Source organism: Acipenser ruthenus, chromosome 6, assembly GCF_902713425.1.
Source record: "Acipenser ruthenus chromosome 6, fAciRut3.2 maternal haplotype, whole genome shotgun sequence".
Classification (NCBI taxonomy): Eukaryota; Metazoa; Chordata; class Actinopteri; order Acipenseriformes; family Acipenseridae; genus Acipenser; species Acipenser ruthenus.
This window is the reverse complement of record NC_081194.1, coordinates 59957402-60064561: the sequence shown is the minus strand read 5'-3', so window position 1 is coordinate 60064561 and position 107160 is coordinate 59957402. Positions and strand designations below refer to the sequence as shown.

The 107160-nt window shown below is 37.6% G+C and overlaps 2 protein-coding genes across 4 annotated transcripts; one reads left to right on the top strand and one right to left on the bottom strand.

Annotated features, from left to right (window-relative positions):
• The first annotated feature begins 8069 nt into the window (after window positions 1-8069).
• Window positions 8070-80213, top strand: LOC117411360 (centrosomal protein of 85 kDa-like). 2 transcript variants are annotated; one of them, XM_034018739.3, is made up of 13 exons: window positions 8072-8629; window positions 11559-11717; window positions 32121-32899; window positions 59269-59354; window positions 65532-65643; window positions 66123-66308; window positions 68157-68309; window positions 69763-69917; window positions 74764-74881; window positions 75785-75835; window positions 76169-76276; window positions 78221-78434; window positions 79407-80213. In XM_034018739.3, the coding sequence occupies exons 1-13, from the start codon at window positions 8569-8571 to the stop codon at window positions 79568-79570; spliced, it is 2346 nt and encodes a 781-aa protein (XP_033874630.2). In that variant the 5' UTR covers window positions 8072-8568; the 3' UTR covers window positions 79571-80213. The 2 variants fall into 2 exon arrangements, with proteins under 2 accessions (XP_058881587.1, XP_033874630.2); XM_059025604.1 differs by lacking the exon at window positions 75785-75835 and having other exon boundaries at window positions 8070-8629.
• LOC117411361 (cardiac phospholamban-like) lies at window positions 38179-48272 on the bottom strand. Of its 2 annotated transcripts, XM_059025606.1 has the most exons (3): window positions 48162-48272; window positions 41774-41882; window positions 38179-39065 (listed from the first exon to the last, which is right to left on the bottom strand). In XM_059025606.1, exon 3 carries the CDS (start codon window positions 38940-38942, stop codon window positions 38784-38786), a length of 159 nt encoding a protein of 52 aa, XP_058881589.1. In that variant the 5' UTR covers window positions 38943-39065; window positions 41774-41882; window positions 48162-48272; the 3' UTR covers window positions 38179-38783. The 2 variants fall into 2 exon arrangements, with proteins under 2 accessions (XP_058881589.1, XP_033874634.1); XM_034018743.3 differs by lacking the exon at window positions 41774-41882.
• Window positions 80214-107160: the final 26947 nt, after the last annotated feature.

The following is a 107160-nucleotide window of genomic DNA, read 5'->3' as shown; positions in this document are numbered from 1 at the left end:
ACTCCATTTTAGCAACTATATCCATTAGCATTGCTGGCCTCCACTGTCATTTTTAAACGTCCTTGACACTTCCATGCTTGAGGTCTCTAAAATTGGTTAAAACATTTACATGTAATAAGGGGGTGTAAAATATATATATATATATATACACACACACACATACCTCACGCGTACCTCACGCATATACGTGTCAAGGACATATACTGTATATATATATATACCTCACGCATGGACGTGTCAAGGACAATTAAAAATGACAGTTTTTAAATGTATGAGTGTGTGTGTATGTGTGTGTATATATATATATATATATATATATATATATATATATATATATATATACAGTCAAAAGTTTACATACCAGTGGAAATTTATAATTTCCAGAAATTTCTCAAAAACAAAGAATTTTAGGAAAAATCTTTTGTAGCAAAAGTTTTGCTTTTGTGGAGGAGGAAAAAAAGTTACAAGAAATAGATGTCTACAATTTGTTTATTTCAGCAATTTTTTTTGCAAAACTCCAAAAATGCTCATTCAAAAGTATTCATACATTTTGTAATTCTAGAAAAGTTTTGAAAATGCTGATTTGTAGGTCATTACCAATAAGTCAATATGGGAAAAAGTAAAGAGCTATCAGAAGACCTTTAGGCAGAAAACTATTTATTGTCATAAAGCTGGAGAATGATACAAAAAGATTTCCAAGCATTTTAGTATCCCAATTTCAACTATTGTTTCTATTATCAAGAAGTACAAGACTCATGGCACTGTGATGAACGTAACGGCACACCCCTCTCTCGAAATGTTTGCTTAATTGCTTACACCTGTATGAAATACTCGCAGGAGACTCGGGGCGGCATTTAAGGCAGTCTGACTTGTATGACAGAGACGGGACTTGACGTGCTGCAGGTGAGAGACTCAAACTACATGTAACTGGAGAGAGAGGCTCAAGTAAAACGAAACTGCATGCAACCAGAGCGAGAGGCTTACTCAATACGAGACACTGTAAAAATCAAGAACAGAGTGTTGTCTATCTTTGATAAGTTTAGCTGCAAGTAACTAGATGCCGAAGCTGTCTGACTGATTGCCGTGCATGTGTTGAACCAGGAACAGAGGGCAGGACTGGGGTACACCTTCAGTTTAAGGAGGACTGAGACCAAGACTTTTGGGGTGGGGGCTTCTGACCACCGATCCAAGGGAAGTTTTTTAATGCTTTTTAACTCTGTTTCTTTTATCTGATTGTATCTATTATGGGGTGGGATCTTGTATTGTGAGGGGAACTTTTAATTACTGCAATTATTAATTAGTTCTGTGATTTAGAGATAGCTATTGGAGCTTATATTATCTAACACCTAACTTAATTGTACATAAGCCTATATTGATTCAATAGATCTGATTCTTCTCTATTGGCTACATGTTTGTAGATTCACTTATGTTTTGATTTGGTATTGTGTTGGTTTGAAGGATTCACTTTATTGTTTGTTGTGTGTATTTCTAAATTGATTTAAAGGATTGTTTGCTGTGTGCATTTTTAGATTTATATATTTGTGTTGATTTCCATTACATGAGAGTAGATGTTAAAACTTCATGCTGATTTGAACTCTGCTCTCGCCAAGATAAGCACCAACTAAGACGTAGCTTTACAGTAAACTAATGTGATCCATATGTGTCTCCATCCATTTGCGCTTCCTTCCATATGGTGATGTAGATATCCTTCTGTCTGGAGTTGATGGCCGAAGTGTAATGCTGGCTCCAGGGATCAGCTTATTGCCTCCCTAGCGCATCAGCACACACAACGGCTGCGATGCTGGCTCCGGGGATCAACCACAGTGCATTCTCCCCAGCGCATCAGCATGACAACCGTCTGGATTGATCTTAGTAGGGTACATCTCTGGGGTCTTCAAGTGGGCATCTTCCATCCTCGGTGTTTCGTCGACTAGCCCACGACACCTCAAGAGGGCTCGACGGTGATTCTGGTGTCCCAGCATCACCCCCCTCCGTCCCCCACTCAACTCAGCCCAGCTTACTTACCTGTACATCAGCTTTCCTTTCTATTGTGCTTGAGATCACCAGCCAGAATCTTTCCGTCTCAACCACAGCCAGTTGCTGCTCCTCTCTGCTGCTTCAGATAAGTTCTTCACTGTGCGACGCAACTCTTGGCCACTGAATCTGATGTCTCTGAGAAACCGGGTTGTAGAGTATGCCACAAATCCTCGACAACCCACCTCCACTGGGTAAACCCGGACTCTCCATCCTCGCTGTTCCGCGTCGGTGGCTAGTTGAGAATACCGCAGTTTCTTCCTCTCATACGCCTCATCTACATCATCCTCCCATGGCACTGTTAACTCTACCAGGTGAACAAGGTGTGCTGATCCAGACCACAAGACAATATCTGGTCGAAGGTTAGTGGTGGCAATCTCAGGTGGAAAAATAAGCCGTTGACCAACATCTACCAGCATTTTCCAGTCTCTAGCAGCTTCCAGTTGTCCTGGGCGATGATTGGTTTTAACACCTTTTAACACCTTGTAGTTAATTGATTTATATGCAGCCTTACTGACTCTAACTAGGTAACATGTCTTAATTATTAATGGTGATTGTTGTTGATCTTGTCTCTAAGCATACAGTCATTTTATATAAGGTGATTTTTAATGTCCTCTCTTTTACTTGTTAATAAATCCAGGGTTACTGTTTTATACTAGTCCTATTTCCTGGTGCTTCTTTTATTGTATAGAACTCCCAGCAATCCATTATTTCCGGACCTTCCCGGGTAATCAAAGGTGGTGGCAGCTATACACTACTCTCTGTAAATCCAGTTAGTACACTACCCTACCTGTGGGAAAGGGTTTTATTACAGTACTGTCACAACGCTCCCTTGGTCTGGAAGAAAGCAGGTTCATTCACCAAGAACAAGTAGAAGAATTGTGAGGAAGGTTAATAACAATCCAAGATTGACTGCCAAAGATATTCAAAGTGAACTGGCTGCAAGTTGGACTAGGGTTTCCATTTCAACCATAGGTTGAGTATTGCATGGTGAAGGTCTCTGGGCACAGGCCAATGAAAAAGCCACTCTTAGGAAAATGTCACAAGGACAATCTCTTAAAGTTTGCAAAACAGCATTTGAATGATGGATATGAGTTCTGGTCAAATGTTTTGTGGAGTGATGAAACAATAACTGAGCTATTTGGTCACGCTGATAGTGATTTTGTTTGGAGAAAATCTGGTGAGGCGTACAAAGAAAAGAACACCATACATACTGTCAAGCATGAAGGTCGTAATATCCTTCTATGGGGCTGCTTTATCTCTAATGGCACAGGAAACTTTGTTCCAATACATGGTAAAATGGATTCCATAGCATACCAAAAGATATTGGCCAATCATCTAAAACCCTCCACTACAAAACTTGGTTTAAAGCGCAACTGGGCATTCCAACATGACAATGATCCAAATCACACATCACAATCTACTTCAGAATGGCTAAAGAAGAATAAAATCAAGGTTCTGGAATGGCCTAGTCAAAGTCCTGATCTAAATCTGATTTGAGAATCTTTGGTAAGAGTTGAAGGCTGTGCACGAGAGAAGTCCTTGGAATTTGAATGAACTGGAACAATTTTGCGTGAAAAATCACTAAAGAATCATGCCAAAAGCTCATTGACAAATATCCTTTAAAAGAGGCTATTATTGCTAAAGATGCCTCAACTAGCTATTGGTTTAATTTTCCTTGTCAGGGTATGAATACTTTTGAATTGGCATTTCTGGAGTTTTGCAAAAAAAATTGCTGAAATAAATAAATTGTAGACATCTATTTCTTGTAACTTGTTTTTTCCTCATCCAGAAAATTTGTTTGAGAAATTCCGAAATTATTCATTTCCATTGGGGTATGTAAACTTTTGACTACATCTGTGTGTGTGTGTGTATGTATGTATGTATGTATATATGTATATATATATGTGTATATGTATGTGTGTGTGTGTGTATATATATATATATATATATATTTCCTGGAAAAGAGAAACGATTATGATGTACTGCTTGTTGTTGTTGCCAGCATTTCTTATTGGGCCACCACCAAAGTAAACAGAAAAGTGTCAGTAATCTGAGACACAAAGCACTTCTTTCCTGAAGGAATAAGAATCTGTTGTGTAAAAGATGGGAGCGTTACTGTTGCAATGCCTGAATTATCAGATGAGCTAAGCTCTTTGCTTCCTTAGAATTGCTCATTTTCTAAATTGTTTAGCTTTTTATTCCTGATTATCACAATGTTTCAAACCTCATGTGGGTCTCTTCCTTAAATGTGTCTTAAACTAAACAAAGGAGCCGTAAAATTAAAACAAAACAGCTGATGGGTGTGGGTTTTAATTAGTATCAGCCAGTTTATTAAAAAACAATGACAAAAAGAAACTAATCGGAAAACAAGCAGTTCAATTTGTTACAATGGAGCATGCAAACAACAACAGACAAGTTTGTGTTCTCTGTGGCCTTGGTTCATTTTCACTGGCATCCACTTTAAGTTTAATTTACAGGTTTGTTATATTTATGTATTTAATAAATACAATATGATGAACAGATGGAAAGAATGTATGAATGGACAATCCTTCAACAAACTTGGAGAGTTGTGTTTATTCTTATTTGGCATTGGGTTTGCTTTGGGTATTTACTGTATGCACTGTATTTAATGCAAGGCATTGGGGAAGAGTGGTGTTTTAATATTGTATATCAGCATTAATGCTCTTACAGGCCAGCGCATTCATATTGAACACGTTTATCAGAGGCGGGGCGGGGCTTCGGACTGTTGCAGAGTTTTTAAAATAACACTGTGAACAAATGTGTGTTTGCACGTAGGGATGTTGCGATATGACGATAAAAAGATAAACCGCAATATAAAATTCTAACGATTATTCTATCGTCAGCAGTTTTAATTATCGCGGTAATTTGTTTATTTGTATTTATTATTCTGCCCTCTCAGAGACGCATCAACTGGACAGAATGTAGAAAAAACTATAATAAGAACATCCACTGGCTTTTTATCCACAAAAATCAAAGAGCAGCGCACAACAAATATGGATGATAGCGAGAGCGACGTAAACGAGCTCTTTCCTCCTAAACAACGGATACAATCAGTTATCTGGGATCATTTTAGTTTAAAGAAAAATGACGATGGTCAGGTTATTGAATAGGGAGTGCCAATTTATAAATCATGTCGAGCTGTTCTTTCAAAGAGCAGCAACACGACGAATATGTTTGTTCAGGTATTTACTAGATCACCACTAAGTACTTTAAGACAACGTCGGTAAGGAACACAATGTTTATTAAACAGTGAAGTAAAACCAATTGCGTGTAATAATAATCCCAATGCATTTAAGTATTCTCGTCGTATGATTAAAGACCAAAATTATCTGGATAAGGGCGTCTGCTAAGAAATAAATAATAATAATCTCTCTCCTAGATATATATAAAACGTCACGTGACGTCAAAATGTAATAATTCCTGGAGGAAAATATACTTGAATTTTGACCCATTCGACAGTCCTCGAGACCATCACTTTCAGTTCAATCACGCGACAACACCACAGGACAGAAATGTTCATTAATGATCAACAAAATGAGAATACGTTTAAAAAAAAAAGGATGCAAAGCTGGTACATTCGTGAAGTGCGCTTTCCATCCGTTTATCGAGCAAATTTATAAGTTAGGCCTTCACACACCACACGCGACACCATTTTTACTGGAGCAACACGACACATTCGCTGTGAGATCACGGCGCACACAAGTTACCACAGACACGACTCGACAACGACATAATTTGTGGTGCCTGTGGGTGGTGCCGTCAGACCAGGAAATGATACAATAACAATGGTCGTAAGGGCAAAACGGCGCTGCTGCGCTCCTATTTAATAAGGAACAAAATAGGTTAAACAAAAGAACACACAACACAAAGCAAAGGGCACTCTGGCCAAAGTAAAACAAACTAAGAATTCTAAACAAGTATATTTCAGATATAGCAATTGTTTCTCTATTAATTTACTCAGCACAGGTTTTATTGATTTTCTCGCGTGGCTTGTGTCGCTCTTCGCGTCGCATCTGGTGTGTAGAGGGCCTTTAAGTCGATACTAAAATAGTTGTGGCATAAGGGCGAAAAAATGGTTTTCCATCCATTGCAAATTTAGGCCAGTCAAAGAGAATTATCCGTGACGTTTCGTGATGTCATAGAGTAATTTGCATGTCGCTACGTTTTCAAGTTATTCGCAAGAAATATACTCGCATCAGTTTATAAGAACATACGAACATAAGAAAGTTTACAAACGAGAGGAGGCCATTCGACCCACCTTGTTCGTTTGGTTGTTAGTAGCTTATTGATCCCAGAATCTCGTCAAGCAGCTTCTTGAAGGATCCCAGAGTGTCACCTTCAACACCATTACTGGGGAGTTGGTTCCAGACCCTCACAATTCTCTGTGTAAAAAAAGTGCCTCCTGTTTTCTGTTCTGAATGCCCCTTTATCTAATCTCAATTTGTGACCCTTGGTCCTTGTTTCTTTTTTTCAGGTCGAAAAAGTCCCCTGGGTCGACACTGTCAATACCTTTTAGAATTTGGAATGATTGAATCATAACACCGCTTAGTCTTCTTTTGTTCAAGACTGAATAGATTAATTTATTTTAGCCTGTCTGCATACGACATGCCCAGGATAATTCTGGTCGCTCTTCTTTTGCACTCTTTTTAGAGCAGCAATATCCTTTTTGTAACGAGGTGACCAGAACTGAACACAATATTCTAGATGAGGTCTTACTAATGCATTGTAAAGTTTTAACATTACTTCCCTTGATTTAAATTCAACACTTTTCACAATATATCCGAGCATCTTGTTGGCCATTTTTTTTATAGCTTCCCCACATTGTCTAGATGAACTTTTGCATCCTCAAAAAAATCAAGCAGGTTAGTTAGACACGATCTCCCTTTCCTAAAACCATCCTGGCTGTCTCCCAGGATACTGTTACCATATAGGTAATTTTCCACTTTGAATCTTATAGAGACCTTTGGTCTCGTAATTTATGACGTCATAGAAACCCTGGATGAAATTATTTTCCTGTAATTTACTGAAGCCCCTCTATTATTATTATTATTATTATTATTATTATTATTATTATTATATAACTTAAGGAGGACAAACATTTTAACACAAAAACAGACACAAGGATATAGTGAGTATGGTGTTTACTGGAACTGAACCTGTCAGCGCACACTGTTTTTGCGGCTGTTTTCTAATTACTTATTTTCAACTAAATATTAGCGTTTTAAAACATTGATTTAATTAACTTTTAACATTTTGTTGATGTACAGGTCACAAGTAAATTCATAAACAGTTTGCATTTTTAAAAAAAAACCATGGTTCTGACTAGCGTCGTTGTTATTGTGGTCCTAAAATCTGATGTCATAACGCAATTGTTTCGCATTTTTAATTTTTGTTTTTGTTAGAAAGTTCTGAACGAGAAACATTTTTAAAATGTTGAGAGAGGCTCACCACAGCTAGTCTGTATCACATTCTTTCTATTTATTAATTTCCATATGCTCGGTTACTGGTACTGGAGTAAAACTTAGGGCAGGCTGACGTGACCAACTCCATTTAGAAATGCGCTTAACCCATTCATTAATAGTGTAGCTGTTGGACGGGAATAATACATTGTTAACATCCTTAAAATCAGACTAACAATTGTGAGAAACACTCAAACTAATCAGGTAAAAAAAGATCAATCTTGATTAAAATGGCACTTTACAGTAACTGATACCTATGTTTTGTACCTATGTTTTGTAGATGTTTAAAAAAAACTGTTGAGTTATTTAAAATATTGATTGTTTTGTAAATATCTGTTGTATTATAATTAAGTACCATCTTTTTTTCAATTTGGTTTATAATGTTGTAAAACACGTTTTAGCTTAAATAGTTAACATTTAAAATCTGTAAGAATTTTTTTTTTTTTTGTAGTTCTTTGTAAAATATCATGCTGTATCGCAATGATCGTGATAATACCCCACAGAATAATCGCCTGAGAGAATTTTCACATCATGACATCCCTGTTTGCACGTAAACCAGCACAGTTGCAGTGAAATCAGACATCGTGGAAGTTGGAATCTGTTTTTTTTTTTTTGGTTTCCTGTTGGTTGGGTCACAGTGTTCGTTTTCTCCAAGTGCTGCTGCAGGAGTGTAATCTGTGAACGCCCGTGTGGGAGGAGACTGGACTGCAATTTGATTTTCAGCGAGACTCGGAGAGTTGAGGGCTCAGATTGTTAGATCATGTCCTAAACTATGTGCTGTAGCCGCAGCCAGCTTGTGTAATTGGGTGTACCCAGATTTCCGACTGATTTGGAGCCGATTAATCCATTTATCATAAAAAAACTAATTAAAAAAAACGTCTTAAGATTCAGCTGTACTGTCGGGAAAGCGATCCACGAACCAGTCACTGTAACATGGTCTTTACATAGATTTCCCCCTTTGGGGTTTACCGTTTGTGATCCTGTGTTGGAAATACCCATTGGAATACAGTATTGTCGTTATCGAAACAACCTGGGAAAAAATCAAACTGCAATGTGGGGGAGACTGGTTTCGGATTATGGAGATGGGATTAATAATAATAATTATAAAATAGGTAGGTGCAATCTCTCAGTTACTTGTTTTTACGGTTTAATACGATTACCGCAAGATGTTTCTACTGCAGCACGTGTAATTGCAGTCGTATTTGTTTCACCCGTTACTGCAGTTTGTTAAAAGTTTTTAAGTTTATCATCAGACCACAGTTGGTGTTTTGAGTCACATAAATACACGTTAAATTGGTATCGAATACGACATTCTATAGTTCCAGTAGTACTAATTGTTTTATTTTTTTTTAAAGAAATGTAGCTCTGTTAAAGAAATCTGACCTGCTGCGGCAGACTGCATGAGCTCATTTTAAAGATGCGGTGTTTTCCCCGAGCACGTATTTAATATGTATATATTTAAAAGGTTATATAAATACGAGTCTACTAAGACACAATCCATAACATGTTCTGTGAGATTTGTCCAGTAGGAATTATCTCCTTATTTAACAAAGCCTGGATTGGCTCCAGCAGTCCGTATAGCGCGTGCTCTTTGTCTTGCATATTAGTGCTTGTCTTTTCAAAGGAGATTTCTGACTAGCCTACTTTTCATAGGTGAGTTTACTGTTGACGTTGTGGGATTCGATTTCCCGCATGGCCTCCGCTTTTCAGTATTATTGCGTGTGACCCCGGGCTGTTCATTTTAAGAAATTTGCCATGCATTTTAATGTAAAATTTTAGCATAGGCTACATTTCTGCAAGATAATTTTTTTTTGGGGGGGGGTTATATTTTCTTGCCACAACTAATAAACAGTAAAGTCTTCTGTATGCGTGCGTGCGTGCATGCATGTATCCACATACATCCACACAGACACTGCTTGTGTTGAATACAGTATTTGTTTTATAATTATAAATCCCACTAGGCGCTAAGACTGGCGTCCAATAGGCGCGTTGTTCAGCTTGGTATTTGAAGTTCAGTGTTTGTTATGTAAATGTAATTTGCTTTTGATTCTATGGAAAAGTGTGCTACAAAAACAGACCAGTATAAATGTTTTTTGGATCCTGATAATCTGAAATAAATATCGGGCCAACACTGTAACAAACCAGCTTCCAGGAAAAATAATGTTTATTCATGTGCTGCACTGTGTTAAAGAGGATCTCGAGATTTGCGCCAGTTTTACCACCCCTATGGTTCCAGCTGCTATATTTAAAATGTTAGATACCAGCAACATATACTTGCAGGTATATCAAATTGGTACACTAGGTTTGAAGCAATAAGATCATTTACAGGAGGCATGTTGAATTTTACAGGTAATAGTTTTTTTTTAATTAACTTTTGGAAATGTTTTAACTTTTGGAATGGAAGTGGGCCAATTTCATGAACAATGTAGAAATACAGTATAAGGATGATAAGCCTTCCTCATTTTGGACAAGTGAGGAAACAAGTCCCATGTGTGTTCTGTATTTACCATTTATCACTAGTGTGAGAGGAACAAGACAAAAATGAAAAACATTCCAGTTGTGACCTTGTTTAATCCCTGCTGGATCTGCTGCTCATCAAAAACTATCACCTGAACACCGGTCCTTTATCCTATACAGGACCTCCCGCTCTCCACTCAAACACTCAGTGCGTTTACATGAGCATAAGAATTCCGATATTTTTCGGAAAACAAAGTTTTCGGAAAAATAATTCTGATATCAAAAGTCATGCAAGCACAGTTTTCGGAAAATGAATCGGAATATTCAGAGAAAGTCAGTTTTGGAAAAAAGCACCTAGAAATTTCTAATTAAATTCTGTATATCATGTAAACACACTTTTCAGAAAACTTACTCCGATAGCGTACTGCACATGTGCAAACTTTGACCTTCATTCCTGCGCAGAGAAAATAATAATAGTCAGTCTGCATGCATCCATTTGTCTAGTTAGGGATAAAGTAATACATTTGTTAAAGTCCGTATGTATTTGTTAGTAGCCCATACTGAAGAAGCAAATGTTAAAAGAAACTGGTAATATAGAACAGGAAGAGCTGTTGGAAAGGCTGATTGCACATTGTGTGGAATCTGAATAGAGGTATAGGATAGTAATCTTTGAATTTAAGACCTGATACTTTGATAAAACACTATATTGGATTGGTCTCCGTTCTATCACAGAAATGTCCGGTCTTCAAATCGTACTTAGGCTACTACAGTACTTTTGCATGCGAAAATATCCTGCGTTTTCCGAAAACTTAAATCCATGTATATATTTGAATTCTAATTAGATTTCCTATCGTTAATCATGTAAACACAGAAAAGTGACATTTTAAGATTCTGATTCAGTTTTCCGTAAACATTCGTTTTCACGAAACACTTTGTCATGTAAACATACTGACAGTTCTCCATGAAAATGTTTATGATTATAGAACAGGTTGCATGCATGCACTGTATATGTATGTAACTGTTATACAGAATGATTTGGGGGTCATTTAGCACTTTGAGCAGTCTGGATTGCCAGTTTTTTCTTTTAATCTGCCACGTGTAACCCTCTTGATCTGTCCAAAAACTACAGGTTGTGAATGAATAATATATTTAAAAATACACTGGTATGTTTTTTTTTCTGTTGTCTTAACTGTCAATATAAGATTTGTGAATGGTCCACAGGTTAACTAACAGCTTCCTGATTTGAAGATTAATATCTGGTTCATCTGTAGAAAATGATTCACTTTATTTAGTTCAACTATAATTCTGTTCAATGCATTTCTCTAGAATACAGAACCATTGTTGTGTTCCACGACACTTCACTATTTACTTTTTAGGTGAGTTTTTCAAAATCGCCACAGAATTCTACAAGCTTAACAGTCAGCGAGAAAGAAAAACAAAAGAGTTTTGAAATAGTACACCTCCGCTAACCACTTTATTAACACATATAGGCATATATTTATGCAATGCTCATTTACAAAGTGCGCACCTTGTTGGCATCTGTCGATGCTAATGTAATGTTCTGTGCCCCTGGTTTGCCAACAGATGCTGATGTACCCGCTCCAGGATGGTTACCTGGTGCCGAGTCGACGTGGCAGGCAGCCTCCTCCTCCTCCTGTAGCAGTAACCGTGGGAGACGTCTCAGCACAGCCTCTGACAGCGGGGACACAGGGATAGGCATGTCCTGCTCTGACAGCATAGAAGGTGAGAGCCTTTCATCCCAACAGAAGCCTATTTTGTCTTTATACTGGCCACATTTGATTGGTTGGAAACCTTTAGCAACGATAGGCTCAGGTTCCTTATGTCATTCTTTGTCAAAAACAAATACATCTGTGTTTGGAGATGTCACCCCAGTCTGGTGGTGCCTTGTACCTTTTTGCTGCCTGAAGGTCAGCATCCCTGGTTCCCACAGTATTGGGTGAACAGCTGCTGTTGTTGATTCTAAATAAGCATGTCCAGTTACTGTGGTCATGGATTTGTACAGCTGATCGATGCAATGCAGTGAATGTTTAGACCTGCTTGTCCAGCTGGTTTCTGAGGAAATAGTAAATTAAGTTAGCTTAAATGGTGGTTGTTATTTATTTATTATTATTTGTTTATTTAGCAGACACCTTTATCCAAGGCGACTTACAGAGACTAGGGTGTGTGAACTATGCATCAGCATCAGGAGGTTAAGTGACTTGCTCAGGGTCACACAGTGAGTCAGTGGCTGAGGTGGGATTTGAACCGGGGACCTCCTGGTTATAAGCCCCTTTCTTTAACCACTGGACCACACAGCCTCAAATACACAGGTTGTTTGAGAGAACTGTAGAGAAACAATTAAATCCTAATAATTAACTACTTCAGATGTCATTAAAAAAAGGTTAAATAAATACATTGAGACAAAACATATTACTATAAGTGGGTTTGCGAGACCATATATACAGTAAATCTTTCATTTTTTTAAATAAGTCAGGATACAAAAACATTTTTCCTGTACTTTGGTATGGCTGGTGCACATCTTCTCATGAAACTAATTTATATAGCACTATTTTCAAACAAACCCATCCTCAGTACATGCTGAACTGGTAGTTTTAATTTATTTTCTCAGTTGATATTATTTTAACACCATCCATGCATGTGAAAACCCTATTTGCACAGAACAAAGAGAAGTCGTTTTACTGAACAAAACAACATCAAAGTACAGCTGTGAATCAATGTTTAGTAGAGTACACATTAACCCTTTGTTTAAATCAGGCCCACAGGGCAGTTTTATCCCTACTTCAAAGGATAGGGCTACCGCTCAGTAGGTCTTCATTTTCATCTTTTGAAGGTTTTGGTTCAAGAGGAGCAAACAGGCAAATGGACTGTTTTTTTTGTATTTTCTTGTGTCTGGCTTACTTCCACCCTTGCTATCACCTATGATAAAATCTGATAACTTGAAATTCCCATCAAACCTTAGGAAAGAGTGAGGCAGATGAACTTCAGTTTAATATAGTACTGTCATTATTAGCTGTATTTGATGAGTTTAATTTCCTGACTAGCAGCATTAGGTTGCTCAAACTTTGCAAAAATAACTATAAATAAAAGTAACTTAACCGTAAAGGCATTATCAAGTTACAGTAGGGCCCTTAATAAAATTGACTTTGACCCTAGTGGTTTTGGCTATATTCTGTTAAATGTTCAATTAAAAAGTGCACACTTGACTTTGTATATGATTCATTTGCATACTTTACATCAATGAACAGAAGATCAATATTCTGTACATGACATTGAAAAACGAGAGCTCTTCATTGCCAAAAGCTATTCTTCTTTAGTGCTTGCCAAGTTTTATTAATAGAAGGCCCGTCGCTTTTAATCCTCAAGGTTGTGGGTCAAGTAACAGTAAAACATATGCCTATCTCTGGAATTTCAGCAAGACTGTTTTGGTCTTTAACCAAATACATCTGTTTCTCTCAGTCCAATCAGCATCAGTGTCAACAGCTTAAGAGACTTTGTGCTTTGTCATTACGTCGTCAAAGAGTGTTTTCTTTTTAGTTTCTATGAGAACCTGGCTAACATTTTGGTACATTTTGAGAATTTGTATTGTGTCTTTATTTTGAATGCTGGAGATGAAGCCTCTCCTTTTCAAGTGGTTTCTGCTGGCAACTGCATACAGTAGTACAGGGCAATAGCAGTTTGAACTAGTTTTTAAAGGCCTGCATCACCAGTCTTGATGATTGTGTCACACTCTTGTCCTGACATTCATTATGAATCACTGTGTCGGTGGGATTCTTCTAAACCACATTTTAATTATACAGAGGACTTCCTGATGCACTACATGCCAGGGTTGTCTGTCATTGATAGTTCATAACAGTGGAACAATGGAACCTCTTTGGTTAGAATGCAAAGGGTTTTCCAAGTGATAAATTAAAACATGAAGTTACTGTCCAGGTAGACATGTCTGTATGTGCAGAATCATCACACGAGTCATTTCGTATAGTTCTTGGTTAGCTGTTAATACTGATTTAAAAGTTGTTCCCCCATCAACATTTCATAACTAACATTATGACATAGGCAGTCATCGGTTCACAGTGATAGCTTTTGATAGCTTGTGAATCAGACCACAAGATATCTGGCAAATATAGCAGCTGGTTAGTTGTTATGCAGCACTTGCAGCTAACAGTACTGTGTATAAAACAGAATTTTTTTTTCTGTCTATATAGGGGAAACTCAGATGGTATTCTGCATAATTAATGTTGCTTGCATTGCGTAAAGCTACATAGAGTAGCTCTGATGTCCTTAAAGACCTAGATTGCTATAACCTTCTGTACTTATTACTTTACAAGTATTTTGAATATCAGTTACTATATTGCCTATATTTTACTTGAAAACAGTAAATGTGAAAAATGGGTTACAGCAGCTCTGCAAAACAATATGCATGTAGGAGCTTTACTTGGTGATGTCAGCTCTTACCCATGTATCAATGAGACTTCTTCATGGGATTGGGCAATGCTTCCAGCTGTAACCATGTCTGTTTGTGAGGCATTTACAGGCCTTGCAATGATTCATTAGCATCCTCCCATGAATGCCGTCAATCTGTAGTGCTGACGTCCCTTAGTTTTCTGTAATTAAGTAACTGACCAGAGACGGCGCCTAGATACTAAAATATATACAGTGTTGCAGTATATTGCCATGATATCAGGGAAGCTTTCTATCAAAACAAGTATTTAGGCAACTAATCACAGCAGGTGAAGTTGATCTGATCAGCAATTTGGAGTTATCACAATGTAAACAATCTTAAACTCTGTGTTTGACATTTTCTTTTTTTTTTATGTGATTTTCACACCTGCCAAACTTTTGCACAGTACTGTATATATATACAGTGCCTTGCAAAAGTATTCAGACCCCTGACCAATTCTCTCATATTACTGATTTACAAATGGTACATTGAAATTTCATTCTGTTTGATATTTTTTTTAAACACTGAAACTCAAAATCAATTATTGTAAGGTGACATTGGTTTTATGTTGGGAAATATTTTTAAGAAAAATAAAAAACTGAAATATCTTGCTTGCTTGCATTAGGCAGTGACATTCATTAGTCCTTTATGAAAACAATGAGATTACCCCAGGTCTATTTACCATTGACGTAATGTAACTTAAATAAAGGTTTATTTTAATTCATGATGTAAAATATATGTTAAAAACAATGGGATTACCTCAGGTCTGTTTACCATTGAGCTAATTTGTATGTAACTTAAATATATAGGACTATGTGTATTTTAATTCATGATGTAAAAATATATATTTTTACATTTTTAAAAAACATTTTCTAAATGGGTATGTATGATGAATGGTCTTTGGCCAGTCATTGTGTGTGGAGAATTATTTTTGTGAAAAAACCTCACAAATCATAAGCCACAGATGGTGAGGGGTTATGTAGGTCATCTGAGAGTATAGTAAGTGATGCATTAGCAAAACAGATTATGAGCTCTGTGCTCATTTGGTTTGGTTTGATTTGATACACAGCTTGCTTATTCCTCCCCCACCTGAATAATTACTAAATTGACTCTCGTATCTGGGTTGCAGGTCAGCTCCTGACTGATGTTTTCCAATTCCACTCACAGTACAATAAAACAAGGGCTCTTTGGGGAATTTAAAAACTGCATTGAATGTCTCCCACTCTTAAATGAGGGTCTTTGTTTGATCCATTCCTCCTCTAATGTGTGACTGGTGTACAGCCAGGGTATCAGATCACTGTTGTTCAGATGCTCTGGGAAACCTGGTCCTCCAGAAACTGAGGAGCACTTGATAAAGGGATGAAAGCTCAACCAAGGCTGACTTTCAGTGTGATGCTTCACCATGAGAAAAACTATTGTTAAGGTCTTCACACACGGGACGATTTTTTAAATTGGTGACGAGACACTTTCTCGGCAACATGACCATACACACCAGAAGCGACTCGGAGGTGATGCGAGATCTATACAACTGTTAAAAATTGCTATTGACAAAACTATGATCAAGACTGGTACATATTCGTCAACATGATTTAGTAATTGAGTGTCGGTATTACAACACACAGGGCAGCAGTGTGGAGTAGTGGTTAGGGCTCTGGACTCTTGACCGGAGGGTTGTGAGTTCAGTCCCAGGTGGGAGACACTGCTGCTGTACCCTTGAGCAAGGTACTTTACCTAGATTGCTCCAGTAAAAACCCAACTGTATAAATGGGTAATTGTATGTAAAATAATGTGTAAAAATAATGTGATATCTTGTAACAATTGTAAGTCGTCTTGGATAAGGGCGTCAGCTAAGAAGTAAATAATAAATCATACATATCGGGCTTATCCAGTTCCTTTGAAATGGACCATGTATTGTCTTTCAAATCTGTATCTTTATAATTGTGATGACCTTTGTCTCAAAGCTCTGGGTATTTTTTCAATGGCAAGTATTACTGGAATACGTGCATTGAAGCTGTTCTCTGATTGCTCAATGCCCTAGTTGATGTGCGTCAAATCGCAAAAAATAGGATTCAAAGATACTTATCAAAAGTACAGATTCTGGGGGCTCCAGAGTGGCGCATCCAGTAAAAGCACTCGCTAGAGTGCAGGGATGCGCTCTATAGCCTGGATGTCGCGAGTTCGAGTCCAGGCTATTCCACAGCCGACCGTGGACGGGAGCTCCCAGGGGGCGGCGCTCAATTGGCCGAGCGTCGCCCGGGGGGAGGGAAGGTTAGGTCGGCCAGGGTGTCCTCGGCTCACCGCGCACCAGCTTGCCTGTAAGATGCCCAGAGCTGCGTTGTCCTCCGACGCTGTAGCTCTGAGGCGGCTGCACGGTGAGTTTGCAGTGTGTAAAAAAGCGGGCGGCTGAAGGCACATGCTTTGGAGGACAGCGTGTGTTTATCTTCGCCCCTCCCGAGTCAGCGCAGGGGTGGTAGCGGTGAGCTGAGCCTAAAAAATAATTGGGCATTTCAAATTGGGGAGAAAATAATAAAAACTAATTGGCACCGACTAAATTTAAAAAAAAAAAAAAGAAAAAAAAGTGTAGATTCTGTTCATTTTGTCACATCGCTGCACAGTTTTGCTTGCTGCATCGCATCTGGTGTGTAGCAGCCTTTAGAAACACAATTTATTAAATTTCTTAGCACACTATTATTGCCAAGTCTCTAGATATTTATGCTAACAGCATATTTGATCCCCTGGTTGAGCTCAGATATTTGCAATACTCTTATAGTGAGGTCAGTAACAAGCTAAATCAATTTAAATTTGAACATATATTCAGTCTCAGTCCTTAATAATTTTTTAAGTAATGACTGAGTATACAAGGAATGCTGTCTGAGAATACATACTTATGGTTTCCCTTGTAGGATGATGGTGGATTTATTCTAAATGAGTTCCATCTTGCTGTACATGGGTAGGAAACTCATTACAATTTTGAACATCAGAGATCAAGTAGTTTTGTTTGTTACAAGCTGGATTTATTTTTGCATATGGCGCCAGTCATTTCTAGCAAACGCTTATGCAATCAAGGTATCAGAATAAGGATAGCAATTGAGTGTAACATTACTGTGCAGGAGGTAGAAGATGTTGGAAGGTAACGTGAGCTGTATGACCAATAGGACAAGAATACATTCAGGGGCTGCTAAAGAGAGGCGAATAGGATTCTTCAGATTCCCAGGCTTCTGGGCTGTTTAAACAGAAAGCACAGCTGAATGTGGTTATTGATTTAGACTTCTCGCAGGTGAGAAGTAGCTTGTTACTCTATCGTTCCCGTAAAAGAAACCTCTGCATTTTATTGCAGTTCATTTATATAGGGATACATGAAGTGTGGTTGTTAGGCCACACTTTCAACTACTATAACCTCAATCAAAAGCACAGTTTAACCCTTCAGATTCTGTAATGCCTGGGGGGGTGCAGTTCCTGAGAACAGTGCTTGTACCCATTTCTTTGACTTTACAGCAATGGAAATGGGGTGCGTAATGACATTCAGGAGCTCGCATGTGCCACCGAGTAGACTGCCAGTCTTGGACTTTGAAGGTTTTACCAGCAGGTTCAGAGGTTTACCCAAATCGAATGGTAATTTACCAGCAATCTGGAGCCCCATTAGGGTGCAAAGCATGGATGGCCCTTTCTTTTTCATTAGATCAAGATTTATGCTATTTTGGGGATAAAAGAGCAGTGGAGCTTGACTTATTAGCATTTTGCATTGATTGAGCAGCTCTGCTAGGCTTTGATGGACTGGTATGTTATTTGACAGACAGGGTTGTCCCTTACTATTGTGTATTTATCCACCCCTACTCAAAGGGGGGCCTATCCTGATGTCCAGCTGTGTTTTTTTTTTGCAATTGCATTAATGATGCATAATCATGCTTTGTTGCTTTACTTGGCATACTGTCAATAATGAATGTAAAGGTGCACCTGTGACCAACTCCTAAAGAAAAAAATAGAAGTCGTGGGAATCAGCTGTTGAATTGTATGTTTTATGTATCAGAAGGTTAACCAGGGAAAGAAAACAAGAAATAATAAATAAATGTAGTCTGCCAACTGTATGATGACTTGTGCATTAAAACCATAGTTGTGAATGGTGAATAAATCTAACTGTGTTTCAACAGAGCTGAAGCATGGAGAAGAACTTTGGTAGTGCACTCTAAAACAAAGCTCCCCTTGGATTGCATTGGGATATTGTGACCAAAAACCAATATACTTCACGACTGACAAGGAGTTTTTAAATATCACACCCAAAGTAGGGTGAAGGGCTTCTTCTCTTGTCCTGCTCCCAGTCATGGCTTGTAGAAATACCCTGTTTAAATGTGTTACTAAAATCGTCCCAGTAATCCAGCCTTATAAACCCCTCCATAGTTACCTTTTCCTGCATCTATTTAGTTATCAATCAAAGACCTCTGGACGCATGACATGTTGGATAACCGCTATAATACTGTCCCTCTCTAGTCAGTTCAAAACCAACTTGTACCCTATTGACATGGTCGTCATGAAGTGAACACTTGGTTGTGAATCATGACGTTAATGGCAATCGCATGGTTTCAGTGCGTGTTGATGACACATTATTTCGTTTGTGTGGAAAGAGTATTAGCAGGAGCCTCAGTGCTCATATTGCTGGCACCTGGTCATTTTAGTAACTCTCGTCTTCAGGGTCATTCTAATACCATGACTGGAACTTGCAGGACAAGTGAATTCCTTCCTACTTTTTATCTGGGTTTTCTCAAAACAGGTCACATGCATTGTAATGTATATACATGTCTGACTGTGTGTGTTCAAAATATACATGACAACTGCATTTTCTTTAGTTAGGCAGTTCCGTCAGCCCTAAGTCAAATCAAACTTCCCCAGACTTGTGCTCTAAAACACTGTGAAGGAATAGTTCATATTTTATATGATTTTGGCGTGTTTTACAGACCCTGATTCACAAGAGTCCTGGACTAAAGCACCTAAAGTAACATTAGGTAGTCCAAGACTTGTACTAATTGGGATCTATAAAAACTAGCCCTCTGTATCTGTTATTCAATCAGAAGTGATATACAGTGGTTAACTGAATATCAGTCTTGATTCGACTAGCATTATGTAAACCACAGGTTTACACAGAAAAAAAGACTGCTGTCTTGAATTAATTACTTTGGCCTATACAGCACAGCTAACAGCAGGTTGTAGAATGTTGTCATCTTACCCTTTTTATCACACTTCAAGCCAGGGTTACTCAAAATCAGTTAAAGTGTTCATAAATTGACTTTTCATTCATTGGAAAATAATTGGAAATTTATAAAAACCGATTATTAAAAATAGCAGTTTGACATCTGAGGTTCTGACTTGCTTTGACAGCTATTTTTATTCAGCTATGTTGTAAATAGGCAATTTCCGAGTTGAAACATTTTTAGGTTGTTCTCCAACTGAAACTTGACTGACCATTCCACGTAACGTGAAGGCATATGAGGTTGTGGCTTGAAGATTTTTCCTAAAGGATTACTTTAATTACAGCTGAGCTATAAAAGCTCTGACACATTATGTTTAGTGAATGCTTAAAGGTTGATCTGTTATTACAAAACCACCAGTATGAGTTTTAGAATGGCACATATATGATGTAGCTTTTGGAAGGGATTGTGGGGTAAGCTTGCAGCTTAGCTTGCTGACAAGAAGTCAACACAGCAAGTGGGTCACTGGCACTGCAGAGAGACCAGCGGTATCAGGGTTCACTATTTAATTAATTATTATTATTCTTTATTAATTAGTCATTTAGCAGGCGCTTTTATCCAAAGCAACTTACAGAGACTAGGGAGTGAACTATATATCAACAAATGCTGCAGAGTAACTTAAATAGCACCTCGGTTTTTACATCTCATCCGAAGGACAGAGCACAAGGAGGTTAAGTGACTTGCTCAGGGTCACACACAGTTAGTCAGTGGCTGAGCAGGGATTAGAACCAGGTACCTCCTGGTATCAATCCCTTTTCTTTACCCACTGGACCACCAAGCCTCCTTGAATCTGAACTTAAAAAAATGAAAAGCAGCATTTTGTTATATACTAGGGTTGGGGTCAATTACGAATGTGTTGGTAAACTTCAATTCAAGAATTTGAATTGATAAAATCTTCAGGATACAGAATTGGAATGACAGGAAATATAATTTAATTCCATGAAATTCCACTAATTTTAAAATGGTTGAATGCCACATTTATTTTATACAATATACTTTTATATTATATCACTATAAACAATACTGATTGCAATAGCATTAATATATACTTTCAAATACTATATCTTAAGCATGGCTCAAAGCTTTCAAAACTTTTTTGCATTTTTGTAATGAGATGTTTAAGAGCTACAGTAGTCCTTAACTATTTCTTTTTCTTTATACATCCGTTATTTAATCCTTTAGTTCTTCACTCCTGATGTTGTTACATGCCACTCATAGAATTTCATGAAATTAAATTATATTTCCTTTCATTCCAATTCAAATTCCAATTCTGTATCCTGAAGATTTTTTCAATTCAAATTCTTGAACTGAATTCCTTGACAATTTTAAGATAGCACTTGTTTGCATATCCGGCCTAAGAAAATGTGGTCTCTGTTTGGTGTCTTTTGCAAATAGACCAGAGTCCATGCTGTGTGATTCCCATACTTCCAGGGTATTCATTATGTTGATACATCCTTTAAATTCAAATCTTCTTTTTGTTGTTGTGTTGAACTAATTTCAGTAGATATACTTATCAAAATAATTCCAGTAAATCTTACCTCCGCATGAATTACGATCCAATAATTTTGAACACAGTTATGGTAAATGTGATTTTCCTTTAAATTTTACAAGAACTTACTCCCAGAATCCTCACGCTTTGGTTCTCCTTCTCAGTAACTGTTCAGTTTCTTTCCCAGTGTCTCGCATGCTGTCAGTCTCTTGTGTTGCTTCATATGACCTCTTGAAATAGAATACGTAAGTGGGGCAGATGTACAGCATTGAAATATATGGAAGGGGCAGTCAGAATTTTTTTTTTTATAAAAGAAAATGGGACCTAAGAAATGATTGAATAATTTTGTCTATATACTTTAATGGTCATCTTTGTAATCCACTTTACTAAAGCAGTGAGTAAATCTCTTGCACGATGGGAGATATGAAAAAATACAGAAAAGTGATATACTGGAACAAACCTAATGGTTTGAGACCTGATGTTATTTTAATACACTGAAATGCATTTTTGGCTGGTACATTGCTTTAAACTGACGGGGGATCATATTCTTATGGTGTATCTGACTCACTGATTTTCAGTATGTTTATTTTAATATGGATGATGGCATATTTAATACAGAGGTCACAGCCCAGACCCAAGAGCTTTTTCATCAGAAGTGAATCGTAACATTCTGATCATTAAACTCTAGGATTTGTTCCTTTTTTTAATGGATATCTTTCCATCTCTTCAACATCCTGCCTAATAAAGTATTTAGAAAAAACACTTTGCAAAGATAAAAATCCATATCCTTCTCAGATTTCAGCATAATGCCTTAAATTGGAACTTGTTGTAAGTCAGCCATTGACAAGGCTTCTTCATCGCAACCTGCTTGTGATCTTCACTCTAGATGCTGTTCAGCTAATGTATGGAGAGGGGTATTGCTGCAGAACAAAGGCTCCCACAGCGTAGCTCCCACAGGGTAGTGCTGCGTGTGCAACTCGTAACAGACGTCACCATTATATGCTACAGCCCAATCACATAAGGGTGATAAATTCAGGTACTAAAACAAAGTTTATTTCAGAACAATAACCTAACCCTAAACCTAAGGTTCATGGGGTATTGGCCATAACTTTAAATACACACAACGATAACCTAAACTTAAGGTTCATGGGGTTTTATGGTCACGTGGTAGGGGTGTTCAGGGTCAATGAAGCACTATGTAACTTACGAGTTGCGCACGCAGAGCTACCCTGTGAGAGCTACCCTGTGAGAGCTACCCTGTGAGAGCTACCCTGTGTGAGCTACCCTGTGAGAGCTACCCTGTGAGAGCTACCCTGTGTGAGCTACGCTGTGTGAGCTACGCTGTGTGAGCTACCCTGTGTGAGCTACGCTGTGTGAGCTACCCTGTGTGAGCTACCCTGTGAGAGCTACCCTGTGTGAGCTACCCTGTGAGAGCTACGCTGTGTGAGCTACCCTGTGAGAGCTACGCTGTGTGAGCTACGCTGTGAGAGCTACGCTGTGTGAGCTACCCTGTGAGAGCTACGCTGTGTGAGCTACCCTGTGAGAGCTACGCTGTGTGAGCTACCCTGTGAGAGCTACGCTGTGTGAGCTACCCTGTGTGAGCTACCCTGTGTGAGCTACCCTGTGTGAGCTACCCTGTGAGAGCTACCCTGTGTGAGCTACCCTGTGTGAGCTACGCTGTGTGAGCTACCCTGTGAGAGCTACGCTGTGTGAGCTACGCTGTGTGAGCTACGCTGTGTGAGCTACCCTGTGTGAGCTACCCTGTGTCCGCTTCCTGCGAGAGCATGTACAATACTGTAAACCAAACACGGCCACATTAACAGCTACTGTACAGTATAATTGTGGATGGAATGAACAGCTATAAATGAACACTACCTTGAAATAGTTTTACTTGTAGAGTACTGTATAAAGGTTTTCTGAACTTTGGACAAACTTTACAAACTCTTCAGTAATGTAGCTGAACTGTGCCATTTGAGCTTTCTAAACTGGTCCAATTGTGATGTCAAAATGTTTTGGCACCAACATTTCAGTTAGACCTGCCTTCTAAAAATGTTACTCTGTCTTGCTTACTATTTTCTATATTATATTGCCTCCAATGAACCCTTTTTTCTCTGGTAAACTAAATAAATGATTCGCTAAGGGCCAGATTCAATAAGCTTTTAACAGGTGTAAAAAGTCTTGCAATATTAAATATTTTGTGTTTAGTCTACATCCAGCGACATGTTAGCTAGCCTGTTTGACTGACTGTCATTAATGTCATACGTCTCGGAAGTGAGAAACAGATGCACTTTAAACTCTTTTGATCTCATCGTTGCAGAGAAGATAAAGGTTTAAGTCACCTATAGGCCTAGAGGTGAATTCTTACTTTAAGGTTTGACCCTCCCTGGAGCTAATTCCTGGGGCACATTCCAATTAGCCCACTGCGTGCTGCTTTTGAAATAGTTGTAATGAGAGAAGAGTATTCTGGGTACTTGTAAACCGCACATCTGCTTCCAGGCACATAGGTTTGAAGTTACATTTAAATGACAGAGTCGTATGATCATGAGCGCAGTACATGTCTTCTTTAAGCTGCAAGTCACAGAATACAGGAACATTTTGTTACGCAATGCACAGCATATGTTAAGTCAGGGTGTGCTGTCTGAGAAAAACATTAGATGACTTTCTATTATAGGAATGCTTTAGACTCCCAGTGTTGTATTTCTCATTCTTCTTAATGTACCAACTTCAACAAATCTAAATTGTAGCTACTGTCATTAATTATAGCTGTGTAGAAAAAAAAAGAAACATTGGTATCTTGAATAAATAAGCCAATAGCATGATCATTAACTTGGACAGTGACCAGGATGGTGATTTTGATCACCAGCTCGTACTAGATTTGAAAACAGGATGGAATTAAGGACAAATAACAGACTTGTAAAGTAGTGTGCGATTTTGGTCATTGCACGGTTCTTGAGTCAATTTGTTTAATGCTCCAGGAGAGTTGGTTCTTTCAATCTTGTAATAAATAATGGACTGTATACAAAATGTCCAAGATGTGTTGACATAATGTTACAGATTTTGCAGTGTAGACAGTCAGTAAATGTAAAATGAAGTGAACACATTTTTCTCTGACTGGGATACTAATATGGAGATATAAAAGATAAAGCGTGGTTTGAGAGGAGAGTTTACCCAGCATGAGGTGTTTATTGATCAGATTCTGTTATGACCCAGATATGAAGCACATTATATAACTATGCAGTGGGTTTTAAGAGTGAGCTGGGAGGATTGGTTCTAATTTTTCAAGGGAAAATGGTTGCTGAAGCTTGATTTTTATTTCAAGGATCAATATTCACAATTAATAATGATTTGAATGTCACTTCATGGTCACTCACTAGGCTTCCAATACGTTTGAACATGATTACTACCCTAATACTCTTACAGGGTGGCTCTTGCAGGGCTTGAGGCACAGTGGCAGGGCTTGTGGTCAGAGGGAAGCTTGCACTGCACATAGCTGTCTGTGTCTATGAAGTATACAGTCGCTTTGTGAATACATAATAATTCAAACATCTGTTGGAGCTTAATTTCTGTTAGTTTAGGTTTTAATTTCTGCAGCTACTGTGTGACCTTACAAAAAGGAGAAATATTTACTATGGACTGGCAAATTGAATTATACATGTTCTCATGGGTCATTATAGACACATCCTGTTGCAGTGTAGGAAAATAAACTTTTAATAAAATGGAAACCTAATAATCCTGGTCAAGCTTTAAAGATACAAGAGATCTGTATTAACACCTGTAAGTTGCCTTGGATAAAAATAAATAAATAAATAAATAATATTATCCACTTTGTGGAGTTTGGCAGGTTTTTTTTAATTTTTTTTTTTTTTTTGGCTGACCAATGTGATTTATATAGACTTTGATGCAGCATTCTTGTATAAGTTCTTATAGATATCCTTGACAACTTTGTTGTATTCAACAGGACTTCTTAAAATTGCTTATTATAATTAAATACATAAAAAATGCAGGTTTTGAAATAGTTTGACAGATGTGTCAATGCCTTAGGATTTTATTTTATTATTATTATTATTTGGTAGACGCCTTTATCCAAGGCGACTTAGAGTCTCTTATAACAATGTTTCACCCAGAATACTGAGCACAAGGAGGTTGAGTGACTTGCTTAAGGGCACACAGTGAGTGAGCTGGGATTTGAACTGGGGACCTCCTGGTTATAAGCCCTTTTCTTTAACCACTGGACCAGTGTGCCTTTCTCCCTTGCAAATCAAAACCAGATGACTTTTTTTTTTATATTTTAGCAGCTTGAGCCAGTGCATCAGGAATTACTGTTTTAAAACTTTTTGACAACCCTCCCAAACAATAACATACCAGTACATTAAAAAAAATACTTCCAGCTTTATAAGGATACAATACTTTTTCTGTTTGGTTTGTGTGTGGGGACAAGCAAGTTTTAAAGTAAGATCTACATTCCCTCTGACTTTCATTTAGTTAGCCACTGTGGCTAAAGTAACTTAACATTTTTTAGCCATACTGGAAAAACTTAAGCCACTTAACAATACTGTAAACAAGTTAAACATACTGTTTCACAAGGCAAAAAGACATGTATTTTATTTGAAGACACGTAGATATTTAAATGCCAGACCCTATACTTTACAATACACATAATCAGTATATCTAAAGTGCACTATCTCTGATTCCCATTTAATAAATGCCCACATATTTCGGAACATGATTTAATTTGTCTGTACTATTCTTTTTTTTTTATATAAAACATGTCAAGAATTTTGCTGTTTTGGATGCCATGTTTTAATTTTTTTTAAAAGCAGCGCCGTCCGCTGACTGTTTCTAATTAGAACCTCTGTCGTCCCGCTAAACACAACGTTTGTGGCATACATTTTACATGAACAAGCTAAAGGGCTTTCATTGGGCGCAATGAAATCAAACCAAACAGTCTGTATTGATTCATCTACCAGCACATGTTGAAAGTAGTCGTGCTGGCAGTCTTACAGAAGTACATTTTTCAAAGCCTTCGCCACCATGGCGAACTTGGTGAAAAATAGTTGAGCCACAAGAGAAAATGTTTTGCTTGTGGTGAGTGGCTAGCAGTAACGTAGAAGATGTAGCCTCCTTGTCCTTGCTGTGATTCTTCAGTTCTGTACTAGACGAATTAGGCTTGTTGTGTAAGAACTTAAACTGGGTTTCAGGAGGGAGAACAGCTTAGGTTGAGGATTTGCCTTTCAAGCTACTGCACTACTTACTGTGTGTCTGACTGAATCTATTAATCTTAATATTTAGTCTGGTACATCTATAAACAGAAACTGTATGTGGCCCTAGCCCTAAAGTTTAAACACATGAGGTGGGGAAACAGCTTCAACTAACACAAACAGCTGACAATGCTTGCCTTGCATCCTTATTTTATTTTTTTAAGTCTTTCTGAGCCATTTAAAAAAATAATGTAAACACTCTCCATACTGTCATTAACATGAATTTACACCCTTTTCACAGTCTGTTTTGTTACTGCATTGCAGGATAGGCCTAAGTAAAGTATCTAATGCATGCTGGGTACAGAACGCCTCAACTGACATCTATCAGTCCAGTGGAAAGGACCATTTAAATGTATACAGTTACGTGAGACTTCATCGAACACTGTAGCAAGTAACTACGGTATCTTTTCCTAATGAGAGCATCTGAAAAAAAGAGACCAAAAGATTAGGAGGGCCTTGACTTTTCCTTTCAAATTAAGCACAGGTTTTACATTTTTTTTTTAAATATGGTTTTACATATTTAAAGGGTAGGGCAATAAAATGTATAACATCTGTGACATGTAGCTCACACTTTTGTGCAACAGGCTTTCGTTGACATCTGAATTTAAGCAAATTACATTCCTGACATATATATATACTTTTAATATATAAAAGCTGCAACTCCCTGTTGCGAGTCAGTTTGTCAGAATGGATCAAACAGCTGATCTGAGACCGACAGCAGGTTCTTGGTTGCCTGGTGCTTCCATATCCATTACTGTACTAATTCCAATGCTTCATAAGGAAAAGTGTTACTAGAGACCTGAAGGAATTGCATCTAGTTGTCTTAGCTGCAGCTCTGTTAATCCACCTACTTTATGGAATTGTCTTAATTAATGTGAGAACATACGTGGGTAAATTTATGCATATGCTATTCTGCGAAACTAGCACTTTTTATATAGACTAACAAGAGTATTCTCCCTCTCCTCCCCTCCTCTTTCCCACGTTGCCATTGCATCAAGGCCTCCTCTCGGGGGTAAGTGAGGCTCACTTCCCCGCCATCCACACCTCCGCCGAGGGGAGGTTCTCACTGCGTGAGTCAGAGTGGACCCCCGGCCACACACACTATCCTTTAGCAGCTCCTGCTCTTTATCTTACTCAAACTGAGACTGGGCTCTATTTCCAGCTCCCTATTCTATCATTCCTTTTCCAGGTTCTTCAGCGCAAGAGCCTATTCCTCCTACACGACTGTCGCTCCACAGAGCCTATCATGGGCTCTGCCGAGCCAATCTATCTTATGTGTTTTCTGGTTCCCGAGGCCGCTGAACAGCCTGCCTTTGAGGCCGCTCTCTCTCCTCTGGCCAAGAAGGCTCCCGCCGGTCGGGAACCTCTTTCCTTTCCTATCCCCTGAGGCCACTCCTCAAACTACCTCTCCAAGTAACGACCTTTCACTCCAGCCCCGGCTCTCGCCCCATGAAGCATATTTTTGGATGAAGTCCTCTGCCATCTAGTAATGTATGTTAATTATCGACTTACTACGTGATGTGCTGGGACAAATATCTGAATATTCAAACAAATATTTTTTGACATGTATTCAGATACAAAAATCAGATGTTCGTATTCGCTAGGAATGACAAATACCTTGCACTTATTTACCACCTCACCAGAAGTTGCGTGACAGTTTAAAAAATGGCAAATGAAAAAAGAGCTCTGTGTGATATCTGAGATTCAATATATTTTAAAATTTTTTTTAAAAAATCACATACACAGGATCAACGCAGCAGCTCTTGAGCCTCTATTTAAAAGTTTTAGGCCGCAAAAAGTAAACAAACCAGGTTATGCGCACACGTATAGTGATCTCTTGGAATGCCACCATGGTCAAAAATGCATTGTGCTGCTTTAGAGCTAGTCAGAATCTCATGGGACAAAAAAAAATAAATCTGAAATGCCTCTGTTAAACAGTGCCCAACTTGCTGGAAATGTTGTGTAGTGATATTTATATAGATTTTATATATTATATATTTTGTTGCGACTTTCTGTTATGTAGAATGTAGTAAACAAGAACCAAAATGGTGAGTTTTTTTCCCCTTCATTTTACAACGGCATTTCCACATTTGTTTTATTTGAAGTGTTTAAAGTTAAATTTCAGTTTTCGTTTGCTTGTTCATCTACAAAAAGGCACAAGTTAATCTCATGTTATTACTTTACTTTATGAAAACGTGTCTATGGCCACTGTTTACTGAGAAGAAATGCAATGGCAAGAAATGAAAAAAAAAGTAAAAAAATAAATAAAATGCAGTGTCATTTTTGGGAATCAACAAAACGTTTAACTTGAACTGCTATTTGGCATCCTTTGTTTTGTAGTTAATTCACTGGAGTAAAGTAAGGCCTACACAACATATTCTTTACTCCTTTGATATTTTTCTATTTGAACGTGTTACATGATGTAACGTCTTGCTGTAAAATAAAGGCACACACACAGGGGCCATGCCCCCCTGCCCCTACTGCTATGCTGACTCTGTCTGCGTTCTGAGCAACATAATGGCTTTTATTACTTTTTGAAAATGAATGAATATCCAAAGAAATATTTAAATTGAGTGAATATTCAAACATGAAAATCCTGTGTTTGTCCCAGCACCAATTAATTATGCAGAAAGCTGCATCCACACTGGACGCAACTGACACAAGCGACGAGAGCAAATCATTTAGAAGTCACTGCAGTCAAATGGGAGTATCCACACCAGCAGCGAGCGACGTCGCTTTGAGAAAATTTTGCATTGCTAAAATAGAACCTGTTTCTATTTTTTTTTTCGTTGCTCGACTGGAATGAAACTGACCAATCAGAAGCAAGGTTAACACCCTTGAAACACGTCATGTCTGAAAACAAGTTCATCATTTTATGTAGTACCAGTAATCGTGGCTTGCAGGTGATGCATTTAGTAGCACTGAGACATTTTCTTTCCGATTTTATGCAAGTTGCATAAAAATAGGTTTATTAATAAACCAGACCATACATGCATTCTATATATCCAGCATTTAAAAGAAAAATGTGCACTTTTGCTGGCTTTTAATAAAAGGTCCCATGTTCACACAACTTGAACATGTAACCTAATTCTAAGCGATGGCTTTTTTTGGTTTGTTTGTTTGCTTTTATGATAAATAACGTTTTGTTTACTAAATTTGTTCTGTGGCACAAATCTGTGACAAGAAGTAGTCTTTAATACACATAAAGTTGTTACACATAAAGTGAACATATGCATAACGAGATTCACCAAGCAAATAAAACTATTATAGAGGTCCTACTATTCTATACATTGTAAAACAAAGCCAGCAACACGTTTGTATTCTATGTGACACATCCCAACATTACTACTACTGGTACCACCAAGAAAAAAATAATAATACTATGAGTACAACGCTACAATTACTACTAATATATGATAACAATAAAACTGTTGTGCATATATAGGGATGTTCAATAACTCTGATCTATAGATTTTACAAGTCCAACCTTTATTTTACAGTAGAGTTGCTGGAGGTCAGGGTGGTAACCTTTTATCAAAACAAGACCTGTTTTGTAATGGCTGTCTTTCTTATGTCCAATAGGAATGCATAGGTGGGGTCATGTATTTATTTCCAGTCTTTTGGATTGTTTCCAAGTCGCATCTGGTGTGGATTGACATTCGGCGATTTCGCTCGCGTCCAGTGTGGATGCAGCTTAAGAATTCTTGATAGCAGCAGGGTGAAGATAGAGGTGATCTTTGCAGAGTGTACAAATGCTAGAGGGCAATTACTGTTCCAGTTGTCTGATACGTTTTGTGCAAATGTTCTGCAGCTTTACACTGATTCAGGCAGAGATACTGTAATCCTTCTCCAACTGTCAGATCATCCATGTTAAGCCCTATTCATTTTTGCACATTGCATCCTGCTGTAAGACAGAATATGAGGGTGAGGAGTTTGTACAGCTCTTTAGGGAATTTCAAGCTCAAAACTGCATTGCAGTGCTCTAAAGAAGTAGTTCTCCTAAATGCTATTAAGTTTAGTTTTCCCTTGACATTTACTTCATCCTGGGTGTGGGTACAAACTAGTTAATTTGGCATAACTAGACTGTGCCTGTATTGCCTAATGCTGCTTGTTCATTAAATTCAATTAAGACTAATTGTAGTATTGAGGACATGCTGTAACTGCTTTGGAACCCAGTTTAATGAACATCTCACACAAACCTTAGTAGAGTAAGATTGCTACAGTACATAACCCTGGAGTGTTGAAGCGTTTGAGTAGGACACTGTGTATGTAGTTTTATGTTTGAAGTGGTCAGCCTGCAGTTTCAGTGGATTATTTCACCGTGGACATATCATAAGTCATTGTATTTATCTTGCTCTTAATTGTATTATTACTTGTACTGTGATACTTGAAATGTATTTGCTTACGATTGTAAGTCGCCCTGGATAAGGGCGTCTGCTAAGAAATAAATAATAATAATAATAATAATAATAAATAATAATAATATTGAATGAATTATTTAAAATGGGGATTGTGACTTTGTGGTCAGAAAATTGTTCCACGGTGATTTATTTGGATTTTCTCTGGCTTTATGAATTAGAAATCTCCTTTGTTTGATATCTCATGCAATCATAGTGTGCAGTTAGTTACTGTACCAGCTCTCAGTTTCTTGCTCTCCCAACCTTGCAATGGAAACAGAAGAGCTTTCTCCTTTCTACTCTGTCCCTTTTTCCCTTCATGACAAGTTTGGATATCCCCCAGATAGAAACTTATATAATACAATTTTAAGCCTTTTTAGCTCATTTCTGCTGATGAGTAACTGTAGCATCCTATGACACACCCAGCTAGAAACCTTAGAGCCACATGAAAGTGTTGCATAAAACTTAGGCTACTACAGCGCACCAGCCTCAGCGATGATCCTAACCTAGTGCACAATTAATGATGAGGTGTGCTGTAACTTCAGACATGACCGCCACACAGAAGTTCCAGCAACATTCCGCCACACACAAAAGGTTTTTATGACAGCCAGATAAACAATGTGAGGAACCAGATCACATCGGACTAGATGTTTACATAAGTACTTTGCGCGGTGCACCTACTGTATAAACATACTACTGTACAGTATATCCACAAAAGAGGATATCTATATTTGGCATTTGTTAAACATTTTGTGAGTGATTACTACTAGTGCTTCATTTCTTCTTGGGCAAATAAAGATTCCACAAAACACACTCACAGTACTGCAGTAGGAGCTGGGAATTATTTCAGGAGCCGTTCAGCCGGGCCGTCAACTCACCATTGTGAGCCCTGGCAGTAATTAGGCCAGTTTTTGGCTCGCCAGAGATATACAAAGGTGTTTTACAGATCTCTGTGTGCCTATAGTGGGAGTCTCCTTGTGTGGGCAGAAGTGGGAGATCAGTTCTTATTGTTTTGCTGTACCGAGGAATAAGAAAAGAATAATACATTTAAAGTAATTTTAAAGCCACTTTTTTAATGTAGGTGCAATGTGGACTACTTTTCAGAGACAAGTATCTTCAGAGGCTGATGTTTGACTCTGCTGGTCTGTATAGAGGTTTTTGTAGTTACAGGAAGAGAATGAATAAAACCATTTTATATACTGTACTGGGCACTGGGATTCTTCATTTTTAATCTGGTTTAAAATGTTACTAATGTCTATATAGATTTCCATAGCATTTATGTACGTTTTATCCTTCTCCACAGACCACTCAAGTTCCAGCACTTCGTTCTTCAAGCCTATCAAGACCCAAGTAGCCATCCCCACAGCCCATGTGATGCCATCCACCTCCAGGTTCAAAAGCAGCGGCCTGCTGGCCGGGAGTGACTGGTGCTCATGTCTGACTCCGCCCGCTCGCGACAGGACATTGCTTCCCCCAGACACCCTCCTGGACATGAAGGACCCCAGGCCTATGAGGCGGTGCTCTTCCCTCACCAAACTCAACAGGCCCGAGAACGGCATCCCTGGAGGGGAGCCGTATTTGAAAGGGGAATCGCAGAACTACAAGGAGGGGTTACTGGGCGACAGTGCAAAACTGTACAGCTACAAGCTAACTGGGGTAGATCACCTGCAACATAGGATGCAGCACGTGAAGATGGAGGACCGACAGCTTGATCAAAGTCGGTCCCCAGGCTCCAAACCCCGGTATAAATATGAGATGTGCAGCAAAGGTGACGTGAATACTGCGGCTGCTCCTTCCTTCAAGCCGAACGCCTTAGACATGACATTTAGTGCCTTACCTGAAAGCAAGCCAGTGAAAACTCGCCATGAGGCCTATGGACAGAGATATCTGCCTTTGGGGCACCAGGCTGTGGGGGATTCACTGATCCAGCCGGCTGTCAGGACTGAAATATGGCTCAGTGAGCAGATGCATGCTAATCCTGTGGATTACAGCAGGCCCTCTGATGGCTTGTGTGGGTTAACTGCCTGGCAGCATCAGCAACAACAGCTAGAGAATATCCGACAAGAGGCTGAATTGATGCAGGTGAGTGGGCTGAATGATGACTATGCTGCCACCTAGTGGACCTAGCTACTATTAGAAAAATGCTTCAAGATACCGGAACGGAATACTGTTAAACATTTTTAGGGTTTGAAATTGAAGTTTGTGTGTTTTGCTTTTCCTGGTAAAGAAATAAGGGAATGTCTACAGTATGTTATCATCTTGAAAATGTTGCCAAAACTGCCCCACCCCCATCCCACACAGACACCTTCAGCAAGCAGCAACAGCGGCCTGACAAATGTTCTGAGTGTGTGTATGAGTGGAAACATTTTATGATTTGTATACTCTTCTTGTGTGAGGATAGTTCTATTTCAACCATGCTTGATTATACAATCCCTATGTAATACATAATATGTATCATGGTGGTAATACAGACATTCAGTGGTTTAAACATTTTATTAAAATGGTTTAATGTAACAGGAAAAGGTTTTTTGAACATTGTATTAAGAGTAAGTGGTGACAGGTAGTAGGTAGTGCACATAGAGAAAGAAATGACAAAAAACACAAACTGTAGAAATATATCAATTTTTAGCTTTGGTATTAACTTTGTAAGTTTACTGTCTAAAAAACACACACAATAAATTAAAAGCTGAAACAAAGTGCAAAATGGATAAAAACATGCAATACATGACACACTCTGAGCATACTGCCACCTACTGCTGATTGCAGGAAGATTCTTGGTTACCAACAGAGGGTTGCTGAATAATCCATTATAGTTCTGACTACCACTAATGACCATCTGAGAGTTACTTAGGTTTAAATATCTTGTGGGTGAAAATCCATTACAGAAGCTTGTCTGGAGTCTTCATTATTTTTGTTGCCTCATTTAACTACGTGGTAGCTCTCACACATGTGATTCTTGGCTTCAGTCCATGTTTGTTTTATATATATAATCTCAAAGGCCCATTTAGCTCTGTGATTATTATGTCAGTTGCTAAATACCATTAGCGTTAAAGGTAAGCCCATTCTAAGTCTGATTTTATATTGTTAGTTGAACCAGCTGTAAATTGGCTTTTTGTCTAAAAGTCTAACCTCATTTAGACTTGAACTCCCAACAGTACCCCTCTCCCCAATGTAGATACGCGCAAGGCCCACATTACAAATCGTATTGGACAGTGGAGTGCAAATACTGTCACAAATCACATGGATACAATTTCAAGCTATGAAGTTTATTTTATACACCTAAAGTAAAATTTTAATAACTCTGAAAACCATTGTGATTTTTTAAATAACAGGCAATGACCTAACAGGATATTAAGTTTATTCAGTGTCTCTAAAATGCTAATTTAATCTGTCATGGAGAATGTCCGCTCCGGTTTTGTTATAATGTTGACCCTGGCTTCACCCACGAGGATGGTAGATAATTATTACTTTTATCAAAGTTCTGACTATGAAACAAACTAAAAAACATGCACAAATAGCCATGATGGCTTCCTTGTTTTATCAGTACAAATAATGGACGAAATACAATCTTGAGGTACATTAATTTATCTGTCTGTTTTCTTTTTATAATAGATTATCACTACCTTGCATACTTCTCCTGTTTTTAACTAGTGAAACATGTGCTATAACTTTGTACAGCATTTCAAAATGCAGTGGAAAGGCAGGGTGCGAGCATACATATTTATGAACAAACCAGTTAGTCTAACGCGTTGCATGAATCTTTTAAATGTAGCGGTACTGTGCTGGAATTAGCTTTCATTTTCAAAACAGCTTGGTTGTGGTTATAACCTTATAATTTATAAGGTCATACAATGCAGGATTCAACAATAATGTGGCACAGGTTACTCTTTTTTTTTTTTTTTTAAATCGCATTGTAGGTGTATATGATTTGTTAGTTGCCAAAATCTCAGTCAACAACTGAAGACAGATAAGAGGATAATTTCGTACCACTTAATTTGCACCGATGAAACATTGTTGTAGAACTTAGGGATAAAACAAAATAAGTTTCGACAAGGAATTGCATTGGTTCCATTACTAGTTACATAAATACTTTCTGATTTTAAATATAGGCCTACTATGTGATAGTTTGGGATATTCTGTCTATTTAAAACAGTAGGTATGTGTTTATTTTTAAAATAATTTTTATATATAAGTATTAGTTGACTAAACCGCTACTGAATAAGACCATTTTGCTACCTACTTTCTAGGCAGGTAGTAAATCCTCATTACTGCCTTAAAAAGTGAACTTCTAGCCCTGTCTCTGTTGTTAAAGGTCTTGCTTAGAGATAGCCAGCTGCTAATGTTTTCTGACACTGAATAGAATATACTGCTGTGTGGTGACTGTGCTAATTGCAATTCCCTCCACCTAGGATGGAATCAGTACAGCTAAGGCAATTGTTGGGGTAATCTACACTGTTGTACAAACACTGTATAAACCTGTGCATCGCTTGTAGAGGGTCTTTTAATCCAGGATTGTAAAACTACATGTGACAATATATCAATCAGCAACGTGACCTGTCCTGGAGTACAAGGCTTCACTTCACTTCTCAGATAACGTTGCTGTTCTCCAAGAAAAAAACAACCACTTTTGGATTTCTTGAGTGGTTAAAAGAAATCGGTTTCATGAATATCAAACTAAATGTATATTCATAAAAACAGGCTTTCAATGGGGTCCATTATACACTAGGTCAGATTTAACTGATGGGCGTATAATAAGTACTCTATTTTGCTTTACAATCTCTGTGCTATTGAATGAACCAGTCAAATCTCGGTCAGGTTCTGGATTTTGATTATTGGAGAGCTAAAAGCTATTCTGGCAACAGCTTGCAGATTTGTGTTTGGCACTACCAAGGAACCTGCTGTCCAGTTATAGGAAACGGTCGGAAGAATACAGTAGGATTCCCTTACATATCATGGGGCAGGGCCATAGTTAATTAGGTTTGCAAGTGATCTTATCAGATTTGTGTGCTACAGGAGTGGAACTGTCCTTGCTTTGATGTGATTTGCTTTCCCTGCAAAAACTAGATGAGGTACCATGGCTGTTAGCAACCCATGCATTTTTGCAATGTAAAGTATTTATTTTGAAATTATGACATCTAGTGGCTGGAGCAAACCAGACTTCAGTTCCATGATGATTCGTTTACAATTCCCTGTTGGCTATGAATGAAGCAATCTGACTGTCATGTGTAGACCTGCACAGGAGGTTTTGTGGGAGGGTTATGTTGCAGTTAATTTAGCTGCTGCGATTATCATCTTAGCTGTGCAGTGCTGGCATTGTTCGGCTGCAGCACAATGTTTTAGAAGTAAATCACTCCTGGGATTTAGGAGCCAACAAGGTATGAATTTGTTTTTTTAAATCGGCAACTGTATCCACATATAGATGATGCAGAGGCCAGATTATTCTTCAGACGTCAGCGATGCCATAACAGCCTCTGATGAATTACTAACAACTTTCTAAACTAAATCCAACAGGTAAAAGATTGATACTTTTTCACAAGTTAATATCAACAAAGAATAAGGGTTTTTTATGTTTCAGTCAGTACTTGGTAATAACCAGATGCCATCACCCAACCCAGTACTGTAATAGTAATTTAATTGTACATCAGCTCAAGCATTGAAACTCTTGGTTTCTGGGACTCGATTTAATGGCAAGTTAATGAAAGGGGTCTAAGTTTACAGTAACCCAAATTATGCTTGTACTACTACTGGCCACTAGAGGGAGACTCTTATGCTTTGCATCCTGTTTTTGTTTTCCTTTTTCTTTGAATAGATGATATTATATTTAATTGTATAATTGATTGTATTTAGGTACCTATTCAATATTCTGATGCAAGTAAAAATAAAAACTAAGTGATATGATCACGTCTGATTTAATGTAGTTTTAAATCAATAAAAATAGATGTGCATTGTCTTTTTACTGCAGTGTGAATACATAGTGTGTACCCATTCTGTAAAAATCATAGTGATCTATTCATTTTAAAGGGGTTGGTTTCATTCTGAAACCGTTACTTGATAACACCTGTGCTGTCTGCTGTAAACCCAAGCTGTCCACTTTCTTACTCCATTAAATCCCAAATGCTGCTCCACAACCAAAAAACGTAGGCATTTTTCTTGTGGCCTTTTTTCTTTTTTTTATCCTTTTATTTTTACCACATCTAGTTTAGTCATATAACCTATTTGATATTTTAACCAGTGAGTGTCTTTGGGTGTGCCTGATTTTCTTCTTAGTGCTTGAACACTGTGCAGGTAGTTCTACTGTGTTAACTAAGTCATTATCGGTACATGGCAGTGTTGAGTTGTCAGTTGACCAATCACAGAAGCTTCACTAGAATGAGTATCAGTGCTAGCATAAGTACGATGAGGAGGAAGTTGAGCAGCAGGTTGATGCCTTTGTTGGTGGTCAGATCCATTCTGGCAAGACGGGTCTTTGTGGGCTTCTGAAGATGTGCTGCAGCAAGGTCTTCCCAGGTAGGGTTGTTAGATTGGAGGAAGGAGAAGAGCTTTTGGCTGATCACTCCCTCCTGCTGCCCATTCCGCTTCACTTTAGACCTGGCAGATGGCTACAAGTTGAGGATGGGAGGAAACGGTCAAAAAGTGTTAGTGGATATGTACTGTATGTGCATGCAGATGAAGTATCGTTTCCAATCCATGTTGGAAACTGAAATATCTTGGTCACCTGCCTAGTTAACATACCCAATATACTATAAGCTTTGACCATCTGCAGTAGAGGTAAAAGCCTTGAAACACTGGGCAACTCAGACAATTAACTCATGGAGAAAAAGACACCAACAACTAGGTGCTTCAAGAGTTGTCAGAACATTGCCTTTCTGTTTGTATTTGTATTTTTAGTTGCTACATAGCTTTTATTTCTATTTATTTTTTTCTCTGTGGAGCTCACAAGCATCTCCTCATTCTTGGCTGTGCATGGTCTGTGTTGCTGCCAACTCGGGAAGCGATGCCAGAGCTATCCAGACACACATTTCATCGTCTTGTATCAGCTTCCAGTCTGTAAACAGATGTATACACTGTAATAATAACTTCCTCTTTTTACTTTGCTGAAGGGAATAGAATATACTATATTAGTAAGATCCTGATATTATGACACACATATTGAGTGCTGAGTATCTTCCAAAGGAGTACAAAATAAATGGGAGAAACGCATTGTTAAACATTATAAAGATAGATACAGATTAGATACGTAATTAGATTTAAAGATTGAACAAGAGTACCACCTGTAAAGTAATTGTATGCTTGCAGGCACCATTATCTTCTCCCAGAGTCGAGTGGCAGTAACCAAATTAAGGTCATTAGCAGAAACATACTAGCTGTTTGTACATTTTATTGCATAGCTTTTCTCACAAAGTAGTGCTGCTTGTGATTTAATACAGAGTCCATTTAACAAGAAGAAAACCGCTGCATGCAACACGGTCAACAGAGGAGTGCTGAGGCAGGCATGACACAAGGCCAAGCGTTTGCCTTCTCTTTCAGTCCCAGGCCTCTTTATTGCTGTCAAACTAGTGAAGGGATCTGTGGTGACCAAATTCATTTCACATGTGAGCCGAAACATTTTCCAAACTGTGCATTAATCAATGTTGTCTTTATCTGGAACATACCCCTGCCCCCTCAGCAGTAACATTATCGCATAACAAAAATGGCCAAAAAGACATTGCAGGTGCATTGCTTTTGACCTAACAGTTTTTTTTGCACACACACAAAAATGCTTTTGTTTTAGACAACATTAAAATATGTATTTCTTTCTTTTTTTAAAATATAGCCTTCTTTGGAACTGAAAACAAATAGGAAGCCAGAAGGAAACAAATTCCTTGGTTCTCTCTAAAAACCCATCCACCCGCATCCACCACCACAGTTCGTCTTCCCATTGGCTAGCTGGTGGTCTCTGCTGTAAGTAGGGAGCCAGGCTGGGGCCTCAGAGTAGCAACACAATGATGTACATTAGCAGGAGGCAAATGAGAATGAGGCAGAAATTGACAAAGAGCTCCTGCAGGTTCTGTTTGGCCTGTGGGTTCACCTCGATGGTGGATGCCCTCCTCATAGCAGAGCGAGTCATGTGCTGAACCTTCTCCATGCTGGCAGTGGGGGTTAGAGCGTGAGCGTACAGAGAACTTGGAGGTTAGTGGAGAGTGATGTGGAAGAGTAAAAGTGTGCAGTGCTTTTTATTTTGCTGTGTCTTCTGGTGAGCTTCAGGGAGCTGAGGGAGCAGAGGAGGGAAAGAAAGGAAGATAACATGAACAGACAGAAATAAGACAAGTGAGGGTGCATTTTGTCTTCCTTACAAAATCATAGAAGTGAATTATACTGTAATTCAAAGTTGCTTCCTAACCTATCAATTCACTAGAAACCCCATGATAGATCTCCAATCCTTTTACACCGTATACCAGCAAAGTTCAAATTACAAATTCAATGCTGCAACCATACTTTAAGTAAATCCCAAGTTTCAAACACGTGTTGCATTAAAAGCTGGTAGTGCTAGTTATTGAAGTTCTGTACATTTGAGCGTTCAGAAGCTAGCTCTATGAGCTGCTCTGTGAACGTCAGAAAAACTGCCTTGATTCATAGGTTGTATATGGCGGGTATTGTGGTGGAGTGCCCGGTGTAATAACTTGAGATAGGAGTCTAGCAGTTGTGGTTCAAACCAACAGGTATTTTGTTTGTTGACACAGGGGTGATCTTCTTTTCAGTAGTAAAAATGAAAAAACAGAGACCTCTGCTGGTTAGAATTCAATATTGCTAGAAATAATGCCCTTGTTATATTTACTTTGTAGCATTTTACCACAGTATATACTGTACACTACCCCACAAACAAAAAAAAAAATCTGAAGACATATATCCCATACATTCAGATAACTGCTTGATCTCTCTAACCAGCACATTGTTCTGATGTTGTTTGTACTTCTTGACTTGGTGTCAACTTGCAAACTATTTTTAACCTCTTGTGTTTGTGCTACTGGCATTCCATACTTAGTTTCATTTTACTAGTTCAGAGTCTGAAGGTTAGAGATTTACACACCCGTATTGTAAGTGGCTGAACGATCCAGTGGCCGCGGTGAACTTGGCTTGGAAACCTTGAACTTGAGATGATCGTTTCCCCCTTTCTGAAGAAAGTTGGCTGCTAATATCAAATTCTAAACCGTTAACGTGCTGGCAGTGTATGCCACTGTGTTTTGAAATGACAAATATTTTAATAAGCCTGTCTTTGGAGTAGTGTATCTGACCTAATCGTACGATGCAATAACTTGGTGCGAAAATAAATATCAAACTAAAGCATGAACCCCATAGTAAAACTGATAGTCAGCAGCTTGTGTTGGTTTTAAAACCCATGTCTGTTCACAAATAAAATGAAAGGCAGCTGCTAAAAGAATGCAAATATTTAAAACACACTACAGGAAGGCCTGGGTTGAATGAGGATCATAAACAAGTATATTATTTGTTCTAATAATGTTGTATTAAAGCTTGCTGAGCTGGGTCTTCTGGCTCATGTTGTAGTAGTAAACCTTTGCTTTTGGGAGGCAGTTATCTTCATACAACCTCAGTATCCTTCATCTCTAACCTGGACTCTGGCCTCAGTTGTGTCCCGTGAGAATCTGCTCTTGTAAAAAAAAAAATTAAATAAAAGTTGTGCATGTGCACAGTGACTTTGAGTGACTTTGAAGCACTCTGTCTGAATAGTTCTGTCATGTTGTCGCAGTTATTCTTAGTGATGACCTTTTACATATCACACAATGTAACAGTCCCATAAAGTGATAGTCTGGTTGCTACCCAAACTCAAACGGTTGCTGGACATTTAGGGAAAGGATTATGCTTAGCAGGCCGCAGCATCAGAAGCATCTCTTTATAGAAGTGAGGTAAAACAGAGGAACTGTTTGTGCTAAAATGAATCACTTCTCAAAGTGGAATAGGGCAGTTTTACAATGTGGCTAAGAATAATCCATCCGTCAAATACCTAGAAACCTAGACAGAGGACGTGATAGACATTTCATATCTATTTTAACCTCCAATTCCCTGTATCATCTTGTTAAATAAAATGTTGGTTTTGGATACTTGTCTTGTTTTCCCCAGTAAACCGTTTGTCCATCATGATGTCAACTAAAATGATTTAATTTTGATTGCTTACAATTATGGTTAACAATAGAACCGCCGGATTTTCTTCCTATCTAGAACCGCTGCGCTGGTCATTTTAACCAGTACATTTTTAAACAGCTTCGATATGAAAATTAAAGACAAACTATCTAACATTTGCATAACAGAAACACTATTTAAGTGGAAAAATTAAAGGTAAAAGGCTTTATTTTCAAAATTAGCGCATACAGCACAACTACAAAAAATAATATATATATATATATATATATATATATATATATATATATATATATATATATATATATATATATATATATATATATATATAATATAAAATAAACATTTCAAAATAAACTAGTGTGTAAACGGGTATATGTACATACAAAACTATAAAACCGAAATCATTTTTTCTAATGCTAATATAAAGAAAATATAACACTACTTCCAGTATGTCGTACTGTATGTAATGTATTGCTCTGTTTGTTTGTTGTATTTATTTATAACTTGCACGTCTCATACACTTGTAAGTCGCTTTGGATAAAGACGTCCGCTAAATAAAATAATAATAATAATATGCCGCGTAACGTGAATGCTTTGAGCAAAATGTACTTAACAAACAACAGCCTGAATAACTGAATAACAATCCACACAGATAGAACGTAAAAAAAGAAAATATAACTAAGTTCCTGTTCTGTACAGGATGCATGGCGCTTTCAAAATAACACAGTCCAACAAGATGTACTTTTGACGCTGCATAAAGACATACTGCCGTTTTCATATTGGGCACAGACATCAGAAGTTGTATTATTGTTTACCTACCTAGCTTGTGTACACTGAGTGCAGCTTTGCAGTATTGTGATCGAATTATTGGAACTATTGTTGTACAAATCCAGTCAGGGCAACTATCTGTCTGAAGCCGGGCGCAAGTCTAAAAAAAAAAAAAATTGTAATCCGCAGTTGTTTACATCCACACGCCGTGCAGGTCAAAAGACGCGGGTTGCAAAGGATTAGCATACAGCCACACCATCCCACACTCCACAATGAAATACATAGTGATCTGGCCTAGAGGTGGGAGGGGTGTGTGTGTTGTATACTGTATGTAAAAAAAAAAAATAATAATATTGTATGGTATATTAAAAATAAATCATGTATTGTAATACCCAGTCAATGTGACCGGTCTGGCGGTTCAAGGGATGCATTTTTATAACTTCGTCATTTTTGCGAATCTGCTGCTCAAACACCGTCTGGTTATTAACTTCATATATTCTGGAAAAGTCAAGAATGGACATGCGCATGGGATTCACAAACGCAGAGTTATTTAAATTTTAAACCCTAAAACAGTCAAATTGACCAGCATGGCGGTTCTAGTGTTAATAAATCAATCAGATTTGGCTTGAATTTAATATAGTGTAAACTGTAATATGAAAAAGTCTGCACTTCAATTGAAATTAGGTTTCAACATTTTGGGCCCTATTTAGTAGAGGTACAACTATTGTGTTCTTTCATTACATGCTGCATTGTATCGTAATAGAGAGGTGTACCCTGGTACATGACCCAGAGCTCTACATAGCTACTAGTAGTCTTACAAACGGTTCTTAAATGATAAATAAATGATTTATAATTTATATAAATACAAGTCATTTGCTTTGACTTAACCTAGTCCACCATTTTTATCACTTGCTGTGACACATCATACAGTACAAAGCAGCCCATCAGGGCCAGAATATGTATCGTTACCTGCATGTCATAACCTGCGTATCGTGACCATATCGAATCGTGTTCTTAGTGTATCATTACACACCTAATAAATACATTTTAATTAATATTACTGAATTCCATGTCATATGGGTATTAATAAAAAAAAAAAAAAAGTGATTGAATCGTTCATTCTCATGCTCTGATATTGATCCCTATGATGCCAGGTTTATTGATGTATCGCTACTCTTGGTACTGTATTCTGTTGCATGAGGCCACATTCCTTTTTCCCCTCAAGCAGGCCTGACACCTCAGGAAGCGATAACTGATCAGTTATCTGTCAAGCAATCAATATTTATTTTATATAGCACCTTTCATAGTGGACCATCATCACAAAATGCTTTACAAAATAGTGAGAAACAATACATAATACATTAAACAGTGAAAACAATGCTATACATTAAATACAAGGCTAAGATGTGAGTTCTAAACATTGTGGATGCATGAAATAAATGACAGATAGCAACCAGAACGGATTGTTCAATAATGATTAATGTTTATTATAACGCATAAATGGAAGATAATGTTTCTTGTAATATTTGCAGTTTTGTCGAAACAGATCCAAATTTATTTGTTCCCGCCAAAATTAAACAGACCCGGCTCGATTTTGCAGGAAAAATAAAACTCTTAAAACCTGATTAATTTGCAAGTTTTAATGAATCTAAAATAACTAAACGTATTCCCCCCCCCCCCCCAAAAAAAAAAAAACTTACCTTCAGCATGTCTATTTTAGAATTTGCAGAAAACTGAAATGAGAATTCTACTCTTTTTGGGATAGTTATGTTAACCATAGCTCCAGTCTGTAGTCAGAAGAGTGTTTGTTTTTTTTCCCCTCTCTCTGCAAACTATTTGTACTGCAAGTGTTGAAGTGTCAAATTACATTTGTTTTCTTTTAATCAACTAAATCGAAGTAATAGTTGTCATCCTGTTAAGTGTCACTGAATTGGACAGATGTCCAGTGCACCCATTTCTTTTGCAAGCTAGTGTTACAGAACCCCCTGCTGTGTTAACAAGAAACATGTTACTTGACCTTTGCTATATATCGCTTTTTTCCACTCATCGTAGGTAAATCAACTTGTCCTCTAGAAGATTTGCCAGAACTTGCAGGAGAGAGTTTTTTTTTCTCCTATCAACTTCACAGTGTATCCACTACATGCTCCCTCCTGCAACAATGCTGCGGCTCAGATTGAACTGAGTGGCCTGTTGTGGAAACAGAAAACCAGCATTGTTGCAGGGGAATGTGATCTGGGTACACTGTGATCCTTAGAAAAACAAAATGTGCTGAGAAATGTATTGACTCGTTGATTTATGATCCATGACATGTGATTAAAAATGTAAAAAGAGTAGGCAATATGTTTAAAAATATAACTCTGCGATATGGACAACACAAGACACAGCAAATGTAATGTAATGCGTTTCTTATAAACTGCAGGGTGTTTTGTAACATTTAATTTTATAAAATATGAATTTGGGGTTTTCTCTATTGGCAGAAACTGCTGCATTTTAATATGGAATATAAAGGTAGTATTGGAGCTAGTGATGCCAAGACTTTAAATTGAGCATAATTAGAGAGTGCTGTTTTCTTTTGTCTAAGACTAGAGGCGTGTGCTGGTTTATTTGGCTAGGGCTGAGCTGTTTTTTTTGTTTGAGTTGAGAAATCAGTTGGACAGTGGATAGGGTTTTAGAAGGCTATAGGGATGATATTACAAGCCAGGAGATCTACAGTATGTGACATTGTGCATCCTTGTGTCCAAGTCAGACCATAGTATAAAGCTCAGTAACCAACTGGAAATATTGTTTGACCCATTTAAGCAGATCCATTGCCACACACGCATGTTTCTTTTAGCATTTGGGATTAGGCTGAGACTCAAGATTAGTGTTGAAGATTGTAGCACAGATAAGTGCTTAAGGACTGGGTCTTTCAGTTTAGAAAGGGCAAACTTGCCTTTGTAAACCTACAAAGTGGTCATTATAAAATGCTATAGGAGTTAATCTATCTGATAGGCACATTGTGATTTAATGTTCTATCCTGATTTATCATCCTCCTAAAAAAAAAAAAAGAAAAGAATTGAGAAAGGTAAAAAAAACCCAAATTAAGAAAGGAAAAAAGCCTAACCTAACAAGGAAATATTTTTATTCCAAGCCTAGGAAAACAAAATTGAGAGTCCTTTTTGTGAAAATATGTCATACCATGGCAGGGAACGACCTAGTGTACAACGGGCTGTAATTTATGAGCTGCTGTTTCAATGACTGCATCGCTAATCTCCCGATCACTCGGCCACACTTTCAGAGCCGATGGGCTCTTCTGAAGTGTTTATCTTCTGAAGTGTTTATCTTCTGAAGTGTTTATCTTTAGTGTGTGACCTGCATGTGAATTATCTCACCGCTCTAGAGGGATCTCTGAGTGAGTGGAAAAGAAGCTGCTGTGGAGGTGGGTGGGGGACGAGTGCAGAGGACAACAATAGCTGGAAGTATTCACTGCAGTGATATTAATGTGAGACCGTCAAACGCATGGTTTCAGAAATTCCACTTCAAACACTTGCTGCGATTTATTTTAAGATGTTGCATAAATACTTTTTTTTTTTTTTTTTTACATTTTTTGTGTTTCCACCCCGAACCTCACCTGTGGAAGCTAGTTTGTATAAACATGTGCATGTGGGCGCCTTTGTTTTGAAGTGCTTTAATTTGGTTAAGTCCAAACTGTTTGGGCACTACCACTCTGCCTTTATAAAATCTAAAATGTGACTTCTGTTTCAGGATATAACAAATTAACAGCTAGAATTTGTACATGTCTAAAAGAAAAAGATTAATTCATCAATAACGTATCTATTACTGTACATTAACAGTTGCACTGCACCTAAGAATACTGTTTTTAACAGATCAGTTTTTGGTATACCATAAGCTTTCATATTTTAGACAAACAAAGGTTATTTTTATTTAGGTAAGCTGAAGAGAAATATAATTTAGTGTATGCTATTTTATTTTAGTTGGCTGAAGAAAAAGTATGATATAGCTGTTAATTTTCTGATTACTATTTTGAAATAAAGAAATGAAAGGAAAGCCCCGATGAGCAAATTTTACAAGTTGCAGTCTTTTTTTCTTTATTCTGAGATATTGGGGATACCTACTCGGGTAGACAAAAATGAATCGATCAAAATAAATACATAAATAATAATTTATCAAAGCCCACAGGTGTGATTTGATCGATTAGAACCCCATACATTAGTCACATTGTTGCAGTTTTTCTCTTTTTAAAACCATAGCCATTAAATCCATCAGTATGTTTTTCAAATGCAGTCTGTTTATGGGGCTGAGTGTATTTTGTACTGTTGGAATGCATGTGGTGGATACCATAACACAAGAAAGCTTACTGTAAAACATATTTTTGTGTGAAGGTGACCCTGATTATCATTGCTCATGTAATTAAAAAATACAGGTTAAAAGCACAGTATGCACCTCCCAGTATCTGTTTACAACAGTCCGAACCATTTGTCTCCTTTAAACTACTGAAGACTGACAGTCCCTGTGAGGCGTCGCTTTCTCTGTTAAATTCCATACTTTTTGCTGCATTACATTATATTATTACATAATGGGCTGCCGTCTGTTCAGACCGTAGATAAACGCACATACATCTCCCTTTTCTTTCTAAGTAACCCATTGCCAAGTGTTGTGTGATGATGAGCATGAAAAAAATTGCAGGCTGTTTATAAGCATCACACAGCAGACAAAGAACAGAAAGGCTTTGTTTAAACAGGGTGTGATGTATTTATATTTATAGTAGCCAAAAATCTCCTGGAGACCTTTATAACTGGAGTTGTCCCAAGTCTTCTGGACAGTAGTTGCTGGTCAATCTTTCACTGGTTTTAAGTTTGATTTGCTATGTGTTCACAGGCTTTCCAGTTGAACCTGAGCTTGATCCAAGTAACACCTGGGGACGGTTTTTTCAAAACTTTTAATCTGGATAACAGTGATCCAGATTTTGTAATCCTATATTTGGTGATCGAGATTACTTTTATGTGGATCATTTTGATCTGTTTTTTCAGAAAATGTCACTGCTGGATTATATATAAATATAATAACTATCTGGATAACCAGATAACAAATAATCACGATCATGAAATAGGCTAGTTCTTAATAGTTTTGTTTGTTTGTTTGTATGTTTGTTTTTTGAGGCCTTATTTATGATATAACCTAATTTAACAAAATAAATAAGACTGTGGTAATAATGATTAATACACAACTTTATTTATTTTGTTTCATTTTTTTTTTTTTTTTAACAAAGTCTAAATCACTTAATGTTACTGCACATATAACGCATGCAAATAATGGTTATTTTATGTATGCCTACTTAGCAGAAATTAAATAACTAAATCTAAATTGAATAAAAATAACATTTTTGAAAAAAGGATATGTGTTTTTGGACATCTTCATCGTCTTCCTCGTTGGTCGGGAGTACAGCATCTCTCAGACGAGCTTTAAGGAGGCGTATGTGAAGGTATATGCGTATGCGTATGCATATGTTTTTTTTTTATTAAAGTTATACCACTAAGTATGTGTTTTCCTTGTTGCTTGCATATATTATATTCTAACACTCTATTTGGAGATATAGTGTGTGTTTGCCGTGACAATTAAAAAAATATATATCAATGTCCTATGATCATTTAAAAGCTAAATCCACCTCTGCAAATAGGATCACAATAATCCTGCTCTCCTCTTTAAATTCTGGATAACCCAATTGCAACATTTAATCATGATTTAAAAGTGCGATCAGATTACCAAAACGAAATCCGGATCGCATTTCGATGTTTTGAAAAACCCAATTGCACAATATAATCCAGATCAAAGTTTTGAAAAACCGGCCCCTGGGGAACACTGTTTTAAAACCATGTTCAGTGTTGCTGTTTAAATACACATACTGTGCAGTGATCTACTGTAGTAGTTTGAGTTATGGAAAGATTGTGTCAAAAACTAGAGTAATACAAATAAACATCTCGCTCAGTCGCTTAGTTACTTAACAAACCCAGTATATCTTGCAGAATGTTATACAGTACAGTCATGTTTATGAACTGCTTTAGCAAGTTCTCGTGAGATGCACAAATCCAAGAAGGCTTAATAAGTATCGAAAAGCTAACCGCAATCATCTAAAGCAACTTGTGTGATTTATATATATATATATATATATATATATATATATATATATATATATATATATATATATATATATATATATATAATTACCATAGACACTTGGATGAGCAGCAACTTCTTTTTATGTAAAACTGATTGGCCGATATGTTTGCAGCATTGTATTGTATAACAAGCTTTGCTGTTCAATCTTTTAATGTGTTTTTATTTTTTCTAACAAGTAATTTAAAAAAAAAAATAATAATAATCCTGTAAATATCCTGCACAGGTGATCGCAATCTAGAGATGCTGAAAAGGTCATTCTTACCTCCTGTAGTGATCAGCAGGTTTCAGACAAAAGACTCTCTTGGACTGTGGGGAAAAAAACGTCTTCATCAAACTGATCTGGAGGTTCTCTGGCAACTTTTCTGAATATGTCACAAAGTTTATGTGAACAAAATCACAGGGCGGGGAAAAACAAAGCCCCGATTGGGGGAGGAGCGTCTGCAGAAACACAGCTCTTTGAAACCTGGGATTGGACACAATGAGATGCCAGGGCTTTTCAGTGTTCCACAATATTTGTTCCAAGTATTGAGTTATTTATATTATCAACATTGCTTTTGACATCCAGTCCCTCAGGCCTTTATAGAATTCATTTAGTATTTTTAGTGAAACAACTTACTATATCTTAGTGCCCAATCACATCACATTTCATATACACCCATAACTCATTTAAAAACCTACGTTGTACTTTTTTTTTTTTTTTTTTTTTGTAAGAAAGTTTCAGCAGTGGTCCATTCTAGTTTAGAGCTGGTAGTTTGCTTGGTTTTAACTATCCGTACTGGTTGAAGAGACTTCAGACTTGTTATGCTGGTTGAAGGGGGGAAAAAAGCAGTGAACATAAAATCTCAAATCAATTGATGTTTGACAATATATCGACGTAAGTCATGGTAACCCACTTTTTCCAAGGTACTGACGTGACATGAGGATATTCATGCTACTCGCATACCTTGTTTTCATTCTGTGAAAAAAAAAAAAAGGGTATAAACATAGAAAGCCATCAGAACACCCAATGACAAGTGAAGCTGTTGATGACTTCCTTTAGTGCTTTTCACTGGGGCAGTGTACATGCAGGGCTTTGCAGTGCAGATAAAACAGGTTTGCTGCTCCAACTCGCACTTCCTTAGAAGGAGATCATTTGGCCTCTCTCAAACAAAATCACATTTTTTAAATGACAAGTTCCACTTATTTGGAGTGGAAGGGAAGGAGCAAAACTTAGGTGCATAACAGAGGGCTAACATACTCTGTTTTCTCTGGCATGGGCCTTGCTGCTGTTGGCAGACTAAGCCGTTTTGCATTGTGCCAGCTCTGCTGACATGTAGGCCCTACACGCAGGATTATTGCTCCTGTCATTTTAACAGAGGAACTGTTGTTGCATAATAATCAATCTAATGAATGAGAAGGTGGCAATTTATTGCAATGCGTCTTTTTACGTTTAAGGATAGGCTTACAGGGTCCTCATCTGTTTTTCATTGAGGGATGTTAAGCGAGGTGTATGGTTTTTAGACTAAAGTAGCTAATGACGTAATGCCCCCAATGCTAAAGAAATGTTTGTACAATAAAGTAGAAAGGTGAGATGAGCAGGGTCGGATCCTTCTGTTCCAGCTGTTAAGCAATTGTTGTATCTTTGCAAAGTATTTTCAGTTCATAAACTTTGACTTTCTACAATTATTATAAATGATTCTATAAATCTACTAATTGCCATAAAGCATTTGTCAAAATATACAGAATTGTGTATGTAAAATGTCATCCTGGAAATAGAACATATGCCATAGATCTAAATTAAAAACTTTTACTGAATTCTGTCTTTGTTTTTGTGTTATGTAATACCTAAATATGTTCTGTGTTCAGTGTTATCAGAAACACCAAAATCTTCAGCTTTGCTATTCTCTTAAGCAAACTGCTTGCGATGACATTTCTTATTTATAAAACTACACAAAGATTACCAAATTTCAAAGCTACTTAATCCTCATTGTCCCCCTGACCCCCCAGAAGAAACTGCACAACAACTGTGCATTAAACAAAGGCCTCACAACCCTATTATCCCTGTGTGGAATGGCGGCCTACTTTTTTGAGACTTTGCCACCACAGATAAATAATTAACACTACTAATAATAGTTTCCCCTAGTTTTGGTGTTTGTTACCTATGCAAATGGATGTTAGACAAAATTAGTGCTATAATTAGAGTGATATAACTAGAGTGTTTGCTGCTTGAAACAAAAAAAAACAACAAAAAAAAAAACAGTGTTTAAGTAACAAAGCTGGGATGTGTGTTTAAGTTCACAATTTACCATAATATCCTGATTATAGCTTGCACACATTTATACACATGCTAGGGGATTTTATATGTGTTGCATATACAAGGCGAGCAATGTCCTTTACTTTATAATAATAATAATAATAATAATAATAATAATAATAATAATAATAATAAAAATAATAATAATAATAATAATTATAATTATTATTATTATTATTATTATTATTTATTTCTTAGCAGTAACCTTATCCAGGGCGACTTACAATTGTTACAAGATATCACATTATTTTTATATACAATTACCCATTTATACAGTTGGGTTTTTACTGGAGCAATCTAGATAAAGTACCTTGCTCAAGGGTACAGCAGCAGTGACCCCCACCTAGGGTTGAACCCACAACCCTCCAGTCAAGAGTCCAGAGCCCTAACCACTACTCCACGGTAAGGTGTATAAGAGGTATGCATTGTAATCGAAGACTGCTTAGTCCTGAAAAATAGCCAGTGTGTGCGTTTTATATTCCAAAAGTTAGAGCCCAAAACGTGGGGCTTGAAAATAAACTCTTACTGTTAAGACAGTAATGCACTTGAGAGACTTGCATAGATATTTCATTTCTATGTCCTTGGTACAGAAAAATGATAAAAAACATTGGTGGTATTTAGTGCTGGTTTACCTGCCAGCACCCTATCGAGTGGTCTGTTATTGCTGGAAGTTTATGCACATTGTCAGACAGCATATTCTCAAACCCCTTGGGAATGATTCAGGGTTGTTTTGCTGACGGACGAGCTATCCTTTGAAAACTACACCTGTCATCCACTGCACAGGTTGCCACTGCTTATGAATGGCTTTGCTGCGCCTGCTGTTTTCAGGGACAAGAGAAGTCCACGCACGCAGATTGTTTCATGTTTCAGTCTAATACATCTAATACAGTGAGTCTTGAATACTAGGCTCCGGTCTATGGGAGATGGGGCATTTTGCTGTTATACACCCAAGTTATGGAATGCCCTTCCACAGACTTAATAAAATGTTCCTATTTTTAAGTCACTTAAAAACACATCTTTTTAAATTGGCATATCAGCCTATTTAGGAGATCTGCTTTTATGAATTTGTATAGTATGTGTGTTTTGTGTTAATATGTATAGTTTGTGTGGTTATTTATGATTGTGTTAGTGTGTTTTTAGATTGTAAAGTGCTTTGAGATGTGCTGCATGAATTGCGCTATATAAAATAAAGATTATTATTATTCTTATTATTCTTATTCTTCTTATTATTATTATTATTATTATTATTATTATTATTATTAAGAGCAGCGCGCCAGCTGTGTGCAAATCTCCCTTTGTTCTTTATTCTGTCTGGTGTGTGGTTATAAGATCAGGGGTATTGAGGAAATTGCTTTCATCATTTTAGTTTAAGGAAATAAAATTGCAATTCAACATAAGACACCATGGATGTCTTGTTCCATGTGCATCGATACACTACATGTGTAGAGTCAGGAAAGGTAGCCCTGGTATTCATGTATCTCTTCAGAGGTTTCGAGACTCTTTGCAGCACAGCATTCCGAGCAACTCTATTATCGCACTGACAGCAGTGCGGCCTGTCCTCACAGGACTGCTGTGGAAAGATGCGAGTCAGAATGGTTAAACAGTCACCTCGGGGTTCAGTTTAAGCCACACACTTTCACATCCCCTGTTTTGGTGTAACCCCCCCCCCCTAAGAAAAACAAACAGTGCAACACATGTTACAAACACAATTGAAAACCAACTGAATTGAGTAGGACAAATCATAATTTTTAATCAACAGATCTTAACCAAAAATAGGGAAAACCTATTTTACTGTAGATTATTTTTTCTAAATAAATAAATTATCCTTTTGATATTTTTATCTCATTCTTTCTATGAACGCTTTATATTTTCTGTTCTGCGTTTACTGGGAATCTGAAACTTCATGGTTGTAATACAAATTATATGTTATATTCTCATTAGATATTAGCCTGTACATCTTTAGATTTTAAATTGAGTTCAAATCAGATATACAATTGTATTATGCAACATGTCAAAGCACCAGTACAGTAGTTTGCAGTTACTGAAACACTTCTTCACTGACTGTGTCATGTAAAACTCATTTATTTTCCTTTTTTTTAATGACTAAGTTTACAAACTTTAATACAGTAAGTGAAAAGTCGATTCTAAGAAAATAAAAGGCATGCTCCATAACGCTAACTCCCTTAACAGTTTTGGGGTGAAATCTTAATGACAGCTTTTGACAAACTGTGCTAAAAAGTGAGGTGCACACATAAATGTAGCTAATGGCACATTGTCTGCCTGAAACAATGTGCCAGAAGCTGTGGTGGAAGAGGCTGACAGATAACATTCCTGGAAACGCAGAGGGATTAGTTGTGTCATGAGACATGTTAAGAGCCATGTCTGTTTCCAGCGTCAAAGGCACATGAAGGAGAGATAACACACTTTTACACAGGAGGAACATTCAGCTTCAGATTCTAAAGCTTTAATTCTAAAGCACAACGTGTGATTGTGACTGGTGAATAAACGGCTGGTCCCCTCAATCTAACCTACCAATTTACCTATCTGTCAGCGGCATATTTGGAATGTAAATCTGTATAATAAATACAATACTCTGTGATTGGAGAGAGTGAAAAAGGAAGATTTATCTGGAGCGCTGGTTGTTAATTCGCTATCTGAAATATCAAGGACAGTGAATTAGTGAAGGGCCAGCAGTGTGAAAAAACAAGGGAGCAGTCCTGTACTACAGTTTCTGTGTTATGAAACTCTGGGGCTGTCACTGGCCCATGTTCCCTGTCTCTCTATATTGTTTTATAAACCTACAAAAATGAACCTCTAAAGCCCACGAAACACAAGGCAATTTTCAGGCAAACTTCAAATAACTGTTAAAGCAACTACATACAAAAATGTTCACTAAGATGATTTATGTAAAATTGTTCACCCTAGCCAAATTGCAGGTAAATGTCCCAAACGATTTATTGCTTGAAAGGTTGTCAAAACATTGTCTTCTGTTTTCATTGGCTTAATATTGTTTGAGAAGGATTTCTTCACTTAATATTATAACCTAGACCCCCAAGTCAAATACAACTGACTTATTCAACTAGTTTGAAAAATATGACTTAAACTCACTGGTGAAAATTTGACTTTTTGATACCCTCTTAACCCCCCCCCCCCCCGAAGCACCTTTATTAATTGGTTTATTACAGTTTCACCTTTCAGTGTTTATTCATATGCTACCCCTTTAGTTTACACTTGATGCTATTAGTTAAACTCTGAAACCACTATGGGAATCCGCTGAAGCAGGAACTGTAATACGTTATTGAAAGTGACAGGCTTATGCAAAACTCAGTGTCTTCTAGACTGTACATTAAAGAGTTACCAGTAGAATAAACATACTGTAGTAGGAAACGTAAGAATTATTCAGTATGTATCACATACATTATGTATACACAAGCTAAATCATACAGAAACATAAATTGCATAGGGGGGGGGAAATGCATTGTATATTTAAGATGGAACTTTTAATACATACAGAAAAAATACATCATTTACATTGTCTAACCTATGTGTTTTGAACTGTGGTTGGACTAGACTTTTTAAAATAAAATTAGCACAAAGGGTGAAACATAAAAAGCAACAACAGAAATATATTGCAACACTGATAAATTGTTTGTCTTCACCTGAAAAAAAATGTTTTCCAACAAAACACAGTATAATTATATTTTATATATAGCTACATGTTCTACATTTCTAACACATGTTATAGACTTATAATAGCTTAGTTTAGTGAAAGTTTGGGACATGTGCTTTGGACTTTAATGACGCTTGCACTGGAAAGTTATCAATTACAATTTTTACAGCCTATGTCCCTTCCCTGCTACATCTCATACTTTAATCTATCTAAAGAGTGGGTGAGAGCCAAGTGTTTTGCTTTGATCAGTACCTAAAAATAGTGCTACGTGTCTTTGTGTGGACAAGGGTGAATTTGCCTAGATTCCAGCAGAACAGTGATGTAGCTGCATGTTTTCTTGATGCAGCCATGACTTCAACTTGTTGCTTCTGAATAGAGACTGTGTTATCAGCTGGTATGAAAGCTGTGTACCAGATATTTCGCCTAAGGTTAAACTAAATCCATACTCGCCTCAGTAAACCCGGCTGTATAATGACCTGAACAAAGGGGGAAATCTTATTTTTCTTTGTCTTAAGACGGATGAGAGACCAGTAGTAAAAAAGATGATCTTTATCTATATGACCTGGAATTGTTTTTATTTTTTTATGGTACTATGTATTTCTTAACTTGAAGTGACACGGTATGCATTACGTAAGGTGTTACAGAGATCAGTGTATAGTATGTGAAACTGGCATATCTTGTTGACACTGGTGATTTTGGAAATAGATGATTCGAAGATAAAGGCATTAGTCAGTGGTACTACGGGTTACAAACACTAAACTAGCCCCAGGAACTAAAGTACTTTCCCCCAGGCTGCATAGCTCCGGCTGGAGCTTATCTTCCCGTTTTATTGTTGGCCAATACAAGACGTTTTATATATTTTTGTTGAAATTACTGTTTTGTTGAGAAAACATTCTCATTTGTTTTATTTATTATTTATTTATTTATTTATTTATTTATTTATTTATTTTACAGATATCACTTGCAGGACGATCTGTAACATGGTGCTTAGCACGCGTACAGTAAGAGCAGCTGTTGGACTCGGCAGCATTGTGCAGGACCAAGATACAACCACAGTACCTCAATGCCGTTTTGGTGAACAACTATTTTAGCATCACCATTGTGAAGGCTGTTGGTTTATCCTAACAAGCAGGCTTTCCTCAGTCTCCTGTTGGTACTGACTGAGTGGTTTTGTCAGTGGCTTTTACAGGTGGGCAACCTTGTATGTTGTCACCCGCTGTAACTGTGAACCGGTGAACCCGTACCAAACCAGTACCGAGGTCACTGACCCGCTTCCGATCCCAACCCGGTACCAAACTGGTTCCAAACTGGTACCAACCCGGTGTTGAAGCCACCAAACCAGTAGCGAAGTCACTGAACCGCTGCCGAAACCAAACCGGTACCGACCCCGTGCCAAAGCCACCGAACAGGTAATGAGGTCACTGAACCAGTGCTGAACCGGTTCCGACCCCGTGCTGAGGTCACCTAACCGGTCCCCCTCAGGTCTTGACCCGTCCGATTTGATTTATATACAAGCAGATTGAGGCAGCAACTGTATACTGTACACTGCATTGCTTGCTCCTTGCATCGTGCCCGGGTTCCATCCCTGTGAGACATGCAAGGCCAATCTGCCTACGGAGGACAAGCATGACAGGTGCTCTTCCTGCCTGGACCCAGAGCATGCCAAGGAGGCACTAGTTAACCGTAGCTTCTGCAAGTTTTGTGCCCCTTTTGGGCGTCCCTTACTCCTGCTCAGCACTCTCCCCCAGACAATGCACCGGGAATGTTGCCCACACAGTCGTCTTCATCTTCCTCGAGCTCTGCCTATCCTTCCCCTCCCCCGTGAAATACGAAGAGGAGTTGCCATTCCAGGTGATCGGCAGACTGGGCAGATGGAGAAAATTTGGGCAGCTGTTTCCCACCAAGGAGCAATTCTCGCTGAGCTGCTGCAGGAACACTCGGCACCACCAGCCCCGCCTGCCCCCTCGGTGCCCCACAGGTCTGCAAGTACAAATTGGCCACAGGAGGACATACTGTCCATCGCTGCCTCTGAGGATGTGGAGTTGAGTCGAGTCGGACAGCATGTCCCCAGCGGTAAAGCTCTCCCTGTCGGTGGAGCTCATACCGCTAATCAAGAGGGCCACTGCAACCTTGCAAGTGCCCTGGCCTACAGCAGGGGAAACAAGGCAATCCATTTTTGATGAGTAGCCAACCGCCTCTCCCATAACCACCACCCTGCTGTTTCCCATACGATGGATGCCCTATACAGGGTACATGATGCGGAAAAGCTGGGCCTGGCCCATTTTCTACCGGCTTGAAGCAAAAATTACGCTGAGATTTTGATCCCTCAGGGGCGGGGTCACGACTGCGTCACAGGCTCAAAGAGCAGCTTTGGTATGAAGTATTCAGGATTCATGTCTTTTAAATATTTGTACATGTGTACACTTTACTGAAGTAAACTAAACTTTGCTGTTTACCCTTACCCTTGGACATATATTGATTATGCTAAATGCACTAAGAAGTACAACTTAGAAACACGTGCAATTTGTACCAGTATTATAATTAAATCACCAATGATGTAATAATTAAACATGATGCAACAATCAGTGATATAATTTTGTAAATTACTTTGTTGGGTTTTTTTTTGGCTCAACCCAAGGATAAACTGCTTTTAAATGCCCTAAAGAAGATTTTAAAATGGTAGGAACTTCTATGGTAGAATATCCTAATTAGTTTAGTAGCTAGTTGATGATGATAAAACACAGTAATGTGGATTTTGTAAAACAAAGTTGTTGTTTTTTTGTGAGAGGGAGACGAGCTATGTAAATCCTTAATTTTAAACAGGATTCATGCAGAGATCATAGGAGAGTTCAGCATGTTAAGGTTTTCCCTGGACTGGTACTATTGGTCAGCACTACGTTTTGGCCCTTTTTCGCTTTGGGCAGTTGTAAGAGGAACCCGCATCAACATGCCATCCCAGTAGTATGATATGAATCAAGAAATAAAATAAGAAGGTTGTATTTGAATGTAATTATTTTAATCGGTGAATTTCTATTTCTTACTATTTTTAGTGAATCACTTACCTTATTAAGATCTAAACTGTTTTAAGATCTAAAAAACCCTACACTCCCTTGCAGCGGAAAGGAATAATAGATGATGCATCTCTTACAATGGACTTAAAAGTTGGAAAGATTTTCCATAAGAAATAAGCACTCAGTCATTCTTTTGAAACCATGTAATTGTACTAATTCTGGTACAATCACATAGAAACTAAATGTATTTGACTAGCGAGAGTGTGGTATCTCTTAGCAGTACACAAAATCGAAATATTTTTACCTTGTAGGATCTCTCATATTTCTGACATCCATAAATCAACAGCAAAGGTCGAGCTATCGTGCCAGTCCCTGATATTCGCACACAGAAATGTTTGCACATACGCCTGCACAACAGAGATCTTTTCCAAGGACCCAGTTAGTGGAAGGGCTACCATGCTAAAGTCCTTTAGGCAGCACCCTGCTGGGACACTAACACAATGGAACCTTCACAACAGTTTGCTGTCAGGCCCAAAAATGCATAATCCAACTAATGTATACAGTCAAACCTGTATTAAGAGACCACTCAAAGGACAGTCTAATAGTGGCCTCTTAGCACAGGTGGTCTCTTTAAAAGAGGGACCATCATTTACGAATTTTCTATTTGTCTCTGACATGCTTTCCAGTAATATTGTATGTCTTACATACACTATAAAAGCCAGAAGATGTAATATTTAATAACATTCATTTAGATAATTTACAAAACAAATTATTTTGTGAAGTAATGAATGCTTGCCTGTCTCAGGTCACACAAAATGTTTTAAATCCTTTCCGAATTTCAATACCTGTGTCTGCCTTTTAGGTACGTGTTGATTCATTGCATCCTGAAACCAACGCCAGCATAAGCATAAGATATTTTTCGATTACCGTGCACATTTTTTTCATACTCTTCTAAGTATGGCTTGAATTTTTCGATGTTTATTTTCCTTTTAACGGTTTGCCTTTAAGTCTTAAGCCGCTACATCCTAATTATGAGAACATTCTGTTAAATTAGCGGGAATGAATAACACAACACAAAACTGACACATTGGAAGCTACCTAGTTCCCAGGCAAGTGCGAGAATGAAATGCAAGTTAAAGTAGCATTTGGGGGAAGTGATTAATGTCATTGCTTGCTCTTGTGTTCGACTAATGAAGAAGATGAAACAGAATCAGCAAGTCAATCAGGACATCAAGGTAAAAATAAGCGACTTTGTTTAGTAATTAACAGATTAATTAAGATATTGAATCGGCTCAAAACACGGTCGTGTGAACAAAAAAAATAAAAACCTAAAACTTCAAGCCCTAGGTCTTTCCGTTTCAAAATGCTTTCTAGTGCCGAATTTTTCAGCAGTTTTTCTGGCACTTACTGTCTGTACAAGTTTAATAACTTTAATTCTGTCATCTAGGGAGGACCTTTTGTTCCTCCACATTCTCTCTCTTTACAATACAGCGCTAAAATGGTTACCGTATTCCTTTGAATTTAGGACGTACCATTTAAAACCATATTTTTCTTATAACAATAGCCCTGTGTAAGGGTGCTTAATACAGGTTTGAGTCCATTGCTGGTTAAGAGAATTGTGGTCACTGGTCACATTAGACAGCTGGTCACTTAATACAGTTAAATAAAAGCACAAATATCATTGGGAGGAATTTAAAGTGGTCGCTTAGACCAGGTGGTCGCATGAGCAGGTTTGACTGTATTTTTTCAAAATCTGAGGTGCATACTGCAGGTTTAGTTTTAAATAAATAAGTACAATAACTGTGTACAAATAGTCTCAGTAAGGAGGATAGCTGCTATCATAGCTTAGTTGGAGCACCTGGTCTCTGTCATCATGAGAGCCTAGCAAGAGAAAGCCAGGTCGAGGTATTCAACACCATGTTTAAGTGTGCCGCTGATATCTGGGGCTTTATTAGGAAAGTATTTTTAGCTTGGCAGTAGGAAAACTTGGACAGGGGAAGTGGAAAATAATGTTGCTATTTTAGAAAGCCTTTAAATTTAAAATGAGGTCATTTTACATCTGATAAGAAAAAAAAAAACTTTTTACAAACAAATAAACTAACTTGGATATTACTGTTTAACTGCTGATTATGTAACAGAAAGACAGCTCACCAAACTGAAACTAGCCCCAGCAGTAAAACAGACTGTATGTCTTTTGAAGCATTTTAGCCTATTTCCATTTGTTAACGTCTTGACTATGACATCACAGGTGACACCATAATGTCTTTCTGAACTCTATAAATGAACTTAATAGAATTCTGATAGCTCTCTGCGGTACTCGGCTGAGACCACCTTATAAATGTCAGGCACTTTTCTCAGTTCCCTTTTGTAAATAATGTGTGTGTTCTGTCTGCAGATTCGTGGTGGATCCCCTTATCAAGTAAACACCCTAATGAAAATCAAGGAAGACGAACTGCGACAGAAGGAGTTGGTGATTGATCGGTGAGTAATGTGTAAGGCAGCCAGGCAGCTTGTTGTGTTCTATTATAGTGGAATTCTTGTGATCACAAAAGGGACTGAGAAAATGGTCATATTGGTGAGCTGGTTGTCCGGACCTATGGCAATACTCTGCTGTACAGATATCTGCTGTTTCCAGAGGATAAATATGACTTCATGTAGGAAATGACTTCACCACCAACAGGTGCTGTAAGTTAGTCTTCAAGCAGTATTTGATTTCGAACTTCTTGGTTGGTACTTTAGCTGTAAGTCAGCGAGTGAAAGAGTACTGTCTATTCCAGTTGCTATGCTATTGGAACTTCATGCTATTGTTTTACAGTTAAGTGGTTATATTTTATAAGTGAAGATGTATTTATTCAAACACAAGTTTATTTTTGTGTGGGTAAGTCATCATCTGAAACGCTCCAATCAAAGCTAGAGGAGTGGCTTGCGTGACCCTTCAGATGTAAAATAGGCTTTAATAAACTGAACGATGGAGCAGTTTAAACCTGTTTTGAGGTAAACACTGCAATACGTGTTTTGAACACTAGATGGAGCCGTTGGCCCAAATTGCTCCGTTTTTAATAATCTATTTAAGCCTTTTTAAACAAAAAAAATCATTTGTAGGGTAAAAGAACAAATACATAAAATATTAAGTGAAGTGTAGTTGCATAGCATAAAAGCCTGTAAATACTTCCACTGTTTGTTTTCAAACACTTTCCCTTGACAAAGGTATGTTAAACATTTTTGAGCAAAAACTTTATATATGCTACACTCAGTCAGGATTCGGTATCATCGACAATAATAATAATTTTGCGATTTGAGCATTTACAAATTAACAAACAACTAAATTAAAGGTTATTTCGGTCTTTGAGCAAATTATTTTGATCAAATTGCGAAATGGAAAATATCAAACAAGCAAAGAACGAAACAAAAAAGAAGATTTAGAAGAAAATAGAAGACAGCTTCTTCAGTCTCTGATTTAAAGTGATATAATTAAATTGTGAAATGTGCTTTGCGCTAATGCACCGTCCTGAACAGGTTTTGAAGATGCTGCTCAGTCTGCGATTAGCAATTAATTGGGGGGTGTTAAAAATGGACATCAAGTGAAATACTCTAATACAATATTTTTTTATTGAATGAACATCAAATGAGTACATTATATTTATAAGATACACGTCATTGATTAATTATTTATGTATTTATTATTTATGCAGGAAGTTAACCCATTGCGACTGTGGCCTCATTTACAAGGGGGTTGTGGTCAGCAATTTAGGAGGATAGTGAACTCAAACATTAAACTCCAAGCGAGTTTGAAATAACGTTTGTAATGTTCGCCATGTTATTTAGAGGAAAAAACTAACCATTAAAAATTGTTTTATTCCTATTATAATGCTGTATACACAGTATTTAAACTGCAAAATCAAATGTCAATCCACGTTTGTCGAATCACTGTTTTTTAAACGAAAAAGAAAAATATGCTTCTTAAACGTTACATTTTTAGAAAAAAGTTTGCAGACCCTGATCAGCACCAGACAGTTCCGCGCCTGTGGAATAAAGACAGAGACTGCTTTTTGACAGCAAGAAACCCTTCTTAAAGGTTTTTATTTGAGATGACAACATTTTAAAAAATAAACCATATTGAGAGCTCCACTGAGCTACTGAGTCTCATTTTAAAACAGTTTTGATTGTTTAGATAACAGTCAAAGTAAAGTAGTTCAATCAAATTAGATACATATAAAGAAACCATAATGAGAGCTCATTTAAAAAAATCTTAGATCACAATTTAGATTTAGAAACATACAAATCACTGTTTGTTTTTGCAAGGCTTGCTGCTGTGGTATTTAGAATTGCACTGAACTTCATTACGCACACAGAAGCACTTCTTTGTTTGACAAAAATGAAGCCTTGCATAGCTCCAGAATCAGCTTCTGCTGTTTGTTTTCTTTGGGTGCTTCGTCCAAATTAGGAATAAACTATCGGACAATTGAAATTCAATTCGACTGTAAAGGCGCTCCAGAGGTCCTCCAGCAGACTTTGTTTGTTTGTTTGTTTGTTTGTTTGTTTGTTTGTTTGGTATTTTACATTTCACAATTTGATTATATCACTTTACTCAAAGTAAAGTAATTCATTCCTGAATAGTCTGAATGCTATGTTGTAAAGTAAAAATGGAATTGGAATCAAATCAAGATCTGTGTATCTGATGAAACATTCTAATTTTATATAGACTAAATTTATTGCAGGCTATAATGTCATGAAGTGGATCTGATAGACATTGTGAAAGGCACAACTTAGAGATCTGAACATTAGGTTTATATTTGTCCAACAAGTGGCCTAGATTGGCAAAACCTTGTATGTACATACCAACTTTTTATGTGCTACTCCGGATTAAAGGACAATATACATGTCAAAAGGCATAAGCATTAAACATTTGATGTGTCCTGTCAAAGGATAAGATCGCGTGTATTCTATTTTAACCGTTTACCTAGTTGCTAAACAAGGCAGGACTGATGGAGCCAGAGGATTACACAGTGAGCTGCCTCTGTCTGCATTCTGGCAGTCTGCTGTATGTGGACAAATCATAGCTACCTTTCACACTCACGGATGAGTGTAATTAACATATATATGAGGTGTTGTTGTGTGTGACTAGAATGGATAAATAATGTAAACCAAATTGGTGTTTACAGGAAATGTATGCAATACAATATATTACAAAGACAGAAGATTGTTTTAAAATGAGTTTACCTTGACAGTGTTACTCCTAGCAAAATCAAAATGCAATATACCACCAACCCTGTTTTCCTAGCCTTTTTTGTTAAATAAATAATACAAAATAAAATTGAATACTGCAATGCTCATAAGACATTTTATGATGGTAATAAGAAATGTCACAAGATATTATCGCTGATTTATTCCACGCATGGTAGCTAAGTGTTGCTAGTTTTATTTTATTTATTTATCTATTTTTTTTTTTTTACTTTAACACTAAATAAACAAGCCTGCTGTGTAATACTAACTCTTCTTACGTTTCAACAAAATACGTACTAACAGAAGTGTTTTTTTTTTTTTTTTTTCTTAACAGCTTTTTTTAAACAATTCACTGCTGCAAATCGTTCTTTTGAACCTTGATAAAGTCCATCATAGTCTTTTGTTTCAGTGAGGCAAAATATGTTTGCTGGGATTCACAAAGTAACTGCCTCAGGAGAACTAGTTTTACAGAATTGGTATCCTTCTGCTGCTCATACGAAGAAATGAATCGTCCTTTCTGTAGCACTGCTGTCTTCACATCAGCTCCACAGGTTTTAGACTGACGCATGCGTCATTATGTGTGTGTGTGTGTGTGTGTGTGTGTGCGCACCGCGGACTGTAAGTCTGCATTGATAATAGTGTATTTCATAGATGACTGTTAGGGAGCTGTGGATAATTGAATTGCGGATGAATGGGGTGAGAGAGAGAAACCCATTTTATGTTGCCTCACTAAATATCATGCCCCGTTTTTATTATCATGATTTTTTTAAAAACCACTCGCCATGCACCATAGGTTCTTTGAGAAATTACCTCTCCATGTCCAATCACAAACCCGCTTATTGGTTTGTTTTGTGCAGCCTGTCAAATGCTGCGTGGCTGGGCTTTAGTAAGTCACCACAGGATAGAATTAATATCCAGTGCAACAAACAACCAATAATCACCTCGGCTGACAAACTCACATTTTGTGCAGCCTGTCAAATGCTGCATGGGCAGTTTTAACGGGATACAGTTCAGTTACAAACGCCAACGTTGCCAAATTTTTCTTTAACATAGTCAGCCTTATTCACACAAAAAAAAACACCAAGTGCAACGCCTAATTGATAGCTCTCATCAGTCGACAATTCATGCCTTTTTTAATTGATGACACACACTGTTTCGTTCCAGTTAATGATACAAAACGTATTTGTCCTGTAGTAAACTATATGCATTTGTTTATAGCAAATGTAAAGAACGACTAAATGTACAGTATTAAAACACAGCTCTTTAATTTGTTAGTTTTTATATTATATCACAAATTATGCCTGCACGGCAATCATGATATAAAGCGGGTTTTATATATATTATATGGACTGGAGAAGAGAGCTATCGTGAAAACTTATTAACCCGAGGGAAGACTATTGTAACCGACTGGGGCTATAATACCTGAAGCCGCAGGCACCCTGACGGTAATAATAGTCTTCCAGAGGGGCATTTAATTTTCCACTATGTCTGCAGTACATATTTAATATATGAATCAGTCAGTAATATAAGTGAGGCAAGGTTGAAAAGTAAATACGACTTTATATGTTTTGTTTAAATATAGATGATACAGTATACATAAATAAATAAATAAATGTTTTTGAAGTTCATACCGTATAGTTAGCAAAGTGTTTAGTTTGCCAACTGCTGCATAATCCAGTTTATATCCCAGCCATCATATTTGTTTACATTGTCGAGTTGAATTTGTTTGAATTTCAGAAAGAGAACGGTGACAGTGACGTTTTAATCACCATTTTAGTGTTTGGAGCATCTTTCTTTTGTAGTATGTTGTTTGTAATTCTGTGTTCAGTGTAAATCGCTGTTCATCCATTTTCTCTTGTGAAGAGTGCAGGGGAGAGAGGCATTCCTTTGAAAAGGGGCAGGACTGACAGTGATATGAACCAATCACATGACAGATGGACACTATTGACCGTGGTGTAAGGATGTGAGGGCAATAGTTTAATATGTTCCTCCTATGATTAGGTTTTAACCAATATATATATATATATATATATATATATATATATATATATATATATATATATATATATATATATATATATATATATATAATTAATTTTGAGCATCAAAAGAAACGCATCACTTATATTTGGGTAAAATTTACTAAATGTGATCGAAAAATGACAAACTCTGTTTTAGAGCAGGTGCAGTGACTTTTTATTGTGTTGTTTAACAATTGACATCACGAAGATGCTGCAAAATGATCTGTCGATCCTGGGCAGGTGTTGTGACTCTTGGTCTCCCAATTCGTGGCCTGTTATTGACAGAGTGTGTCTGATTATACCATCTCGCCAGGTTTGAAATTGCTGGATGTGAGCACCCAAGACGGCGATCCACAGTACTGCCCTAGTCCAGCCTCCAACATGCCGATTGCACGAAGTCACTGCTCTCTTGACAGATGGGGCATATTGTTTTTTTTCTGTGATTTTCTTTTATTGCTTTTATTCAAGCTTGCAATTCAACAGCTGAAATCACTCCATATCCAGTGTCCAATCAGCTGTCTCACTAATTAGGTGATTAATTGCATATGCTTCAGTCATAGTCACTCAAGCGTGTCATGGTCAAGGATGAATGATAGAGTGATTAAAAAGAAACCAAAAACATTTTGTCAATGTCCATCATTTATATACCTTATTTATTTTTATTTTTTAAATAAATGTGTTATAATAGTGATGTTTCTTTTGAAGTATATATATAAAAATATTCGTTTGAATATTTGTTCCAGCATTAATTATATAAATACCTTGCACTTATTTACCGCCTCACCAGAATTTGCACAACAGTGTAAATGTTGGCCTTTTGGCATACAGACGTGTACATGAGATATTGCTGAATCGGACACCAATGATTTAATTAAAGTAGTGAAAAAAAGCAAAAGTATTCAAATCAATTCAAAACTTGCCATTCTGATTGCTCTGCTCCTTCTCCCTGAACGGCAGCATTTCCATATCCCTTTTAGAAAATAAATAGTTTAACAATATATATATCTTATACTTTCAGCTTTTTACAAAAGATTTGGGCCACTCTTAAGAGACTTTGGTGGTTAAATGGATGTTTTGTTGCCGTTGCTACCAGTCATTGCGTGCATTCTCATGGTACCTGCAGAACAGTCTCAGAATTGAGGGGCCTCCATGTTCCGTTCCATACTTGCTAAGATTCATCAGGAGGATGCTTTAAAAATAGGTCCATGAAAAATAATGTAACAGATCTTTCTTGTCCTTCTGAATGTATCAAAGCAGGGGTTTGAACCCACCAACGTTTAATTCAGTGATTTCTGCCAAGTATAAATGCCTTTTGTTTGCTTAACTTTTTAGCTTACCTTTTGGCGGCTGATCATATTATGAACCAGTATTCCAAGTAGGCTTGGTTTCTAAAATCTGGCTTGGACATTTGCAGGCAGAAGCAGCAGATTGCCCAGCTGCATCAGAGGATGGCAGAAAATGAGCTGCAGGTGGAACAAGTAATCCGGCGTCCACATGGGAATTACGAGGATCCGTACGTACTGAAGGTATTTAATACCTTTAATTGGAATGTGTTATGATTTGTTGAAATGTATAGAGTCGAGTGGTGATCCAGATGAATATTGTCCTATATTAGACTGTTTCCTTTGGCCACTTCATGCAGTTACACACTGTGCAGTGCAATGTACCACCCCTGATGCCTTTTGATTTATTAATTTAACTGATGAATACAGCCCTAGAAGGAAGGTTATTTTGTATTTGAAGATTTTGTGTACAAGTGAATATGCCATCATTTAAAAAAGGGGAAAAAAGGACAAGCTAAAATGTTTTGATCAAACATTTCCAAAAAGTTCCAAATGAACAATCAGTAATGTCTTTGTTTTTGTGCCTGTTTTTTTAACTTTTTAATTACTTACCTTTGTGTTCAGAAATAAGTTACAGGACATGAATTGTGCTTCGAACCATCTGTATTCTAGCAGCGTAAAAAGACCTTTCTATCTAATGTTTCCCCACCACCTCCCCACAGGAATCGCAGTATGACAAATCTCCCTTGCAGGCACAGCTTTCAGGAAGATCAAAAGCTGTCCACTATGAGAACGGAGAGCTGGCGCACAAGCTGGCTGCAGCAGAGCTGCAGGTTCTACATCTCCATGACTTCCTGAAGCAAAACACACACAAGTACACAGAAGAGATAAAGAAATTGGAAGAGAAGGTAGGCATTGATTTTGTTACTTTGACACGATTGATTTCCTTGTTTTCTAAAGTAGAGGTGGTTTTATTGATTGCTGTATCTTATAAATAGGGACCTACCTAAATTGCGATTTCGCGGAAATCGTGAAATTGAGGGGTCACCGTGAAATTCACCTCTTAGGGGCAAATGCATACAAACAAGTACGGAGAGGAAAAAAAAAAGAAAACTTGTTTAAATGAACTACTGCACAACGCAAGTGATGCAAACTACGTGTCTTCCTTCTGTAGATAGCCCTTTTTGATTCCTTCGCCATCCCGTGTGCATTGCACTTAAGCAAAAAAACAAACAAAAAATGTCCACAAGTAACATTTACAAAATAAATTCTCCAAAGCAGTTAATGTTCTTGTTTACTATTCAAATGACAAAGTTTTAATCAGCCTATCAGTGCGTCTTTACTGCTTTTATGTGATCTGTACTGTGCAGGAGGGGGCGGGACAATGTTGGTGCTGCATTGTTTTGATTTAGGTTGCTAAAATCTAGTTGTCAGCATTGGAGGTAAAATAGTAGAAATGGACGACAAAGAAAGCAAAGTATATTTCGGCTGATGATCGTTTCAAGATATTTCCCAAATAAACTACATGCAGACTGAGGTAATTGTTTTCCATATCTTAATGTGTATTTGGAGAAAATACAATCGATCGCTATTTAGCTTCAGAATCACACATTAAACAAAAGGCTACTACAGAGGCTGCTGAACAGAACATAAAATAAACAGCTTTCAGAAACCAAACTGGAAAGTCAGCCCAGATAAGAAGTATTCCTGTCTGCAAGTTAAATCAGTACTAAAACGATCCAGCACAGCCACCTCGCTTCAACCTGCTGCTTACAATTGGAATTTTAGACCCGAATAGCCACGTCTTCTTTGTTTTGACTCGGTACTAATAAAATAAATTATTGGATGGGACAAATAACATGACAACGAACGTGCTGCATACATTGACTTTATTAAAGTATGCCAGATGCCCTTGTGTAACCGAGTTTTGGGGCTGTTTCTAATCGATTTCCACATCTGTATAACTTAAAGCTTTGCCTTAACTTCCAACCAATTCAGTGGATGCAGACGTGCAGTCTCAATGTATGGGCAAGTCAACTGCAGGGGGATGCTGCATACTCGCCTTTAACAAATGACAGCACTGTTTTAGTAAGGAAGCAAGTACCACTATTTTTAGGCTTTATAGTGTTCTGAAATACTGTCTACTTAGGTTTATTTAATGTTTAAACATGTCCGCGAAATCCTAATTTTATTCCGCAACATACCCGTGAAAAATATGTAAATTTACCGAGATTTAAGTAGACCCCTACTTATAAAGTAAGCAGCATCTGCGTCTTTAATTCATACCCAAAGGCCTGTGATTAACCCAGGTTACTTTGCCTTGCTGTTGTTCAAGTAGCTGGAATAAAAGGAGAAGGGATCTGCATACTTCAGTGTTTACTGTACAAGTGGTCCTAAATATTGTGCTTGCAATACAAATGAGTAGTATTGCAGTGCCACTATATTTGACATGTTATTGACATTTTGTATTCAGAGTTTAGAAGGCAATCCATAGTTATTAGTTAGTGTATCTTTTAATTGCAGAGAGAAGAGGATTAAACTGAATGTTGTTACAGTCTAATGAAATAAGCTTGCCGTTTGCACCACAATTCAGGACCAGCTGAATTGGTAAACAAATGTCAAACTGCTTTACTTTAATCATCGGTCATGTCGTGCGTTTCTTCTGCATTGTGAACAGTGTCTGGTGGGGAAGGTGGTTCCATTTTTGTTAATGTTTTTCACATGTTTTTTTGTTTTGTTTTGTTTTTGTTTTGTAGATGACAGCCAGAGAGAAATATATTAGCAGTGTTAAGAAGAAATATCAGAAAGAATCTGAACAAAACCAGGAGAGACAGCAAAGAATAGAGACGCTTGAGAAGTACCTTGCAGACCTCCCTTCTCTTGATGACATACAAACCCAAGCTCAGCAGGTACAGCAGTCTTCCTGTTGCACTGAGTAATATCTAACAACACTCATTATTGCTGGAGGATGTGTTGCCAGACTGATTGTAAACATGGGGGGTAACACATGACCTGACAAAAAAAAAATGGACAGAAATGAACATTGTATGGATATGGTATACTGTCTGGTTCTATGTCCCATTTTTTTTAATGTTTTTTTTCTTTTCTTCGTTGATTTAAGCTTTGCTCCGTTGTCCGGCACCTCGGATATGCTGCTTGGGTGTGCGTCTACTTTTTGTTTTTCAGTTACTGTTGTCTTGCCATCTTTTAAAAGTCATGTGATTTTATATGTATGATTTACTGCAACATCTCCGGAACTGGAGTTGTAGTACACTGATATACCACCAGAGGTCAGCACATCCTAGGCAGTGATTTGTTCAGGGAGTACAGAACTGTACTTGCACCAGTTAGAACCAGTACTTCAGATAAGGTTTTGGGTCTTACCCTCTAATTAACACTGACAGAGTAACATGTATTTTCAGGGTGTAAAATGCAACATTGCCTTGAAGTCATGAGTAATCTTGATAAATACTGTACAATCTTTAATGGTAATGGGGAAGGCATTAAAAAAGAACCATTTTAACTGCAGTGTTACTTTGAACTGCTGTACAACCATGCATGTGTTCTACAAGGTTATTTATCGGCTCAGCGCATTTTTTTCGAGGTATCACGCTGACTGCAAATTAATTACGTTACTTATATTTTAACATTACATTTTTAAACTCAGTGAACATGTTAAAACTTCAAATAAAGCCATATAGATAAATAAAATAAGGAAATGCATTAATACATTATAAAACAGTTTGTTTAATATTATAGGCACCTTTTTTTAGCGGTTGCCCCTGACGATGGTTCCAGTTGGATTTGTAGCTGGACTAGGGTGTTTACGCTTCAACCTGTGTAGCTTAGAATTGTTCTTATTCTTACAGTGATTGGCTGCAAAGAGATTGGATAATGTTTGTTGGGTTGTTTTTTCTTGTGTGCAGTTTCCTAGTAACTGAAAACATTGTAATCTGGGAGATGTAGTTGTTTCGTGGAAGTTTTAGGGGAGGCGGGAGAGAGGGGAGGCAGACAAGATGTGCAGCAAAATTGCTATGCGTATGTCATATTTCGGTTTGTTTAATGTGTAAAAACGGCAGGTACGCAGCTTATCTGGACCGCTGGTTAAAACCCATTTCGGCCATATTTGCACTAAACTTCTTACCAAACTACACCGTATTTTTTTTTGTTTTTAATAGTGTGAAGTAAACATTACATTTAGGCCTATACAAACCATTTTCCGAATTCATTGAAACCATCTGTACAACCCACCTGTGCATCTTTAAATGAAGTAAGAAAGCCTGGTCCTGTTCTTCCCCATTTTATTATCTCTTGATATGGCTTGCATGTTCGAGGTAAAGGTTGGTGTTTTTCATGCCACAGCTGGAGGTCCTTCAGGAGACATCACACAAACTGCAGGAGACAGTTCATGATCTGGAGGAGAGGCTAGCGGAACACCGAGCTCTGGTCAAGGAGAAAGAGGACTTCATTGAGCGCCAGAAGATAAAGGAGAAGGAGCTAATCGATGCTGTGCAGAGGTACAGCTTTCCTTATGCTACAGCCGGCCTAGGAGTAAGGCTTTCATTGTATACACTTCCAGGCAAATGTGGGCCTTGGTTGCGACTCAAAAATGTGTTGAAATGCCTCGCAATTTTCAGTAGTGGGAGTTGCTTCTAGTCTTTGTCAAATAAGCAAGGTTTGGACTTAGCTACATACTGGTAAAATGAGCTACTATCAAGGGCAGTGGTACTCAACTCTGGCCCTTGAGAGCCAATCCAGTCCAGGTTTTATCTCCAAGCAGGTTCTAATGTAGTTAATTGAAGCTGCTGAGAGGCAAGGTAAACCACTTTGAGTACACACAGGCTGAAACTATTTCACTAATTTTGTCACCTTTCAAACAAATCATTTGCACCTGAGCTGATTTAGGGCTGCAGTAGCAAAGGGGTTGAATACTTATGCAGCTGAGATTAATCTGTTTTTGTCTGTAAATCTTTATTTGTATTCTATATGCATTTTTTAACGTTATCAATGTGGAGTAATTTGTGTAGATTCTACATGTAAAGTCTAATTTGAAAGCGTCGTGGAGTACGCTCAGGTGCCAACAAAATGTGAAAACTTTGCAGGGGGGTGAATACTTCTGCAAACCACTGTATATATAATTGTTTGTTAAATTAAATGAGAGGATTTGTTTTGAAAAGTAGGGATGTGCTGTTTTATGACTGGAAAGCAAGTAAATCATGGGTTTGAGTCCAATCTGACTCACTGTTTGTGATTTTTGGTGACTTGACCTCTGTGTCGCTGGCCTGTAGAATTGGATAGAGGCTATCGGTTCAAAATTGGGAAAATAATTTCTGTCGGTTTTAATTGCTGTGCACAGTTGCATACAGTAATAGGAAATCAGCTGATTTTTGTGTTTTTAGTATTACAGGTATTTTTTTTTTCTTCATTTTTTTATTGGCCAGTTCTTTTTTTGTACACACACACTGCAGTTGCCGCAACAACTGTATTTACAAACGACACTCGCTGCGGTTGTGTGTTGTACACACACACGCACACACACACACACGCACACACACACACACCCCTTTCATTACTGAAGTGAGTGCACTCCCTGTTTAAACAAACCACTGAACTCGGGCCATCATTACATGCCAATCGTGAGGTTTTGTGTGACAACACGGAGGCTGTGTTTTTGCTTATGCTTTTGGAAGAAAGTACTGTACGTAATCGATCGAGAGCTCGTCCAGCACAGCTATGCTCTTTTCTGCAAAACCGTTTAGCTTTTTCTGCACTGCTAAATACAGTGGTGATGATCTGCAGTACCATGACGGTAGATCGAAACATTTGGGTGATCATCCGACCAGAAGGCTGGTGGGAATGACTTCAGTGGTTTTTAAATGACTGGATTAAAAATGTACTCATGTCTAAGGAGTCGTATATGCATCTGTCATTTACGGAGACATTTCCTGGAGTGCCAAAACGCACTAATGAGGCGTTCGGTACCGGTGGAAAAAACAGTTGTGGTCGCACTGTGGCGTTTGGGGATAAGAATTGGCCCATATTGTTTTATTTAAGTTGCAAAACCAAAAATACTATTTTTTTTTCTTTATTCTGTGTTTATTTAGCAGACGCCTTTATCCAAGGCGACTTACAGAGACTCGGGTGTGTGAACTATGCATCAGCTGCAGAGTCACTTACAATTACATCTCACCCGAAAGACGGAGCACAAGGAGGTGAAGTGACTTGCTCAGGGTCACACAATGCGTCAGTGGCTGAGGTGGGATTTGAACCGGGGACCTTCTGGTTACAAGCCCTTTGCTTTAACCACTGGACCACACAGCCTCCTTTTCTTGCAACAAAATATTAAACTGTACATTGATTAAATAAAGTATATGTATGCACTATTTACCATTGTTATGAATTTACTATTCATCAATATTATAAAATCAACTTGGCTCATCAGGCATATATATATATATATATATATATATATATATATATATATATATATATATATATATTTTAGCCATGTTTATCACACGGAAATGTCTGAAACAATGACATCATTAGTTGTTCAGAAATCCACTGAGCACCAACTGCAGGTGTGTTAGTGTGGTTGTAATACACACACACACAGTTAGTGCGCATTAACTAACCAAACTGAATTAATAACCTCATTCGATACTTGCTCTGAAAAGGATTAACTAGTGCGGTTGTTGCTGCCCTTTGTAACCGTACTGTGTGTGTATACAAACCGTATTAAGATCAAAAGGTGACCTCACAGCTGCATTTAGCCTGTGTGTACGTAGCCTTAGTCACACTATCATAGAAGGAAGGTTCCATATTTATTTTTCTATTTTATTTATTTATTGTATATACAGTATTGCACCTTGCAAACCATTGTGTTATGATTGTGAATATCAGAATCTATGCAAATAACATCACAATATCCAAATATGACCCTCCAGTAGAGTACAGTATATGCAACGTGATTGTAACACGATTCACGCAGGAATCCTGCGTTACCATAGAGTGAGCACCACGTGGACATTGCAGGAATGGTCCGTGAAGCTTGAGTGAAGGACGCGTTGAGATTGAGTGTCGTCAGGCATTGAGAGGGGCTCTGTGGAGCACGGCCGCTGTGAGCTAAATGCTTGTACAGCACTGCTCTTTACAGTGTCGCTTCAGCAGTGATTTTTCTTTTCTTCCTCTTTTTAAAACAATTGCATACTCGCACAATTTTCGTTATTTTCACAGGTAAAAAAAGAGTTGTTCACTGATACTTTATTTTCGCAATTAAAAAAAAGAAAAATTCACACAGAAGACATCACACCATAGACCCTTTAACCACCTATACTTGGCACAATAAAATCCTGGTTGTTTGTCTAAATAAAAAATGTAGTTAAAATGCGCACACTTACACTAATACTAATTGAGGCCAATTTTATTTTGAATAACCCTACAGACGTAAAAGGCTGGTATTGTAGCTGCTGTTTCATAAACACATGCAAAATACCACAGCAGAACAAACACTTTTTTTTTTTTTTACCCGTGTAATAATTGATCTGTTAACCCACGATGACAAAATACACAGACCATTTCTTAAAAATTCATTGAAAACAATACCGTTCCTAGTTTCACGTAACTTGGACAGATCGTAACAATTCTGTGATTCATTACCAAAAATAGGGGACTCGGTCAATAAATAAATAAACAATCTAATAAAAATCTCCATTTCTTATTACATAGCTCAGACACTTGCGATTATGAAAATGTAAAGTTAGCGAGTTGTGTGCAGCAGAACAGACTTGATGCTACGTTAAATCCAACGATTAACTGTGAGTAGAATATTATTCTGATGCTTTAAAAATAAATAAATAAAATAGGCTGAATCCTAAATAACATTGATGGTTTTAAGTTGTTGTTGTTGTTGTTGTTGTTATTACACAATGTACTTCAAAATGACCTTTTGTAATTTTTGTTTATCTTGCTTAATCTACATTGGTTGTGGATGTATTCGGCGGCATTTTGAATCGGAATTGATTACTGCACCCTTTTTTTTGTTTAGTAACAAATTCAAGTTTGACTGAATTTTGTAACTGGATATTTTTATGACATCATTTTTTTTTTTTGCTTACGTGAATAATTTAAGTTGGGCTGCATTTTTAAGCAGTGTATGCTTAAAATAATAATTTAACCAACGTGTTGTAGTTGACATTGCGTACGGTACATTTCTTTTCTACTACCACATAGGTCGAAGTTATAATACCCAGTATTGCGTCATTTCTGTTATCTACACAGATTGATATATTTCGTGGGGACTGGCATGCTTCCATTACTGTGCTGTTTTTAAGTACCATGCTGACACAGTAATCAGAAATAGTAGTCGTGGAAACAAGGTTTCAATCATTTTGAGATGAATTTCTTGCAAGTAACCAGTAGCAGTGTAGAAACTTCAGATACTTCTGTGTCAGATTTGTGAACTGTGGATGCTTTCATCTGACTACATGAGCACAGTGTTTAAATTAATAAATATATATCTATATAAATATCGATCGAGAGAGAGAGATAGACGAAAGCTTTTCTCCTTGTCGTTCAAAGAAAATGTTGGGACTTTTTTCTTTTTTTTGAGTCTCAGTAGTTTCTATTATCCTCCTTGGACAGCAGTGGTTCTCATTAACTGGTATGGAAAAACATCTTGTTTTTTGCTCCTACTTCCCTACATATTTTATAAAGGACTGTGTTTTCAGAATTATGAGAGTTAAGGGTTGTGTAAACCAATATCAAGGACATTTTTTCCTAATTATTTCCCATAGGCATTTTGAGGAGAGATTTTCTACTTAATTGGCTTTACCATCCTTTTTCTTTTTTCATTACCAAGGCCTAATTCAGTATCACATCAAGTAACTTTTAAAGATATTATACCTTAGATATGAATTTAAAATTTTAAAAAAAAAAATCACTACTGATGCAAATTGGAAATGGTCCGACACAAGTGAACTTCAGAGGAGCATTCAGCTATACGCACATGCAACCATAAGGGTAAAATGTATGTCAATGCCTGTGCTGCAGTGTCCACTGTAAAGGACTGTTTACACTGTGTAAACAACTGACGCGTAAATGGCTGCAGTTGCTGGAGTCCAGGTTGATAGCTTTTTTAACAGAACTTAAAATGTTTAACCACTGAGGGTGCACCTCTAGTTCTGACATCTTAAACACAGAGTGGTATCAGTTATGCAGACGAGACGAGACACTAGACTGGACTGTGATCGTCTTTTTACAGGGTTACATCTTTAAGTTCTCTGGAGCAAAAGAGAGTGACATTTTTTTGTATTTGTTTATGCATATATTTTTTATAATGGCTGGTCTTCCCCATATTTCTAGCTTGCAGCAGAAAGTGGAGCAGTGCCTTGAAGATGGTGCCAGACTCCCCATGTTGAACATGAAGCAGCTGGAGTGTGAAAATGATCGCCTCCAGCAGTACAACAAGCGAAATAATCAGGTAGATCGACAGCATTGTCCCAGGGAACGGCCTGTGATCTGTATGAGAACCGGAACATTTTCACGCGATGCACGTTCATCCAAAAGTCATGGCACATTTACCACTTTTCCTGTATTTCTTTTATTACACCGAATTGCCTATTCCAGATCACGATATTCTTCACTTTTTTTTTTTTTGTATCTGGTATTTTAACTTGGACTACCCAAGGACTGAAGTTGATAACTACTGATGTAAAATATTTTATGATTAGGTTGAGAACTACAGCAGGGATGGGATTTAGATTCCAATTTTAGTATGCGCTGAAGTTGTACCTGAACTTGTGACATCTATGGTTTGCCTAAAGTTCAGCTTGTCTTAATACCATGGCAGTTCATATGAATAATGATGTGTCAGTTCACTTTCCTTATTTCCATCAAAATATCGTTCAGAATGCCTTTAGAACCAAATAGATGTCATTGTCAGAGCTAGTAATGATTTGTTGAGGTGGAATAAAACTGTCACTGGAATATATCACACTGTTAGAGTTCAGCAGCTGTTTTCTAATGAACTATCTGCATGTAGTGATCTGTATCTATTACATTTCTAATGCTTTTTGGTACTGTTTTAAAAAGACTTCAGCTCTTCCTCAGGACATACAGTATTTTAAAGCTGACAAAAACCAAATCCTTTTGGGGGGAGGGGGGGTTGTATTATTTTCTGCAATAAGTAATTACCATCAAATGATGTATTAATTGGATCTTGTATAATAGCTAAGGCACAATTTCTTACTAAAAGGATTTCTACTTTCTCTCATTACCATTAATCTGAGAAGTTCTGAACAGAATAATTATAATACATCATTATGATGCTCCAGGGAGGAATCAAAGTACTTTTTAATTAATTTAGTTTTTGTCTTATTTCCAGATCTTAGACAACCAAAAGAGACAAATTGGGAAATTGACAGCAAAATTGCAAGTAAGGATGTTCACTTAGCTCAGCCTTTCATTATTGCTTCTTTGCAAGATCTTCCTATATGTCTGAAAAGAAAATCTTTTTTTTTTTAATTATATATTTTTCAAACCTAAATTCCAGATAAACTGAAAGCATCTTATGGTTCACTTATAAATTAAGCAGTATTGTTTGTACAGTGAATCAGCAAATGGGTCAGTAGGACATTGATTGATAGGGTACAACTGAAGGGCAGCAGGATACCACCATCATACTTAAAATAGACTGCAAAAGGCAGGTAAAAGTTCCAACACTCTGCTGTGCTGTCCTTTTAAAACCCTTGCATGCATTTTGTTTTAGACTGCAGAGCAGAAGTTGGCGCAGGAAGAATCCATCTCCCAGGAGCTCAGAAAGCAGGCAGTTGAAAAAGAACAAGACCTGCAGTGGCTGGCTAAAACTTTGCAAGAGGTAGGCTGTTTGATTCTTTTAGCGCTGAAATGCAGCAACCTGTCATTAAAACTATGACTGATTGACCACCTTTTTATGCCACTGAACACAATAAATTCCAGTAGAAAAAGATTTATACATTATAGGGCAGTGATATTAAGATCTACCTTTTATTTAGAGCAATAAAACTATTGCTGTTAAGGGAGAAATATTATAAAAACAATTATAGACAGCTAATGTGTTTTTGTTAATCTACTGTGGCCCAAATTTATAGTATTAACACATTTTTCTTCATAAAATCGAATGAAACCTGCTGAATAATGTTACGTTAACATGTTGAATTACATACTGCTCTGTAGTTTTCCATATACTTGATGAAAAAATTGAAAAATGTGACATTTTGAAATGCAGTACTACTATTATTTCTTCCAGTAGACTTTTAACAATATCATTTTGTAGTTTCTTTGACAACATGTTAGATAAAAGATCAAAATTATGCTCATGTAGTTATTTATTTTTAAATTGTCAATCATAAAATTCTAGGTGATGCAAAACCTTTGGCCTTAGCGGTCAATTGTATTAAACAACGTATTGCCACTACTGAACACAACATGCCTGCAAAACAAATTGTTAAACTGTTCTATTTCCTGCTTCATTTCAATGTTTAGAACTATGAACAATAAATACAAAAAAATAAGACTCCAGACTCAAAGGAATGAGTATTTTGACATTTCACAATTTCCAGTAGTTTAGTGTAATTGAAAACTACTGTGTTGAGATATGCACATTTCCTAAATGGTAAGACTGCAGACAAAAGTCAAGCACACGCTGAATTTACTTTCCTCTAATATTTGCTTAATATTTAATGGGACCTTTTATTGCCCATTTCTTCTGCAGTTCAGTTTGACACCAAAAGTAATTTTCCATTTGTCATCTTGACTAATTAAAGTTAAACCCACTGAAATGCTATTATGTACGGATTAGAAACTATTTTACTTAAAAACTAATCATCCAGATCTCTTGTTTGGTCTGTTGCAGCATCTGCTACTAAACATACTGTACAGTATAATTGTGCACACCATCTTAGACTCTCAAGAGAGGAACTAGATATAGTTGGAAGTAGTAATTATAAACCTGGATCACTTTGACTTTGACAACTTTTTGTCCCTCAAAGTGGTGGCTGTTCTTGTCCAGAAGCAGCTGAATTACTTCCTGAAAGCACTGTACGATTCCCTTTTCTGTTTCTAAAATATGCATTAAGTGATTTGAATAAGATATTGTTTAGTATGGTATGTTTTTTCTGTAAATTGTTGCGTTAAATTATTCCCACCAGAGTTGATACTGGTGAAAAATGTTTGGGTGACCTGTCCGGATCATACAAGATCAGATGGAGAATTTACTGTACATGTGAATGGGTTAACTGTATGATATTGCATTAAAACAGAAGGTACACAGCTAACTGAGATTTGTTCCCTTTCAAGTACGAAATGTAACCATTACCTCATGGGTATTAATCCTAAATAGATATTCCAAAGCTGTACGTAGTGCCAGTGACACAGTCACGCCTCGCCCCCAAGGGCATAAAAGAGACTGCTGACACTCAAAACTTCATCATTTTTCCTTTCACCGACCTGACAGAGAGAGAGAGAGAGATCTACGAACAGATAAGTGACACATAGTGTTATATCCATGGTTGTTTGTTAGTCCTTCAGCAGCCCTGTGCTCCGTGCGAAGCCAGCAGCTCTGCTGCCCCTTCCCCGGGATCGAACGCCTTAATGACTTTTTGAGTGTCTCTTTTATGCCCTTGAGGGCGGGGCGCGACTGTGTCACTGGCACTACGTGCAGCTTTGGAATATCTATTCAGGTTAGACGGTATCAAAGGATTAATACCCATGAGGTAATGGTTACATTTCTATTTCAGGGAACCAGGGTTATAATAATAACATTTTTGTTATTCTCCAAAAGAACCAGAGACTGCTGGAGGAGAACTGTAGGCTGAAAGAGCAGCTTCAGCTTTTCAATGAGGAGAAACGGCAGTCGTGCATTGAGAAGCCTCTTGTTGAGCAGCTCCTGAAGGAGATGTCCCAATGCCTGTTAGACCTCAAGGCCCTGTGCAGCATTCTCACCCAGAGAGCCCAGGGCAAGGAGCCCAACCTTGCTCTGCTGCTGGGAATAAAGTGTAAGTACTCCTAACTCCTAACTCCTCCTATTCCTGGTGTGAGAATTAAGGCAGCATCCTCTGAGAGGGCCCACAGCCTTTTTATACATCAAGCAGAATGAATATAAAGCAGCACTGATGAGAAAGTAGGTTTTAAAAGTCATTGTTACATTACATTTCTTTCTGCAAATCGTCAGATATTTACTATTTCAGTTTTACAATTTAAGTATTATAATGAAACCTAGTAATACAATTAGACAAACATTTTAAAGCAAAGTGTCCAGTATCTTTCAATATTATCACAAAACTTAAAATCAACCCCCCATACATTAGACAGGTTTTGCTGAGTTCAACTTCTAGGCCACCTCTAAGTCACCTTTGTATTTTGTTTTGCAGCAGTGGGAAATCTTTCTTGGTTGCATTATTGTCACCTTTTTATTTCCTCACTGCAGTAAAATGACATTTAAAAAAGAAATCCTGGCATAGCATACATTGATCAAATTAACCTCTTTATATACACAGCTACCACAGCTACCCATTTCACTTAAAATAGTCCAACTGTACGTGCAATTCGCATCATTAACAGCTTTGACCATTAATGCACTTCTCTGAGCTCAGTAAAGAAATACCTCAAATCCTCAGTACAACCCCCCTCCCCCCACCCTCCAAAATCAGCCATACTGCTTTAGAAGTAGACAGAGGCTAATAGCCCTTCCATGAGGCCATGAGGTCATTCATTTTATTATTTTTTGTATTTAACTCTGTGATGTCCTTTAATATCACACATATGCTATATTACTTTGTCAACTGTTATAAAATATTGTATTGTATGATACCATAGCATTTTACAGAAACTCATGGGCCTGTATAGTGACCACATTCTAAAATTATATATATATATATATATATATATATATATATATATATATATATATATATATATATATATATATATATATTGCCCCTTATTTGTTTATTCTTCTTTTTTAACAGCCATGACCTGTTCCAGTGAAGAGACTGAAAACATTAACAGTGAAGATAGTCTCGTCACCAAGCTTTCTGTAGTGTGTCAGTTACGAAAGGACGTTGATGAATTGAGGACTGTAGTATCAGACCGCTATGCTCAGGACATGGGAGACAACTGTATCACTCAATGACATTATGTTGCCTCTCTGCAATAATGAACTGTGATTTTTGAATGCTGCTTTGTCATACTTCCCTGCAATTTTATTACAGAGCCATATTGGAAGATAGAAACTTGCAAATGACTAGAGAGTTCCGGAAGAGCTTTGCATTTTGTGTGCCAACAGCTTATTTAAAAAAAAAAAAAAAAAAAAACAGCAAAGTACAGTGAATTAGTTTACATTTCAGTCCTTTAGTTCTGACTAAGTATTTTCTATATTTTATTTTTTTGTAGTGATGGTTGGTATCGCATCGCATGTCTGCATGCGTTTATGCTAGAAATCTGGTTTTACTGTCTCATAAGAACATTAGAAAGTTTACAAACGAGAGGAGGCCATTCAGCCCATCTTGCTCGTTTGGTTGTTAGTAGCTTATTGATCCCAGAATCTCATCAAGCAGCTTCTTGAGTGATCCCTGGATGTCAGCTTCAACAACATTACTGGGGAGTTGGTTCCAGACTGACCTTTTTTTTTAATTTTTTTTTTACTTCTGTGGGCAATTACATCTCTGTGACGCAACCTTTATTTTTTTTTATTTAGTTCAACAAAAGCTTACTCAGATCCAGCATCTACCCAGTTCAGCTGTTGTGTCGTGAAAAGTAAAAAAAAAAAAAACAAACAGCAAAGAAAAGAATACTAGTCAGCCTGTGAAATATGACATATGATGCCGCATTCAAAGTGCCTAGATATCTGACAGATTTACAACATGCATAGTTATTTCAAAGATCTACGGGGAGTTTTACAGTTAAGTTGTAAACTGCTTCAGTCAGGACTTTTAATACCCAAGCAATCCAGTTGACCGCATCGGTTCAGTCTGACAGATGAGTCTTCATGTGCTGTTGATGAATGACTGTGAGTCGCAGGTCGACAAGAACACTGAGTGGTGAAATTGAGGAGCTACTGTAACTAACCGCATGACCCAGCTCTGCAAAATTAAGGTTCAACTGGCTGTCTGTTTCCAATCCACCCTGCTTGTGTGCAATGGCGAGCAGCATTTTAAATTCAGGGCATGTTTTTTTTGTTTGTTTTTTTTCTTTTTGGCACAGAGTTAAACCCCTTTGCCATAAGTGAGGAGTGGGGAACAGTTCCTACAGATTACTTGCAGTATTGACTCTAGGACGAAAAAAAGAATGTTACCTGGGAGATTAACTCACATTAGTCCTTTACAAGTTTCAAATGGTTTACAGTTCAAATGTTGGTCTTAAATGTGGTAAAGAAACCTCTTGTGCCCACTTAGTGATTTTTTTTGTTTGTTTTAATGTATAAAGAAGGATGTTGCCTACATGTTTTTAGATTCACCTCCAACAAAAGAGGATTTGTTTATTAACAAAATACTATTGAATTTTGCACAGTATTTAATATGCTACTGTCTACATAAGTCCATATTTGTTTTCCTGTTTAAAATATGTAGAATAAGTTTTAACTCGCTAAGTCTTCCAAATGCATTTTTTTTTATGTCAAAAGAACAATTTGTTATCTAAACAACAATGACTGATAACACCCTTGCTTGTGAAACGTATTAATTTATAGCTTTAATAATTTCCCAAATGACATGTCCTTCAAAGTACTGTAATTTAACACACAAGTGGAATGAGAGCAGATTTGAATAGTTTGATGCTTTAGGGGTTTTGGAAGGCCCAGTTTACAAAGAATGTCCTTTTCTAGCATTGCTCACAGGGTTTGGAAGAATTTAAAACTTTTAAAATATGAAGATGATATGTGTTGCTTCTTAATATAATCACTTATTGTGGTTTAAGGCTTCACTTTATTTGTATATATTTGTTTTAATCTGTAACAGCTAAGGTGAATAGTTTTAAAACCTGTAGAGCTCAGAAGGGCACCGACCTTGCTGCTTCATTTCTGTACTTTTAGAAAGGCACTTTTTGGTCTGCTGACTTTTTTTTTTTTTTTTTTTTTTAGTCGCCAATTGATTTTACCCGTTTTTCTCCTAATTTGAAATAGCCAATCGTATTGTAGGCGCAGCTCACCGCTACCACCCCTGTGATGACTCGGGAGCAGCGAAGACGAACACACGCTGTCCTCCGAAACGTGTGCGGTCAGCCGACCGCTTCTTTTTTGACATGTGCTGTCAGCTTCGACCACTCTGCAGGCCTGTCATGCAGCCAACCCAGAGCTACAGCGTCGGAGGACAACGCAGCTCTGGGCAGCTTACAGGCAAGCCCACATGTGCCTGGCCAGTCTATAGGGGTCAGTGCTGCGCAGTGGAATAGCCTAGACTCAAACAGGCGACCTCCAGGCTATAGGGCGCATCCTGCACTCCACGCCTAGTGCCTTTACCAGATGCGCCACTCGGGAGCCCATTTTGTATTGAACTTTTAATAACTTGCTTTAAATATTTCAATTTATTTATGGGTCACAAATATTTCAATTTATTTATAGGTCCTGTCAGCCATTTTGAAATAATAGTTACTAATTATTGTTTTTCTTTTATAGCAACCGTACAGTACAGTATTTGTATTGTAACTTTCCTTGCTTAAAAAGCTACAGTACATATTTAAATGAGTGAGTGTTGGTTTGATTTGTTAGCATGGTATTAATGGCTGTTTGAGCAGCCCCTTTACGAGGGACTAAGAACATCTATCTTATTTTTACTAGGGTATTAAATATTAATAGCAGTACCTTTTGGAACAGATTTGATGATGGCAGTGCATGTGTTGTAAGATAAATTCTTTATAAAACTCAGTTATTTATTGCCTGGTGTCTACATCACATTTGTATAGGTGGGTCTGCAGTTAAGCAGCACTGTTTGAAGAGGAATGTAACACAACATCTAATCAAGTATCCTGCATTCAAAAATAATGCAGCAAGTCAAAACATCTCTATCTGTATTTCAGACTTGCATGTCTGATACAGTAGGCTTCAGAGTACAATGCAATTTCAGAAAACTTCCATCTCAACACATTAACACATCATTACATGTAACCGGAATAAAACAAGATTAAACATTATCTGAAATCAATAATTCATCAACAGTAATTAATTGCCTGTCGGTTCCTCTGTGCCTTATTAAAAAAAAAAAATACAATAAAAAATAAACAGAAAGTAGCATTTTGAAGAATGCAAACATAAGCCAAATAATGTTTCTGATTTAAAGAAAGGATTTTACAGAAGGAATCTTTTTTTTTATTAAATATATTTTAAAATCAAAACCCTTGAGTATAAATAACTTGCAGATCCCCCAAAAAAAATAATTTCATATTTTATATGGTAATCCACACTCATGTGTGCAAACTTCCAGATTTCACTGAACTCCATGTATCAGCTAGTGTTAACTTTTGAATTGCATTCATGGGATTTTATTTTGTATTAACTGTGCATGCACAAAACCATGAATGTATTTATGCACTACAGGTGTAGTCTGGGTATACAAATGTTGGTGTTGGGTGTATTTAAAAAACTATTTTAGATGAGGTTTTTGTTCTGAAAACTTGCTGCAGCTGCACATCAGAAATAGAAAGGGATATATGGTTGTCATGACCAAATCATCTACCAGTACACTGTAAGAATGGAGGCCACTGGCTGGCCTCAAATGTTAATTGACTAGACATTTCGTCTGTTTGTACTTTTGTATTTTTTTTCTATTTGTTTTACAGCTAGATTTTATGAATGCCAAAGTTCTATTTATATATATATATAAAAAAAAAGTTTTAAAAATATGAAACTAGTATTTTTCCATGGAGCTGTTTTTGTTTTAATTTGTACAGAAATTGAATAAAGTTTTTATAAAAAAAATTACATGTGTGTTAATTTCTCTCCCTCCTTTATCACCCATTATAAAAGGCATTGGTACAGATACAGTATCTACAGAATCGTTTATAAAATAATGATTAGACATTTAATTGCTCATTTTTATTCTATACATGTCACAGTCATCAACCTTTTCATTATACAGTAGTCTGACTAAGAGAACACACCCTCGGGAAGCAAGCGAAGTATTCTCCAAGACGGAGTTGATCATCAGACACAATATGAATTAATAAATAAATATGTATTTCTTGTCATGACGCACGTGCATCGACATATGAAATGAACAGAATAAGTAAGTGAAAAGCAATAGGCAAGTGTATGTTAATAAACTATAATAATAAAGTAACAGACAAACTAAAGTTAATAAACTCAAACTAAATTAACACAGCACCCCTACACACGTTAACAAATGCAGCAGCAGTTCTAGATTAATTATGAATACACGTACAGGAGCAATATTCAAGACACGCACAAAATTATTTAACAGAATGGTGCAGCAACTCACAAGAATGGAAAACACCAAATTGCTCGACGACTTGTATCTGATTCAGGTTTTTTTTCCAAGAACTCAAACAATTTTTTGTATCAAGAGAACTTTAATAACGGCTCATTTCCTACCCTTGAATCCAGCCATAATTAAGTCCCATTTGCACACTGCTCTTTACACTCCAGGACTTATATTTATAATAAGCACATCAGAGCACAAAGTGTGTGATTTATCAACATAGATGTTTGCATGATGATGTTGGTAGACTCAAGCACATTATGGATCATGCGTACTATTGTTTTCATGTGTTAGAATGATGGTACTGCAAGATAAGATCAAATTCTTATTAAATTTTCTAAAGAGCTGCAATATGTAAAATAATAACATTCTCATTAGGTTTATGTATTGCTGAAATTGAGATGTTTATCACAATTCTTTCATAAAGTATTGTCTACCAAATATGCTATAAATAGTATTAATATTTAGGCAGTAGTATGACATAAATGTTTGTTACCACCACAATGATTATTACTTAATAAGCAGAAGGTAATGTTTTTGTGACTCCCTTGCTTCAGTTGTGCACTGGTAATTATGGAAGACATTAATAGATACTGCAAGTTGTAGCTGGTGTGTATTAAGAAAGAAACTTATTTTTTATAAATTCACATACGGCAATACAGGGTGATTAGAAAGTAAGTTTACCACATCAACGCATCATGCCTTGCTGTTGTAAACGTACTTTCTAATCACCCTGTACATTAAAATGGATGATCACGCACTTCTGGAAGACCACTTTCCAAAGGCAGTCCTAAAGGAATTGTCTGAGATGCTGTGTCCTAATTTGCAAAGACAAACCAAGTGCACACATCCTATTCATGCACAGTCCATGTTCATGTTCATGTTTTGTCTACTACTATTGGCTTTTTGGCTTTACCTTTCAAAGGCAGATCAGAGACATAACTAACTAATTTTGTGAACAGAAAACAGTGCCATTCAATTAATGTACACGTTATATCTGCTTGAACAAAAGTTAATGTATTTCTTGCTCTTATTGTATTGTATTGTAACACTTGAAATGTATTTGCTTAAGATTGTAAGTCGCCCTGGATAAGGGCGTCTGCTAAGAAATAAATAATAATAATAATAATAATAATAATCTGATGCCTGTCTCCATCTGCTAAATGGCCAGGCAGAACCCATGATTCATTTATTCTTCAAAACAGTAGTGTGGGCCTAGAAAACGGACCAGTGACAGATAGCTACATTTACCATACAACATATAGCTATATAGGGGCATTTTAAATGCACACTTCCACGTGCAAAAAAACTTTTGTGACATTGAGATTTATTAACAGGTATTATTTAGAAGTGTGCGTATGAGTGCCTTACGCAAGATTGATAAATCAGGATTTAATTATGCGCGCGACAATTCTAAACTTTATGCGTATAAACAATCATCATTTGTTTGCGAACAAATGATAAATATAGGCCCAGGGCTTATCCGAACATCCGTCTCCAGAGCTACAAGAATGTGTTACTCAGGTTGACGAAACCCAGGCAAACCCCTAAAAAGACGAAGATTACCTGTAATATGGTTTCTTCGTAGGATGGTGAACGGGTCTCCATTTTGCTTGGTTCAAGAGAGCAAACGGATCTCTAACCCAGAAATCATTGCAATATAGTTATTTTTGGCGCCAAAGTAGGTATCCTTCCACCATAAAACCCACCTCCAAATAAGCATTGTTGTCCAAATTTCGAGACAATAAGACAGCAAAAAAAGGGAGCAAATGAGGGTGGGCTATAGGTGTGTGGATTCCATCACCGTGCGAAGAAACCATATTACAGGTAATCTTTGTCTTCTTACCTCGTATGATGAACTCCACACTGTGAACTATACCAAAGCATGTACACAAGAGGGTGGAAGGTTACATATTAGTAGAGGATTCCACAGGTAACACTTGAGTGAGAAAAGTAGGTTGAGAGCAAGACGCATCTAAATTATAGTGCTTAATAAAAGTCTCAAGGAGGCCCAAGTTGCAGCATTGCTGATGTCCTGTATTGGGACAGATTTTAGTTTTGTAGTAGGCACTCCTCTCACTGAGTGGGCTGATGGATACTGGGGTTGATTTGTTTTAAATTGTTTGTTTAGAAACTGGTTTGCCCTAGGTTTGTGAACGTAGGGCTGTAACGAAGGGTACATTTTGACCTTTGAAGGTTTGGAACACATTACTGAAGGAAGGTTCAAACCTTCAGTGGTACTAATTTGCATAATCTACTGGTGACGTCACCATAGCTACTTGTTTATATTTGATTGAAAATCCTATTATTTTACAGGTAATCCATATATCTGGAATAAAACATTAACATGTAGTTTAAAAATACGTTATATAGAACAGTAATCGTGTTTTTATAATTTAAATAAAAATAGAAATTGTTTATGTACATGTAATTGATGCTGCTTGCGATATATAGCAGTAAGCTTGCATTGTAGCAGCACCTTTTTGCAGCCAATAAAAAAACTGCAGTTGATTTAGGCAAAACAAAGCTTTATTTGACAGGTTATCAGTCACATTTTACTACAGTAAGCACTTCTAGGGAATGAACTGTTAATTGTGAAGAGAACATATAAAAAAAAACTTTGTCATCATAGCCAAAAACTGCAAACTAACAAGAAAAATTAGTAGGCTTACATACTATGCACAAAAAAAAAGCTCAATGCAGCCTACTCCTTTAAAAAAGGAAACTGATGGGTTTAATTTGTTGTTAAGAACATAAGAAAGTTTACAAACGAGAGGAGGCCAGTCGGCCCATCTTGCTCGTTTGGTTGTTAGTAGCTTAGTAATCCCAGAATCTCATCAAGCAGCTTCTTGAAGGATCCCAGGGTGTCAGCTTCAACAACATTACTGGGGAGTTCTCACAATTCTCTGTGTAAAAAAGTGCATTCTATTTTCTGTTCTGAATGACCCTTTATCTAATCTCAATTTGTGACCCCTGGTCCTTGTTTCTTTTTTCAGGTCGAAAAGGTCCCCTGGGTTGACATTGTCAATACCTTTTAGAATTTTGAATGCTTGAATCAGATCACCACGTAGTCTTCTTTGTTCAAGACTGAATAGATTCAATTCCTTTAGCCTGTCTGCATACAACTTGCCTTTTAAACCCGGGATAATTCTGGTCGCTCTTCTTTGCACTCTTTCTAGAGCAGCTATATCCTTTTTTGTAACGAGGTGACCAGAGTAGCGCTACTACTCAGTGCTGTATCGTGGGCCATTATCTGCCTTTATTTTGCATTTCACACAAAAAAATTGAACACAATATTCTAGATGAGGTCTTACTAATGCATTCTAAAGTTTTAACATTACTTCCCTTGATTTAAATTCAACACTTTTCACAATATATCATCATGTTGGCCTTTTTTATAGCTTCCCCACATTGTTTAGATGAAGACATTTCTGAGTCAACATAAACTCCTAGGTATTTTTCATAGATTAAAAAATCAAGCAGGTTAGTTAGACATGATCTCCCTTTCCTAAAACCATTCTGACTGTCTCCCAGGATATTGTTACCATATAGGTCATTTTGGATCGTATTATAGTTTCCATAAGTCTGTAGTTATCTGATGCGGTTTTGTCTCCCTTTTTGTGGATCGGTATTACGTTTGCAATTCTCCAGTCTGTCGGTACGTGTCAAGAGACTGTTGCATGATCTTGGTTAGCGGTTTGTAAATAACTTCTTTCATTTCTTTCTGTACTATTGAGAGGATCTCATCCGGCCCAGGGGATTTGTTTATTTTAAGAGCTCCATGTCCCTTTAACACTTCTGCCTCTGTTATGCTAAAGTAATTTAAAACTGGATAGGAATAGGTCGACAAGTGGGGAATGTTGTCCATATCCTCCTTTGTAAAAACTTGTGAAAAGTAATCATTTACTATATTTGCTATTTTTTTTTCTTCGTCTATGATTTTGCCAATTGTATCTCTTAGACATTTAACCTCCTCTTTGAATGTTCTCTTGCTGTTATAATATTGGAAAAACATTGGTTTTGGAATTGGTTTTAGCCCCCCTTAGCAATGTTCATTTCTATCTCTCTCTTGGCCTTTCTAACTTCCTTTTTGACTTGTGTTTGCAGTTCCAAGTATTCTTTCTGTGTACTTTGTTTTTGGTCCCTTTTACACGCTCTGTAAAGTGCCTTTTTTCCTTGAATATTTTTTTTAATTGATCGATTAAACCATTCTGGCCATTTTGTTTTAGATTTAGATTTGTCTACTTTTGGGATGTAATTGTTTTGCGCCTCTAGTACTACATTTTTAAAAAACACACTTTTGCCTGTGGATTTCTCTATTTTACTCCAATCTACTTCTGTTAATCTCTGTTTCATACCTTCATAGTTTGCTTTTCTAAAATTGTAAACCTTAGCTTTAGCCATTACTTTTGGGGTTTTAAAAATCACTTCAAATGAGACCATGTTGTGGTCTGAGTTTGCCAATGGCTCTCTGACCTCTGACCCTGTTTTAGTTATTCTGTCTTCGTTATTTGAACAGACTAAATCAAGGCATGCCTCCCCTCTAGTTGGTGCCTTGACATAATTATAATAATAATTATTATATATGCAATAAGGCCTTTCAGGCTGTCCCTACACATCGAATATACAGACTTCGTCTTGTGCCGCACAATGCACTGAGGCGTCCATATATTCGACGTATACAGACACAAACATATATATATATATATATATATATATATATATATATATATATATAATCATATTCAGCCTTTTTCAATTCACTGCTGGATGAAGGCCTCCCCAGCATTCTTCCACAAAAGCCTGTTTGCTGCATCCCTCATCCACATTGCTCCGACGTGTTTCCTAATTTCATTTTGCCATCTTCCTGGAGGTCTACTTCTTGGTCGCTTTATATCTCTTGGGATCCAGTCTAGTATCTCGGTGGTCTGTTCTTGCTACATGTCCGACCCACACTGCCATTTCAGTTTTTTCGCTCTTATAATAACATTGCATATTTTTGTTTGCACTCTTATCCATTCCTTTCTTTTCCTGTTCTTTCTTCTTATTACCAGCATGCATCTTTTCATACTCCGTTGAGTCATTTGTAATTTTTGAGTAATTTTTGCATTGAGGATCCAGGTTTTGCATCCGTAAGTTAGCACTGGCAGCATGCATTGGTCGAAGACTTTCCTCTTGAGGCATAAGGGTAGTTTCCCTTTCAGAACCATGCTTAATCTTCCAAAGGCACTCCAGCCCATTTTTGCTCTTCTGTTTATTTCACACATTTGGTTCTCTGTTGCCGAAACTAACTGTCTTAAGTATACATAGTCATTGACTTCTTCAATCTTGATCCCATTGACTTCAATTGCCTGTGGATTGATATATTTATTGAACATGACTGGAGTCTTCTTCAGGTTCATTTTCAAACCCACTTTGACGCTAGCCTCGTGTAGTTCTTGTATTCTTGCTTGTAATTCTTCTGGGCACATTGTAAATATGAGGATGTCGTCAGCAAATCATAGGTGATTCAAGTAGGCTCCATTGATCTTCAGCCTCTTATTTTCCCAATCCAGTGTTTTGAAAATGTCTTCTAGGGTGGCTGTGAAGCGCTTTGGGTAAATTGTATCTCCTTGATGAACTCCTTTTTTAATCTTGATTTTGTCGCTATTTTTATGGAGTCTTACTGTGGATGTTGCATTCTTGTGTATGGTGCTGATCAAGTCTCTGTATGTTTTCTCAATTCCTTGTTTTTTTCAGAGAGCTTAATACAGATCTTGTGTAAACAAAGTCAAAGTCTTTTTCATAGTCGATGAATCCCAAGCAAAGCGGTAGTTTGTACTCATTGCTGGTTTGAATCACTTGCCGTACAACTTGAAGATGATCCATTGTGCTAAATCCACTCCTGAATCCTGCTTGCTCATTTGATTGTGCCAAGTCAAATTTATCTTGAAGTCTGTTGGTGAGTATCTTGGTAAAAATGTTGTAGATTATAGGAAGTAAGCTAATAGGTCTGTAGTTCTTGAGGTCTTCTTTATCTCTTTTCTTATGTAAAAGTATCACTGATGTGTTGTTCCAGTCGTTTGGCACCTTCTTTTGCTAATACAATCTGTAACAATATGCGACACCTCCTTCTTTCACAATGTCAATAGTTATGCCATCTTCTCCGGGTGCCTTTCCTGTCTTCATATGTTTGATAGCATGTTTCACTTCTTCCGGTAGAACGTCTGGAACTTCTTCCTTGGGTTGTGTTTTTTCCGTCTCGTCTTCGTCATCTGCTACGTTGCTCTTTTCATCTCGATATGATTTTCTGTAAAAGTCATCGACTCTCTGAAAAATCAATTTGCGGTTTGTGATGACAGTCCAGTCCTCTTGTTTGATTGGTAAAATATTTTTTTTTTTCTGGTGATTTAGTCTTTGTTTTGCTTTCTTCACGCTTCGGTTGTTTTCAGTAGTTTTCTCTACCAACCTACAGTTGAACGTAGGTTGGTTGGCAGCAATCCGGCCTCCGGGGAATGAGGGCCATGTTTTTGTCTGTGCTTTCATCATGGGGGGGCGGGGTTGGCCATAACTCACCACACTGGCCAGGCGGGTTGGTGAGTACCCCTTCCACTTTGGCCGAGTATGTTACTCAAGCTTTCACAACATGGATGAACCTGCCAGTCAGGAGACCCTGCTGTACTTCATCTTGAGAACCCGTTGTCACACTCCTGCCACTTTGAGGCAGGAGAAGTTGGACTTTAGGAGGGGTGTATATATATATATATATATATATATATATATATATATATATATATACACACACACACACACACAAACAGTCAACTCCACTTATTTGATACTGGATAATTGCATAAATTGCTTAGTCCCGTTTTTTAGTGATTGAAATACAATCATTTTCTGTGATTGTATGACACAGTTAAAAGCCGGCAATATAAACACAGAAAATGGCAAAGTGAATCGGTAAAATTCTCACACCTCAGCACACTACTAGCCTCCATGGAGGCAAATGATTGTTTTATGATCGTTTTTTACAGTTGTTTATCAGCAATCAGCCAAATACTGTGCATACTTCCATCACATGTTTTTTTGCTCCTTTGTACTCACATGATCTATAGTAAGGTACTGTACACACCTGTTTAATTTTATGTTTAACTGTACCGTATTACAATAACTTAGTTTATGTCGGCTGTTATATACATTATTTTACTTTTCATATTGTGAGTTGCCAGAGAATAGTGTTGTTTATATTGAGTGCATAGCATATTTCAAGTTGTTTTATTTTTCTGAACTTGTACAGTATTTTGTGTTACTTGTAATAAATTCCTCATTATATACATCAATATAAATACTGGATAATTATTCAATAATCCGGCATTATAGGTCTGGTGGCGTTGCTGTGGATCTGCAGTGCGAAAAATGACGGCTTGGAAGGAGCACGTTTCGGAGGACGCGTGTTCCAGCCTCCGTTTCCCGAGTCGGCGGGGGTGTTGCGAGCGGTGAGCCGGGGATACAGATAATAATTGGGCATGCTAAATTGTGGTGAAAACCGGGTTAAAAATAATTGGCGACGACTAAATTAAAAAAAAAATAATAATAATAAATAAATAAATAGCATCTGATTTGCTGCTCCCATCCTACCAGCGAATCAGTTTTGAATATGCTTTGTAAGTATGTCCCTAAAGTACTGTAATCTGTTTGGAATAAATATTTTAGTAACACTCCTGTAGTATGTTAAATGTGCTTTAGGCTTGTTGCGAATGTTGTTGTGTTTTGGGTTTTTTTTTTCTCCTGAGGCTACCAAGGCGTAATTACCCGTCACATTCAATTGTTGTGCACAAGCTTTTACTTAACAGCAATGATATTAAAATAATCACGTCCGGGGGGGAGGAATGGAGCGAAAGTATGTATGTGGGCGGTACAATCATCAATATCTATTCAAACGATTATATTTTGTGTGCCCAATTAGTCGATTTGCTATTTTGAAGCTTAACTGACAGCCCTAATTAATATATATTATAGATATTGTCTGAACACTGATTCTGTGAGTTAACCGAAATTAAATTACAAAACATACTACAAAAGAAAGATGCCCCAAACACTAAAATGGTGATTAAAACATCACTGTCACTGTTTTCTGACTTTCTAAAATTCAAACAAATTCAACCTCAACGCAAACAAATATGACGGGCTGGATATAAACTGGATTATGCAGCAGTCAGCAAACCAGACGGAGACGGAGGAAAACTTTGCTGACTATACGGTATGAACTTCAAAAATATTTTCTGTTATTTATATATTTACCTATACTGTATCAGCTATACTTAAACAAAATTTATAAAGTCGTATTTACTATCCAACCTTGCCTCACTTATTTTCTTGACTGATTCATATATTAAATATGTACTGCAGACTCAGCCATAGTGGAAAATTAAATGCCCCCCAGAAAAACTATTATTACCGTCAGGGTGCCTGTGGCTTCAGGCATTATAGCACCCTGTCGGTAACAATAGTCTTCCCTTGGGTCAATAATGTTCTACTGGGCTCCCAAGTGGCGCATCCGGTAAAGGCACTCTGCGTGGAGTGAAGGATGCGCCCTATAGCCTGGACGTCGCCTGTTCGAGTCCAGACTATTCCATTGCCGACCGTGGATGGGAATTCCCAGGGGGCGGCGCACAATTGGCCGAGTCCCGCCTGGGCGGGAGGGTTTAGGTCGGCCAGGGTGTCCTCGGCTCACCGCGCACCAGCGATGTTCTGCGTTGTCCTCCGACGCTGTAGCTCCAAGGTGGCTGCATGGTGAAAAGAAGCGGTCGGCTGACCACATGCTTCGGAGGTACAGTGTGTGTTCGTCTTCGCTACTCCCAAGTCAGCACAGGGGTGGTAGCGGTGAGCCAAGCATAAATAATGGATATTCTAAATTGGGAGAAAAAAATAATAAAAAATAATTGGCGACAACTAAATAAAAAATAAAAAAAAAAATGTTCTACTGTAGCCTTATTCATTCATATATATATATATAGTTTAGTGATTAATTGAGTTATGCCTTGACAGCCAGTCACGTTACCATAATTAATATGCATATATATATATATATATATATATATATATATATATATATATATATATATATATATATATACACACACACACACACACACACACACACACACAGTAGATCTCTATATAACCGCAATAATTGGTTGCCATAGAGAAAGAAAACCATGTGACCTGTGCAGTTGATTGGACATGAGGTTGTTAGGCATACAGTTGTTCAGAGCTCTACTGTACATAAATAAAATGAAAGAAAGCCTGGTCCCAAGCTTCAGGTAGATAATGTATACAAAACCAAAATTCATCAAAGAAATGTCCAGTTTCTTTCACATTAAGATATTTCAGTTACTTGTGCTGTTCAGAGGCTAATGCAATTTATGGAAAGCTTGTTTTTTTTTTTCACTTCAGCTAGCTGTGGTGCGTACTTAAATATAATTCCTGTCTAGTAAATTCAATTTGACACACATGACTGAAGAAAAGGCAGATATGATCAGACTGGTATATCACTATTACCTCCTATATTGTACATTTGAATATGCGAACCCCTGAGTTTTCATTTACAAGGTAAACAACATTAATCAGTAATGGAGGTAAAAGACACAGGATGTACTCCAATTAGCTACTATACTAGTGGGGGGTGTACTAATTATTCTGGTTTGCATGTTTTAAGCCAACTACTAATTAAAACTGAAAATCAAGATTTGCTGCAAACTGATCATATTTGTCATGTACAGTAATAATTCCCTAGTTAAATTAACAAGATTTAAACAGTGCCAGGTCTAAAAACACGGTCTTTATGAACTCTATATTCATTCTTTTGAGGTTTTCACCCAGGGGTGATTTATTGACACACATATTTGCATTAGATAATTAAAAATATTTAAATACAAAAAATGTATGTATTAAAATAGACCCCAGCCTTTAGCATGTAATAATCAACCCTTCTGTGTGATTTACATATGCAATTATTTATATTATATTTATTTAAATATCGTCATACAAACATCGAATATACGGCAGAGAAGCACTAAGAGCCGGTGGTCTTATAACACCCATCTCTTTGACACAGCTGTGCTGAATGAAAACCCTGAAATCACTAAAACATGCTTTACTTATAGCTTCACTGAGCACCTTTGGAGCACAGTTTATGTTCTAGTTTTATATTTGTGCTTTAGTGATGGTTTGTCTGGTTTCTCGTTTTAAATGAAGTCCTTACTGCACCTAAAATCGAAGTCCAAACAAACAAGCAACCAGGTGTGTAAATCTCCAAATGCATGACAATTAAAAGTCCAAAATGATCTGCACACTGCTATTTGAAGAGTGGTGATAGAAAAACACTACAAAATCTAAATTAGGTGAAAAAACAGTCTTATTTATAGAACAGGCAAAAAAAAGTTGATATAGTGCAAGAAGTGCTCAGTGCCAACATTTCGGTCGCATGACCATCCTCAGTGCTAGCGAATGAAGAACACCCGAGTATTTAAGATCTTAATTCAATTAAAGATAAATATCAAGGTCAGGTGTTCAATTAAAAACAAAAAAAAACCAACATGTACACAGACCAATTAATATGTAAATATAGTGATAGACATTAGAGGGAATATATTACTAAATACTATTATAAAATGTCATAATACGGCATGTTACAGAAAAAGTTAACAATGGCAAAAATCATCAGTTAAATACATCATATTGTTAATTATTGAATTAAGATCTATTGATTAGATAAATTAAGTAGACATTGCAAGAATTGGAGAATAATTTAATAGTTTAATATCCAAGTTTAAAAATACAATTTTATTGAAGCTAAATAAATTAAACCCTGAAAAACGGTGTGCGTATCTGCCAATTTACATTGGTTACAACGCTCTCAGTGGCAGACCTATAAGCATCCAAGATGGCGGACCGAAGTCTCACTCAAAGTCAGCCGTTGGCGGGTCTAGTTCTATATATGTCTATGATCGAGCGAGAGACAGTGTTTACTGTACTTGATGCTTTCGGTAACTGTGATGTTGGATGGCAAACTTTAAAAGTAAACTTCTAACTTACAGAACGCCACATTTAAAACAATCGCACATGTGCATAAACTCTAGACCGCAGCATAAACTTTGGGTGAGGTTTTGTGCAAACAGCTGATCCCTATAAGAAAATAGTTTGAACACTAATTTGAAGAAAGTATAATAATGCATGTTTTATTTATTCCACACCTCATTAATGCAGTGGTTTCATTTGCATGGTAGTTTCTATACTGTCATTTATAAATTCTGTGCCGTGAATAGAAAATACATTTTAATTGAAGCTGCGTATTTGTCCCAATGCTAAACAAAACAATTGCGTTGCTGTTCGGTTTTGCCAAGATCGTAATATTGCTACTGCATCATAAAGAAAATACAGCTGCATAAGGATTATATCTTTCTACCACAGAATATGTTCTTTAAAATTGCGTGAGAGAAGTGGCTTATGAACAGTAAGTACACAAGTTTCTTATTATGTATATTATTTAAGTTAAAGCTGCCAATTGTCCTGGGAAAATATAAATCAAATTCTGTTTTTACGTAGCATGTGCCTGCAAACTGTGCCGTATTACTGAGGGTTAAATATTAGTTAATTTAGTGAAGTGTTTCATATGCAATATTAAGCAGCAAACATTTTAAAACAAACTGTTCAGTTCATTTTAAAATGGATGTCACCAAGGGCCAAAGATGAGAGTCTTAAGCAATGACCTGACACACCACCTGCAAAGTCTCTCTTTGGCCTTGAATCTCACTCTTTAGGACAGCCAACCCTTGGCATCTCTTATGTAATTCTCTGTCAGAACGCAAATCCCGCATTTTATTCTTACTAAGTATCATCACAGCCTCAACGTGGGCCGGTGCACTTTAAAATGCCAGGGCCGATTTTTAGTCCCAGTCCGTCACTGATTGCCCACCACCCTTCCACAACAGTGTACAGTGCTTATGAGTTAAAAGACTATTACAGAGCTTGGCCAATTCTATTTAAAACAAAATACAGTTTTAATAAATAATTCCCTAAACTATAAGCCTTGTCAATAAAGCAAAAATTGTGAGCCTGTAAATGTTTTATTTGAGTCCTAATAAAAAATATATATATTGTTTATGGTCTGTATTGTTGAGTTACAATAATAAATCTACTGCGGGTTTCCAGTTTCCAGCATCTTGCCGATGCACCTTCTGATATAGAAAAATATAAGAAGGTTGGTGATTTCCTCAGTGTCATGGTATGTGTTTTCATTCTTGCTAGTACCTTGCTATTTTGTAATGTTCTGTAGCTTCCTTGTATTGCAGGCCATAGGCTATACGTCAGAGAAAAAAAGACAACTTGAATTAAATGTATTTCTATTCAGTTAAAAAAAAAGCATTTAAAAAATAACCGCTACTGTCGTGATAATCGTTGTATCGTGAAATAATGGGCTCACAACTATCGTATCATGGAAATTTACTTTCATTTCATCCCTATTGTAAAGTAAAATACAATAGATTTTTCCGTACCGTCACAAATGGTTTGAGCGCCTGCTGAATATTTATGCTGACAATAAAACTAAATACCACGAAATTAAAACCAAGTTATATTCACTGGGATTTCTGAATTACACCAGAAGCATAATCTCACGACCACTGCCCCCCCACCAAGAAGAACCACGTTTGCACACATCCATTTGTAGTTTTGCTTTAAGAACAATGTGACTTTGCTGGCAATTCTCTGTGCCACACAGGTTGAAGGTGAAGACTGGGCAAGAATATAGTGAGAGTATGACCACCTTACATTTATTTAGATTTCGTTTTAAAATCCAACCTGCAAAACAAAGATATTTTTAAGTCTTCTGTTGGAAAACCAGATTGCAAACACTGCACTCAATTACAGTGCCGCCTGCTTCACCTTTCAAAATTACTAATCATTGGCTTAGGGGTGATTTGATCAACAGAACATTTTTCAACACCAGGGAATTTGACACTGTTGCATCAGCCACTTATTTTTAATCTTAATCCTGGCATAAATCACCAATATGTAGTTTGTGCAGCCAAGTGCTGTACAATTGTCTAAAACCGCAGTTGTCACTTATTCCAGCATGGTAAAGGTTGATTAAATCAACACCTAGCCTCACATGAGCTGTTGCAGTAGAACTGCAATTTGAAAGGGGTCAGCGGTATAGACTCTGTAGGGTCCGAGAACAGGTCATTTATATACAGGGAGTGTTATAGTCTGTCGTATACTGTAGATCCCTGTGAGACTAATTATTTTACTTTAATTATGTTTCAGACTTTTGTTTCATTGTCATTGAAAAGGCAATATAAGAAACTTTAAAATACCATCAATTCACCCTATTATCCATCAACGTTTTGCAATACCAACAACTACATTTTTTTTTTGGGGGGGGGGGGGGGGGGGGGGGGGTGTAATGTATTGATGAATGGAAAAAAGACTGTGTAGTTGGCTGATACTTTCACTTTTGTTATTTTTCATTCAGCAGAAGAATGTGTGCAGCAATAAACTCTGCATAATAAATTGTTGTACAGTGCTCCAAATATATATATATATATATATATATATATATATATATATATAATATATATATGTACATGCAATATATACATTAAAGGTAAGAAGAAAATGGTTCAGTAGTTTACGAACCTGCTTCAGTTCATGATATCCCCAGGAGGGTTATATGAAGCAACATTATTACACTGCACAACAAGATCAATAGGTATAATTAAAAGCATATCTTTTCAGTTCCTTTTCCTAGAAATCTATATGAATGTGTGCATGGAGTCAAAACAATAAATAGCTTGGGTAATATGGGTAATACATTATGGCTTGTTCATATTTTTTTTCCCCACCTAACAAGCAAATCAGAGATGGATAATATACAGCCATTAGTTAAAACAAAATGGTGCAATTGCAGTCCTGAATTTAATATGCAAAAGCCAATTAACTCATGCAGTTGGAAGTTTAATTTTGCCTATTAGATCTACACAGTAGATACTCGAGAAACACTGTTTAGTTGAATCTGGGTTGGATTCCATGGAATACAAGGCAATATACAGTATGTGTACAATTCTAACAAAGACGTTTGTCTGACTATTACTCACTCTGTTCAACTAGACTACCCCCACTCAATATAACGCTACAGGTTACTTCCCTAAACGCATTGTATCTTAGTTAGGACATCTCCATATCAGCTAACTACACAATGTGGCATTGTCTCAAAAAATAGCTGATTAGTTACAAATTGAAAATATGAAACTACACTCTGCCAAATGTTAAATTACAAAAATATATTTTAGCAGAATTGTATGACAGGAAACATACTGTATATGCAAGTCTTATCACATTATACAAACTCTTCCATTCATTTCAGTCAAGCCAAAGATGGAACTTTGCCAGTTCTCATCCAGAACACCCGCCACATTAACTACCTTAATTTTAACATACGTGTTCTACAAATCACAAGATCTCAATAAATGTGCAAGCATGAAGTACATTGACGACTGTGTCGGTCAATAGTTTTACAACTACTTAAAAGATGATGAAATATTCCAATGGGAAAGCTAGTAATCTTGCCTTGTATTTATGCATGCAAAAAAGTGAATGCCATCACTGTACACTAATAGAAGTTCTACTTTTTATAAAATGGTGCAGTCAATGTATGCCCTTCACAACCTAGTCAAGCCTGTACTGCCTCCGTTATTTGGTTCTCTCAAGGCTTGTGTGGGCTACAGAAAATCCCTGTTGGTCTTGTAAGTTAGTTAATGTTGCGTGAAGGATGCCCTATTGTACAAGAGATCTCATGCCGTTTGGGTTCAGTCTGTGAAGTGATTCCTCAAAAAAAAAAAAATAGGGCACACACAAGATAACAACAATGTATATGGTAAACAAGATGCACAAGAAACAAACGCTATAAAGAACACAACACCTGGATAATAGTGAGGTTTGGATCGCCAGGATTCCAAGCACTGGAACTTCAAAAATTATTGGCATTTAAGATTACAATTGTGTTATTATACGATGATTGGATATAAAATATGTCCACATATAGCAAGTCTTAGTGTAGACCAAATCCGACCGAAACAGCTTTGGTCATCACTGCATTTCAAATCAAATTCTAACCAAGCTTGTTGAAGATTTATTGCATAACACACGTTTTGATATTACCCACAAATGCCATGCCTGAAGCAAACATAATTACACACTTAAGAACTCTGCAGGAGTTTCCATGTATGATTTTACTCCCAGAAGTGCACTTAAACTCTGGATATGCCAATTATATTGCAGCACCAAATCTGTTCAAATTTTACATCTTGGGACTATATAAATAAAATTCTGACTAGATTGAAATAAAGTATATACTGAGCAGTTAACAAAACAAACAGAACAGAATGTTTATGGAAGGTAATTTATTTAAAATGAGACAATGTTGATCTATCTATCTATGTATTTATCTATACACATGCTTTTCAGTGAACACATACTGTAGTATTAGGTTAAACACACATTTTTAAAAAAGAATTATTATTATTTTTTAAATAGCATTAAAAACACTTCATAAAAGTCAATGACATTATTAAACCAAGGCATGACTCACACCCATTGTCATTCAATCATAACTTATTAAAAATCCAATGACAGCAGCAAGTTATTATTAGTATTTATTTCTTAGCAGACGCCATTATCCAGGGCGACTTACAATTGTTACAAGATATCACATTATTTTACATACAATTACATTATTTTTACATACAATTACCCATTTATACAGTTGGGTTTTTACTGGAGAAATCTAGGTGAAAATTTTGTATGGTTTCTGAAGTGTTCCCCAGAGTTCCCCAGAGTGTGCTGAAAAAAAAGGACACCAATTCCAAGATGATACTGTAAAAATAGATTTTATCAGAAGAGAGTCAACTACAGCTGGGGGAGCATCCCATCAATAAATGCTTGGTCCTTAAAGGGTTAACCACATTGTATATCATTAGAAGAGCTTTTGAGTCTAGGAAAACAAGAAAACTGGCTGCGGTTTTCCCTCTGAAAACGAGCTGTAACTTTCAAGATTTGCACCAATTTTCCTTTTCAATCTATTTAAAAGGCATATTTAAAACATCTCACTCTCCAGAAGAGGGGAGGAACTGCATGCAAATGATGTTCCCTGACCCATAATTATTACTTACTTACACCACTGCAAATGTTTTAGAGTAAAAGTGGAAGGAGAACCGCTATTTCCATCTCAAAAGTAGTCTTATTGTATATCCAACATAAGAGGTTGTTACTGTAGCTCTGCATTACAACTACAGTACCCCAACTATAGACTTGCACAACAAAATTACCTTCGTCAACACTATTGGATTTCGGTAGGCCCCTCACTCCCACTACATAAGCTAAATTACCTTCTGATATCTTGGTGTCAAACTCTAGAAGCTGTTAAAACTCTGGCAGAAGGTGTCTGACCCAGGCATTTTCTTCCTGACAAATCCAGTTGTTCATCAACCTTTTCCGCTGCAGAAATCCCTTTATGTGGTCCAGATAGACAGAGTTTCCAGACACCATGTAAAGTCTGCAGGAAAAAAAATACTAAAATGATCAGAAGGATTGTGTGTATTCACTCGTGCAATCACAGTATGTGACAAGGACCACTCACATTGCCACAGACCTAGGAACATGGTGGGAATTTGGTTTTAAGACTTTAATTATATTACAAGCCGTTTTAGTATTAATAAATGTTAGTGCTTATCTGCTATTTCCAAAGGTTAAGAAAAAACTTGCAAACAAGGTGTGAAAAGTTAAAGAAAAAGATCAGACTAAATGTATGCTGTAGTGCTGCCATCTAGTAGACTAATGACAACGATGGTTAGCCAGTGGCTGCAGGCCACAGCAATTGGTAATCATTTAATGAATGACCATGGGTAAGATTTGAACTTGCATAACTGGTTTTGTATTTTTGGTTGGCAGGTGTGTATCTGTGGGAAAGTTGCAGGGGCTCATTGTATGAATAGATTTCATTATAAACAAGGTAGCATGTGGAGGTATACATGTCAATTAGAGAAGTTCACACTGTGATCCCCTCCCTGCATCAGTTAATTGTGATCAGTCAAAAAAAGACACCACTCTTCTGGAGGTTCGGGGGAGGGAGGAGTCATGCATACATTTGCATTAACTACATTGTATAACTACAGCGCCTTTTTTTTAAAATGTACAAACAGCTGATTCAAATAAAAAATAACATGGGTTGATTGACAGCACAACCACTCATTTTTATGGTATCACACTGCACTGACATTCGCTAGCCTATCAGGCTTTGTTGAGCTGGCAGACGCGCTGTAGCCTAAACAAATAATCAGAATGAAAACTAATAGGTAACTGAACTCAGGAATTGAAACAGTTTTCTCTCTCAGCAGCGTCCTGGACATTCTATACGCAAGAGAAATAGCAAAACTGTTTTTATTCTGATTTATTTCTTTAGTTATTCAATTAATAATAGGTTGTACATTTACCACTCCATCTCCAAGACCTGGATGGACTTGGTTACCGTTCCTTGATGAAGCTGGCTGCACAATCCGTGAAAAATTATAATCTTATTCGTAGGCTGGCCGCTGGAGAGGTCAGCTGGCAGTAAGATATGTCGTGAGGTGAGTGAATTCTACGTAAATACATAGGCTGCTCATTACATAGTAGATGTCCTCTGCCCCGTCTATATGTGTAGTAGCTAGGCTGCATAGCCTATAAAGTAATCATAGCCTATACATTACATGCATCTGTGTGTGGGGTTCAGCGAGTGCAGCTTGCTTATGTATTCTCACTGGCTGATAGCAACACAGCAAATAAAAAGTTCACTCCGTGAGCACAAAGAAAAATCTGTGCCGCCCGTTGGGTTCGCCCCGCGTCCTGTGTGAAACACACAGGTAGATTATAATGGGAAGCGAAAAAATATAACAATATTGCAATTTCTTTATTTCTTACACATGTTTCAGTGTGAACGATCCTAACGTAGTGAATAAGCCACTGCCTGGCAGAAATCTGGGGGGGCACGTGACCAGGCGTGCCCCCCCTACACGTCGTCACTGTACACCTGCGAAGGCTAACCTGTGTCTTTTTTCACACACCACAAACTGATTCATTATGTACTGAACAAGGGTACAATGCTGTGGTAGAACTGTTAGAAAAATGGCCAGTTTATTGGTCTAAACAAAAAAAAAAAAACATTTGTCAGTTTGTAAAATTTACATTTCGACTTATTTGTATAGTCAAAATGTTGAGAACTGCTGTAAATGAATTTACCCAGTTCCGTGAGTAGATGGGTACTCCCGGTAGTTCCCGGTCTGTAGAATACTGTCCCTATTCCACGATTCTAAATCTGATGAGTCAAAATCATTCTTCCACTGAAACACAAGCTTTTCTAGCAAGAGCCAGAAAACCAGTCAGGTTCTGTATCCCTCTTCTTGGCTGCACAGAGAAGTCAGAAAGGTTTTTATTTTGTGGGAACTCTGAGGTCTCTGGACTCTTGACCGGAGGGTCATGGGTTCAATCCCTGGTGGGGAACACTGCTGCTGTACCCTTGAGCAAGGTACTTTACCTAGATTGCTCCAGTAAAAACCCACCTGTATAAATGGGTAATTGTATGTAAAAAATAACGTGATATCTTGTAACAATTGTAAGTCGCCCTAGATAAGGGTGTCTGCTAAGAAATAAATAATAATGATATCCCTTGTACTGTACATGTTCATTTATTTCATATGTAAAGTTACTTTTAAATAAAGACTTTTAGATGGTCATTAAATGCTGTTTTTACTGAACCTGGGATGTTGGCATTCTATTATCTCAAGGACTTTGTAATGTTAAACAGCTTAGGGGTGTAGTGCTGGTATTGCTTCCTCTATTTTTGTCATTTTATAAGTTGCCTTCTACATGTTAACTTTGTGGGATAGTGGGGTTCAGGTGCAGGAGCTAGAGCTCCTCTTCTCATATTTTCTCCTGCCTATCAAAGCTATCTGCCTATTTAAGCCACGTCACAATCTATGTTCCTTCTCTTGCGTTTTCTTCTTTGCATACGTTGCAGGAAACCTCCCTGCCTGGTTCTCCTCAAAATATCTCATTTATTTCTCCAATGGACCATCTACTTCTAATGCAGACCTCAACCCAGCACTACAGAGATCAAAACGCCCCCACCTGCAGGCTCAGCCTCCGGAGAAGCTACACATACGCTCATCATCGCCCCGAGGTCACAGACACACATACGCTCAGCACCGCCCCGAGGTCACAGACACACATACGCTCAGCACCGCCCCGAGGTCACAGACACACATACGCTCAGCACCGCCCCGAGGTCACAGACACACATACGCTCAGCACCGCCCCGAGGTCACAGACACACATACGCTCAGCACTGCCCCGAGGTCACAGACACACATACGCTCAGCACCCCCCCGAGGTCACAGACACACATACGCTCAGCACCGCCCCGAGGTCACAGACACACATACGCTCAGCACTGCCCAGAGGTCACAGACACACATACGCTCAGCACTGCCCCGAGGTCACAGACACACATACGCTCAGCACCCCCCCGAGGTCACAGACACACATACGCTCATCATCGCCCCGAGGTCACAGACACACATACGCTCAGCACCCCCCCCAAGGTCACAGACACACATACGCTCTGCATCACTCTGCATGCCCATTCATCCCTCCCTCCACCACCTGTTCTGGATCTGTGGGGAAGACAACTTTCTCCTTATATCCCCACCTTAGGACTCCCTCGCTCAAGCTTCTTCAATCTGCAAACCCTGTTTTCTTCAGTAGGCATCCCAACCTCAAGATAAACCATCGGCCTGACTAGAATTCCTCAGAATCACCCGGGACACTGTCAAATCTGAAGCCAGCCTCCCACTCAACAATCCTGGAACGCATTTGTCAGCTCATTAACAGCTTCCAAGTATCAAAAATCAATCTAAATGCAACCCGTTATCTCCCTTCGGCCAATTCAATTTCGCAATTCGCATTATTCCCAAGGCAGAACATTCACATTGCGCTTTCTCGCTCTTGCCTCAACTGCAAAATATCTTTCAGAAGCAAGAGCCAGAGCTTCCAACACTCTAGCTTTCCTTCAATACTAGGATCGTGTCAGCCATTTCCGCAGTCAAGGCTAACGCTAATTCACATCTTATATGTCCGCTCATTCTCTCAAATACTACAAGCATTAATACATGGTGAGAGACGTGGTACGAGACTGGAAATCTGTCTTGATTATGAGTTAAGGAGTTCCACTATTAGGAGAATGACTCGAGTTCTGAAACCCAAATCTCTGAATGTGAGTTCACATTTTCCATTCCAAGCAGACATGATAGTAGCAAACTGCTGATCGATCCTGTATTAACTAACACATGGGATGGTCGGCATCTCATGTCTCTAGACATCAGAAGGTTCCCCAGTTCCACCATTTCATATTCAACTAAACCCATCGCTCTCCAATCTACTCTCATCTGCAAGAGAACACATGTCATCAGCTCGTCATTCTCATCATCTCTGTCATCATTCTCTTCATTCTGCGCCCAGAACCAAATATCCCCTAATCCATTTCATGAAAATTGGACTGTAGCATTCATCGTCCACGCACAAGATATTCTTCATCTTTCGCCAGCATCCATAAAATCCTACATCAATTTCATTGTAGTAGCTTGTCCATCCCCTCGCTGACACTTCTTTCCATCCCCGTAGTGTGCCTCACACTTCCAAGAGCCTTCCCCAGTCTTCTCCATCCAGACTACCCATATCTACAGATGTCCTTTCCCAATTAATTTCAATTTTGCGCCCAGGATGTTTCAAACCATTTGACGATCTGGTGATGGAAGCTATGTGCCTATCAGTTTTCTTCGGATTTCTAAGAAGTGCAGATGTTAGTCCAATGTTAGTCTTCACCTTATTATTATTATTTGTTTATTTAGCAAATAATTATTTATTTAGTTTATTTAGCAAATAATGTGGTGTGTGAACTATGCATCAGCTGCAGTGTCACTTACAATTAAGTGACTTGCTCAGGGTCACACAACGAGACAGTGGCTGAGGTAGGATTTGAACCGGGGACCTCCTGGTTACAAGCCCTTTTCTTTAACCACTGGACAACACAGCCTCCTTAAAAATTATGGGTCGATGGTCATCAGCAGCAGTCCACTTCTACATTTGTACTCTTCCTGCAGACATCTCAGCAGCTCACCAATCAATAGCTAGTATGTCTGGAGTGGGGGCACCCTTCCCATCAGGACCAGAGGTTTCCTCCTAACAGAGGGGTTTTTCCTCTCCACCGAGCAGAGGGTTGCACATAGCCCGTTTTACTAACCATCTCTCTCTTTGTCCTTGTTTGTCCCTCTTCCCTGTTTTTTCTTGCGCACTGGCACGCAGTCTTTGTTTGTCTTCACAGGTGTGGTTCTTGCAGGGAGCCGGTGGTCCATTCTTTTGGAGGGTTAGGGCCTCAAAAATAGATATAATTTATAATAAAAAATGAATAAGTAGCGTGTGACTGTATGGATCGGAACAACATGTCTGTTTTGCCAAGTCATATTGCGTAGGAGGAGCAGGGACTGCCTGATCATATGACTTGGCCTGCGATCGGGTTTATATGGATTACAGTGGGTCAATCTCCATGGAAAAATAAAATAAGTCTTACCCTTTTCTCACTCTATTTTGGTAGTAGTTTCGGGTTGTGTCTGTTTCCATGTAGTTTTCTTTCAGATAGAAATTCTCGTTCCAAATGCAAATAAACTAATTCACATTAAAATACCGGAGGCAGTATGTTTCAATTTGTTCCAATTTGGTCTTGTGCGACTTACTGATATCGTACAGCTTTTTTAAACCGGGTCTCCAAGACGTTTTTATGTTGTCTTAAAACACAGCCTGCTTCATTTGGTACCCAAAAAAACAAACAAAAAAATGTTGTTCCTGTGTGTGCAGCGCTGATGATTCTGCTGACACAAATAATAATAATAAAAGAACATTACATAAGAAAGCGCTGTGTACCAGCCTTGTATAATTTGCTAAACCTATTAGACACGTACATATTCGTAAGAGATAAGGACATCACATTTCCAGATAACTTGCTTTTACGACAAGAGTGCAGTTTGCACTTCCCATATTGTATTTGAAACTGCCAGTAACTACCACTGTGGCCAATGCTCATTTTCAAAACTGAAAAACGATAACAGCCCTGGGCCCCCATTAAACTTAATCCGGCCCTGGCCGCAGCTTCTCATGCCTTCGTTCAAAGGGGGGTCCTCGTCGCAGCGAGTCTGAGGGGACCACCAGCCACACTGTTCTTTTGCTGCTCATGCGCTATTTCTAGTCTCCCCCAGAGACTGTATTGTTTTTCTCTCACTGTACCAGTAAGAGCTGTAGTCCTCTACAATCCTTAAATACTGAAGTCCAAATGCAAACAAACTCTATCTTTCAGATACCCCTGTGGGCGCACTCCAGTGCCTGGCCTTGGGGGACTCGTCTCACCTCTTACCAGGTTATGAACCTTTCCGTCCTGTGGGGGCATGGCCCGGTCCACGAGGCAGCGCCTCCACGATTCTCCTCAGAGTCAGAGGATTTCTCTGTTTTTCAAGGGGTCCCGGGGGCCCATGGGCCGACCTCTGCAGTACGAGGTTCTTGCGGTATAAAGTCTAGACCCCATCCTCTGCCCTGGCCTACAGGCCATTAACAGCTGAAACCTTTCCTGGCCTGCAGGCCACTAACAGTTCAAAACAAGCACTCCTGGCCCGCAGGCCACCATCATTCCCTCGAGGCTAAGCCTCTAAATACTAACCCACAGTCTTCACTCAGCCCTAGCTCCTGCCCGTGAAACGTATATTATTCAGATAAATACTTTTTGGCCCATCCTCAATTCATTGTATTCCTGTTTCAGGGATCCCATCTTGAAGTCCTCTGTGGATTGGGTAAACAGCTGACATTAGTCACACAAGTTCAACTTTGACATAAGGTTACAAAAAACACATTATCATCTTAGGTTTCACAAAGCATTTATTTGAAAACATCATACAGGTATTACATTACCACAGCTAATCCATTAAAAGCATGCAGATATCAAAATGTAAAGTTTTTTTTTTTCACTGAAAATGTGCAGTTTTTGGTTTTCATTTCCATTTGCAGTCTGAGTTAAGTGTGCTCTGTAAGGATTTATTAACCAAATATGTTTTACCCATGGGCACAGTTTGTTGTAATAGCTATTTCTGAAGATTACTAAATGGTTAGATCAACAAAG

Bases quoted from the DNA above. Each gene is read 5' to 3' on its own strand.
- LOC117411360 (XM_034018739.3), top strand. From the start codon at position 8,569: ATGTGGGGGAGACTGGTTTCGGATTATGGAGATGGGATTAATAATAAT. The intron at 59,355-65,531 runs GTGAGTAATGTG...GGACATTTGCAG, and splicing joins AAGGAGTTGGTGATTGATCG to GCAGAAGCAGCAGATTGCCC. The intron at 76,277-78,220 runs GTAGGCTGTTTG...ATTCTCCAAAAG, and splicing joins TGGCTAAAACTTTGCAAGAG to AACCAGAGACTGCTGGAGGA.
- LOC117411361 (XM_059025606.1), bottom strand. From the start codon at position 38,942: ATGGAGAAGGTTCAGCACATGACTCGCTCTGCTATGAGGAGGGCATCC.